At 30.8% G+C, this 144,179-nt stretch overlaps 15 protein-coding genes, 1 long non-coding RNA gene and 1 pseudogene across 23 annotated transcripts; 8 read left to right on the forward strand and 9 right to left on the reverse strand.

Moving 5' to 3' along the window:
* Window positions 1-10,102: 10,102 nt before the first annotated feature.
* On the forward strand, window positions 10,103-10,600 carry LOC130975087 (DNA-(apurinic or apyrimidinic site) endonuclease 2-like). The gene is made up of 3 exons (XM_057899920.1): window positions 10,103-10,252; window positions 10,335-10,492; window positions 10,597-10,600. The coding sequence occupies exons 1-3, from the start codon at window positions 10,103-10,105 to the stop codon at window positions 10,598-10,600; spliced, it is 312 nt and encodes a 103-aa protein (XP_057755903.1).
* A 5,767-nt stretch (window positions 10,601-16,367) lies between these two features.
* Window positions 16,368-20,297, reverse strand: LOC130944064 (ACT domain-containing protein ACR4-like). 2 transcript variants are annotated; one of them, XM_057872213.1, is made up of 8 exons: window positions 20,165-20,297; window positions 19,420-19,492; window positions 19,290-19,335; window positions 19,037-19,151; window positions 18,731-18,798; window positions 17,999-18,589; window positions 17,781-17,885; window positions 16,368-17,037 (listed from the first exon to the last, which is right to left on the reverse strand). In XM_057872213.1, the coding sequence occupies exons 1-8, from the start codon at window positions 20,166-20,168 to the stop codon at window positions 16,693-16,695; spliced, it is 1,347 nt and encodes a 448-aa protein (XP_057728196.1). In that variant the 5' UTR covers window positions 20,169-20,297; the 3' UTR covers window positions 16,368-16,692. The 2 variants fall into 2 exon arrangements, with proteins under 2 accessions (XP_057728196.1, XP_057728188.1); XM_057872205.1 differs by having other exon boundaries at window positions 19,420-19,504.
* A 14,677-nt stretch (window positions 20,298-34,974) lies between these two features.
* LOC130975093 (protein FAR-RED IMPAIRED RESPONSE 1-like) lies at window positions 34,975-36,400 on the reverse strand. Its single transcript, XM_057899927.1, has 3 exons — window positions 36,021-36,400; window positions 35,703-35,907; window positions 34,975-35,370 (listed from the first exon to the last, which is right to left on the reverse strand). Exons 1-3 carry the CDS (start codon window positions 36,398-36,400, stop codon window positions 34,975-34,977), a joined length of 981 nt encoding a protein of 326 aa, XP_057755910.1.
* A 5,598-nt stretch (window positions 36,401-41,998) lies between these two features.
* On the reverse strand, window positions 41,999-42,469 carry LOC130975100 (uncharacterized). The gene has a single exon (XM_057899932.1). The coding sequence runs from the start codon at window positions 42,467-42,469 to the stop codon at window positions 41,999-42,001; it is 471 nt and encodes a 156-aa protein (XP_057755915.1).
* A 3,305-nt stretch (window positions 42,470-45,774) lies between these two features.
* Window positions 45,775-46,413, reverse strand: LOC130975105 (uncharacterized). The gene has a single exon (XM_057899938.1). The coding sequence runs from the start codon at window positions 46,411-46,413 to the stop codon at window positions 45,775-45,777; it is 639 nt and encodes a 212-aa protein (XP_057755921.1).
* Window positions 46,414-56,062: 9,649 nt separating this feature from the next.
* LOC130962881 (uncharacterized) lies at window positions 56,063-59,517 on the forward strand. The gene is made up of 4 exons (XR_009079795.1): window positions 56,063-56,284; window positions 56,395-56,488; window positions 56,629-56,751; window positions 59,170-59,517. It is a non-coding gene; the product is annotated as an uncharacterized LOC130962881 (long non-coding RNA).
* A 3,907-nt stretch (window positions 59,518-63,424) lies between these two features.
* Window positions 63,425-64,417, reverse strand: LOC130975114 (cytosolic sulfotransferase 12-like). The gene has a single exon (XM_057899947.1). The coding sequence runs from the start codon at window positions 64,415-64,417 to the stop codon at window positions 63,425-63,427; it is 993 nt and encodes a 330-aa protein (XP_057755930.1).
* A 5,479-nt stretch (window positions 64,418-69,896) lies between these two features.
* On the reverse strand, window positions 69,897-71,390 carry LOC130946324 (cytosolic sulfotransferase 12-like). The gene has a single exon (XM_057875019.1). The coding sequence runs from the start codon at window positions 71,356-71,358 to the stop codon at window positions 70,342-70,344; it is 1,017 nt and encodes a 338-aa protein (XP_057731002.1). The 5' UTR covers window positions 71,359-71,390; the 3' UTR covers window positions 69,897-70,341.
* Window positions 71,391-74,855: 3,465 nt separating this feature from the next.
* On the forward strand, window positions 74,856-75,051 carry LOC130954431 (small nucleolar RNA U3; annotated as a pseudogene).
* Window positions 75,052-75,759: 708 nt separating this feature from the next.
* LOC130941054 (cytosolic sulfotransferase 12-like) lies at window positions 75,760-87,974 on the reverse strand. 5 transcript variants are annotated; one of them, XM_057869450.1, is made up of 2 exons: window positions 87,221-87,974; window positions 75,760-76,024 (listed from the first exon to the last, which is right to left on the reverse strand). In XM_057869450.1, exons 1-2 carry the CDS (start codon window positions 87,904-87,906, stop codon window positions 76,018-76,020), a joined length of 693 nt encoding a protein of 230 aa, XP_057725433.1. In that variant the 5' UTR covers window positions 87,907-87,974; the 3' UTR covers window positions 75,760-76,017. The 5 variants fall into 5 exon arrangements, with proteins under 5 accessions (XP_057725433.1, XP_057725415.1, XP_057725424.1 ...); XM_057869432.1 differs by lacking the exon at window positions 75,760-76,024 and adding an exon at window positions 78,828-79,107; XM_057869441.1 differs by lacking the exon at window positions 75,760-76,024 and adding an exon at window positions 84,696-84,980.
* Window positions 87,975-91,230: 3,256 nt separating this feature from the next.
* On the reverse strand, window positions 91,231-92,415 carry LOC130939003 (cytosolic sulfotransferase 12-like). Its single transcript, XM_057867197.1, has one exon. The coding sequence runs from the start codon at window positions 92,350-92,352 to the stop codon at window positions 91,327-91,329; it is 1,026 nt and encodes a 341-aa protein (XP_057723180.1). The 5' UTR covers window positions 92,353-92,415; the 3' UTR covers window positions 91,231-91,326.
* A 382-nt stretch (window positions 92,416-92,797) lies between these two features.
* On the reverse strand, window positions 92,798-102,146 carry LOC130934625 (uncharacterized). 2 transcript variants are annotated; one of them, XM_057864246.1, is made up of 8 exons: window positions 101,969-102,146; window positions 101,781-101,890; window positions 100,926-101,005; window positions 100,281-100,422; window positions 100,056-100,205; window positions 99,568-99,769; window positions 98,618-98,719; window positions 92,798-93,019 (listed from the first exon to the last, which is right to left on the reverse strand). In XM_057864246.1, the coding sequence occupies exons 1-7, from the start codon at window positions 102,051-102,053 to the stop codon at window positions 98,619-98,621; spliced, it is 870 nt and encodes a 289-aa protein (XP_057720229.1). In that variant the 5' UTR covers window positions 102,054-102,146; the 3' UTR covers window positions 92,798-93,019; window position 98,618. The 2 variants fall into 2 exon arrangements, with proteins under 2 accessions (XP_057720229.1, XP_057720185.1); XM_057864202.1 differs by lacking the exon at window positions 92,798-93,019 and adding an exon at window positions 98,179-98,496.
* On the forward strand, window positions 96,361-97,365 carry LOC130975120 (cytosolic sulfotransferase 12-like). Its single transcript, XM_057899951.1, has one exon. It carries the CDS (start codon window positions 96,361-96,363, stop codon window positions 97,363-97,365), a length of 1,005 nt encoding a protein of 334 aa, XP_057755934.1.
* Window positions 102,147-108,122: 5,976 nt separating the features above from the next.
* Window positions 108,123-112,352, forward strand: LOC130975127 (pentatricopeptide repeat-containing protein At5g06540-like). Its single transcript, XM_057899959.1, has 3 exons — window positions 108,123-110,202; window positions 110,288-110,459; window positions 111,632-112,352. The coding sequence occupies exon 1, from the start codon at window positions 108,123-108,125 to the stop codon at window positions 109,725-109,727; it is 1,605 nt and encodes a 534-aa protein (XP_057755942.1). The 3' UTR covers window positions 109,728-110,202; window positions 110,288-110,459; window positions 111,632-112,352.
* Window positions 112,353-112,866: 514 nt separating this feature from the next.
* On the forward strand, window positions 112,867-117,367 carry LOC130983156 (D-aminoacyl-tRNA deacylase). Its single transcript, XM_057907375.1, has 9 exons — window positions 112,867-113,204; window positions 113,463-113,646; window positions 114,223-114,365; window positions 114,636-114,699; window positions 115,484-115,536; window positions 115,722-115,777; window positions 116,134-116,208; window positions 116,308-116,493; window positions 116,898-117,367. The coding sequence occupies exons 1-9, from the start codon at window positions 112,890-112,892 to the stop codon at window positions 116,983-116,985; spliced, it is 1,164 nt and encodes a 387-aa protein (XP_057763358.1). The 5' UTR covers window positions 112,867-112,889; the 3' UTR covers window positions 116,986-117,367.
* Window positions 117,368-129,351: 11,984 nt separating this feature from the next.
* LOC130981745 (uncharacterized) lies at window positions 129,352-132,466 on the forward strand. Of its 2 annotated transcripts, none has more exons than XM_057905413.1 (8): window positions 129,352-129,494; window positions 129,597-129,764; window positions 129,896-130,235; window positions 130,512-130,706; window positions 130,823-130,912; window positions 131,069-131,127; window positions 131,585-131,735; window positions 131,881-132,466. In XM_057905413.1, exons 3-8 carry the CDS (start codon window positions 129,927-129,929, stop codon window positions 131,962-131,964), a joined length of 888 nt encoding a protein of 295 aa, XP_057761396.1. In that variant the 5' UTR covers window positions 129,352-129,494; window positions 129,597-129,764; window positions 129,896-129,926; the 3' UTR covers window positions 131,965-132,466. The 2 variants fall into 2 exon arrangements, with proteins under 2 accessions (XP_057761396.1, XP_057761405.1); XM_057905422.1 differs by having other exon boundaries at window positions 129,597-129,732.
* A 1,895-nt stretch (window positions 132,467-134,361) lies between these two features.
* LOC130961715 (phosphatidylinositol 4-kinase gamma 5-like) lies at window positions 134,362-137,784 on the forward strand. The gene is made up of 2 exons (XM_057887703.1): window positions 134,362-134,620; window positions 135,215-137,784. Exon 2 carries the CDS (start codon window positions 135,493-135,495, stop codon window positions 137,422-137,424), a length of 1,932 nt encoding a protein of 643 aa, XP_057743686.1. The 5' UTR covers window positions 134,362-134,620; window positions 135,215-135,492; the 3' UTR covers window positions 137,425-137,784.
* The last annotated feature ends 6,395 nt before the right edge of the window (window positions 137,785-144,179 follow it).

Consider the following 144,179-nt stretch of genomic DNA (forward strand, 5'->3'; position numbering starts at 1 on the left):
CATTTTATGTATTTTTTACTTTTGGAATTTTGTGAATGAAAAAAAAAGTGATAACAAAAAATAAATTTTTTTTTCCTTCACAAAAATATGAAAATAAAAAATATTTAAAAACAAAATAAGAAAATAAAAATACGACTCAAATGTCAAACGATTTATTATATAAAGGTAATTATATATTCTGATCAATAAAAGTAGTTTTTGGTCTCTGTAAAATAAATTAAAAAATTAAAAAATCTTTAAATTTGTATATATCTATTTTTTTTACACCAAATTATGTCCAAAATTCCTCTAAAATAATAAGCATATTCACATCCAAAAAAAAATTCTTAATTAAAAAAAATATAAAATAATGAATATCAAAATGAGTATATATACTCACTTCAGATGATTCTTGTTTCTTGTATTTGGTTTTTGTTTTCTCTACCTCAATACCAACCATTTCCTGAAAAAAACAATAGTAGTAAAAAACATTAAAAAAAAAACATTTTAAAAAATATAGTTAGTGATAATTAAAATTGCTAATAGTCATTAAGGTTCTTCATGAGAATAATAGGAATAGTCACCTCATCAGCATGTGTTTTAGCATTTTCAATATCTTGTGTTTTCTTTCTAGGCCCTGGAAGAATTCCATAATTTTCATACCTTTCCACCTCTTTCAAAGATCGAAACTTCATCCCTGTGTACTTATGATGATAGAACTACAAATTCAAACATTTTTTTATTGTCATTATCACATATATAATGTATTGGGTATGATAAGAATATGCAATAGAAATTTCTCACCATTAGTCCAAAAAAATTTCGATGAAGAGGATTAGTATTTTTCGAATACTAATACAGAAGAGAAAAGAGACACATAAAAAACAATAAAAGTGCATTTGGTTTGCGTTTTTATATTTTATGTATTTTGTTTTTAAAATTTTGAAAAGAAAAAAAATATATATATGAGATAAAAGCATAAAATATTATTTTTTTTATTTTTTTATTTACAAAATTTTAAAATAAAAAAAAAACTTTTGAAAAAAAGAAAGTCTTTTGTTTTGCTATAGAATAATCAATCATTCTAAAAAATATAGATGAAAATTTTTAAAAAATGTAAATTTTTTTATCTCATGTATAAATATTAAAATTATTACCAAATAGGTACATTTTATTCTTGTCTTCTCAATATGTACCCATGTGTTAAACATAACTTCTAAATACTATGTATACAATAAGAAGTACCTTTGTTGAATAAAATAAGAAGGAATCAATATAAGTTGTATTTATGCATTAATATTAATATATGCTACATGTACATAAAAATTAACCATCAAAATCAATCACTAATATAAAATATATATTAAAATATAAATATATATATTAAAAATAAATTAAAATATACATGTATTTATACATAAATATATTAGTAGCTGATTTTAATAATTAATTTTGGTATACGTTTAATATTTTTGTAATATGAATAATGTAGATAAATTATTGTTACATACCTTATCAACCCTCCCACCTTGGCTTCTTGGTTTAGATATAACCTCATAACTTTGAATCCAGTCATGTGGTAGGAACTTTGTAGATCTTGGTTTTTTTGGATTCGAAGATGCTTCCCCAGTAGTCACATTCCCACTCTAATTATAATTAACAATAAATGTTATCATATGTTTATGTTAATTAGTTAGATGGAAGTAGATAGATTCAAATTTGCAATATCTATTATCTATTATATATCTCTAATTTTAGAGTTAAAATATGTCCTATGTTACTCTTTTATTATAATTGAAATTAAATTTTTTCTTTTAAAATTAAAAAACTCTCCTTTCTTCTATTTTCTTTTTTCTATCTCTCTCATTTCTTCACTCATCCTATTTCTCTTATATATCATTATCAATGACTAATTACGAATTTGACAATCAAAATATACAACATAACATTTTCTAATTGTATTTAAATTAAATTAAAATTAAAATTAAAATACTAAAATTGAAATATAGTTATATATATTTATATATTACTAACTACTTTAATAACTAAAATGGGACACATGACACTCTTTTATTAAAATTTAGAGAAAATATTTTTCTCTAAAATTAGTAAACATCCTTCTTATATTTTCTTATCTATCTCTCTCTTTTTTTCTATTTTTCTTTATCCTTCCCACTATATATAATATATAATTCATATTTTATATTAGTAATTTGAAAAATCAAAATGTGTCACCAGATATTTTCAATATAATTAAAATAAAAAATTTTCTTAACTTCCAAAATCAACAAACTCCCTCTCTCATTCTTCTTCTTTATTTTTCTCTCTCTTTTCTCTCATTCTTTATTTTAAAATTAACAACATATATAATTTAAATAAAAAATATTATTATATACATATTTTTTATTTAATTTTAAAATTTTACTATTTATCTTTTTAATATATATTTTTACTTCTTTTGTTTTAAATATTTATTACATATAATTTTAACAAAATACTAATATTGTGATTAAAAGTAAAAATCAAGATTCAATTGTTTTAAAAAAAATGAGTTAATTTTATAATTATCAATATAAATTTTTTTATGTTAATATCTAATTATATTTTTATATATATAAAAATATTATTTTAAATAGCAAGCATAAAAATTAATTATTTTTTATTTGTGCAACAAACTTAATATCTAATCAAATATAAAAATATACATATTAAATTTTTTCAAATTTAGATAACGGATGTTAAAATTAAGTAAAAAAATTAAACTCTTTCATTTGAAAATAATAACTAAAAAACTTATCATTTAATTTTGTTTAAGACTCTGGTCTTCTTAGCCGATGGGGACTTTTGTCCTTTACCACCATTTTATAAAAATAGTTTAATACTATAAATTTTTTGTGTCATAATCTATAATACCAGAATCAATGTAATTTTAAAAAATTTATATTTCCGTAATAGTATTACAGGTAAAAATACTAGTACAATTATAATTTTGACCATAATATTATTGTTGCGATATCTATTATTATACACGCAATTCCAATCACAATCACAATCACAATCGTTTGGATACAAAGATCTCTAAATACTATTTCTAAATCTGTTTGCTAATAATGTTAGCATTCAGTAATTTAGTCTAAGCTTTGAATGCAACTAGTTCTTTGAATAATTCTGATTCAAGTACCACAAAGGTATATATCTAGTTTACACTTGTATTCAGATTTGTGTTCACGTACAAATTAATAAAAATAAAGATGTTCAACAATGCCATAAAAGACTAGGACATAGTGCTATACAAACTATCTTTACTGTTCTTAATCAAACATGCAATTTTAAACTATCTTTACTTGCCACAACTTTCTTGCCTATGAGGTGATATTTAATCATACTGTTTTTTTTTTTTTTTTTTTTTTGATGTGTTTGCTATCCTTTTTTTAAGATTTACAAAATGTCATAAAATTAATTATTCCAAAAGTATAAATAATTTAGTAGGCGACACATCTTAAGAAAAAAAGCTATTAACTTCAACATCAGAGACTTAATATATAAAACATCATATATAGTTGCTATAGCATGAGAATCAAGGTATAGTTTCATTTTAACTTTATAAACTATACACCAACTTTTTAGACAACAAACTATTCAATCCATAAAAATTATAAATAAATATGCTACATATATACTAAAATTAACGATTAAAATTAATTATTAATATATAATATACATTAAAATATAAAATACATATTTACATATAAAATAGTTCAATTTAGTAATTAATTTTAATATATATATATATATATATATATATATATATATATATAATATTTTTTAATCACAAAATTACCTTAGGAGTTTGAGTTGGGGTCCATGACATTTTTGTTGGAGTAGCAACAAGTATTGGATTTTTCTCACTTGGGATCAGCCTATCCGATGGAGTACTTGCTTCTTTGGATTGTTCCTAGATTAAATTAAACACACCACAACCAAATAAGTAATAACATATCTTTAGAGAGAGTGAGACTGTATTTTAAATAAATTAAATAATTGAGTATAGATAACAACATATTTTGAGTGTATACTTTTATATACCTTGACTATGTATAACACAACTTTTGTTTTATTTTCATGCTAATACAAATGAACTCAAGAGTATATGTAAGTAAAGAGTCTAAAAATTAACTAGTAATTAATATTAGTCAATTTTTTTAAATCTTTTTATTCACAATTTTTATTTTTAGTAAACGATAAATAGGTCTCTGATTTTAATCTCAAAAATAAATAAATTTTCGACTAATTAAAAATATAAAAACGTCCCTCACTTTTTAAGATGTGAGACATCTAAATCTCTGCGGACTAATTTATTCTTATATATTTTTGACGGAGAAGCTTAAATGTTTCATATTTTAAAAAGTCAATGATATTTTTGTATTTTTAATTAGTCAGAAACTTATATGTCTTCAAATTAAAAAATTAGAAATTTATTTATCTATTTTTCTTCTTTCTTTATTTTTTTTATCAATTTTATTTTTAATATCACTCTTAACGCCACTATAGCTTTTGCGGTTGTCGGTTAGCTACTCATTATCTTAAATTCTAAACTTTAAATATTAAATTATATCTTCTAAATTCTTATATCTACAAAAGTAATAGTTTAGAAAGTAATTTTAACACTAAAAGAAAGAATGAGGGTTAAAAAAATCATTTTAACACTAAAAAAAATTACAAATATTATTAACTGATATAAATGATGGTTCCTTACACATTTTCATAAGCAAACTCTTGAAGTTGATTTAACTATAAAAGAATCTACAAAAATTTAAACCTAAAATAAAAATTTATTACCTTATTATCAAGTGATGGAAGACTGGAGAATATTGGATCCCATTCCATTACTTCAGCATCTACCATGCTTGAATCATCTATTAATAATGGAGATTTTTTGCATTGATCCTGTTTTTATTAAATAGAACACAAACAATTAACATAGTAAAAAGTACATTAACAATGATATAGTGTAAACAATACATTATTATTTTCATTCATTCTCTGTTTTTAGCGTTTTTTTTTCTTTTTCTTTTTAATCACTAAACACTAGAAATAGGAACTAATCAAACTTGAAGTTGTACTTGCTAATTTTCTGAATGATAATCCTTTCAACCTAAGTTAATAAATAAAAGAAATTAAAATTACTTAATTTGTTCAATATTATAGTACATTAATGTGTATAATAGCACCTCTAACAGTGCCTATCTTTTTAGGTTGTGTTTGAAAGAGAGATTAAGGCTGAAAGACAAAGATAGAGAAATTGAGATTAAATTAAAATTTTATATTGTGTTTAGTGTAAAATGTACTGAACGAAATTATATCTAAGTATCATGTTTGGTTTAAGATAAATATAAAGATTAATGGAATAAATTTAAAATTTTAAAAATTAAATGAGAATACTTTTAAAAAAAGTTATTAAAGTTTCATCTTCAGTCTTAAAAAATTTCAATCTTTTCTATTCCTACTTTTTGGAGGTACTAAAAAAAATAAAATTTTAGTTTCAACTAACCACTAAATATAATATTAAATTTCAGTTTCTCAGTGTCAGTTTTAATCTTTACAAACAAATTAAACACTATCTTATATTAGAAAAGTGTTATATTCTCTATTGCTTTTCTTTGTATTATTTTTCTTATTTTACTTCTCTATGTGTGTATTAAGTAAATACAATGGTAAGTAAATTTGATATTTAAATTTAAATAAGATGTCACTACTTTGTATCTTAGCTTTTTATTGGAAACTAGATTTTGGGTTGAAGTATTACTCATTTTGTACCTTTTCTGGTCAAAAGTAAGCTTTAAACCAACCCTCTCTTTTATAATATGTTATAAATTGATAAATCTTGTTCATAATATTAATTATCCGACCAACAATAATCTCAAGAGATGTAAATATAACTCATTCTTCTTTTGTAACCAAAAGTGAAAATAGAGAAATCTGGCTCAAGAAATGAATATATATGTAGCTATTTGGTGCATGCTATATATCATACATGTGCGCGCGCACACATATACATGTGTTTGTGATCATAAATCTTTATAGTAACGGTTTTTTTACCATAATAAAAAAAAAACGTAATCATAAATCTAAAATATTCTAGTATTAAAGAAAATTCTAAAAAAATGTTTAAAAATTACTGTTCAAATTAAGCGATTCTTTTCTTATTTCTTTTCTCCTTCAATCCAACCTCATTTTAATTTATCCTTTTAAATTCAAATTGAATCATCAAAATTGGATCTATACGATAATTAGGTCATATATAATTTGAGCACTATACATAGTAAACTTATCAAATAAAAATTTAACAGATATTTTATAAATAATAATGTATCTTTCTTTTGACTTTTGAGTGTTTTTTTATTTTTTATTTTAAGCTAATTTAGACTAATCCAATGGATTGAACAACTATTACCCAAAACCTACATCCGAACATAAAAATGTTTTTCTGTTTAATTTTTAAGTGTGTGCTCATTATGAATAATTGAAAGGGGAAAGAATAGAAGTCGTCATAGATCTGGAATATTATTACTTAAAAGAAGGAAAAAAAAGAAAAACAAAAAATGTAAAAATATCCAACAAACAAAACGTATTAAAGAATAAATTATGTTCAATTACCATCACTGCACTTTTCTTCACAGAAGATGCGGTATTATCATGTTGGATATGATTTTCTCCTTCCCTCGAAATTGATACATTTGAGTCTAAATTCATTTCAAATATACAGGGAGTAAAAGAAATAGAATTGCAAAATTTTAATGTGAGAACTAACATAAGCCCCTTATATATATAGTGCAAACCGAATAAAAATAAAATAAAAAAGATGCTAGAGAAATTTTCTTGGTGTATGTTCTATGATGGACTGTTTTTAAGTGGTATATTTTGTAATCAATATATAAAAAATAACTGATTGAATAAAAATATTTATGATATAATTTCATAAAAATAAAATAAAATTAGAGAAAATAAAAGTTATTTTCTTTAATTTCCATGGATAAAGTAAAATATTAGAAAACATTATTTAGGTAAACTATTAAGAGGTTTGAATGCAATCTTTAAATATGGGTTGAATCATTTTAGAGTAATTATCCAAATTAATCTCAACGATTTTAAAAATAAACATTTTAGTTTTTAAAAAAAATTAATACATAAAAACATCTCTAAAGTTTTATTCCGATAAACAAATCAGTTTTTAGTTTATTTTTCGACAGAGTAATTATCCAAATCAGTCATTCAGTCCCAAAAATTTTAAAAGCAGACATTTTAGTCTAAAAAAAAAAATTAATACATAGATCAATTCTCAATGTTTTTCTCTATCAGACATAACAATTTTCTGTCAAAAAAATATTATTATTATTATTATTATTATTATTAATTGTACAATAATACTATACCACAATTTTTTGTAATTTTTGGACAAAAAAATGATAAATATATATTTATAATATAAAAAAGTATATATATATTCACTCAATAATAATAATAATAATAAATAAAATTATTAAAGATTATTCTAAAAAAATTCAAGATTAAAATTATTTGATATTTTTATATTTAATATAATAAAAAAATATGTTTGCATTAAAGAAAAATATTTTAATTTGGATTTCAAAACATCATTATTCACCTTATTTTTTTCTAATGAAAAGAGTATATTAATATGCTAGTGCCATCGTCGATATGCACAAAGTTAAGTTAATAATAATAATGGTTGACATATAGTAAAAGTAAACTGACAAGGACTATTATGTCGGATAGAAAAAAATATTGGAGATTAATTTTTGTATTAATTTTTTTTAGGACTAAAATATCGGCTTTTAAAATTCTTGAAAACTGATTTAGATAATTATTCTATCTGAATAAAATTGGAGACTAATTTATCTCTATGAAATAAAATCTTAAAAATTAATTTGTATATTAATTTTTTAAAAAAATTAAAATGTCTGCTTTTAAAATTCTTTAGAATTGATTTGGACCGGATAACTCATCATTTTAATAAGAATTCTCCTAATACGCCAAGAAAAAGAAGTATTAAATAATTTTTAAAGGCTATTTATTTCTTTAGTGTTTTTAGATTATCATTTAATGTAATTTGATCTATTCTTTAATTTTTCTGTATAATATTATTAATATTATATTTTGCATTAAACAACATTTCATAAATTTGGTTTTTAATTTTTTTCTTAATGGATTTTCCTTTGTCCACTGACTTTGAATCCTATATGTCAATTTTTTTATTGCTTTGTAAATTTTTATCTTTTAATTTTTATTATTCTATTGTATAAATAACTAAGTATAATCTTAAAATGAATCCAACTCTTTTAAAGTTAACACGGTAAAATGATAAAAATAATACTTTTATCATTTTTCGGTCAATGTAATTAGATTCATATATAATAAAAATTATAAATTTAAAAACGATCAAAGAATTATTTTATCATTTTATTAATTTCTTTTTTTATATGATATTTTTCCTTTAAAAAATTAGTCTTTGGAAAACTTACACTCGTAATAGTCAATTGACATGAACACTTTTTGATTGTAGTTAATATGTTATCTAAAATTAGGTCTTGTGACTTAATTGATTTCTACCAACTTTGATATAATTAAGTCTTATGACTCAATTTTTTTAATACCGGATATTTATTGTAATTAAAATCTGTCGATATAAATCAAGTTTTGTTCATTTAGTGATTAGTTTACTTAAGTAAGTATTAAGAAGTATGTATTAAGGGTTTAAATCTCGTTTTATCTAAATAAGTGCTATATTTTTCAAAAGTAAAAAAATTTGTTAGTCATTTTAAGAAAGATCAAATTGCCTCGTTAAACCAATTTTAAAGACAAACATACATTACCTCTCTTTATTATTATGAAAAGTTTCAAATTCTTACTTTTTAATAATGTTTTTATTTTTAACAAAAGGTTTTATTATCAAATACTCTAAAAGCACTAGTTAAACATTTTTCTAATAAGTTTTATACATTTTTCATATATACAAAATACTTTAAAAGCTTATTAATTAACTCTTTTTAATTTTCAATATAATTTTTTCTACATTTTTAACTAATATATTTTTGGAGCACTTCTTAACTAATTAGTGAAATGCTAGTCATAAAAACTCTTACTATTATCATGTTTGTTGCTACAATAAATTTATTCATATTCTCTTTGTCTCTAGCGGATTCAATGGAGGTGGGGTTGAAGAAAATGAGCAACTGGTCCTTAATTTGGGCTGACCAAATAAATGTTCAAATTTCATTAATTATTGAATTTAATTATCAGTTTAGCTATTTTGTAGCCTAAATAAAAGCACCATTTAAGAGAATAATTTTGTTTTAAGTTTTTAATGCATTCAATACGTTAAAATATAAAAATATTTATTTTTAATAAGTTATTTTTTTATGATAATTTTAAAATGTGTCTCTAGAATACACATTAGTAAAATCCTTTAATTATTATGGATTTTTCTAGACACTTATCAAAGTTACCAATTATCGATAAAAAATATTATGTGTTTAAAAAAAATCAATTATCATGTATTTGTGTAAAAATATGTATGTTGTTTAACTCATTTTTAATATATATTTATATTTCAACATATATTTCATGATTGATTTTTTTGTATATATCTAGTATAATTTTCAATGATACATAAAAAATTTGTCTTGGAAAATAAAATATTGAAGCTTTTATATATTATAGTTGTAGGTAATTTTTTTAATTTTATTCATATTAAAATAAATATATTATTTTATTATTTTTAATCATAGGGATAAGTATTATTTTGATCCCTAACGTTGAGGGTCAGAATCGAAACCTTTCCTGGTATAATTTTTTATTTAAAATCATCTTTAAAGTCGTATTTGAAATTAAAATCGTCCTTTATAATTTTTTCGAACGTAAATGCCCTTTTTTCGTTATGAGGCAGTTATGACCACAGAAAATAATTATATATATATATATATATAATAAAAAAGGGAAAAGCTTTGTAATTATACATTGAATTGAAAGGAAGAAAGGGTAAAGTATCGTGGAAATCACTGTTGCAGAGTTTACTGTCGAGGACCTGCTGGAGGGAGAAGCCATGGCTGCACAAAGCTCAACCTCGTCTCATAACATATCTTCGTCATATGGTAGGATGCTACTTTATTTTCATGGTGAGAAGCCGGTGCTGCAAATTTCGGGTACGAAGGAGAATCCAGGTCGCAGATTTTGGGAATGTGTCTACTTTGAGGTTTGTTTTTTTTTTTGCTTTTTCTCTAAATTGGGTCGTTTTGGTGATGGAAATGGATAGTGATCACGGTGGGTATGTGCAGGTGCAACAAGGCTGCAATTTCTTTCGTTGGCCAGTTCCAGAGATAGAGATGGAACACTCAGAAATTGCTAGAATAAGAAAGAAGGTTTCGATTCTGAAATCAAGAATGAAAGCGGCAGAGTGGAAGCTGAAGGTCGTTGCTGTTTTAGGGTTGTTTAGGTTTGTATGCTTGCTGTTGCAGAATTTCTCTAAAGCAACGTAACAGTGTAATTCCATTGAACCTGGTATGAAATATGTGTAAATGTATTCTGCTGTTGTTGTAGGTAAATAGGGTTAGGGTTTATCTATTAGGGGTTTCATCAATCTGTTGTGTTGAATCTATTTCAACAAGTATAAATGACTATTTTGTAAGCATGGTTATTGAATGAAATGAGAGTAAAATTTTTGATTGGCAAATACATGAGTTCTAATACTGAATAAATACAGAATAGTGTCATTAACATGGTAAATGTCAAAATACATAATAAGTATAGTGTTTCTCATTACCAGAACCTTAACACAAACTTAAATCAAAATAAACTAAAAAACAAAAGGATTAGCTGCGAACAAGTCAATAATTCAGTACAACAATTAGTAGCACACAGGCAAAATATAAGCAAAAAAAGTAGCTAACAAGTCCAGGCTGATTTAACCAAAACCTTAACACAAACTTAAATCAAAATAAACCAACATACATGATATAGAAATATGACAATTTGATGCTAAGTTTTTCCATTTTTCTAAAGCAATTCCCATTTTTTTGGAGGCAACTTTGCCATTAATTTAAGTTTCTTTGGAAAAATGTGAGGTCCTCCAAAAAGACTGACAGAGAAGTGTCCAGTGGGTTGGTTAGAAGCTGTGACAAGGATTGGCTGAGATGCTGAAAGAGTGCTGGTGGTTGGCTGTGATGAGGATGTAGAAGGTGCTGAGATTTTTGGACTGGTAGTCCTCTTGGGTTGTGGATCATGTTGGGCTGAAGAGTTTGGCTTAGTAGTTCCCTTGGGCCTGCCTATAGGTCTTTTTGGCTGTGTTACAATGTTGGACTGGGCTGAAGTTGGTGGCTTTGTTGCTGGAGCATCTTTTCGCTTGACAGTGAGTTTAGGAGTGGGCTGTATAGATGCAGTCATCTTTCCTCCCTTAGTAGCTAGTGGCTGTGAGTTGTTGCTTCCCTTCTTCTGCTTCCCTTGCTTAGTTTCTCGGAATTTTGGGCCTATGAAACAATTGCAGTTAATAGATATGAACATAAGGCTTATGGAAAAATCTCAGACAAGCAAAGTAAAAAATTAATCAACATAGCTCATCCTCAATAGATTTACGGCATCTGCTTTTATTATGTCCAACTAAACCACATATAGAGCACCTTTGTTTCTCCCCCTTCCTTAACAAGTGAGTGCAGCTGCTCTGTTCTTCATCTCCAGCAGCTGGTTTCTTTTTTTTTACTGGCCTGTGACTAGGCCTTCTATATGGGGGCGGCATAACATCAAGATGTGTTGTTCTCTCCCATAAATCAGGTCCGTTCAATGGGTGTATGACTGCCTCGTAGCACCTCAAGTATGCTTCTCTCTTGTAGCAGTCGGCAACATAAGGTTCCAAGCCAAACCCCTTGAACTTGATGCAACTAATAGCATGGACACAAGATATTCCACTCAACTGCCACCTTCTACATGAGCACTCATAGGATTCTAAGTCAATAGCAAATTTGTCTAATCCATTAACAACCTCATATTTCTTAGCTGTAGACCAATATGGCTGCCATTCTTTAGCAGATATAGACCTCCTATCCAGCTTGATTCTAATCTTAGGTTAGATTGTCCCTGAATAGTTCTGAGTAAGATCCCTATTCTCTGCCCACCTAGTTATTAATTTAACCTTGATCTCCTCTAATATTGTAACTCTAGGCTTCTCTCTAGCATCAACTATGGCAGTATTAAAGCTCTCCGACATATTGTTAACCAGTGTATCTACTTTAAAATTATAGGTGAACCTAAATTTAAACCAATACCTAGGAGGGATAGCATTTAGGTACCAATATCAGCTTCCTGATTAACATCATCATCACTCTCCTTATTCTCTGCCCCAGAGTTATCAGCACCTGGTTCAGATTGGTTTAAACCAACATGTTCTCAACCATACACAACCAGCTGTTGTCCCTCACTTTCATCAACCATCCTATGATCCCCCCCAACATCAATGTGGCCAGAAGCAGGAAACAAGTCTTTTCCTCAACCTTGTGCACAACATACAACTTCACATAATCTCTCAACTCAACTATTTTACACATGGCAATCGAATCTGCATCAGATTTAAACAACTTCAAATTTTTCTCCAAGTCTTCATGTGTAGGATTGTTGAACCACAACATAGGGATATTCTCCTCCACATAACCAAACTGCTTTAACTCTACATAGGCTTCAAATACGAACCACCGATCACCATCAATCTCTTCTATCAGTGTTGTTTCTCCTCCCACATACTGTAACGACCCATTCTGATAGGTAAACCACCCCCATAGTAGACTTTCGGTTTAAAATAAACCATTGTCTTCTCTAACACCCTATACATAGTGCCATATCTCAGAAATAGAAGAAAAAATTAAAAAAGAAATCACACAGTGATGTTTATTCCTAATCTCAATAAACAACGACTCCATTCAACCATTAACAAACTACCAAAATCTAACCTTCTAACCCTAAATTAACTACTACGACGAGAGTTACCATACTCAATGGAAGGATGAAAACATACCTGACGGACTGTGCAAGACTCTGCCTTCCAGTAAACCGAAATCGCCTGCGATCTTCAGTCCAAGAACAACTTCTATCGTTTCTGATTCTTACTTAGGGCACGCTGCAACTACATTGGTGAAGTGAAACGTTGTGATTAATGTTGTGGTTTACGTTGAGGGGTTACTGGCATATGAAAAGGTGAAGTGTTTCACAAAAGCTCAAAAGGGTAGTTTCATTATTAACAAAAAGTTTATATTGCAAAGGATGATTTTAAATTCAAATACAACTTTAAGGGTTATTTTAAATAAAAAATTACACCAGAAACAGTTTCGATTCTGACCCTTAATACTAGGGACCAAAACAATACTTATTCCTTAATCATATATAAAAATGTAAGGGTTAAATACTTATTTTTGGATTTTTATAAAATATGTAATTTTTTATATTAAAATTAAAACCTTAAAATATTTATAAAAATATTTGTATTTGACCCATATGCAAAATAATAGAAGAGAAATTAATAAATTTAAAAAATTAAAAATTTTAAATTTATAAAACAAAAGATTAAAAAAAATTGGTCTAAAAACTAATTTTGTTCACAATATTTAATTTTATGGTCTAAAATAAGTTACTTAGTAAAATAAAGTTGATGACCAAATTAGTTCATCAACAATAATAATATATCAGATGATATATAAAAAATATAATTGTAATACGGTAATTAATATTATCATTTATGTTATCACTTCATTACACGTGGTTAAACTATGATATTTATGCATGGCGCTTGGTTTTTTGATGTACTTTGAATCTTGTAGACGGTTTTAATATATATGTTTTAGTCCAATATATTTATTACTTAAATAAATTTAAATAATTTTCTATTGGATGATATTAATAAGTCAACTTAGCTAGCCAAGCCTTTTAATTATTTTCTACTATGCTCATTGTAGAAATAAATACCATTCTATCTCTTTCTTCATAAAAATTTTCATTTAAAGTGGTATAATTTAAAATGCCTTGTTAATATGTGAATTAAGAAAACATTTTAAGAAAGCTAAAATAAAAAATGTTTGACTAAAAATTTTTGAAAAATTAATTTTCTTTTATATTTTTTATATATTAAATACATAAAAACTTTAACAATTTTCAATTTCTATATCAGTGTACTCTTAAAATATGTTCTTGGCTAAGTTCTAGTTTAAAAGTAAAATACGTTCTTATTTTGGTTTTTAAAAAATTTCAGTTTTCAACCACAAAATAGATGAAGGAAAAATAATAACCTGTTAAAAACTAATTTTGTTTAATAAAATCCCATTATTACTAATGTGAGTCACATCAGTTCAGACCCATTAGTTGTGGCTCATATTACTAATATGCTTGTTTTAAGCCCTAGGAAAATTAGTATATTTTTTTCTAAAATAAATCTCTTGAAACTAAATTTTCATAAATTGTTGGTCATAGAACAAATTTTTTTTGAAGTAGTATGTACCTTTATCAAAATGAAATATTTATGGGATAAAAACCAAGTTTTATTTTTATTTTTGGTTTTTTATGGTATTTCTGTGTCCGACAAGTCAATGACTAATCCGTCTCGGGTTAGAATTCTGTTTAATGGCTTGTCGCTGACTAATGAGTTGTTGCATGCATAAAGCATGATTTGAACCCTAACACTTATTTAAACGAGCCAGTAAGCTAACAATTAAACTAATCGAATTTAATTTTTTATTTTTATTATTATTTTTTAAAATTGTTTGTCTTAATTTGCACAAAGGCCCAACGACTCCAATAAGTGTTTCTTTTATTTATAGCCCATTTTCTTAAGAGTGGAGTAAAAATAAAAAATAGAAGGAAAAGAGAAAAAGGGGGAGAAAAGAGGAGAGAAAGAGGGGGGGGGGGGGGGGGGGGGATGCAATTAGATCACAAAATTAGACTCAATCCACCCAACACTTTATTGTTGGTATCATCAGATTCTGATTCCTCTTTGATTGGACTGGCCACCATGAAAATTCATTGCATCAAAGTTCCTTGGAGAAGGTGGAAATATATTCCTTCAATTAAATGATTGATATATGAATTTTATTGTTAAAAATTTAATTAATTGAATCTAATAGAAGTATTATAAAAAGAATAGATATTTTCCAACGATTTGTTTTTTCATTTCTAGATTTAAGAACTTGATCTTTAATTATGTGTTTGGTTTTGTTATTGATAAAAAGGAAGTCAAACAAAAAGCTCATTAACCCACATAAATAAACTTTTTTTTTTACGGTATTTTTTAATTTGAAAGACGAAAAAATAATTATTTGCTCATCCACTATTTATTGGTTGATTATTGCTCTGTAAAAATGATTGGTTTTGGAAACCGAAATAAAATAAAAGTTTGGAAGATGTTTTATATGGAATGATCCATTTTTTTTTTATTAGAAAAAGAAAAGGCTAGGCGCCACTAACTTTGGTTTTGGAAGGAAGATATTCCTTGCAAAAAGTATGGGAATTGCACATAACTCCCACAAACATAGAAAATAAAAAAATATCTCAAATTCCTGACTCAATACAGGGTCTTTCCATGTAATTCACCATTAAGAATCTTCAAATTAATTTATAATATGAATACAAGATTAGACTCAAACTAATATTTTAAGTTCTAGATTCTAGCTTATCAAATAAGACGAGGGAAAAAAAAAAAGAGAAAAACAAAAGAAGGATTATTAATTTATTATATTTATATAGACAATTTGCTGGAAAACTGAAAATGAAGTTGCTGATCATGATTCAATCATTCAATTTTTAAAATATCACTATTAGTGTCACAACTTAAATGTTGAACACAATAATCATATGCTAAATTTCATTTCTAAATTTTACTCCTTCTAGTACCTTAAGCTTAATAGTACTTTCGGATGATAGATTATAGAAAATTAATTAGTATTGATTCAAATACAAGAAAAAAAAATTTAGTCACCAAAAAATACGAAAAAAAAATGATCACCTAATATTTTTCAAAAAAAATTTAAGATTTTAATTAATATATAGGTAATAATTTTGATTAAAAAAAATTTCATGTAAGATTAATGCCTATAACAAGAATGAACCTTTCCCTTTACCTAGATTTCTATATTCACAAAAAGTTCCTATATTTTAATTTATTTTCAACATCTAATTTCCTAATGTAAAGTAATACATGATTTTTATACTGAAGATATATAAAGCTTAAATCCTATTAATATAACTAAAAATTATATATATTCAAATAAGGTTCCTAAATTTTTCTAATTAAAAAAAATTCAAGAACAAGAATGAAGACCACCAGATAAATCAAATCATGGTTGAGAAATTTATATACAAATTGTTTTATACTTGAACTAATTGTTTCAATTGAATTACACAAATAAGGCTCAACCTGCTATCAACATCAATCCAACTTTATGATTGGATCCAATGATGAACAACAAAACCAAACCTTGAGAACAGAAACTTGAGGCTTGAATTTACACAATATAATTGTATCTAAAAAGGGTTCAAATGTGCTACTAGGGTTCCTAATTCCCTACACTAAAAAGTCACACTTTTCCATGTACAAGAAAATGAAATAGATAGTGATAGAATCAGAGAAGAAGAGGGCATATTTTACACTTCCACCAAACCTTATTCTCATGAATAAGACTTTATCAAACCAAAGTTAACAAAGGACCTCGATTTGAAAAACCCACCAAAGAGGAACCTTGTCGGAGAATCCTGCGTCGTTGCCGGTTCCAACTCTTCCGGCCTACCCTTTACTTTTAGTATGGTGTTTCCGATTGCTTGCCGAATGGTGTCTATGGTTTTAGAATCTACGGGGCAACCGGATGCGCCGCTAACATAAAATGTGTTAACGGCTTTGCCACCTTTGGTAGTCACTTCCGCCCTGTTAACTGTGAGGCTGTTCTCTCGAAAGATACGTGTGACATCGGACAGAAGTCCGAATCTGTCGGTTGTGCAGAGTTCTAGCTTCAAACCCTATATATGAAGAAAGTAATACATTAATTTTCAGATTATATGAACTGAAATAGTTTTCAAATCTTCAAATGTTTACATCATTCTTTATGGTATTTATTGTCTTGCTTGCAATAATTAATGGATTTAATTTCTATGCACTATTAGCATATTAAAAAATATGAAGGAAAAAATTAAAACAGGTACTTTTGATGCGCGAAAATATTTTTTATTATACAACCACTTAAGTGGTAAATTAACAACTAAAAAAATTTAATGATCACAACTCACAATAACAGAAATACATACATGTAATACAAATATTTTGGATATCTACTTTTAGCAGGAAAAAAAAAAGAAAACAAAATATGCATGACTTCCATTTTGCATAAATAATAAAGAGATTAGTATTTATAGGGTAGTAAGACTTTTGGAGCATAGAATATTAATTAATTTTTAGCAGAATCATACAGCGAAAGTCAAACCATAAAACATGATGGGTCATTTTCAATGTATGCTAGCTTCTGATTGAAATAATGCAGAAAATTCAGAAAATATAGGCTGAGTTTGGTTCTGATTCTTTTTAGAAAAAGTGATTTTAGTGAATACTGATTTTACAGAGAAGCTACTTACTTATCTTTTCCATAAAGATTTCAAATTAATTATTTTTCTTTAAAATTCTGATCATAGTATAAACTTATGCAAATACATAAAAAGTGAAACTTTTGCTAGAAAAAGCGGAAAACAAACACACCCTAATGACGTACCTCGGATACTCTTCTCTGAATTGCAGCTTCAAGACACTGAATCACTCTTTGTCTTTCTGCATCCGATTTTACGGGGGATCCATCTATGTGTTTAATGTAATATTCCTGCATATAAAGACAGAAAGTATTTACCATTTTGCTTCATAAATGTCATTTAAACATATCGAAGGAATACACATGGTGCTCCAAGCGTGTATATGAGCATAATACATTAATACCTGAAATGCATTTGGACCCTCCGTATCGATACTTGCATGGAAAACCACATACTGCATATCTGTCAAAGTACAAACAATATCGAACAGAAGCTTTGCTCGATCCTTGCATCGGATAGTAACAACAGAGTAATCTTTGTCGGACCAATTCACAACGGTCACTTTTGGTCTTCTCTTCTCATCAAACTCATTGTCGTCGGGTCGTTCATAATCCCTATCGGCAAACATCATCTGGTGAAGCCTTCTATCAGTATGCGTAACTTGTTCGGTGACTACACTGCTAGCTCCCCTGACTTTGTTGCCGCCACCAAGCACATTGGCTAGGAGTTCTTTAATTAGTGAGAGCCTTTGAGGGTCGGTGATTGCAGCGCCGGTTTCTTCGTCCGTTACATGCATCACGGAGGCTGCACGGGTATTGTGAGTCCACACCTCTGCATTGATTATGTTGCACTTGAGGTCCGTTAGCACCGCACTCACTTCTGAAAGCAATCCTGGCCTATCACTTCCCATTAGTTCTATGGCGGTGTGGTCCATAGTTTGCTTGACTCCGACAGATCTCATGGACGATGTACAGCATGATTCTGGGCCGAGTGACTGAAAAGGATAAAACATACAAACAAACAAACAAACAAGGTTGTCAAACTCGAGAACTCGTCGACTCAAATGATTTTAGGAGTTAATTGAAGAGCCTATTAACCACGAAAAACTAGTTAAAGATCACCGAATGAGTCTAACCTTTCGAATGTAGTCCAGAATAGTTTCATCCATGACCTTGTTTCCGTCCTGGTCAGTGACATTAAACACTGGTACAATATAGCAAAAAAATCAAGTTTTCTTGTCAAAATTTTTTGATTGTATATTATTAAAACATAGAGTATCATGGAAATTAAATTGAATAAGAAATCCTCATATCCCCAAATATCACACATGCGCGCGTGCGCGGGAGTGCACACATATTGACCTAAAATTTAATATAGTTTCAGAATTCCCAATGTACTAGCAGTCTAATACTAGCAAAAGCAAGTGCGTCTTTGACATTACCATCCATGAACCATCCTCCATCTGAAGAGATGTAAGCCTTATTTACGATGAGGTTTAGATCGGTCAGAATTTGCACGACTTCAAGGAGTATTCCATGCTTGTTTGCACTATCAACCTGCAAAAAAAAAACGAATTTCATTAGCAAAAGGCGCAAAACTCTCAATAAGATGGCAAAAACCACGAATTATATAAACAAAAATGAATTGCAGAACTCAAAAAATCAATGAACTAGACATCGAATTCAACTCCATACCCTTATAACAGTAGCTTTCTTGCTGGATTCATTATCAATTACAACTCTGAAACGAGAAGCACACAAGTCAACAAATATGTGGAATCAAAAATTCAAACTAAGGGGGAAAAACTTGAAGAAAATTTGGTACCTTGGTGGATTCATTCTTCTGAAGAGTTTCTCATATTCATCATCCATATAGTGAGAGAAACTCATATTAACCTCTGAAATTAAAGCTATTTATGCATGAGACAAGATAAATCAATCAGATTAAAGAGAAACATAACATTGAATTATAAATACAATAAAAAAACACAAACACATAAAGCTATTGAAACTCAAAATTCCAAATAAAAGAAGTGATAAAACACAAGAATAACAAGTAAATGAAGGAAAAAAAGCAGAACCACAAATGAAAAAAAGGTTGTAGATTAAGGGAAGTGTTAAGACACGTGGTGTGGCATAGCTGTTTAATAATTATGCTTAAACAGAAGAAGGAATCAAGGAACAGAAAAACTCCATGAGTGTAAACCAAACAAGACAAAGAGAACAAAAACTCAAATCAAATCAACACTATGAGAATAACAATTCACACTCTCCCTTTATTTATTCATCTAGTTTCTTTCCTATGGAACCAAATTAAAAAAGGAATTGATTGAACAAATTCGGTATTGCAAAGAACAGAACTTTCACCCAAGAAAAGAAAAATTCCCCCCAAAACGAAAACCCCATATTTTGTTTCTTAGCCATACAATTATGGATGCAAAGAAAATCAAAAAAGGAAAGAAAAAAATCAAACTTTATGTGGAAAAAGCACCGATTAAGAAAACCCAGAAGGCAGAAAGAATGAACAAGTAAGAATTGAAGGGTAGAATAGGGATAAAGATAAGACATACCCATTGGAAGTGTTGGAAGATGATAAGCTTTTGTTGTTATAAGCGAAAGAAAGAAAGAGAAGAGAAAGAGAAGAGTGCGTAGTAAGTGGTTACTATATAACTCAGCGCAGTCACACACCCCTATTTTGCTGCCTTCATATTCTAACTTAGGAAACTTAATATTTTATATCATATCTACCTTTTTTTGGGGGTATAAAATGCTGAGTTAATACTCTGTACTGAAATTTTTTGGTGGAATTTAAATTGATTTGTAAAATTATAATAGTCTCAATTTATATTTTATAAATTAATTATAATAATTTACGTTAGTTTTTGAATTAATTTTCGTGAATAATATATTGATTTTATACATCAATTTATTAAATTTAAGATTTTTTATTTAAATTTTATGTAATTGAGATCTATTAAACTTTCTATAAATTTGACTAAATTTTCAATATTTTTATGAGATTATTAACCCTTCTATAAGTTTGACTAGATTTTTAATATTTTTATGAGACGAAAATAACAAGTTCAATTTAAAAATTTTGGAGTTTTGAAAACAACCATCAAACTTTTATAAGCTTTAATATGTCTGGATCATATGAAATTTGGGCAAGAAATTCAAATCGGAGCAAAAATTCATGCGAGTTACCATTACAAATTTTGAAATCTAACAAGTCCATTGAAATTTCGAGGATCAAATTGAGTCTGATCTTAAATTTTAGAGACCAAACTAAATATTAACTCTATTAAACTAAAGACGTTTAATAATAATAATAATAATAATAATTTACACTATATAATAATAGGACACGTTTAGATATTTTTTTCATCTAAATTTATCTAAGTATGTCCAACATTAACAAAAACCACTCTCATTAAAAGAGCGTTATTACACGTGCTTTTTCTTCTCCTTCCCCATGCTTCTTCTTCTTCTATCCTGTGCTTCTTCTTCTTCTTCTTCTTTCAAATACACGCATACGCGTCTTCTTCTTCTTTCAAATTCACGCATACCTCTTCCTCCTCCTCCTTCTTCGCACACGTAGATTTTTCTTCTGCTTCTCCTTCTCCTCTTCTTCTTCTTCTTCTTCTTCTCCTCCTCTTTCGTTATTGTCATCACCAACAATACTAATTGCTAAATTGAATTGAATTGAATTGAATGGATGCAGGTGTTCTGAATTGATAATCTCTAAATTGTAGACATAAGTGTTTTGAAGTTGATTTTATATAATGGATAATGTTTCATTCATTTAGTGCTATACAATTGTTTCACCTTAATAACGTGTTCGGTTCATTATGCAGAAATCTGTTTTGAATTTGATTTTATATAATAGATAATGTTCCGTTGATTTAGTACTATACAATTGTTTCACCTTAATAACGTGTTTGATTTATTATGCAGAAACCTGTTTTGAATTTGATTTTATATAATAAATAATGTTCCGTTCATTTAGTACTATACAATTGTTTCACCTTAATAACATGCTCGGTTTATTGTGAATTGGATTGAATTGTTTTGAAGTGAATGGATGCATGTGTTTTGAATTGAATTGAATTGATAATCTCTAAGAGAGGGAGGAGAAGAAGAAAAGAAGAAAAATATGCGTGTGCAAATTTAAAAAGAAGCGCGTGATTTAAAAAGTTGTTACATCAACTTAGATAAGTTTAGATAAAAATTTTGCTTAGATGTAGAACTTTATTCTATAAAATATATATATGCAAGAGAATTGGTATATAATTTTTTTTGGTAAAAATTCACATACAATAGTCTTTATATAAAATTTATAGTTAAGAACTCTTAGATGATTTAACATGTTTAACTAAATTATTATTTAATATTTTTCAACTATTAACTTCACATAAAAACAAATAAATGAATTATCTTTTTTTTCTAAAGTACCCTTCATTATATATAACTCATAAAAAAATTATACTTTTACTATTTCAAAGATTGGAATCCAATTTTTTAGGTAAAAAATAATATCGATTAATCTTATATTTTTTATTATTATATATATTTACTAGTAATAAATATTGTGTTTTAAAATAAATATTTTATTACCATTTTGTTAAATTTACAGTATGTGTTTTATTTATAATATTTGGATTAGATAGTATTAATTTTTTTTATATATTTTTATTTTTATATTTTTTTATTTAAATTAAGAATGAGACTCAAATTCCAAGATTTTTAAGTAAGAATAAAAAATTATGCCATTTAAGTTATAATTCATTGTTACTTTTATATTAATTCTACAAGTGATGTGATGAATTAATTATATACTATTAGAAGTTTATGTTTTTCTTCAAGGGCAATTTTGTCTATTCATGTAATCTAGATTTTATATGTTTTTCTTATTTCATGTGAATTTTGCATTTTGGTTTTTTGTTTTGGGAGAATTATTGTGTAACAGAAAGCATAATAATCTACCAAAAAATAAAAATGAAAAGTAGAAGCACCTTTTTTCTAGCTTTGATTCATGATATAAAATGATGCGTTCGTTTTAAAATATTTTCAAATTATTAATGTTTTATATTATGTACTGTTTTTGGTATATAAGCTAAGGACATGGGATAATAATTAACCCCTTTATTTATTATTTAGAATTAAAGGTAAAAAATATTTGCTAGCTGTGATTTCATGTTATAGCTTAGAATGAATGTTTTGTTTTCAATAACTTTTCAAACTAATATTTTATGTTTGTACTCTCTTTGTTTATAAGTGTACTAATTTACTGTTTTAAAAAAAAGAAAAAAAGGAAAAAATTGCTAGTAGTGATTTATGCTAGAAAATGGAGATTTTGTTTTCAATAACTTTTCACAATCATATTTTATACTATAAACCTTTTTGGTATGTAAGTTAGGCAAATGATAATTTAATAATCTACCCATTTTAATTTTTCCTTTCATGTTATTGCATCAGAAGAATTTCAGGGATTCATGAAATCCTGATGTTATAGTAATTTTAGCCATTAATTTTAATTATAAAAATATATATATATTATTTGAAATTAATGATAAAAATTATTAGAATACTCATATTTTGGAAATATTTGAAAATTTTTCTATTGCATTTACAATTATACATGTATATAACTATAACTATTACTTAAATGAAAAAATATGCTAAAAGATCAATATTTATTATTTTATATATTAATAATTGAAAAATTAAAAAACATTTAAGTAGATATAATAATTATTATATAAAATAATAAAAATATTTTTATACACTAAAATTAATTACTATATTTATATAAAAATTTATGTGTAGTTTAATTTATTTTTAATGTATTTTTTATATTACAATGTATATTCTTTTCTAGTGGCTGATAGTATAATAATAACGATAACATATTAAAAATGCAAATAAATAACTGATTATCCAATTTTTTTAATTTTAAAGAAGAGGTTATAACTAAAGAATCAATTTCTTTTTTAAAAATGAATATAAACACAATATATACGTGTGTATTTTCTTATAGTAAAATGATCGACTTTTAAAACAATCAAAATAAAAAAAAAATCAAAGCTTTTCCAACAAAATGTCAAACATTGGCAATATTATACCGAATATTAGTATAATTGAATTTTATTTTTATTTTCCATTTTCCATTTTTAATATTTTTTAAATTTTATGCAAAAATAAAAAACAAATTTTATTTTCTCTCTTAACAAATTGTTACGAACAAAAAAACATTCAAAACAAAAAACATTCTAAAACTAAACCAACCATTATTATTTTCCAATTTTTATAACATCAAAATTGAAGGGTTCAATTTCTGTCTTCTGATAATTAAAATACTTTTAAAATTAAAATCGGATTCCAATTACTTTTCACACAATTATAAAATTTAAAATACTGAAATCGAACTTATGACCTTAAAAAATTTTATAATTTAAAATTAAAATCAGATTCTCTAATTTTTATTTTAAAAAAAATAAAAAATTAAAATTAAAATCATACTCTGATTTATTTTGATAAACAAACTCCACATTAAAAAAAAAAAGTAAAAATACAATATATTTAAAATATAATATTTTAGCCCTATATTTAAATTTTTCATCTCCGACACAATGTTCCAAAAGACAAACTTACAAGGCTACAACTTGACCAAGTACCTTTCAAATAAAAAAAAAAAAAGTAAAATAAAATACAGTAGCCACTCTCCACCAATCACTTTTTTTTTCTGAATTTTCCATTAACAAAATAAATAAAAAGAAGCATATTATTTTGGTACACAATAACGTGATAACTTGGGTCACTAAAATTGGTGGAAGAAAACTAATCAAAATGAAAGAGGAGATTAGGAGAGGGATCCCATGGCGCATGTTAGCAAGATACGGTCCAAGAACTGCGGAAAGCAATTAAGGAACCAAGTGGAGAGGAGCATATTTGCCTCTGCTAAAGTGCGCAGGTAGGTAGGGTCAAGTGGTCAACCCTCAAGTGTCAACTTCTTTTGTGGAGTGTAATGTTTTGTCGGTATAGAAGTCATTATTGGACAAAATACTATAATTGGTAATTGTTTGTTTGAAATTTAAATTAAAAAATTGATTAACATGAATTGCTATTGTTAAAGAAGTAAAAAAAAATAAAAATAAAAATGAAAAGATACTTAGTTATCGTTTATGAACATGTGTTTATATTAAACATAGAGAATCAACTTTTTTTTTCTTGATAAATATTCCGTTAGAACTAAAGTAAGAGAAGAATGAGAGGTATTAGAGTGATAAAAAAAATTCTACACATGATATTTAAATATTTAATGATTTAGAAAAGGCATATAGTAAGGTATTAAGAGACATTTTATGAAAGATTTTGGAGGAAAAAAAAATTAAAAATTGCATATGATTGCGCAATTTAGAACATGTATAATGAAATTATAATTAATGTGAGATTCAAAGATAGTACGACATAAGAATTTCTTTTATTGTATAATATTACACCAAGAGTTATACATAATATAAGTCTCTATATTTTTATATTAATTCTGAAGTTACATACTAATATATCTAATAATATATATTATGGTGTATAGTTTTTGACTTTTTGTCAACCACATTGTCTTAATGAAAGAATTCATAGAAGATTTAAAATAAAAATTAGATTTGTAGTTCAAATGATATAGTCCTTTTATACTTATTTAAGAAGTTATGAATTCGAATCTTCTTATTTTTGGTAAGAGAAATTTTAAAGATGTTACAATTTGCTTATAAAATGAAAGTTCACCACGAAGAAAATATTACTAACATAAAAATAAAAATTGAAAAAAAATAATTTAAATATTTTGAATATATCATATTACATAAAAAAAGTGTGGGATGATAAAGAATGAAAATGAGTAACTGCATATTTATGGATAGAATAAATTTTAAAAAAAATCATTCCTAATAAATAATTATTATTATTTGTAACGATTTTTTGTTCTAATATTTTAATAAAAAAATTAAAAGCATATAATAATAAACCTTCAAACTTCTTCTTATTTATGTTAAGCTCATAAATAAAAAAAAATGGTTTAAAGATATCAAATCTTCCTTTCATTTTCCGTTCCTCTCCTTCTAAATCATTCCATTTACTTTTTCTCCCAACTCTCAAACATGATATCTGCAATCACTTTCAAATCATCAATTATGTGTTGATTTTTCAATACCAATGTCCATATTTGAATAACTCCAATTTATTAAATAAAAATAGAATTTAATTTTGATGCACTAATAATGTAAAGTATTTTATATAGTCGTACAATTACATCCGTTTTTTTTTTTTAAATTTATTCGTGCGATCAATATAAAAGATAGTTATTTTTACTAATGTAATATCACGTAATTAAATACACGTATAAAATTACTTTACATTGATAGTGCATCAGAATTAAAGTCATAAAAATAAATGCCTCAACTATAACTTTATCCATTCTCCACCTCTCTAATTTGTTTTCTTTAACATTTAATTCAATATAAAAATGTAAAAGCAAAATTTAAGAAATGAAATGAAATAATATCACATTAAAAGTTGATAAAAAAAAGATCATCATCAAAGAAGTTGAGTTTTGAGCAAATTTTAAAGAGAGATCATCCCATTATTTTATTTTTATTTTTAAGAATTAAAATTTTATTTCCTTCCAAGTTTCATCTTGTATATAAAACTAAGTATCAAATAAAAGAACGTGTTGAAAAATCATTTATGATATACACCACAAATTTGAATTGAAACAAAGTCAATCATTGAGAGCAGAAGAAATAAATCCAGAAAGTATTTAAGTATATATAAAAAATAATTGTAAAAAAAATTCCAAGGACCTTCTTCTTCCATACATCAAGTCAGTGACATTAAGTATAAGGTCAACTATGTTCACTATATAGACCCCATGTTCTTCTGGTCACTTGTCATATCAAAGGAAAAAAAAAAACATTCTCCTACCAAATCTGCAACTATTATTAGCCTCCAAAATGGATCAAAAGAACACTGTAATGGATTCCATGAGAATCAAAATCTAGATAATACTAGATATTCATTTCTTTTTTCCTTTTTAGGTCAGCAAAGTTTTTGGAAAAGAATAGTTTTCCATTTTAATTTTTCGTATATGTATAAACTGGGCCGTTAATATGGGCCCTACAATAACCAATCGAAATCAATTGAGTTGGGCTTTATATCCACTACCCAACCCATTACAAATCCCCCGTCACCCAGTTTTAATATTTACAAACATTTTACCGAAAAAAATATTTACAAAAAAAAAAATATGTTCTATTTTGTTTATTCTACCGTGGAAACTCAGATGCAGTTAACTTTACGTAAAATTGATAACTAAAAATTGTTAGATGAAAATTTAGTCAAATCAGTCAAATCATTTAACTATTCTTAGCTATCAATTTCACATAAAGTTAACTGTATTTAAATTTTTATCTTATTCTATTTCTATCCTGATTATTCTATTCCCGGATCTGGAGTGGTTGATAATGGAATAATAGTGGTAAAGTGACGTGGCTGTGGTTGATGGTTGTGAGCGACTGAGCAGAATGGATAAGGAATCTCGATAAGGAGCCAATAGAGTATTTTGTACAATGTGCTATTTATTTGGCCCAATGTAAATTAAAAAATGAACATTCAAGATAAAATACTATTAATTTCTCAAATACAATATATTTTTATTATCTAGAATAACCATCCGGATACCAGAGATAATAAACATCTGATATCCTACTGAATCAAACATCCTTATATCCTTATTGTACACATTGTACATATACTCCATTAGTTCCTTATACTTCCTCTTATAATATTTGACTAAATTTCTATAGTAATTTTTTAAATTCATGACTTTTATTAGTTTGATTTTTTAGATTTAATTGCACTATAATAGTCTTTGATATTAAATTCGGAATATCATAATAGTTTTTGGATTCTTTTTCTGCCTTGGCTCAACAAATACATAGATAATCTAACACTCCTATTTGTCCGGGTCAAAGAAATTTTGTTTTGTCAATCTCTCTTTGTTATGTGACAAGTTATTTAAAGAAAATATTAAAAATAATGAAATTGAAATAAGAATTAGAATGTTAGAATTTAGTAGATGTTAAAATTTATTCTATAAACATTACTTATTCACATTTTTATTATCTTAATTTCTTTTATTTTTTAATATATATTTTTCAATTTTTTCAACTAAAATTTTGTTAATATTTTTTTTTTTGCAGTTGCTACAAATAGCAGAAATTCATGACTTTCCTAATATATTGGGTGGCATAAATTGCATGCATTGCCAATAAAAAATTTATTGAAAGGCATGGAAAGGTATATGAACATACATGGGTGGTTATCGTGAGATACAATTGCAATCATAGTGTTTAAGATTTTGACTTTTTCAAATTTTTAGATATAACATGTATTTTTTAGAATTTCTAGTTATCAACGTGTTAAATCGTTCACAAGTGTTCGATAATATTCCAAAAGATCGTATTCTGAAGATAAATTACACTATTAATGACAATAATTATGTTATATGATACTATCAATAGTAATTTCTATTAAAGAAGAGAGTGAAAGACATACTCCTTTAGTCTTTATTTATTGTTTTTGTTTATGACGTAAAAACTTATAAAACTATTTTTTATAACAGTTGGGCTATACATCTATATAATTTTTCATCCAAGTCTATCCAAATTGGCCCAACACCAAAAACCCAATCCCATTAAATGAGCGTGTATTACACGCACCCAAACCCCCAAAACGTTTAATATTCATTCGCGCTTTCATTATGAAACAATGTTCCTTCTTCAACTTCAAAACCGCTGCTAAAGTTCAAATCTCTCTCAAAATCTCTCAAAGCTCATTCCTGTTCTCTGCGAAAACTGCTTCTACTCCAGAATCGCATCAAGCTTCCGAAAGGAAGAAGAAAAGACAAACAAAATCAAGAAAAGAGAATGCGAAAGGTATGAGAAAAATTACTGTTCATTTAAAATTTCAGATTCTCGTGTTTCTCCTATTTGGATTTAAGGTTTTGTGGATTGATTTGCTTTGTTTAGTAGATTGATCTATTCTGATTCCATTTTTTTGTGTAACTAGGACATACAAATAGAAATGTGTTGTTATTTTCTGTGATATATAGTACGATTCATTGGAGTTTGTGATTTAGATTCACTTGATTGTTAGTGTGTTCAGTTGAGTTCTTTTGTATGTAGAAATATTTTTCTTGCTGATTGAATGTTTATCATGTTTTATTCAAAACATGAATGGAGATCGATTCATTGGAGTCGGTGATTTCCATTCACTTGATTGTTATGTATTCAGTTGAGTTCTTTTGCATGCAGAAATATTTTTCTTGCTGAATGAATGTTTATCACGTTTTATTCAAATATGAAATGGGTTCGGTTCATTAAAGTTGGTGATTTTCATTCACTTGATTGTTAAGTGTTCAGTTGCGTTCTTTTGCATGCAGAAATATTTTTCTTGATGATTGAATGTTTGTCATGTTTTATTCAAATGTGAATAGAGTTCGGTTCATTGGAGTTGCTGATTTACATTCACTTGATTAAAATATGCATGGTTGTGCTTGTTGGTGTATTAAGTGAAGTATTGACCAAATTTTTTTTAACTTAACAGCAAAAATAAAAAAGATGATGATGACAAAAAAGCAGAAGTTGCGCTATAATGTAAGCATATATACACATTAAATATATTTATCGCTTTTTATTTAAATAAACTCTATTTTGTATTATAAATATATCATAACATTCTGTTTCAAAATCTTGCAGAAAACTCACGATCTCAGATTCTAGACAAAAGCAATAGTGAGGGTGTTCAAGGCAATGAGTTAGGAAAAGAGAGATATTGTCGACGAAATGGGATTCCATGCGCTGGCACATATCCCGGAAATGAATGTCTTTCACAAGCTCTTGAGAGAATTGCTTGCTTGCTATGATGACTAGTATGGATACTTGAACACTCTACACGGCAGAATATACATAACACTTGCCAAGGTAGCAAATGCACTGGGCATAAACCACGGCGGTAATATCCCTTCAACTTGTGCTTATTTCGGTTCTTTGATTCCTTTATTTTCGGTTTATTTGAGTACAGAAAATAAAACTGAGTCTTTTTGATTGATTTGTTGCTATTAAAATGTTGTAGGGAATTGTTTTCCTGAGAAAGTTGAGTACGACGGACTTAGTGAGCAAAACAAGCAGATAATCGACAGCTTCAAAAGTGCTACATTGGCATCTTTGACAAAGTCTGTCCTTGATATGAGTGTTGAAGGGAAGGAGAATCGTAAGAAGTTCAAGAGCAATTTTGTCGTCTTTGTCCAGAAGTGCTTCTTGCTACCGACGATGGTGAGCACGACCTCCCCGATCCATAAGCTCTCTGCCCTTTGTGTGGACAACATCCAACAATGGGATTGGGCAACTCATGTGCTGAGCTTCTTGAGGAAGGGTATCGAAGCCCAAAAACAGGGAAAGAAACAGTCTGTTGACGGCTGCGTATTTATTTTGATGATGATATATTTCCATGAATCTAAGTTTCCTCGACTGGATGCACCTGAGACTCCCGGGAGACCGTGGGTGGCCCACTAGACACGGAGTCTTCTGCTCGAGTGGATTGCTAAGGAAGCAACTGATACGATGGTAAATTAAAAATAAAATTCCTTGAAAATTCGGTTCAGTTGCTTATAAAATACTCTACTAACTAAATAAGTTTGTGTTTTAGGGACTTGTGTACAGAGCATAACTAAGGGATAGAAAGACAGAAGAAGAGAAGATGTCAAAAACAGTTCTTCTGAAGGGGAAAGAGAAGGGAAAGCTGAAGAAAGAAAAAAAAGGAGAAAATTGTTGTTCTTGATTCTTCTTTGGAAGAATTTGGAAGAAGACAGTTTTTCCGAATCCGAATCTGAATTTGAATATGAGAAAACACCACCAAACAAAACAACAAGACAAAAGAGGCTGGTGGAAAAACAAAAGATTGTTCTGACGGATTCAAAAACCACAAGTGAATCTGAAAACAGAAGCAGTCTGACGGATTCGAAAAGCACAAGTGAATCCGAAAATTAGTATGTTTCGGAAATGACTATTTTTGGTTCATTGCTATGTTTGTTTGATGTTCATTTGGTTTAATTTTGCTTGTATTTGGTTAAAATTGTTCTTATGTATCGCAGAGAAGAAGAAATTGAAAAAATAACGACAAGAAAAAGAGAACAACCACATAAGGTGGTTAAAAAAACAAAGAAAAAAATGGGAGCTTGTTCCGACAATTCAGAGAGCACAAGTGAATTTGAAAACCAGTAAGTTTGGGAATTGATTATTTTTGGTTCATTGCTATGATTGTATGATGTTCATCTGGTTTAGTTTTGCTTTTATTTGATGAAAATTGCTTGTGTGTGCTTGTTAAGTAAATTACATATGTGATATTTGTCTACAGTATAAATTCAATGTGTTTGTATGTGTTGTAGAGAAAAAGAAATAAAAAAAACACCGACAATGAAAATAAAACAACCGGAGAGGGTTGCCAAAAAAAAAATCAAGCAAGCTTGTTCTGACAGATTTAGAAAAAAAAACTGAATCTTAAAAGGAGTAAGTTTCTGAAATCATATTTTCGGTTCATTGATAGTTTTATTTTAGTTTCATTGATACCCATTTTATGAATTTTCAAAAGTGAACAAGTAAAGGTCAGCATTACCGAAAGAAGAAGGGAGGCGTTGCAGCTATTAAATGAAAAGAGAGAAAAGAAAAATAATGATATGGAGCTCGAAAAGTAAATATTGCTCCGGATGACTTTGACTCGATAGAGGCGCGAAATGATTTATCCGAGACGTAAGATTCAGTTTCTTATATAGAGTTCTTTTCCTTTATTTGCTAACTTTTCCTAAAACCTCTTGTAATTCCTCTGGATTTACTGAATAATATTTTTTTTGCTTAGACTGCTGACTGTACATTTGGGCATCGAACCTTTACAAACTCAGACGAGCTCCACACTATCTGTAAATGCACCGACCAATGCCAGGTAAATTCGGTTCTTTTCTTAGTTTAAATTTGGTTCATTGGATTCCAAAAATGAATTTTAGGTGTTTTTATCCTCTGCTTTTAATCTTGGTTGATGATTTTAATTTGGTATCTTTTTTATTTGGAAAAATACCCCAGAAACTCTGATAAAAGTTTTTAGAAGAAAGAAACTCCATCAAAAAAAGAGTTTTCAAACTCGAACTGTATAAGTTAAAATATTTATGTTGGTTTTTAGATTTCGGTAATAATTTTTATTTAATTAATCATACAGAATATGTGTTTAATTGTCAGTAGCACTACACCTGATCCTGAACTCTAAATCATTGCTGTTGGAGGAGAAACTCAGTCTCAACCTCTTAATATGTGAGTTTTTCAATGTACAACTTTCAATTTTTCGGTACCTATTCTAGTAACTCAATATTAACTTCTTGCTTATTCATCTTTCGTAGAGCTCCTACTACTGTGTCTCTTCCTATTTCTCTTGTGGAAGAGATAACAAAACATCGAGAGACTTTCACCAATGTCCCTTCCGAGAGCCAAACAGAAGAAGCTTTTGTGAATGAGTAAGTTATAATTGATTTTTCTAAAATTTTTTATACCGTATATCTCATAAATTCTTTGCCTATTATGTTAACATTAATGATTTTTCTAAAAACTTTTATACCGTATATCTCATAAATTTTCTTCCTGTAGGTGGTCAATGCCGTGTGTATGATTCTCAATGACAAAAAATCTTGCCAGTTTGAGGAAAAAATTTACTGTGTGCCGACGGATGTTCTGGTAAGCCAAATTTTTTATTCCTTAAGTAATTTAGAATTCAGTTCATTTGTAATTTAACTGAGGTTCATTTTTCAAAATTTTATGTTGGGAAACTATGGGGTGAATTACATTGATCCAAATACCAACAAGGCCTACCGGATCGATATCGATCAATATGCACACTACCGCTATTCTCTTGACAAAAGAAAACTGGCATCGCATCCATTTGTAAGTTGTGATTTCTAAAACTTCTTTGATAATTCTGTCGTTTGCTATCATTTAGACTGAAATATTCTAACATTTTTCCAAACTTCAGTTGTTTGCACCGATTTGCAACAGAGGACATTGATGGTTGTAGATTGCCGATGTCAAGAAGAAGGTATTCTATGTGCTTGGCCCTATCAATAAAAGAAAGATGAAATACCTTATTCAAGAATTAAATTGAACAAATTTGTTATAAGTTATTTACATCATACATATTTTGTTGTAAATTATTCAAACATGAGTAGAATTCAGTTCATTGGAGTTGGTGATTTACATTCACTTGATTGTTAAGTGTTCAATTGAGTTCATTTGCATACAGAAATATTTTCCTTGCTGATTGAATGTTTATCACGTTTTATTCAAACATGAATGGAGTTTGGTTTATTGGAGTTGGTGATTTAGATTCACTTGATTGCTAGGTGTTCAGTTGAGTTCTTTTGCATGCAGAAATATTTTTTTTTTGCTGATTGAATATTTATCACATTTTATTCAATCACTGTTTGTGCCTGATTTTACTTTTTGTATCCTTTTTAGGGATTAATTATCTCCCAAATAAGGGTTTATGCTGGGGCAGAACCCTTAATGGAGGACAGAAAGAGAGTAGAAGCAGAGTATATCAGGCTCAACGGTCAACAAACAAAATAAAAATCTTTCTTTGCTATAATGCTATTTTTAATGTGTTTTATTGTGTATACTATTAATAATATATTTTCTTATTTCTTGCTTAGCTATGATTGCGGGATATACGTCATGAAATGGCTGAAAACAATTGATCCTCAAAAGATCAAAAAAGGGAAAAGGTACCAATATAAAAATTAGACACAAGTAAGTAATTTCTAAATTAATGAAATTCGTTCCATCTCTTATTTCAATTGGGTTCATTTCTTATGTAACTAATTCCTTTAAATTGAATTGTAGGAAGAAATTGATGCCTTCAGGTGCAAATATAGTCCAAATATTCTGTTGCACAAAATGATCAAAATTAGAGACCAAGTGATTCGGGCATCTGAAGCCATAAGACTCCCAAAGCCATCTGCTGCCCTCGCTAGCCCTTTTTGGTAAATTCACATCTAGGGATATAGATAGTAAATAGGCTATAGTTTCTTTGATTGGTTGTAATTAATACTATTTTGTTTAATTAGTTTAAAAAAGCAAACACTGCTTCTTTAATGTATATATGTGAATATTAATGTAAATATTAGTGGAAATTTAATGTTAATGAAAAATATGATGTTAATGTATATATCTGTTGAAATTATCTGGCTACTATTTTTTTCTAGGTTCACAGTGAATGAATTCAGGGTATTTATCAAATATTAAGAGCCCCAAAAACACAAATGAACCAAAATTAATAAACAAGATGAACCGAAAAAGTGCATATATCACTATAGCAGAAAGCTAATTTGAAAAAAATGTGTATATCAGTATTCAGTTTTAGAAACACCTAAACTTTTTGACATAATAGAATAAAGTGACTATTCAATAAACAAAAAAGTGACTATTCAATAAACAATTTCAAAAAGCTAATTTGAAAAAACAAAAAAGTGACTATTCAGTAAAAACTAACATCAATAAGAAATTAACCCTCCTATAACTTCAATGAACTGAAATTTGCTCATACATGAATGGAAATTTATATTAATAAAAACTGAAACTCTTATAATTCTCTCCAGGATAATTCATATCCTGTGCATTGTAAAAGCTAGAGCTTGACTGAATTGTTGATCCACTGTTTAAAAGGTTTTCAACTGCAAAAGATAAAATAAATTGTATATTAGCGAAATGCACAAATGAATTTTTCTCTAATCGAAAGCAAATCAATGTTACCTCGCTTGGATCTGGCTTTTTCTTTTTCTTTGTGGTGTTTGATGTCTTTTTTTCCAAGTTTGATCCCAGTCTGTTCTTGGGGCGGGCTCTTGTTCTCACATATGGCAGGCTTTGAAGGTTGTTCATGTCGCTCAACGTCGCTTCTTCGTGAGATAACAAATTTTCCCTTTCCTTTTTGCTTGATATTCTTGCATCTCCACCATGACATTATCAAAAGCCCAGTGTAGAATTTTGATCAACTCCTTGGACTCTGACGCAAATTCACAAATGTTGTGAGACCAAAAGCCCAAATTGTCGAATCTCTTGCTTCTCGGCTCCAATAGAGGCTCATCTTGGCTGCTCTTGATGTGTGTGTGCCTCTTCTTTATGTTCTTGCTCTAGCATTCTAGTATATATTTTGGTGCCACCTTATCTACTCGCTCAAAGCTTAAAATGCTCAGCGAATGGCGGCACAGTATGCCCCTTGACTCGAATAGCAGGCACTAGCACTTTACTTCTCGTGATACTGCATTGTAGGTGACGAAAAACTTATTGAATGTGGTGTTAGAAACCTGTTCTATGACTTCGTATGTCATAAAACCTAAGGTGGAATGCATTAATCTTATGATGCAGCTCACATTTCCTCTGAGTTGTTCTTGAACTTTCCTGAACTTCTCGTAGGTATACACATGCTGAAATTGAGCCTCTATTGCTGATTTTGTTGCACACGGTATCATGGTGTGAAAATCTACAACATCAAATTCTCTTTCTCTTTGCTCGCTGCTTGCTAGGCAATTATCGTATTGCTTAACAAATTGAATCAAGGAACTGTTCTGTGTGATGAACTTGTTGAAAAATGTGTGCATACTCTCGATCCTTTGTGTGCTTTTCATCCCAGCCTAAAAGTGGTGAACCAGGTAAACTGGAATCCATAAATGGCGATCTTCGTATAGCTCTGTAGAATGAACTGAAAACATGAGCCTATATAAACCGAAAGTTGTGCAAGTTTTAACCGAAAAAGTAATAGCATAAAAATAATTTGAATTAAAAATGTCAATTACCTGAGAGCCACTTATTTCCTCTGACGCCGAACTTTGTGACAAAATTGTTCCAGCTTCTGTCGAATGCGTCTTTTGTGAACGAGTTCCAAACGACGCGGCTCATCTTTTGTTCAATTTCTTAGTGTTGCTTGTAGCAGTTTAGTTTCCTTGGGATCTTCTTCATGATGTACCAGATGCACCACCGGTGAATTGTTGTTGGCATGCACATCTCGATGGCCCTTTGCATCGATGCGCATTGGTCGGCAAGAATGCCTTTTGGTGCCTTCCCTCCCATGCAACAGAGCTAACACTCGAATAGCCATTTGAATGATTGGATGTCCTCGTTTTTCATAAGAGTGCATCCGAGAAGTGTCGACTGGTCGTGGTGATTTACGCCTACAAAAGAACTAAAAACCAGATTGTACCTGCAAAAATGGACACTGCATCAGTTATAAAGCGAAATGTGTTGCCTGTGTGAACCTAAGACTTAGTTTCGGTGAACCGAATACCTGTTTATGTTGTACGTGGTATCGAATGAAACCACGTCTCCAAAATACTCGCATGCAGTCCTGCTTCTTGCGTTGGCCCATAATGCATTTTTGATGGAGTGATCGCCTTCGAGGTTGAGCTCGAAAAAGAAATTTTGATTCTTCTCTTTCATTCTTAAAAGGTACTTCCCAAATTCTTTGGCATCGTCTTGTTCAGACACATTCTGTACTTCTCTTGTAATGTAATTCCTCACATCTTTTTCTATAAAACTTAGTTCCCAATGATTGCCCGTTACTGCTACAAATGATTGGTAAGTTTTGCTCGGTCTGATTTCGGCTTCCTCGTTATTTTCGATGGTGTGACGCACGAACATACTTAGCTCCCTGTGTTGTTTGAGCATCTCTGCTCGGTTCGGACAGTAGGGGTGTGAATGATTCATAACAACTTTAGAAATTATCCAAAGACCGATGTCCTTCAATATGTGTACATAAATCCTGGCTGGACAGTTTATACCGACTGAGGGATTTGTCTTCAGAGTTGGAGATATCTTGGATTTTCACCTCCCCTCTCTGCTGCATACGATTAGTTGATTCTTAATCTTGTCTCCCTTCCGAGTTGTGTTCCTTATTTTGGTAGAAAAACCAAAAAATTTGGAATAATTTTTGTGAACTTTCCAGTTTCTTCTAGTGTCTTAAAAGTCATTCCGACCTTTGGGACAAATTGTTCATCCACAACACACCTGGTCTGCAGAATGAACCGAACATATCATTAAATTGAAACCTTTGTATAGTACTAAATGAACGGAACATTGTCCATTATATAAATTCAAATACGAACAAATGTCTGCATAATGTACCGAACATATTATTAGAGTGAAACCATTGTATAGTACTAAATGAACGGAACATTGTGTTTTATATAAATTCAAATTCGAACAACTGTCTGCATAATAGACCGAACATGTTATTAAAGTGAAACTATTGTATAGTACTAAATGAACAGAACATTATTCATTATATAAATTCAAATTCGAACAACTGCCTGCATAATAAACCGAGTAATACTCTCTTAACGAAACCAATGTAGAATACTACATGAACCAAACATTGTATATATATAATCAAATTCAAAAAAATGGAAGAGATTAATTGTTATCCTTCAGAGATTGCATTCCATTTAATTCAGTTCAGTTCAATCCAAATTAGAACACACATGCATCTAGAATTTAGCAATTGCATTCAATTCAATTCAAAATTGAATAATCCAAACCTTGTCCGCTTAATTAAATTTAGAAGAATAATCCAAATCGCTCTCATTTAATTGATTTGAAGTTGAATAATTCATTGTTTTGATAGCCTATGAAATCTAAAAACGAAGAAAATAAATCCACATATCAAAGAAGAAACCGAAGAAGAATAGGAAAAAGAATGATGAGCAGCAAAAAAGAAAAAGAAGAATGACAAGTAGCAGAACAGATCTGAAAATTGCAATTCAAATCGTTAATGTTGAAGAATGTTTATGTTAAAGAAGCTTTACGTAATTCTGTTACATTAATAGGAAGGAGAGGGGACACACGTGTATTTTATATAACTTGAGAAAAAGAGGTGCATTACTAAAAAAATACTTAGATGACTTGGTTTGATTTTTTGTATGAACTGGTGCTGAATTTCGCAACCCACACTACTAACCGGCAAGTGCACCGGGTCGTGCCAAGTAATACCTTACGTGAGTAAGGGTCGATCCCACGAGGATTGATGGATTAAGTAACAGTTATTGAATGATAAGCTTAGTTAGGCAAGCAGAAAATGGTTTTGAGATATTCAAAGAGCATTAAACAGCTAATTTGGAATATTAAAGACAGGCAGATAAATAAGTTGAGAATAAAGTATTGAGAAAGCAGTTAAGATTTCAGAGTTATCTATTTTCCAGATTAACTTTTATTACTAATTAATTTAATCATACAAGATTTAATTTCATGGCAAACTATATGTGACTAGACCCTAATTCCTTAGACCTTCCTAGTCTCCTTTAAAATTCATTAATTGCCAATTCCTTGGTCAATTAATTCCAATTAGAGGGTGATGATCAATTTCTAGTTTATATGCCAAAAGAATCCTAATTATCCACAAATAAGGGGATTATATGTCACGTATCCCGTTAAATACAAACAATTAAAAATTCAGTATAATATGTTTTCAAGCTGTTGTTCAAGTAAAGAGCTTTTCCAAGTTTTACGAGAACTCAATTAGAACATGGGTCATACTTCCGATCCACCCAATGTTCATAGAATAAAGAACGAAAACAATTATTGAAATATAAATCAAGCATTGAATTAAATTAAAAAGATCAAACAAATCAATCCATGAAAATAGATAGAGCTCCTCACCTTAACAATGGAGGATTAGTTGCTCATGGTTCATGGAAGAAAAATAAGGGTTCTGGTAACAATCTCTGTGTCTCCTGTCTAAATGTACAGAGTTCCTATTTATAACTAATCCTAATAAATTTAAAATCTAATTATCTAATAATAATATCTTTTCCTAAAAATCATATTTGAATTTAAATTCGAATTAATTAATAAGTCTTCCGCTGATGGGTGGGGACCACTTGATTTGTCCATTCTGCAGCTTCTAATCTATGTTTTCTGGACTGAAAATTGGTTCAAAAACAGCCCAGAATTCGTAACCAGTGTTTTCTGTATTATTATAGATCGCGCATGTGACGCGTCCGCGTCGTCCACGCGCTCGCGTCATTTATGTTGATTCCAGTCCACGCGTTCGCGTCAGGCACGTGATCGCGTCATTGCGATTTTTCCATTCCGCGCGGTCGCGTGAGCCATGCGTCCGCGTCGGTCTTTGCTGGTCATCTCTTTGGTTTTTTCTTTTTCTCTGCAGAAACTTCATTAAATCCCTCCGAATGCTACCTTAAATAAATAAAATTGCACAAAATTCAAAATAGTATCCATAGTGGCTAAAATATAATTAATTATTAATTAAACTCAACAAATTATATGCAAATTCACTAGAAAAAGATAGATAAGATGCTCACGCATCACAACACCAAACTTAAACGGTTGCTTGTCCTCAAGCAACTAAAACTAATATAGACTTGGGATGTGAATTTGCAGGAGAATGAGAGTTCGATTAAACTCATGTCCCTTTTTATAGTGGGGTTTATAATTGTAATCCTGAATAGGTTTGGCATCCCACTCTCCTTTGAATCAAGAATGTTATTGTCATTCGAAATTAGAATCCGGATAATATTATGAATTCTCTAATCTTTATATTTCAGTTTAATCCTTGAATACAGCAAAATTTACTTTAATTTATTTTTCTTTGGTGCTTTGCACCTTTATCCTAGCCGTGACTTTAAATGTTTTGTCTCAAGCTTTACTTGACACAGAAACGCCACAAGCACTTAACTGGGGAACTCTCTTTGAGTTCTGATTTTTCTTTTAATTACTCCCAGACAATGGTGCTCAAAGCCTTTGGCATACTCTGTTAAATGCAATTGATCTCGATTCTAAGTGTTCTGTCTCAAGGATTACTTGACACAATCACACCACAAGCATATGACTAAGGAAACAACTCTTTGAGCTTTTAATCATGTCTGACCTCCCTAGTCATTGATGCTCAAAGCCTTGGACCTTGCTTTTATTTATTAATTATTATCTATTTTTTTCTTTTGCTGTTTCTTTTGCTTCAAGGTTTAAATTTTTGTTTATTTCAGAGAAGTCATAATAATTCTCTAAATTCCTGTTCCTTATACCTCAACATCCCTTGATTCAAATTCAAATATGCATTATTCATATCATGCATTTAGAATTACCATTAATACCACCACATTTAAGTAAATAAGACTATTCTTAAAATTAACTCAATTTCTCATGTAATACATCACTTCTTTTTCTTTTCTTTTTAGATTCAAGTTCAGTGAATGGTACATGAAACATCTTTTCAGCATTAAAGCAATTAAAAGAAAACTAAACTAGTCCTAAGATTCTAACTAATAAAGGATCATGCAACAATCAAAGCAAAATAGCAGAAAGCCGGAACATAACATAGAAAAAGAGGGGAGGAATAAAAATGAAAGGAACTCAACCACCTTAGTTATCCTAGCGGTCGCTCTATTCTTCAGGTTGTGCTCCTCAATAAAGATGATTCGCCTCCCTTTTGTGCCAGAAAACCAGTAAGCGCAGCGTCCAACAATACCAAACTTAAAGGTTTGCTTGTCCTCAAGCAAAGAAGAACTGAAAATAGAAGAGATGGAGATTATGAGGAGAGAAAAATAAAAGGGTAAAAGAATAAGAGAGAATTTAGGATTGGAAAAGAGAGAGAAAGAAAACTGGGCGGCGCAAGCGACGCGTACGCGTACGGCACGCGTACGCGTGGATCGCGCATTCTTTATAATGACGCGTTAGCGTCAGGCAGTGGCGGAGCTTCAAAGAAATTTTTGGAGGGGCCAAAAAATTTAATAAAAACAATTAAAAAATTATATAATAGTATTTATATTAAAAAAATTTGTAAATAAAATTAGTTTTTAAATTTGTTATTAATACGTCCAATTATATATAGTTAAGGTTAACTAAAAAACTAAAGCTGATTTTGGTTAACTAAAAATTTAGTTTAAGTTAATAAATCAAACTGATTTTAAATGATAAAATTAGTTATTAATTGGTTATAAAATTAATACATTAGTTTTAAAAATAAACATTAAATTTTAAAAAATAATAGGTTTTTTTACAAAAAAAAAAAACTAATTTTTGCACATAAAAAATATTTTTTAATCTAAAAACTGATTTTTCTTTTGAAAAAACTATTTTTTAATTATACAAATAAATTATAATTTATAAGTTAATTTTTAACATTCTAAAAAAATAATTTTTAAAGCATCTATTTTTCAAAAGTCTCAAAATAGTTATTTTTATTGTTATTTCTATTACAATCAAATAATATATTGCACCAAAATAAAATTTTAACTTTCTAATAAAATAAAATATCAAAATCTATTAATGTATATAGTGCTAATACTACAATGACATGTAATTTGCAATGTTGATTTAAAAAATAAAATAATGACTATTTATTAGCACGTGGCATACTACTAGTTATATTACAGCTTTTAGTGTTCTAAAAATAAAATAATATATAAAAATGTACGAGACTATCACATAAGAATAAAATAAAAAGTTAAGTGAATGATAAATATGAATGTTGAACACAGATACATAAGATGGAAATATGTGAACTTAACCATCTAAGTTAACCTTATTTTATGTGAATAAGGAATACTAATTTTTTTACAAAACTTTTGGGGGCCATGGCCCCCCATTACCCTAACAAAGCTCCGCCATTGGCATCAGGCACCCGTCCGCGTGCCCTGGATTTTGTGCGATTCGCGCAAAGCCAGCCGTGCGCTCGCGCGACTCTCTGTTCGCATGGCTTGGGAGCCAAATTTTCATATGACGTGTTCGCGTGGATGGCCATAAGTGCAACTGGCGCGGACGCGTCAGTCACGCGTCCGCGTGCCCAAATTTATGCTTTTAGCACACTTCCTGCCCCAAACCAGCACAACTCTCTGCCCGAACACTCCTTTACATCGATATTGCAGGGCACGCGTATGCGTCAATGACGCGCCCACGTGAATGGCGAAAAATCACAAACGACGCGAACGCGTGGGGTACGCGAATGCGTGGGTACGCGAACGCGTGGGATCGTTTGTGCTAAAGGCTTGGTTCCAGCACTATTCCCATTCAACTCTCTGTCAAATTTGTTTTTTCACGCACACATGATTGACGCGTTCGCGACAGTGACGCTTGCGCGTCGTGTGCGTTTTTTTTTAGGTGTTCGGTTCCTGCGATAAAATAGCTGCATGATCAGAAAATTAGTAAGAACTCAATAAAATACTAAGAAAACTACTACTACGAAAAATAGCTAAGGATACGAATTTATTGGGTTGCCTCCCGACAAGCGCTTCTTTAACGTCACTAGCTTGACGGTCAGCTCTGGTAGTTCAGCAGATGAGTGGACCTTTGACGATCGATCTCGCCTCCAAGATAGTGCTTCAACCTCTGGCCATTCACTGTAAATTTTCTGTCAGAATTCTCTTCTTTTATTTTCACATGACCATATGGTGAAGCTCTGGTAACCACAAACGGTCCTAACCATCGGGATTTCAGCCTCCCAGGAAAGAATTTAAGCCTTGAATTATATAGAAGCACTCTTTGTCCTGGCTCAAAGACTCTGATGGCAATCTTCTTGTCATGCAGTAGCTTAGTTCTTTCTTTATAGAGCTTGGCATTCTCATAGGCTGAATATCTGAATTCATCAAGCTCATTCAGCTGAAGCATTCGCTTGATTCCTGTAGCTTCTGAATCAAGATTCAGATACCTGATTGCCCAGTAAGCTTTATGCTCCAGCTCAACTGGCAAGTGACAGGCTTTGCCATAGACCAACCGATAAGGGGACATGCCAATAGGGGTCTTGTATGCTGTCCGGTATGCCCAGAGAGCATCATCAAGCTTCCTAGATCAGTCCTTTCTGGAAATACTGATGGTCTTCTCTAGAATTCTCTTAAGTTCCCTGTTGGAAACTTTAACCTGTCCACTTGTCTGAGGGTGATAGGGGGTTGCCACTTTATGATGGACTCCGTATCTCAGCAGAAGAGAGTCCAGCTGTCTGTTGCAGAAATGGCTTCCTCCATCACTAATGAGTGTCCGTGGGACACCAAACCGGCTAAAGATATATTTTTGAAGAAAGCTCATTACCACTTTGGCATCATTGGTGGGCAAAGCCACAGCTTCCAACCACTTGGACACATAGTCAACTGCCACTAGAATATAGTTGTTTGAATGTGAGGGTGGAAAAGGTCCAATGAAATCAATACCCTACACATCAAACAACTCAACCTCAAGAATTGCCTACTGTGACATTTCATGGTTGGCAGGGAGATTTACAGATTTTTCACATCTACCACTGTGCTTCACAAATGCTCTTGAGTCCCTGAAGAGAGTTGGCCAGTAAAACCCGCTCTGAAGGACTTTTGTAGCTGTCCTTTCACCACCAAAGTGGCCTCCATAATCAGACCCATGACAGTGCCAAAGAATCTGCTGCTTTTCCTCATCTGGGACACATCTCTGGATTATTCCATCTGAGCACCTTTTAAAAAGGTATGGTTCTTCCCAAATGTAGTACTTTGCATCAGTCAGTAGCTTCTTCACCTGTTGCTTACTGTACTCCCTTGGGATAAAGTTTATGGCCTTATAATTTGCAATGTCTGCAAACCATGGTGCCTACTGAATGAGGAACAATTGCTCATCTGGAAACGTCTCAGTCACAGCTGTGGGTGGTTGTACTCCTGCTTTCGGCTCAATTCTATAGAGATGGTCAGCTACTTGATTTTCTGACCCTTACCTATCTTTTATCTCAATACCAAACTCCTGAAAGAGCAACACCCATCTGATTAATCTTGGTTTAGAATCCTTTTTGGTTAGAAGGTACTTCAAAACAGCATGATCAGTATAAATAATAACCTTAGAACCAAGTAAATAGGACCTAAATTTATCAACAGCGTACACAACAACTAATAATTCCTTTTCTGTAGTTGTGTAATTCTTTTGAGCATCATTTAACACACGACTGACATAGTAAATGACATGTACAAGCTTACCATGCCTCTGTCCTAAAACAGCTCCTATAGCAAAATCACTAGCATCACATATTAATTCAAATGGTAGATCCCAGTCAGGGGGAGCTATAATGGGGGCAGAGGTAAGGTTAGCTTTCAGAATTTCAAAAGCATGCAGACAATCAGAATCAAAGACAAAAGGAACATCAGCAACCAAAAGGTTGCTTAGAGGTTTTGCAATTTTAGAAAAATCATTTATAAATCTTCTATAAAATCCTGCATGACCCAAGAAACTCCTGATTGCCTTAACATTAGTTGGTGGTGGTAATTTTTTAATTACCTCCACTTTTGCTCTATCAAACTCAATTCCCTTACTTGAAATCCGGTGTCCAAGAACAATACCTTCTGTAACCATAAAATGGAATTTTTCATAATTTAAAACAAGGTTTGATTCTTGGCACCGTTTCAAGACAAGAGATAAATGCTTAAGGCAGGATTCAAAAGAATTACCAAAAATAGAAAAGTCATCCATAATACCTCAATAAACTTTTCAACCATATCAGAAAAAATTGAAAGCATACACCTCTGAAAAGTTGCTGGAGCATTGCAGAGTCCAAAAAGCAGTCTTCTGTAGGCAAATACTCCAAAGGGGCATGTGAATGCTATCTTCTCCTGATCTTGAGGGTCCACTGCAATTTGATTATATCCTGAATATCCATCTAGAAAACAATAAAATGCATGACCAGCTAACCTCTCAAGCATCTGATCAATGATAGGCAGGGGGAAATGATCCTTCCTTGTAGCAGTGTTAAGCCTTCTGTAGTCTATACACATTCTCCATCCAGTGACGGTTCTTATGGGAATAAGCTCATTCTTTTCATTCTTGATCACTGTCATCCCTCCTTTCTTGGGAATTACCTGCACAGGACTTACCCAAGGACTGTTAGAAATAGGATAAATAATTCCTGCTTCCCATAATTTCATTACCTCTTTTTGGGCCACCTCTTTCATGGTTGGATTAAGTCTCCTTTGTGGTTGCACAACTGGTTTAGCATCATCTTCAAGGAGGATCTTGTGCATACACTTGGTTGGACTAATCCCTTTCAAGTCACTAATGGTCCACCCAAGAGCTATTTTATGACTCTTGAGCACTAAAACAAGTGCCTCTTCCTCTTCAGGCTTCAGGGAAGAGCTTATAATTACTGGATATGAGTCATTCTCACCCAAGAACATATATTTCAGAGAAGGGGGTAAGGATTTGAGCTCAAGCTTGGGGGCTTCCTCCTCTGCTATAGGCGTGTGAACCATAGCCTTCTGGGGTGGTGAATTATCAATTTCAACTAATTCATACTCAGAGATAGGATCCAGAATATCATCAAGCACCTCAGCCTTCAGTACCTCTTGAGCAAGTGGTTCAATAACATCTACTTTCATACACTCTTCAGAGTCATTAGGGTGCTTGAGAGCTTCAAAAACATGAAGGACCACCTGTTCTTCATTAACCCTCAGGGTCAATTCACCGTTTTGTACATCAATCAGAGCTCTACCTGTAGCTAAAAAGGGTCTATCAAGTATAATAGAGGACTTTACCTCCTCTTCCATGTCTAATATAACAAAATCAACAGGAAAGATGAATGGTCCTACTTTAACAAGTAAATCTTCAACAACACCCACAGGTAATTTAATAGAAAGATCAGCAAGTTGCAAAGAAATATGAGTGGGTTTTACCTCCTCAATTTGAAGCTTTTTCATCACTAAGAGTGAAATTAGATTGATGCTAGCTCCAAGGTCACATAAAGCTCTCTGAATGGTGACATCTCCAATGGTGCAAGGAATGACAAAGCTTCCTGGGTCTGGCATCTTCTCAGAAAGGTTGTGTTGAATAATGGCACTGCATTCCTTGGTTAACACCACTGTTTCTTGTTCCTTCCAGTTCCTCTTGTGGGTCAACAGTTCTTTCATAAATTTAGCATAGAGAGGCATTTACTCCAGAGCCTCTGCAAAGGGAATGTTAATCTGTAGCTTCTTGAAGACATCTAAAAATTTAGAGAATTGCTTTTTTTTAAAGCTTTCTGAAGTCTCTGAGGATATGGCATTTTCGGCTTGTATTCAGGAGCCTTTGGCAATGTAGGATATGCGTCTAGAGAGTCAGGGAATGGGTTGTCTGCACGCTTTGGGGGGGGGGGCGTGCTCCACTTCTTCTTTTTTCTCTTCTGGAGCTTTCTTTTCAACTAGCTCTTCATTGGCCCTTGTCTCATAGCCGGCTGTTTTACCACTTCTCAACTGAATAACCTTGCAATCTTCTCTTGGGTTCACCACTGTATCACTTGAAAATGTACTTGCAGACCTCTCAGGTATTTGCTTGCTCAGCTGGCCCATTTGCACTTCTAAATTTCTAATGGAGGCTTTGGTTTTCTGCATAAAATTCCTCATCATCTCCCAATTAGAATCTTCCTTGGATTTAGAGTTAGCCTGCTGAGGTTGAGATTGGCGGTTATTGTAACTGTTCTGTTGGAAACCGCCCTGAGAGTTATTGTTGAAATTCTGAGGTCTCTGGGATTGGTCCCTCCACCCAAAATTTGGGTGATTTCTCCATCCTTGATTGTACGTCTGAGAGTAGGGTTTATTATTGGGATTTCTAGAACTACTCCCCATGTAATTAACCTGTTTAGAAGAGGATTGAGTATAATCATAGTTGTTATTCTGCACTAAATGTCCTGCCATGTCATAAGAGATCTCTTGAGATGGATTTTGGGTATTGATGGCTGAGACTTGCATGCCACCCATGTGTTGAGTAAGTAGATTTATTTGCTGAGACATAAGCTTGTTCTGAGTAAGAATAGCATTGAGAGCTTCCACTTCCATAACACCCTTCTTCTGAGGAGCCTCAGAGTTCACAGGATTCCTGTTAGATGAGTATAGATATTGGTTACTAGCAACCAATTCAATAAGCTCAATAGTTTCCTCCGGTGTCTTCTTCTTGTGCAATGAACCTCATGCAGAATTATCTAGGCACATCTTGGACATTTCACCCAAGCCTTCATAAAAGATGTCTAGTTGAGTCCATTGGGAGAACATGTTCGGAGGGCATTGCCTAGTCAGTAGCTTGTATCTCTCTCAAGCTTTATACAGAGTCTCACCATCCTTCTGCCTGAAGGTCGCTACAAGAATTTGACAAATTAGCGACAAATTTTTGCGAGAAATATGTTTGTCACTAATCCATCACTAATTTGCGAGGAATTAGTGACACACTAACGACAAAATTAATGAGCGGTCACAAAATACCTGAACTTGAGAAAAGCAACTGATTAGCGAGAGATTTACGAGTAAGTTTGTTTCTCGCAAATTGACTTTTATGGCTAAAAAAAGAGCGGGGAAAATTCCTCGCTAATTTGTCACAAATTAATTAGCGAGTGACAATGTTCTAGCAAATCAGTCACTTAGGGGTTCAATCGAATAAAAGTAAAGTAACGAGTGATATTATTGTCACTATTCTGTCGCAAGTGTTTGATATACAATTAGCGAGAAACAATTCACACACACTAGTTCGTCACTAAATAAACTTTGTGCGGAATGGCTAATTAGTGAGGAACAACGTTCCTAGCTAATCCGTCGCGAAGAATTGAAATTCATTTTGCGATGGATAATTTTCTAGCTAATTTGTCACCAAAGTTTTTGTTTTTTTAGCGAGCAACAAGTTTCTCGCTAATTTGTCGCATAATATGTAAAAATAAGTTTTTGTTTTTTTAGCGAGCAACAAGTTTCTCGCTAATTTGTCGCATAATATTGTAAAATTCAAAATAAGAGTAACGACAAAAAATAGTCGTCGCTAACTCGTCGCAACAGATAAATTATTTTGCTAAGGAACTGTTCCTCGCTAATTAGTCGCTAAAGTGGAAATACGGATATTGAGCGCCTAGGACCTAAGTAGTGAAAAATTTGCGATCGTTTAACAACTGACACAGTTCGTTCGCTGATTTCAAGTCGCTGATTAGCGGGCGAAATACATTTGTCGCTAAGTGGTCGCAAGTTTAATTTAGCGAGCGACTTGGCAATCGCAATCTTGTCGCAAAGTAAAAGCTATATCCTACCTATTTGTAGCAAATTACTCGATAATCTCGTTGGAAATCTGTCGCGGAGTTATAACAAATCCAAAACTGATCAAGAAAATTTTATAAGTAACTGGTCGCAATTGAGTCACTAATCAAAAGCTTATTTAGTGAGGAATTAGCGACCGTTTAACAACTGATATACTTTTCTTGCTTATTTCATGTTGTTACTAATTTGTCAGAAAAAATATTAGTCCCATGTTGCTACTAATCACTAACCACTATATACATCCATGGAAAATTCATGAAAAAAATCATTAAAAAAGTAATACAAATTATTTTAATTTATTTATTTCAATATAAAATCATTGATATTTACATAAATATTTTCGTATTTTTTTAAAAAAAAATCTTATCTACCTTATAAAATATTTTTTAAAATTTAAATTTTAAAAAAATCAAAATAAAAATTTGAAAACAAAAGAAAAAAAAAGTAACTCAAAAACCAAAAAAGCATTTAATTTTTAAAATTTAAAACGTACCTACAAGAACTTTTTTTTATTATTTCAAATAAAAAATTGCGTATAAGCATTATTTCTAATGCTTTAAATCAAAATTTAAAAAATCTATTATCGTTACATGAAAAAACTAAAATGAGCCCTATTATATATACTATATATGAGATTTGAGATTAAGAATTTGAGATCTTGTTATACATTGATGCAAGACGTAATCAATACCTACATATGAATAGATTCATATATATATATAAGACGTAATCAATACCTACATATGAATAGATTCAATAATATATATATATATATATATATATATATATATATATATATATATATAAAATACTAAGAAACTTGATTTACACATATAATCAAACTTTACAAATAACATATTCAAATTTATAATCATAACACACATATACAAATGTATACTTGCTATCATAGTTGTAAAAACCGAACTAGACCGGCTGGTTCGATAAAAAAACCGATGAACCGGACCTTAATCCAATTCGGTTTACTCTTTGGACCGTTTAAGAAAGAAAACCGGTATGACTCGGTAATAATTGGATCAAATCGGCAAGAACCGGTGCAAACCGATTTAACCGAACCGGTCTGCGTGAAAAATTTTTTAAAATGTCTCCATCAGGTCTCGAACCAAGAACCGAACCGGCCAGTTCGACCAAAAAATTGGTAAACCGGACTTTGGTCCAGTTTGGTTTATTCCTTGGACCGTTTAAGGAAGAAAACCGGTATGACGCGTTAAGAATCGGATCAAATCGACAAGAACCGTTACAAATCGGTCTAACCGAACCGGTCGCGTGAAAAATTGTTTAAAATGTCTCCACTAGGTCTCGAACCAAGAACCTTGGAGCAAAAACAACCTCTACTTGCCACTCAGCCATTACACTTCTAATTTTGACAAATATTAAATATATAGTATACAAAAATATCTATTTTAATTTATTTTTTTTCTATTTTTCAAATTAATTATATTTTAATTATATACCATTATTAATATAAATATAAATTTCACTGAAAATTTATTAATTTATTTAATCTATTTCAATGCTAGTATTGTGATTAAGGTTATTTGTTTTGATATTAGTGTTAAAATCTACTATATTATAATTAGATGATATTATAAACTAATCTATTAAGAGTAATCAAATTAGTTTTATTAATATTTGGAATTAAGATAATTAATATTCTTGTGTAAATTTTTATAATTGGTTATTTGAAATTAAAACTCAACAATAAAAGTGTTCATACACTGGCCCAACACTAAGGCCCAGGTCCAAATACACCAAAAGGCCCAATCCAAAGATTGGCCTTTGTTATTCACCGACCTCCTCAAAAGAGGTCGGACTCAACACAGACTTCTTTCCAAAGAAGTCGGGTTCAAGAGATAGCTGGCAGATAACGCTTATTCAAATAAGTAACTGCCCCTAAAATCTCTCTAACCACTTCTAGAGCCATATCCCAATCCCTAGATAAAGGGACGGTCATCCACCTAAAAAGGTGGCACTACTCCAACGTGGTTATTGGATCACCACTATAAATACCCTGACACCCCCAGGTATCTCTAAGTTCCAATACATTCTAAACCTGCTTAATCCCATGCTGACTTAGGCATCGGAGTGTCTTTGCAGGTACCACCCCCCATCTCTTGGAACACACAACTCGGAGGCGGCTCCCAGACGTAAACCAAGTCGGAGACCACACTCCTCCAGCGCTTGGGCCTCAAACAAGTCCAACCACCGTCCGGTTCTAGGTAAGCCCGGAACATTGGCGCCGTTGCCGGGGACCCGAGCTCAATCCTTGATAATGGGATGATCACAAGATGTCGGACAACCTCTCGACATGAATAAGATGAAAGCATGTTAAAAAGAGCTGGAGTACAGTTTCTATGGATACCAGAAATCCCGTAAAAACTTCTCCCAATGGAGAGAGGATATCAATAGGGACGATGATTCTACTTCTACAGTTTAAATTGGATTAAATCAAACAAAAAGAGAAGAAAGCAACATCCCAAGGCTATTGTAGAAGGCAAACCAAGACGAACTCGAAGCCAATTGAATAAAAGAATTTTCAATTCAGAAATTCAATTGGCAAAAGAAGTACGTGAAAAAAAAAAAGAACTCGAAAGCCAATTGAATAAAAGAATTTTCAATTCAGAAAATTCAATTGGCAAAAGAAGTTACTGAAAAAAAAAATGAACTCGAAAGCCAATTGAATAAAAGAATTTCAATTCAAAATTCAATTGGCAAGAAGTTACGTGAAGAAAAAAAAAGAGGAAAAGGGAACGTGACTAATCCCAACCTCTTCGTGAAATAGGATGGACAATGGCATCTGTGCCGACTTACAATCTCGGAAAAATCCATGATACCCACTCATGGAATGGAGCAGTTGAATGTTCCAAATACACAGGTTTTATAAATAAATAAATATCCCATATTAGTCAGTAATTGAAGAAAGAAGGAAAACGTTGTTGATAAAACAATGAAACCTTTCTTTTCAACTTATGCCAAAAGTGCAGCATCAATCCATTTGAATGCAACCCAATCCAATGAAGTGATGAATCCAGTTTTTTTCTTCATTGGATTCACATATCAATTACAACAGCAGTGATAACACGAAAAATTCACTGGGTACATCTTTCGTTGGTTGCTCACAAATTACATCACTGCCAAGAATGGAAAGAAATTCCTGCGGTAGAATTTGATGTTGTTTGCACACCAATAAAGATGGATGTCTTCCAGGAAGAAAACTGGAATCTGATCCAAAGAAAAAGAAAGTCGGAGCGACAAGGCCCAGTCTTCATTGGAGGAATGATGGTCAGACTTTTCTTCAAAGGTCAGATAGCCGGGAGCTCACAAGAAATCCGACCTCTTTTAGAGAACTCACGAATAAAAGTCCGACCTCTTTTAAAGGTCAGACTTACAATAAGGTCGGATGAGTTGGGAGCTCACCAAAGAAAATCCGACCTCTTTTAGAGAGCTCACAAATAAAAGTCCGACCTCTTTTAAAGGTCAGACTTTACAATAAAGTCGGATGAGTTGGGAGCTCACCAAAGAAAATCCGACCTCTTTTAGAGAGCTCACAAATAAAAGTCCGACCTCTTTAAAGGTCAGACTTTACATAAAGTCGGATGAGTTGGGAGCTCACCAAAGAAAATCCGACCTCTTTTAGAGAGCTCATGAAGAAAAGTCCGACCTCTTTAGTATCCGACAAAGAAAAAATCCGACCTCATTTTGGAGTCTGTAAAAAATCCGACCTCTTTTACGATCAACTCTACAATGAGGTCAAAACCTCGAAGAATATCAGAAGAGGTTCCGACTTCTTTTAAAGATCAGAGTCTACAATGAGGTCAAAAAACCCCAAGCTTAGAAAGAAAGCCCGACCTCTTTCCAAGCTTAGAAAGAAGAATCCGACCTCTTCTAAATATCCAAGCTTATGAAGATAATTTGACCTCCTCTGAGGATTCAAGTCTACAAATAAAATCCGACTTCCTTTAAGAGCTTACAAAGAAAAGTCCGACTTCTTTCTTGAGCGGACGAAGAAAAGCCAACACCAAAGGAAAAGATCCAACAAAGTCACTTAAGACTTGAAAAGAACTACTACAACATACTCACTTATTCGAAAACAATCTACCTAGATTGTGCCATGTTTACAACAAAAGGGATACTACAGCTAGAAAGTGCACCTTACTCCTTAATGCACACTTTTTCTGACTTGAAGTGATGAGATCCAAAGTGGCATAAGAAGTTATAAATGCAATCGTGGTCCGACCCCATTAAGCCACTTGTACTAAATCAAACTGGCAAGGGGCAAAGCCTAAACGAATTGCACAAATAACTTAAGGGCAACGTGATCATAATCAAACATCAACACGAAGATGTAAACCCGACTCACAACAATTTGTTTAAAACAAATTGAGAAAGGATGGCGATTTATAAGGATGCCTCCTCAAGCCAAGAGATAAGTATCCAACCTTGCTAAGTTACACAACAAGTATAAACAAGTTATCCGACCTCCCAAAAGAGAGTCCAAAATAACTTGTAAAAGTCACATAGCAACAAATAGTAAGATTCAAAGAATGGCATGACTGAATACTCGAGTCCGACTTTATGAAGCTCGACCTCGAGTAGGGGCACTGGCTTATCATGAAAGCTAAGTCCAAAATTATTAAAAACTAAAGACAACATTCTACAATGATGCTAGAGCACGAAAGAAGAACGTGGCCCCCTTCCAGAAACCTGAGAGCAAACTCAGATAAGGAAAGAGCTCTTGAGACAAAGGATGGCTACGAGATTCGCCGCAAAAGACCTCATCTTGATAAGAAAAAATATCAGGCTACTGAGTTCGGGCGAATGAAAGCTGACAACAAAAAAGATAGGACCCTACAAGATTACTGAGATCTTAGGAAAAGGTTATTACAAGGTGACTGACTTAAACAGCACCGAGCTACCAAGATCGTGGCATGAAAAGGGTTTTTAACGAGGCATCGTAGTAGAGACTAAGGGATCATAGATAGTAAAAAACCCTTAGTAGCAATAAAAGTACCTTCGCAAATAAATAAAGATCTTTTATCTCTTATAAATTCCTTCTCGTTTTTCTTTCTTTCTACGAAACGCACCGACTTAAGCTCGACAAAGCGTGAAAATCCCATGAACCGACCTAGATGGTCGTCAGGATAAAACGACGAGGTACAAGTCGGTGTAAAGAGTTATAAAAGTCGATCGTAATAAACTCGGAAATTATCTGACTTACAAGTCAGAAAAACCGAGAAAAAGGAACGCATCGCAAAAATAACCTAAATCATAAGAGCTCAATAAATCAAAAATTGAGTGTAAGGAATACCAAAAAGAGATTAGGAAACCTATTGAAAGCACTAAGGCAAAAGGCTGTCCCGAGTTGTTAAGAAAACTTAAGAAAGGGACAGTCAGCCAAGTAAAAGGTTTTCCAAAAACAAAGATCAAAAAGGTTTTTTCTATTACTGAAATCTTAGAAAAGGGCTACTACAAAGTGTCTAACTTCGAAGGTGAAAAACTATCCAGGTCGCACACCCTCCAACATAAGGAGATAAACAATTCCTTATGAAAATTGATTTTCTACAATTAACACACACCAATTGAAGCTCTCGATAAACCGCGAAAGTCACGGGCCGATCATATAGAAATCGCCTGGATGAAGCGACGAAGAACCAATTGGTGGAAAGAAGTTACATATGCGAATTGGAAAGAAACACCTCGAAACAGCTCGGGCCAAACGGGTTGAAAAGTTGTTTAACAAGTCGCAAAAGTAACTTAATATGCCCCTTGAGGCATAAATACGATCTAACAACTCGATCCACACGGATAACAAATGGATCGTACAAATCTCAAGCCCAGAATCTCATCTCTACAAGTTCTAAAAATAAACGACCTAGTCGTATAAATGGAACACTTTCACAAAAACAAGTTGTTCCAAGAAACTCGTTCTAGCATTCACAACAACATAAGGATAACTTGGATAAAACGAGTTATGCCAGTCACCATATTTCAACGAAATTGTGTCAAGCACAAGTCGTGTCTATCTAAAAGCAAAGCTTAAAAGTGATTTGTATCAAAATGAATCACTTCAAACGACTCGTATAAAACTCGTTCTAGCATTCAACAAACATAAGGATAACTTGGATAAAACGAGTTATGCCAGTCAACCATATTTTCAACGAAATTGTGTCAAGCACAAGTCGTGTCTATCTAAAAGCAAGCTTTAAAAGTGATTTGTATCAAATGAATCACTTCAACGACTCGTATAGAAACGAGTTAAAAAGGAAGGATTGTAAACGTTTTTGAGCAAAATCGAAACGTAAAAACTATCCTCCAAAACAACTTGGATAAAACAAGTTGTATCATACACAAGGACGACAACCTTGTAAAAACTAGAAAGGGGAGGGAATAGCATATAATCCCTTCACCTAAGGCGCCAATTTATGCTCGACAAAACGCAAAATCACGAGTTGGCCTTTTCAATGGTCGCTCGGATAAAGCGACGAGGTATAAAATGGTGTCCATGGTTATAATACGGCTTGATGATTTAAAACAACTCAAGCCCATGAGTGAACAAAATCGAGTAAGAAAATAACCATATCTAAGTAATTTAAATTGCGCAAAACAACTTGATATATAACGAGTTGTGCTTCAAAAAAGTGACTTGTATAAAAAACAAGTCATCTAGAAAACTCAGAATGAATGAGTTCAACAAAAAAAGGCTTCATTCGAAAATCCTTTCTGCTTGATTGCTCGAGTCCGACTTCATAAAGCTCGACCTCGAGCAGGGCATAATGGATAAAGCAACGAAGTCCGATGGTTATAAGATGATCTGATAGTTTAAAGGGACTCAAATAAACAATTTGTACTTGAAACAAGTTGTGAAGTCCTAAAAAAAACAGCTCGAATTCAAATGATTGTATGAAATTAGATCAAGAAATAGCACGTTTTAATTAAACGATTTGAAATGAAACAAATCGTAAGACCTTAAAACTACTCGCCATCGAACGAGCTAGATGAGGTTATACTAAAAAATACGAGTTTTTGAAATAAACGATTTGTATCAAAACAAGTCGTAAAGAAATCAGAATAATTTCAGAAAGGTGATTTGTATTAAAACAAGTCATGGATCCTCAAAACAACTCGAATTGAACGAGTTGTATGAAACTAGGACAAGAAATATTCTTTGGTTAAGTAAGAGTGCTAAAACCAATTATACAGAGCCTACAAGCCCGAGTTTAAATACTCGAATCCAACTCTTAAGAAAAAGAGATTGAACTCGAGTAGGGGCACTGTTTCATACACTGGCCCAACACTAAGGCCCAGGTCCAAATACACCAAAAGGCCCAATCCAAAGATTGGCTTTGTTATTCACCGACCTCCTCAAAAGAGGTCGGACTCAACACAGACTGCTTTCCAAAGAAGTCGGGTTCAAGATAGCTGCAGATAACGCTTATTCAAATAAGTAACTGCCCCTAAAATCTCTCTAACCACTTCTAGAAGCCATATCCCAACAATCCCTAGATAAAGGGACGGTCATCCACCTAAAAAGGTGGCACTACTCCAACGGTGGTTATTGGATCACCACTATAAATACCCTGACACCCCTCAGGTATCTCTAAGTTCCAATACATTCTAAACCTGCTTAATCCCATGCTGACTTAGGCATCGGAGTGTCTTTGCAGGTACCACCCCCCATCTCTTGGAACACACAACTCGGAGGCGGCTCCCAGACGTAAACCAAGTCGGAGACCACACTCCTCCAGCGCTTGGGCCTCAAACAAGTCCAACCACCGTCCGGTTCTAGGTAAGCCCCGGAACAAAAAGGATTATATAATTTAATTTAAGAAATTTGTATTATGATTAAATTACGATTAATTTTATTAAATTGAGCTCTTTGAGATTAATTTATTAGGAATGATTAAATTAATTTTTATAAATACTTTGAGTTTATGTTAATTAATGTGTATGTACAATTTTTATTATAATTAGTTGTTTTATACAAATTGAAATTAAAATTTTGGTAATAGAGAGATTATGAAAGATTATGGCATATAATCTGAATAATTGATATTCTCGAATTTAAACTGTATTTTATAAAATGTGATTATTATATTTACTTTATGATTTAAATTAAAGATAATCATTTGAGTTTATTGATATATTAATAAATAAAATCTTAAATATTTTAAAAGTAATTTTTATAATATTATATTTGATTTCTGAATTGTTATTTTATTTCAAATACCTTATAAAATTATTATATTACAGATACATATTTTACCCTAATCTTAAAGTTCCAAATAAAACCCTAATTCCATTAATCCCTAAATCAAAACAAGCAAAACATACGCAGAAGGGAAGAAAAGAAACAGGAAAACAGAGAGGGGGGAAACGGGAAGAAGAGGAAGGAGAAGAGAGGGACGGGATGGAAGGGAAGGCGCCGGGAAGACCGTCGTCGCCGTCGCCGTCAGGTGAAGGTGGAGGAATGACTGAGAGAGAGTCTGCCGTCAGAGAAGCATCGTCGGCGTTGCTGCTGTGAACTATTTCAGCTACTGCCCTGGTATTTCTTAGTCACCACAGCCTCCTTCGTCCTTGTCTCTGAATTCTGTACCATTCACGACCTATTTTGATTATTGTTATTCTTGCTTGCCGCTTCTGCCTCCGTCGAAGGGAGTGAGAACGCCGTCGAACAGAATGTGAGAAGGGAGAGGAGTTGTGTTCTTTAGCTGTCGCCGTCGTTGCCGAAACCAGGACAAATTTACTAGTAACTCTGCTGTTTCCATTCTTGAATTTGCGCTACTTCCATTTCGTTCCTTAGTCTTTTTCTGCTCTGGTAAGGAAAACCCATGTCTCTGTTTAACACTCCTGCTCTGCCTTCTCTGTTTGTTGATGGAACTATCATAGGAGATAGGAAGAACTATTAGAGTTGCTGCTGCTGCTGCTAGTTTGGTTCGAGTCTGTTGCTGCTATAAACTAAAACAAAAGAGGGGTTTGCTACGCTTAATTATCGAATTTCGGCTAATCGAGGTAGGGGGTTTAATTAAAACGGTTTTAATTTAAGAATGCCGGTAAAGTTTATTGGATAACTGCAAATAGGTATAATAGTTGTGAGTAATTGTTTGATTATATGAATGTTGAATTGTGGCTGAGATTGTGATTGGAATGATTGAGATTTTGGTTGGAACTTTGATTGAATTCATTGATCTTGTGAAATTGATCATGCATGGTTTATGAATTGTTTGATGAGAGATTGTTGTGAATTCTGTATTTTGATGGATTAAATTGAAATTTTTGTTATTAAACTGGTTATATGATTATTGTAATGGACTTAATTGGTGATTTATTGGAGTTGGGTTTAGAGAATATTTGGAGGAATGAATCTTGAAATGTTGAATTGATTGTTGAGAATCTGAGTTTTGAAATTAAATAAAAAGTTTGGAAGTAAATCAGATATTCACCAGTAATCGAAATGATAAGGGAGTAAAAGCTAAGTAAACTAGGATGAAATTCGTTGTTGGAATTTAATTTTGAGAAGTTTGAATTAACTGGAGAATTAATTGTGATTTTCAAAATTAAACTGAAAAATCTGATTTCATGCATTATCTTTAAAATGAAATCGGTAACTTTGAAAAGCTATAACTAATTTTGTGATGATCGGAATTGCATGAGACCAAGTCTGGATTAAGCTTGGGAATATAAGGAGCTGGACTGGAGAATTTAAGACCTTTTTGTTTAGTATATGATTTATGGTGAATTTTTGAGTTATGGTTGTGGAATATAATTTTTACTGCAGAATTTTTAGAACAGCAGTAACTTGTTGGCTCTGCTGTGAGTGTTTCGAATTGAATTTTGAAATGGGACCAATTTTAAATGAAACTTTAGTCTTATTATTTTAATACCGTAAAATTTCAGAACGGTTGAACTTGTAGTTTTAAAGATATGAATTTTTGAAAGATGATGCATTATGCAGTAAAAGCCAGATTCTGTTTTCTTAAATCAGTAACTTTGAGAGTTTATAACTTTGGATTCTGGATATTGAGATGGAACCAATTGGAGGTGAAATTTAAGTATGTTTAACATATGTGATTTAAATTTCAGGGCTGTCAATGTTTTAATGAGTAAGTTATGGGATTTGGAAGAGGATATGTCCATTAACTTTTAAAACAGAATTCTGCAGAAAATTACTCAACTTCTAAGTTATATAACTCCTTCATTAAAAACGATATTGATCTGGAACCAATTGGAAAAGAAATCTGGATGAGTGAAGTTGAGCCACATTAATATTTAAGGTCATTGGATTTAACTTGGATTTTATATTAAATTTTGAATATCACATGCTGCTGCTGTTTTTTTATTTTAAGACACTGCAGAGCAGTCACGGTTTTGCTTCTATTCCCGAAGCTAGAGTAAGCAAAAAATTATGATTTTTCATTTAATAGAAAGCTTAATCCGAGATGGTCCTATGGATATAAATTTTGTGCAATTCCAAATTCATTTGATATTTTAAAAACAAAATTGAAATTAGGCTGCCAATTTTGTTTTGGTAACTACCCTGGGTATAGGGTTTAAAATTTGATTTTTACACTATTATCAAGTATTTTGAGAATATATTGTTGTGGTACTTGCTGTAAAAGGTTGATGAAATGTTGAGAAAGAGGGAACCCTTATGAGTGGCTAAGTTCTATTTTTAGAGGAGGTTATATTCGAATTTTTATAAAAGTATAAGGTTGTAACTAAAACGAATATTTAAGACTTGTTTAAAGACGATAACTTTGCTGATTCTTTTGAGAAAAGATTATTTAGTTTATGAGGTTGTTGGCAAGGGCGTGGAAAGAAGGTTAACATCCTCTACTGATTTAGTTGGTTGAACTTGCACAAATTACTACTGAAGAGTGATGTTATTGAACCTGTTTTCTGATGCAATCTTTTTTAATGGGAATCAATTGTTTGAGTTTTGGTCAGTGTTAAATAGTCAATTATTGTACTCTCTTTTTTCAACGTCTCTTATCAATTATTCGGCTATTTGCTGGCTCATGCTATTTTCGACTCACCCTGTTCTCTGCTGTTGAGAGGAGCTGAAAATGAATCCTGTTTGTGTTTCTTGGTAAAGTTTCTACTTTAATTTCTCATCTTGCTTTCTTCTATTTGATTCTGTTGTTTATCTTGATTAATTTCTTTTGTGTGCAAACAAGAATCACATGATGGTTGTGTAGTGTAGTGCAGTGCCTTTGATTTTGACTGTTGTTGGATTCTTTATAATTATGAAAATTCTCTTCTTTTCTTTTTTGTTGAATTTCTTGCTACTTCTTTGGTGATCATCTTCTATGAATCCATTTATGGAATTTTTTTATCATGGGTTAGTTTGGCTTATAGTTCTATGACCTCATGTATGGACACAATTTTTCATTTTTCTATTGATTCGTGTTGCTTTTCCGTAATCTGCAGAACTGATGAGGTAATCAACACTCAATTGATGGTTTCTCGGTAAATTTTTCAAGAATGGGTCAAGCATTTTTCTCCATATTTCAGCTGGAAACAAAGAAATTGTTATGGCTTATTGGCATTACATTTGCAGCATGTAAATTAAATTATTAGTTTTATTATAGAATTGTAATTTTTTTAATTATAATTATAGCATGTAAATAATTTATGTAAATCAATAAAAAATCAATTCTTTTTATACTTTCTTATTTTCTCCCTTCAAAAGCGTGGCTATGTCTCCTATTGCCACGCTTTTGAAGTGTAGCTAACACTAACTCAATTGGCACGTTTCTAAAAAAGCGTGGTGAAAAGATATCGCTACACCTTTTGCATATTTGGAATGCTTTAAAAGCATAGCAAAAGCCAGTTTTTCTTGTAATGCGAGATACTTATCGATTTGTTACTAATTTAAAAGGAATTTGCGATAGTATTACAACTAATTAACTACAGATTATTTCCTAGCAAATTAGCGACTATTTCATATCTACTTTCTCATTTCGAATAGCTTTGGTTTAGCGATAAAATTCCTACAAATTTGATTAAGGATTTTTAAAGATTAGCTATAGATTTGCTGCAAAATGTGACAGATTTGCGATCATATTAGCGGATAACTTGCGACGAGTTAGGTTCGGAAAAATTCCTCTGGAATTAGCGTCAACTAATTATTCCATTTTGTCTATGAAGTTAGTTTGCATTTAGCGATGAGTTTGCTGCAGTAGAGTTTGTCGCTAATTAGCGACTACCGTTTAGTCTATTTCTTCTATGGAATTAGCTTTTACTTTAGTGATGGATTTGCGACTATCTATTCGGTAGCTAAAAAACTTTCCGATAAATTAGCGACTGTTGTGTTTGCCTCACTGATTTGCGACTTGTAATCAGCGAGGAAAGCATTAGTTGCTAGGTGGTAGCTAATTCGTCACAAATTATATTTTGCGTCGGATTAGCGACAATTTTACGACTTTTTTTGTGGTAGCTAATTGGCCATATTCTTGTAGTGGTCTGAACCTCCATCCTAAGCTTAGTCAGCTTCTTTGGTGGGAAAAATTTTGTGAGAAACTCAGCAACCACCTTGTTCCAAGTATCCAAACTCTCCTTGGGTTGAGAATCTAACCATAGCTTTGCTCCATCCCTCAGAGCAAACGGGAAGAGCATGAGTTTGTACACATCCAGTTTATTCCATTTGTCTTCATAGTATCACAAATTTGCAAAAAACTAGAAATAAACTGATTTGGGTCTTCGTGGGGAAGACCATGATACTGGCAGTTTTGTTGTACCAGAGTGACCAGTTGAGGCTTCAACTCAAAGTTGTTCGTAGCAATAGGGGGCACCACGATGTTCTTTCTATAGAGATCTGCAGTAGGAGAAGAGTAAGAGCCAAGCACTCTCCTTTGTTGCTCATTTCCATTCGCATTTGCCGCATTGGCATTCTCAGTATTAGTCGAATCCATAGTGGATTCTGCAGCCTTGTAAAGCCTTGCTTGTTGTAAACGCTGCCTGAGAGTCCTTTCAGGTTCAGGATCAAAGCCTAAGAGATGTTCTTTGTCTCTGTTCCTGTGCATAAACAACAATAAAACAAGAGAAAATGGGGAATCTCTACGTCAGAGTGCAGAGAATTTCCAGTGAGGTAATCTGTGTAAAGAAATAAAATTAATAATAAATAAATAAATAAATAAATAGAACAAATAACCAGGTAACACCAAATTTAATTTCTGAAATTAAGAAAGATATTAGTGCTATTTATTTATTTAAAAATTTATTTTTTTTGAAATATTTTTTTTAATTAAAAATAGATTTTAATACAATTAAAAATAAAACGCCTAATTTAAGCAATCAAACAACTAATATATAGTTGTTAATCACAGTCAATTCCCGGCAACGGCGCCAAAAACTTAGTGCTAAATTTCGCAACCCACACTACTAACCGGCAAGTGCACCGGGTCGTACCAAGTAATACCTTATGTGAGTAAGGGTCGATCCCACGAGAATTGATGGATTAAGCAACAGTTATTGAGTGATAAGCTTAGTTAGGCAAGCAGAAAATGGTTTTGAGATATTCAAAGAGCATTAAACAGCTAATTTGGAATATTAAAGACAAACAGATAAATAAGTTGAGAATAAAGTATTGAGAAAGTAGTTAAGGTTTCAGAGTTATCTATTTTCCGGATTAACTTTTATTACTAATTAATTTAATCATGCAAGATTTAATTTTATGGCAAACTATATGTGACTAGACCCTAATTCCTTAGACCTTCCTAGTCTCCTTTAAAATTCATTAATTGCCAATTCCTTGGTCAATTAATTCCAATTAGAGGGTGATGATCAATTTCTAGTTTATATGCCAAAAGAATCCTAATTATCCACAAATAAGGGGATTATATGTCACGTATCACGTTAAATACAAACAATTAAAAATTTAGTATAATATGTTTTCAAGCTGTTGTTCAAGTAAAGAGCTTTTCCAAGTTTTACGAGAACTCAATTAGAACATGGGTCATACTTTCGTTCCACCCAATGTTCATAGAATAAAGAACGAAAAAACAATTATTGAAATATAAATCAAGACATGAATTAAATTAAAAAGATCAAACGAATCAATCCATGAAAATAGATAGAGCTCCTCACCTTAACAATGGAAGATTATTTGCTCATGGTTTAGAGAAGAAAAATAAGGGTTCTGGTAACAATCTCTGTGTCTCCTGTCTAAATGTACATAGTTCCTATTTATAACTAATCCTAATAAATTTAAAATCTAATTATCTAATAATAATATCTTTTCCTAAAAATCAGATTTGGATTTAAATTCGAATTAATTAACAAGTCTTCCGCTGATGGGTGGGGACCACTTGATTTGTCCATTCTGCAGCTTCTAATCTGTGTTTTTTGGGCTGAAAACTGGTTCAAAAACAGCCCAAAATTCGTAACCAGCGTTTTCTGTATTATTACAGATCGCGCATGTGACACGTCCTTGTCGTCCACGCGCTCGCGTCATTTGTGCAGATTCCAGTCCACGCGTTCGCGTCATTGCGATTTCTCCATTCCGCGCGGTCGCATGAGCCATGCGTCCGCGTCGGTCTTCGCTGGTCATCTCTTTGGTTTCTTCTTTTTCTTTGCAGAAACTTCATCAAATCCCTCCGAATGCTACATTAAATAAATAAAATTGCACAAAACTCAAAATAGCATTCATAGTGGCTAAAATATAATTAATTCTTAATTAAACTCAACAAATTAGATGCAAATTCACTAAGAAAAGATAGATAAGATGCTCACGCATTATGAACGTGAAACATTATTGTTTTTATAATAAGTGAACAATAAATGAAAATTGTGGTGAATTTTTTATTGGAGTTGTTCTTAGTCTCATTTCTTAGAGCCGCCAAATCATTGTTAGTGGAATCAGAAATGATGTCATGCCAATTATTGATGCGACGTACCATTGTTGTTGAGAATTAAATTATAGAATTACTTGCATACATAATACTAGAGACATCCACTACAAGAGAAAAATCTTGATTGCTGTCATGCATGTTTAATTTTTCTTTCAAAATATCATCACCAACTACTCTGCTTGTTTTGGCAATATAGTTAACTGCTATTTATGACATTCTGTAAGATCAAGGACAATTTTAGGTGCATTTACATATGCTTGGATATGTATGTCAGCTATCATCAATCAACATGCACGCACAGACTATCATGTAAGATTTCTGAACATAATAAATGAAAAAAACGTTAAAGCAGTGTTTAATCATAAAAACAGGATAAAAAAAATATTGAGAATAAAAATAAAGAATAAAAATATAAAAATTAATATTTTTATATTTTATTTAATAATAAATTAAAATAATTATAAAAGTATAATTTATTTTTATTTTTTTAAAAAAATTTAAAAATAAATATAATAATAAAAAATATAATTATGATAAATTATTAAGAATAATAAAATAAATTGTATTTTTTGTTAGTGTTTCAAATTCTTTTTATCAGAATAAATACAAAATATATTAAATCAGATTGGTGTGGTGGTCAATTTTCAATTAATTCAATCAAATCTACAGTCGAGTAGTTATCGAAAACAATAATATATTTATATATATAATTCACTTCATCATTTCATGAATTGCATTTTAATTCAAATAAATAAATTAAGATCACATCTCACTTCTCCAAATGGATCGGACAACGAAATTAAATATACAATTAAAAACACTTAATATTATATCTAGAATCTAAATCCATAATGTCCTAGCTTCTTTTCGGTAATCATATCAAGTTTTTCAATCATCTCAATAGTAAGATAATTTTTGAAATCTCCAACTTTGCCACATCGGAAGAAAGCCCTATGTTCTTCACCACTTGACAACTTCCCTTTCTTATTCACCTCCAAGTTGCTCAAGTTCTTGAAACTACATAGCTTCAAAATATCATCAATGACACCTTCATCTTCCTCTTCTTTTGAAAAGGGGCACCCAACAAACCTAGCAAGCTCTTTCAACACAAAGCTAGGGTTCTTCTTCATCTCTTCATATCTCATCAACATTATCTTCTTTGGTTGATCCAAGCTTTCCTTCCAATACCCTAAAACATGATCCCAAAAGGGTCCACATATGCTCACCCCATTACAAAACTTCTCCAATGAATCTTCAAGTGAATTGGCACATATACCTTCCATTTTAAGTTGGTTCGTGAAATGCCACAATGAGATGAATGTGTCTTTAGGATCTCTACAAAGATATATTATTTTACAATCTGAATCGATCACTGATTTCGGCAATGAAACATAAGGAATATGTGTGGAGAAAAGCCTTGGTGAAGGGATTGAATTTAGATTAGGTACTAAATCCTTATCATTGTATAAATCAAGCTCTAAAAAGGGTACAAGAAAATGAGGGTTTTTAGTGAGCAAAGGGTGGTTTTGGAACATTTTAGGGTATTTGTGGCGGTTAAGCAATGCAAATGTCCATGCCTTAAGCCAAGTGGTACCTGATTTTGGAGTTGTAACAATGAGAATATCTGAGTTAAGAGCATTGAAGTGTTTTTGGCAAGACAATACTCCTTGCAATTGCCTAGTGATATGCCAAAACCCTTGGTATTGGTGTAAGTGGCTTGCAAGCCAACCTTTCTCCATTGGCAAGGTTGCTATCAAATCCTTGCATTCTTGGGACACTTCACTCTCTTGCAAGTATTTAGGCATTATGTTATTGGCTTGGGGCATGGTTTGAGTAAAGGGAGCTATTTGAGAATTCAATGGCTAATTAGGTTTCGCTCTCATGCATATATAAGAGGGGAGAATAAGGTCATTTGTTCTAATTTATTAAATACGGACATTTCGTTGAATCGATATATTTAAGTGTGTCAGACACATTTTAAATATGACATTTATTTAATTTTATATTTAATATTGTCTCTAAAAAAATTATAAAAAAATTCTTTTAGATATACTTCAACAGATCCAATTATAAGATTATATAAAAGCGTATCCAACTTTATTTTTTAAAAATATTTTTGATGAACTGAGTTTAAAAATAATGTGTTGTTAATTACTAAAAAATATCTAAATTCTTTATATAATTAAAATATTAAAACTAATAAAAAAAGTTATTTGTACTTTAATATAATAATAAAATACTAAAATATGATTATAATTTATTGATAAAATTTTATATTTTATATATGTCGTGTCCTCCTATCAAACAAATACTTAAAATTAGCGTATTGATGTAGTTTATGTTGTGTTGTGTTCCTTATTTATATGAAGTGGAAAAAATTACACAACTTCCGTTTTTTATTGGAGTTAAATATTTAATTAATTAGCTCTCTAATTATGTAATTTTTGAAGACGGCCTTTATAGGGTGCTTGGTAATAAGTGGGTTTCTTTATGGTGGATAGATATATAATTATTTATATGTTTTTTTATTAGTTTAATTTTTGATAGAAGTGATATCATGAGATAGTATTAAAATTTATATGATCAAAAAATTTAGAATTTAATTTTTTTTTATTCTTTAAAAAAAGAAAATAGGATAAGATAAATAAAGAGAAAAAAAGTTTACATAATAATTCAAACAAATTCAAAAGAAGTTTTTGTTTGAAGAGATATGTTAGAAATATAACAATTTATATATCTCTTTTTATCATCTAAAAATTATATATAAAAGAAATAAAAATTCACGTACAATTATCTTTATATAAAATTGATAGTTGAGATAATTTATTAATAAATTTAGCTAAATTATTATTTAAAAATTTTTAATTATCAACTTTAATTCATAAAAAGACAATTGCATCTAAATTCTCACATTTACAAAAAATGACATCATGACAACCTCAACCAATCATAGTTAAAGAATAGAAAATATCGAAATTTGTTTATCTTCTTTTCTCTTGTAGTCTTGTAGACAATAATTCAATTGATATGATAATTGATTCAAAAAATTTTAAATTTTATTTCGTACTTAATTAGGCAATAATTGAATTGTTAACACTAAAACTTGTTGTAGCAATAAATTTCACTACAACAATATAGATTATTTTTTAGGGTTATAATGTGTAAAAGAAAATTAAAATTTGTCAAAAAAATAAATTTTGACACTATTTTAATTATGAAAATATGTTAATAAAAGTTTTGTCAAAAATAGTATTTTTAACATATAAGTGATTGTGAAAAAAATTTAAATCTTATTTTGATAAATATTGGCTGTCAAAAATAATTTGTTAGAAAGAGAACATATTTTCTGTAATACTTATTAATTGTCAAAAATACTATTTATTTTGACACTTATTGACTATAAAATATTCTCAACAAAAAAATTTAACAAAGAATGAGATGAGATATTGAAATTAAAGAATAAATTGAGATTTTGAAGATAAAGAATGACTAGTATAATCCTAAACTGAGAGTAGTGTGATGTCAAAATTAACAGAGTCCAAAGAAGAAGAAAAATAGTGGAGTAAATTATTGAAAATAGATGAGTGTCAAAATTGAGAAATAATTTTTACGATCAAATTATTCATCAAGAAAACATAGAAAATTTGACATTTATGATATTTATCAAAAATATATATTAATTTTGACATTTAATTATGATGTTAAAAATAAAGTGTTAAAATAACTCTATTTTTTTGTAGTGTTTATAAAATACAACAAAACAAAAAATATGTTGATATAAATAATTACATCATCGCTGAAGTTCAGTGCATGAGAGTAATTGTTGACTGTACACTTGCATGTGAATCTCTGAATTATTATATTGTAACAGAATTGACATAAATGGCATGACCTAGCTAGCTAGGTTGGATCGGATATTATTGGTAACTACTTGATTTGTTAATAATAAATGAATGAAAAAGACTTGACATGAAAAAGTTCTCAAGCGAATCAGGGTTGTTATGAATCACACATAATTTGAGTACGATGTGTTGCCAAAAATAGGGTTTCCAAACAGCAACAAGAAAAAGTGCAGCAAAAACCTACCATGTAATGTGAATGATCTCACCTTTAATTTATCTTCTTAGGGATATCAAATGGGCGATCAAATCTGTTTAAGGTTCTTGACGAGTTTAGGATCACACTTACGTACAGTTATTTTTATGTAAAGTTGATAGTCGAAAACTGTTACATGAGAATTTAATCAAATCTATCAAATTCTCTAACGATTTTCGACTGTTAACTTTGCATTAAGACAATTGTAGATGAGTTTTTACCTAATCGAATCTGGTTTATTTTATTCATGAAAATTCATTTTTACAAGTGTTTTGTTTATGGTTAATTTGCGAGTTTGATCCGATTGGTTGTTTATTTATTTATTTTAAAGATAAAAACTAATATAAAGTTGAAAGCACATTATGTTAAATTATTTTTAATAATGCTAAAAAAAATTTTGCAATAAATACTTCCCTTAAGATCAAATTCATGAATCCAAATTGAGAATTGGAAGAATAATGAAAGAATGAATAACATCAATAAGATACAAATTAAAGTGTGGACAAACCAATGATATGATATGCTAGGGAGAATATTATCCGACACTAGTGAGAATTCCCAAAAAAAAAAAAGGTTGAAGGAGTGAATCTTACATAAATAACCAAAATTAAATTATAAAATTATGTGTTAAATATTAAAATTTATGTATTTCTATTTAATAGTGTAAATTTTGAAGATAAATAATTTAATGATATAGCATTAAAATATTTATGACTTAAAAATTTAAAATTTAATTTTTTGTTGTCTAATATTTTTTAAAATAAAAAAAGTTAAGCATAAAACAAAAGTATCTATATATAATAAAAAATATGTTAAATATATAACTATTTTCATATATTTATATTTAATTATTTAATTTTTTGAAATGAACGACTTACTAATATATAGTTGAAATAATGTTTAAATTGGTCTCTAAAATTATGCGTCTATCTCAAATTGATTTTTAAAGTTTTAATTTATTTAATTTAGTCTCCAAAATTATATTACATGACTCACATTAAGTTTTGAACATATTTTTATCACAAAAATATTAACAGTGTGTTAATATAGACTAACAAATACCATACTACTGTATAAAATGACATTATTTAGTTGTTGATGTTCAAATAAACAAAAAAATGACATCTCTTAAAAGGTAGTTATTAAGCGAAAACCCTTTTTTTTAAATATTAGTCACTTTATCTTCTCCCCCTAACAGAGTCTTTTTTTTTTTCTCTTCTTCCTATTTTTTTTCTATGGGGTTGTTTTGAGAGAGGTGGTTAACGCCAATCCACATTAGCAAGCCGATAATATCTTTATAATAAAAATATGATTAAAGATTAATATGAATCACAAAATATAATTTTAAAGATCAAAATAATAAACTAAAATTTCGTCAATCAATTTAAAAATATAATTTCTGAAATTAATTTGAATATTAATTCATTCGGCTAATTCTTTGATCATAATATGTGGATAATTTTAGTCAATAAATTATAATTTAAATGACATAATTTTTTTATATTTTTTTAAGAGACTGTGAGTTCGAATCTTTCAATAAAAAAATAATAATGTGGATAATTTTAAACGTGTCTAATAACAGTAATTAAAGAGAGCAAAAGAATAAAACATTGAATGGGTTCTACTATTATTGAATGCTGCTGCTGATCCCATGTGGCCATGTGCATGCTGTAACCTCCGATCAGTATGTATCCTTTAATAAGGCTGTAACCTCCGATCAGTATGTATCCTTTAATAAGGCAAGTTTCACTTCTATTATTATTATTATTATTATTATTATTATTATTATTATTATTATTATTATTGGGCTTTCTTATGATATACCTATATACGTCGTACATGTGTACATGTTTTTCTTTTCTTGTGAGTATAACTAAATATCTATGCTATCTATTACATGATTTTATTATCTACCTACCCTTTGCATTTAAGTAAGCACCAAGAATTTGAATTCAATCTTTTATATATATACAATAATTTGATTATTTATCAATGATAAATTTTTAAATAAAATTTTAATTTATAATATATTAATTTTTAATTTATCAAACTAAAAATTATTATAAAAAACAAAAATAAAAAATAATATAATAATATTAGTATTAGTCCCTTAATCTGGCTATAAAATTGTGCTGGTTAGAGGTAATTAAATGGTAATTAAAAGTGACCACATTGAAATTCATGTCTTTATAGGTGGCTAAATTTTTGGACTTTTTAGCAACGAAACAATTAAAGTAATTGGTTTAGTGACAATATCAAACTATTCTACTTCATCAGTTCCCTGATCAAAAAAAAAAAAAAAAACTATTCTACTTCATCAGTTTACATTAATAATAAAATTATCTCAATTTAGTTCATATAAAGTGATTAAATTTATTAAATTAGTTAGAGTTTTTATCATATATTGTTCTAATTTTATATTTTATCAGAAGAAAAAGTGATAAAATATAAAAATAAAAAAGCATATAATAAAAACTCTAATTAATTTAGTGAATTTATTTCTTTATATAGACTAAATTGATATAGTTTTATTACTAATATGGACTAATAAAATACTCCATATTAAAATAAAATAGTTTTATATGCGATATAATAACATGTTATAGGTACTTCTAAAGCTAAACAATTGGGCTATATTTTTTTATGTTTGTGTATGTTTAGAATGTTTAAACTTTAATTTAAAGGCCAATGTGATTAAAGAAAATATACTCCTAATAATTTCTACCATTTTGTTGTGTCATTTTCTTCGTATATATGTTAAAATACTAATGAAAAAATATTAAGGTGACATCCCATCTTTGGGTTAAAAAAATATTGTTTTAAAATACATTTACATGTTATAGTGTCTATAATTACGATGACTATAGTGACTCTAAGTTTTAAGAAAATTAAAATAACATTTTTTAATATTAACAATATTTTTTAATTTAAAAAATAAAAATATTATGAAAATATAAAAAAAGTAACTTTACTTAATTTTAGCAATGTTTTTTTAAGTGTTACCAAAGTTATTTAGCCGTCGTAACTACACTAATCATAGTAGTCATCATACACTTTGTATTGACAATATTAACAATAATGGTGCGGATCATATATTTCATGTGTACTTAAGTTGGATTTGTTTATTTGCTTGTCTAACTCTTAGAGAGAAGAAAATCAAATTAACATAAAATAATTATATTTCATCAATACATTTAAAATACACCACATGCAAAACAAACATCCATTAATTAATATAGCACATAACTATCATAACCGATAAAAATAAAGGAAGCTATATATAGAGATATAGCAAAGATATATATATAAAATACTTTAGGATTTTCTATTTAAATAAATTAAATAAATTTTTAATTATTGAAATAAATAATTATAAAAATTATTATTGAAATCCGTCCTCTAGCCTTATCTTGTTTACAATAAACGTGTACAGTGTAAACGAGATAAAACATGTGCATGTGACACGTATATATCTCCTTTACAGTGTAAACGAGATACGTACAAGTTTATTTCGTTTATACAGTAAACGAGATAAGGATGAGGGACGGATTTTGATAATAATTCTTATCATTATTTATTTTAATAATTAAAATATTTATTTAATTTATTTAAATAAAAAAATTCTAATACCTTATATATAATGCAAATTAAAATCCTAAAATTTAAACCCAAAAATACCCATTTTGTTTTCAACAATAGTATTCAATTGCTCAATCATTTCATGGGTGAAATGATTCTTCCAATCTCCAATTTCACCACGACGGAAGTAAGCTTTGTTTGCAATTCCAGATGGCCTTTTACCATTTTTATTCACTTCCAAATTCTTCAAGTTCTCAAAGCTACATAGCTTCAAGATATCATCCACCAACCCTTCATCTTCCTCCTCTTTAGAAAAAGGACACCCTAAAAACTCAGCTAGATTCTTCAAAACAAAACTAGTATTCATTTTCAATTCTTCATATCTCAAAAACATTACCTTTTTCTTTGGCTTCTCCAAGCTCAACAAGCTCTCCTTCCAATAGCTCAATATATGGTCCCAAAAGGGTCCACCAACATTGATTCCTCTACAAAACTGATCAAAGGAATCTTTAAGGGGATTCGTCCCTTTGAATAATCTTAAGGAATTAGAAAAATGCCAAAGCGAAATGAAAGTGTCTTTTGGATCTCTGCAAAGATACACTATCTTACAGTCAGAATCCTTAACTGATTCCGGCAATGAGACATAAGGAAGGTGAGTAGCGAAAAGCCTCGGAGAAGAGAACGAGCTTAGATCCGGAACTACATCTTTGACATGAAAAAGGTCAAACTCCAAAAAGGGTACAAGAGCATGAGGATTGTTAGAGAATAAAGGGTGATCATGGTTTAGGGTTAGAGGGTATTTGGTTTTGCGGTTGATCAAGGAAAATGTTAATGCCTTGAGCCAAGTGGTGCCTGATTTTGGTTGAGTTGCAAGGAGAATATCAGTGTCTTGGGCTTTGAAGTGTTTTTGACAATTTAAGAGTCCTTGCAATTGCCTAGGGACATGCCAAAATCCTTGGTATTGGTAGATGGTGTTTACAAACCAACCTTTATCGGTTGGTAAGGTTGATATCAAATCCCTAACATCTTCGCTTAGTTCATCTTCTTGCAAGTATTTGGGTACAATACTGGAGGAGGGTTGCCCTTCAGCCATGGTGTATGTGTAAACTAGCTAACTAGTTAGGTTTAAAGTTGATGCTTTAGTTTGCATTGAATTGTTGGTTATATATATAACGATTTCATGAGATATGAAATATTGATAATAAATTAAGTTAAAAGTTTTCTTTAGAATAAATTATCATTTATATCAATGAAAGATAGAGACGTTACAAATGTACCTATATAAGAATAAAACGACAATCGTAATTATGGAAGATGGCCTCCGTGTGCCAAGAGTACTCGAACATTGGTTACGCAATTAGTCTGTTAGAGTACTTTTGGCACACGTAAGCCATCTTCCGTGATTATAATTGTCGTTTTATTTTTATATAGATATATTTATCAGTGTTTGTATCTTTCATGAATACAAATGATAATTTATTTATTCGTTTTCTTTAATAATTAATCAACAATAATAATGTTGATATTAAAATAAAAAATATTTTGAAATGTAATTTTTTAAAAAATATTATAAAATAAAAAAGTGTTACTAATTAAATATTGTCATTAAATCTTCATCCTAAAATTTATTTTTCCGGCAATATATTATGTACAATATTTGTCTGTTTGAAACAGAGGGATATGCGTATATCATTATTTAATAATTGATTTAGTAATGGTTGGCTTTTAAACTGCCGCTAAATTTGGAGAATTTATAGCACAATCTAAATTTGCGACTAAAACGTGTGTCTGTTGTAGTGTATAGTCTTTTTTTAGACTTAAAACATAATTATGTACATTTTTCTTTACTTTATACTAAAATTGTTTAAGAGCAATAATGCAAAATTCGAATTTTTTTTTCCAAAGTTAGAAGGAAGGGATTCGAACCTGAAACCTCTAAGTGATGATAAAAAGATTATGTCATTTGAGTTATAGTTCGTTAGTAAAATTTAAATTTTAAATATTTTAATAATAAAAGTTTTCATATCTAATTAAACTGTTAAATAGAGACATAGGAATGTTTTGTTATATACCTAACTAATATTATAAATAAGACAACTAGCTATTTGACTTGTTTTCTATTATTAAAAAATCACTTTTAACAGTTATTTATTTTATTTTTAATAATAAAAATAATTGTTAATATATTTTTCGATAATTCAACATTAGCCTTCTTATGTTGTTACTAAAAAATTTTAACATCAATTATATAATTACTGATAAAAAAATATACACATATCTGTCTCTTCACTTTTCTTTTTAATAGTTTTTTCTTTGAATTTCTATTTTGTTTTTCTCCTAAATTTACAAGTTGACTCAAATTTACGAGTTAATTTGTTAAATTTAATGGATATAAATTGTGTAAAATTATAGTATATAAAAATAATTATCAAACATGTGTCCTTAGTCAGATCCATATAATCTATAATAACTATATATAAATATAAAAATAACTAAAAATTTTATATCAAAACATTAATATAAATATATTGCATTCTTTTATCATAAAAGATCTAGTTAGGATCGATCATGATCTGATTTATCAACCATTTGATCTAAAATAAAATAATAAAGAATTATAATTTAACTATGACAGAAATAAAAAATATTTTACTCTCAATTATAGGATAAAATATTATTTTAATTTTTAATATTTGAGACAAATTAAATCTCTAACATTTTAAACATTTTATTTTAGTCTTGTCTACCATTAAATTTGACACAAATAATTAATTGAGTAAGTAAAGTAAATGTTAACAATATTATTAGTTACGTATATTTTTTTATTTCTGTATATTAAAAAAACATAACCAAAATATTATTGTAATACTTTTTTTTCTTTTTTTTTTTGCACAAAACCTTAAACTATGACAATCAACTATCAATGCTCCAAAATTAAAGAAAAATAATTTACATTAGTAATCGTTGGTGGCTCAATTTCACTTGTATACTGAAATTAAACGTTATTACTTCATTAATATGCTAATTATTTGTGTTAAATTTAATAATAGGATAATATTAAATGTATTTAAAATTTGTTGGGATTAAAATAGAACGTTTAAAATGTTATATCCGAATTACTACCAGAAAACTAGTAAAAATAAAATAAATTCACTTACATTATCTTGTCACAATATCATTTTAGATTAAAAAAAATATAATTCACTTTATTTCTTAAATCACATTTTAATTCAAATCACCTAGGATAAAATTAACATAATAGAGATTCACTTATTCCAATGAAGAACCAAAATTAGACACACAATTAAGAACACTCAATATATATTAAGTGTTCTTAAATATACAATTAAAAACACTTAATATTATATCTAGAATCTAAATCCATAATGTCCTAGCTTCTTTTCGGTAATAATATCAAGTTGTTCAATCATTTCAGCAGTGAGATAATTATTTGAATCTCCAACTTCGCCAAGTCGAAAAAAAGCTCTATGTTCTTCACCACTTGACAACTTTCCTTTCTTATTCACTTCCAAGTTGCTCAAGATCTTGAAACTACATAGCTTCAAAAAAACATAACCAAAATATTTTTATATATCTATCTTTTATGTTTTATTTTCCGTATATTGTTATGTTATGCTCTCAAAATCACACAGAGCCATACATATTTAATGTGAACCATGAATCATGATAACTCATTTAATTTAATTTATTATTATCGATTGAGATATAAAACTATATGACTTTGATATATGGAAGCATTATCGGTGATGGGTTGGTTGACGAAATTTACGAGGATTATAATAGTTTTTTTTATTTTTAAAAATTAAACGTATTTTTCTTTTTTATTAAATTCATTAAAAAATAATTTGTTTGAACAATAAGAACCATGATGCCTTTTGTTATTGTCTAAATACATTATGTTTTCAATGAATATAAAAAAACATAAAAACATAATAATTGTCTCCAAATAAATGTACAAACTAAGGAAAACAAAGTTTCTGTTTTTTATTTTATTAATGTTAGAAACTGATGTAAATACACAAAATTATTATTATATGAGAACACAAATTTTAATTAATATAATTAATAACACATTTATTCTCTTTTTTTCTTTTCTTTTTTAAAAATATTATTAATAACATTTATTTTAGTAGACCTTTAAAATAAAGGTAAATTTTAACCTACCATTCCTATAATAACATGTAATTTACCCTCTGTGACATGTTATTTTTTAATTAGTTGCTATGTTAACTATGGTTAAATTATTGGTAATTAAATTAGAGTCCAAAGTGGGTGATTATGTAATTAAATACCTCCAAATTTAATTTCAATGCCATCCAGAAATCCCATATCATCATCACCATCACCACCATCATCATCATCATCATCATTATTTTCATTTTCTTTTTCGTCTTCCCCTTCTACACTATCATCATAAAAAGCCATCATAATCGATTTTGGTTAAATTTCACGTTCTTAAATTTTAAGATTTTTTGAATTTCGCAAACGTAAACTTAGTCTCACCTGGGCTAGGTTCACAAAACAAAAGCAGTTTTTATAACTAAACACAAAGAACACAAAACACAGAACACGACCTTACTTGAACAGGATCTGTTCTATAGGCTCGTACATCTGTATCCTTGAGTTCTAAGAAGACTTTGGTTGAACTATGACCGTGAGGTCAGAGCGTGATTAATTGTTCCAAAGCGCATGCCATCTGAACGGTGGAGGATCGTTCGCACTACAACCTTGTGGTCGAGATGGTCTCACGGTGTTCTGACAGACTCAAATATTTTTTTCTGGCCATTTAATTAGTTATTTTCTCTAAATACTTAGTGTGTGTTTGGATTACAGTTTGCAGACGGGAGTTTGAATAAAATTAATTTTGCAAACTTGATTTTGATGAAAAGTAAGTTTGTATTAAGTGATTTATGTTTGACAATATTTATATCAAAATGAATTATAGTAAAATAAATGTTGTTTGGATTACACTATTCAAAATCACTTTTAGATACAAAATTACTAAAATAGACATCAACTTAAATAATTTTTGTATATTATTTTAATTTAGATATTTGAATAGATGTTATTAATTAATTCTATAATAAAATTAATATTTATACACTAAGATAAAAATAATATATAAAAATTGGCAAAATATACTTTTAATTAAAACTAACAAAATATAAATTTTAGAGAGTACTAAAAATAATAAAAAAATTAAATATTTATTTTGGTAGTAATTGAAATAAATCAAAAAAAAATTTATGATATTTTTTATACAGTATATTTTTAGTACTCTTTTTTAGTATGTTATAATTTTTTATTATTATTATTTACAATTAATTTTTTGTTTAATTTACTTTCTTAATAGGATCAATATATTATATTAAAAAAATAAAAATAATACAAAAAAATTATAATTATAAAAGTGTATAATATCAAATAAATAATTAATAAAAAAATAGTAAATAATAGAAAAAGATAGTTCATATAAATAAAAACAATATAAATAATACAATAGTATGCATAAAGGATAAAATTGGTAAAAAATAAATAAAGATTGAGTATTGATGGCTAAAAGCCCGTTGGTGAAACGCAAAAGCTTAAAATTGTTGCTTCTTGAAAACGTGGTTTTGAATGCAAAATCACTTCTGCGTTCATGAATCAAAAATTTGCCAAACCAAAAATTACAACTTTCAAGATATCTAAATGTACTTCTTCTCTTTGAACGTGGTTGCCAAACACACCCTTATTTCCTGGTTCATCAAAATATGGAACACCCAATGAGTTGATTTTTTCTTTCAATTTCAAAGAGAAATGGGACTGGGGTAAATTGAATTTCTATATAATGATAAAAATATAACTTTATTTTTTAATATTTATAGAAATTATATATTTATCTCTCTTATAAAAATATTTAATTACAAAATTACCCTACTTTAGTTAACATATTAACTCTTATTGAGTTAAATTAACTCAAACTAAAACTAAGCATCCAATTAAAACATGTCACATCACGAGGGGTAATTTACATGTTGAAATAGAGGGGGTTGGATAGAACTCACCTAAAATAAAACTTTCTTAAAACCCCATATGTTTTATATGATCGTCTGTGTTCTAAATAATAAGCCAATTATTGAATGTTATGGTCCCATTTAGTTTCTTTTCGTAATAACAATGTCTAGTTCATTTCAACAACTGTAACAAAGTTTTTCTATCGCCAGTGTTGCCACCACAAAGAAAGGAACACTCAACTAAATCTAGCGATGCTATAGAAAAAAAATATATATATATATATCGGCAGAACCTGCCAAGAAAGAGAAAAATATAATAAAATAATATTAAAAATTGGATATACATTATTATTTAGATTTTTATTTTTGATATGTCAATTAAGTTTGTGTAATATGAAAAAATGAGATTTTGACTCTGTAATACATAGATATAAAATTTATAACGGTGTTTAAATCGGTAAAACTAATTTAAAAAGAAATCGTAGACTCTAACTAAAAGGGGAGATATGAGAGAGAGAGCGGTGGAAAAACACTGGATGGATAAATACTGGGAGGGGTAGTAGTCATAGGCAAACGACAAAACAGGGTAAGGATCCTAGAGTCTGGAACAAAGATGAGTATCATCGATTGGAAATGATTCTTTCTCAGTATTTGTTGATAATCTCTCAGTCGATATATCAAAACGCAAACTATTCAGTCTGTTCAATTGGACGGGCAGGATAATAGATATTTATCTGGCACGTAAGAACAAAAATAGCCAGATCTATCTATTCGCTTTTGTCCGTTACACTACAAATGGGGGAGCTTTAAAGGCTGTTGCAGAAATGAATCATATGGTGTTGAGAGGAAAAGCATTTTTGTAGCAAAAGCCAAGTATAAAAGAAAACCTGGTCTGAAAGAGAACAAAGGCAAAGAAGTGCAGGATCCCACAAGACAAGGAGAGGAAGGTGGATCTCAGCAGAACAGGAATACAAAGAAGAAGGAAGAGCATGTGGATAAGAATTCGAAGGATGCGTATGTCAAAGATTCAAATAAGAACGGATGGTCGAAGAAAATAGAAATACCAGTGGCAAAAGATAATGTTATATGGTTACAAATGAGTATTGTGGGAGGCACAAAGAAGATGATCAATTTTCAGGCACGCCAAAAGATTCATAACGATTGGCCAAGCGTAACGCATGTAAGGGAATTGAGTGCATACAAAGCGATGCTAACGTTTGACACATTAGCTAACGCGGAGGAAGCATACACTTTCAGAATGAATGACCTATTAAAAGTGTTATATATGGTATGGAGATGGGATGAGAGTGAGAGGAGTGAGACAAGAAGAACATGGTTGGAATGCTATGGAGTACCATTGCATGCATGGTCAACGGAGACTTTTACAAGACTAGGAGATCAATGGGGTGGACTAAATCTCCATTTTGGTCCCTGATATTCACGCGATTACTCATTTTAGTCTCCGAAGTTCAAAATTATCTATATTGGTCCTCCAGATTCAAGTTTGGGCACCAATGTGATCCCTTACTATTTTCAGCGATGATATGGCAAACGAAGTGCTAAGATGACTAATGATTGGATTTTTGACGGTTTAGAATTTCACTAATAAAATCTCGTTGTAAAGTATAGTTTCTAAACCAAACAATAATCCTTTCATACAAAAAGTTGTTTGTCACTAAAACAAACCCCTAAATTTATAAACCGAAGTATTTAGACCTCGGGTCGTTCTCCCTAGGAATTGTAATGAAGTGTCTTGTTATTGGTTGTGAGTTATTTTGGGGTTTTGGATAAGAGGCATGAAAGTAAATGGTAATGGAAATAAACTAACAACTAACAAGCTCTTGGCAAGATATGAGAACTAGAAGTCCTATCCTAGTTACCTTTCTCAATTGTGATGAGAATTGTTCATTGCTAACACTTAGTTAACCTCTACCTATGGAGGGAAGTCAAGTGGATGAATCAATTTGATTCCTCAAGCCCTAATCATCTCCTAAAGGAATGACTAGCTTTAGAGATATTCAAATTAATTAGCAACTTCTAATTATCAATCAACAAAGGAATTAGATAACTCAAGAGTCACTAATTACTCTACCTAGGCCAAGAGGAACAAAACCTACACTAAAATCCAACCAAGCATTTCATCAAACACTTGGTAGGCATAAAAGGAAAACATAGTAAATCAACAACAAGAACAAAATCAAACAACAATTATTGAAAGGAATTAACAACACAAATCAAAAGGAACACAATTATTATGATTTACCTTTATTGAATTGAAAGAGAAAGGAAGGAACAAAAGTGGATCTACAACAAAGTCTAAGAACAACATAAAGGAAATTACAACAAAAGAATAGAAGAAGATGAATGTAACAACAAGGAATTAAGAGGATCGAAGTAGAAGAAAACAAAGATTAAAACCTAGATCTAAGAACTAAACCTAATCCTAATTCTAGAGAGAAGTGAGAGCTTCTCTCTCTAAAACTCTAAACTAATCCTAAGTCTATTCTAATTGATTATTGTGTTAAAAGTGATGTGTTGCCTTCCCCTTAATCATTCGTCCTTATATTCCTTTCCCTTGGTTATTGGCGCCAAAAATGGGTTCAGAAACCCTCTCAAATCGCCAGGCACGTGTTGCATTAGTGAGGTCATGTGCCGTCATCGACGCGTACGCGCACGGTGCGCGTGCGCGTCCCCGGCTTGTTTTGCAATGTGCGCGCGAGCGCCTTGTGCGCGTGCGCGTGCATGGCTGACTTTGCGTCTTTGACTTTTTATGCTTCTCTCCACTTGCATGCTTCATTCCTTGCTTCCTTTGATCCATGCCTAGCCTATTCCAATCCCGGAATTACTAGCAAACATATCAAGGCATCTTATGGAATCAAAGAGAAACTAGAATTCATCAAAATAAGGCTTAAAAAACATGTTTTTACACTTAGGCACAAATACGGGAGAGATTACAAAACCATGCCAATTCATAGGCTAAATGCGAGAAAAGGTTATCAAAATACCCTAAATTCAATACAAGATAAACCCTAAAAATGGGGTTTATCAATGACACGCTCCCTACCATGCTGGACGCTGCAACGGCTAGCTAACGTGTCGAGAGTTGTATTTGTATCTAATTTAGTTTCTGAAACCCTAATTATCTTATTATTTATCTGAGTTATAATGACAAAGTTTTAACAAGGGAGGACTAAATTGGATACAAATACAACCCTCGCCACATCAACTAGCCGTTACAGCGTCCAACGTGACAGGAAGGGTGTTATCTCAGCACTCCATTTGCCTAATCATCACCGGAAAGAGTCGAGGGACCATATTGGTGCCCAAACTTAAATCTGGAGGACCAGTATAGGTAATTTAGAATTTCGGGGACTAAAATGAGTAATCGCGTAAATCTCAAGGACCAAAATGAGAATTTAGTCTATTGAGATGGTAAAGTGCAATAAATTAACAGAATCGTGTAACTTGTTTAGTGTTGGTCGCGTATTGATAGATACATGTATGTTCGATATGATCAACGAGTGAATTCATGTTACCATCGGTGCGAGCGAGTTTGACGTTCTAGTGAAAGAGGCAGGTGAAGAGGTGTATCGAGAAGAATGTTTTGCAGAAAAGACGACCGACCAAGGAGAGAAGTGCATATTGGTCAGAGAAGATGTGCAACATGTTGATATAAGGGATGTAGTCGATGGTGGTGTTGAGCCGATGATGGCAAGCTTGGATCCGGTGGCGGGGCTTATGGTGGAAAATCGATTGAATGACGAACAAGGTAAGGGCAAAGTCGTGATTTTGCCTTCTGATTTCAATGAATGAAATTTTCGGATTTCAAATTGTCATTATGAGAGTAATGATCAAGCGTTAACAAAGGGGAAGGAAATATTGGTGGGGCCCGATGCAATTATACAGGAGATTGACTCGGATGGCACATTCTCGTGCAATTATGTAGGGGTTCAAAATGAGTCCTCAAATATTCATGGAAGGGAGCTGTTTGGGTTTATGGCACATCGGCCCAATGTGTCAAAAATAAAGGAAGGCAAATATAAGAAGAACAAGGCTTTTTTGAAGGAATGGAGCATTGGGCTTGCCAAGTCCAAACCGAATAGGAATGACCCAATAGAGGACATAACCCTGTGGAATGGAGGAACATTGAGTGAAGCATGCCTCCATGTTGGTAACCAGCTGCAGCGTGTAAGAGAAGACGAGGTGAGTCAGGGTGAGAATGAAGCCGCACAAGGTCAATGCTATGTAGCGCAGGGAGCCGGGGATGACACAATAAATGATGGGCAGGATGCCGGTGCTGACGAAGCGGCTTTGTCCCTTGCCGGCAAGAATTTTGCATGAAACAAGGAGAACCAAGACCGGACCCATGGGAAGATCACAACATCACACTATCTTGAAGAAGGGTACCTTTAGAGAAGGAATATCGAAGGGAACGAGACGGCAGGAAGTCGGATGACTAAAGCAAACCAGGAGGGACCGGAACCCAACGATGTGGGAGGGTATTTCCTTGGACGCAGGACTGGGAGAAACAAACAGTGATGGACAGAGAGGGGAAAACGACGATCAGGTAGTACAAGAGACTGAATGAAGGCTTGGCGTTGTACAGTGGCATACAAATCCAGAGTCAGGAAGAAGAAATTGCAGATAACAAAGAGGCTTGGAAGTTGGCGGTAGAATCAGGGACGATCCCGTGCAGTGATGAAGAGGACATAATAGCAGCCCTTCAAGAACAAAATGAAGTAATAGCCATGAAACGGAGACAGGCGAAACAAAAAGAGAATATCAGAAGAAGTCGTCCAAAAATCCGTAAACAAGTGTGTAATAAAATTTATAAATGATTATAAGCTCATGGAATGTTAGGGGTTAATTTAAGAGGAGTTGCAAAATTCAATATGATAAAAAAATTTTAAAAATAAATATAGAGTTAATATGTTGGGTTTGATAGAAACAAAAAAAGAGGTGGTGAATAAATTTGACGTAGCAAATATTTGGGGTAATGATAGAGCTAGTTGGGAGTGCATTAATTCAATGGGAGCATCGGGAGGTTTACTATTAATATGGGATGAATCTGTTTTTAAATTGATAAACTGCTACAAAGGAGATAGGTAGTGGTTATGTGTAGAAGGAATGATGACTAGAGATAACTTTCACTGTGGTGTTTTTCTGGTATATGGACCGCATGTGAGAGATGAAAAACTTCTACTATGGGAGGAATTACTTTTTGTTACTTGTGGGACTTCACAGAAGTTGTGCATACAGAGGAAAGGAAAGGGGCGACTAGCTTGTCAGCAACTGCTGAAGAATTCAAAGCATGGATAAACGATATGGAGTTGGTGGACTTGACTCTTAATGATCGCAAGTTTACATGGTTCAGAGGTCAATCTTGTAGCCGTATTGATAAAAGCCTGGTTAGTCTGGAGTGGTTAGACACGTATTCGGATATTCGCCTTACAGGAGGGCCAAGAGGGTTAACAGATCATTGCCCTTTAATAGTGGAAGATAGAAGAATAGCCCAGGTTCCAAGACCTTTTCGAAGCCTAGACTCGTGGTTCACACATGAAGGCTTCCTAAGGATGATGAAAGAATAATGGAGGGGTTTGGGCGATGCACAATTTTTGGATAAGTTGAAGGTGTTGTCGAAACCACTGGGGAGATGGCACAGGCAGCACTTTGGGAATATAGCTGAGAAGATAAAAATATTTGAGGACTGGATCAAGAAAGTAGATGATATGGTTAGTAATGGGGTATATGACGGTACGGTAAAAGCAAGAAGAAAGGCGTTAGTAAGATGTTGTGAGGTATGGTATACGAGACAAGATATTCATTGGAAGCAAATGCATAGATGTCGACATGCTAAGGAAATGGTCCGGAACACAAGATATTTTCACAATATCGCATCAGCAAGAAGAAGAAATAACCGAATTAAGTCTCTGGTGATTAATAGGAGACTGATAAGAAATCATGCAAGAATTAAAGTTGCCACTAGGAATTTTTATAGGAAATTGTACCAACAGAAAGCTTCGCCAAATATTAGCTTTTAAGATGGTCTAGTCAATCGGTTGGAGACGGAGGAAGCTCAAGCGTTAGAAGTGTTACCGTTGGAGGAGGAAATAAAGGAGGCAGTATGGGATTGCGAATCATCTAAGGCACCGGGTAGTAACGGATACAACATGAACTTTATAAAACAGTGTTGGGAAGAGATTGGAGTGGAGTTTACTAAAGTTGTGACAACTTTTTTTGAGACGGCAAGGCTACCAGCAGGCTCTAATGTTACTTGGGTAGCACTGACACCGAAATTTGTAGGTGTAAAGGAGATAAAGGACCTCAGACCGATCAGTATGATTGGATGCATTTATAAGGTGATATCAAAAGTGTTGACAAGAAGAATGAGGAGCGTAATGTCAGAATTAGTTGAGGAATCATATAGTGCTTTTGTGAAGGGTAGGAGGATACACGATGGAGCTTTAATAGCATGTGAAATAGTACAATGGCTAAAACTAAAGAGAAGGGCATCAGCAATCATCAAACTGGACTTCTAGAAAGCCTATGACAGAATCAAGTGGAACTTTGTTGATATTGTGCTAGAAAAGATGGAGTTCGGTAGAAGATGGAGGGCATGGATTAGATAGTGTATTAGGACAGCATCTATTTCCATAATGGTCAATGGGTCACCTTGAAAACCGTTCAAGATGGAAAGGGGACTCCGGCAAGGCGATCCTTTATCACCATTTCTGTTCGTGCTTGTTGTAGATGTGTTGAATAGGATGATTGGAGAGACAGAAAAGAATAACTCCTCTTTCAGTCGAAAGGGATAATGTAGAGTTATCACACCTCTAATTTGCTGATGACACTATATTGTTCTGCCCACTATAGGAGGAAACAGTGAAAAACTACAAGAGACTATTGAGGTGTTTTGAAATCATGTCTGGATTGAGCATCAATTTTGAGAAGTCCAGCTTGATTTTGAGGTTATCTTTTTTTTTTAAATTAAAAAAATTGTTAATAACGAATTCAGTAAAGAGAGAAAAGGTGGGAGAAAAATCAAGAATCGTTGGATTATTGATTAACGACTGAAATTAATGTCTGAATCTGAGACTACTAATTTTATAGTGCCAGAAATTCCAAAAAAAAAAATTAGTCTATTTAAAATCGTTAATTACATTTTATTTTATTCTTTGTTTTTTTCTGAAATTGTTAATCACAATTTTTTGTGATAATGATAACTTTCATATCAATGCATTACACTAAATTAGTGTAATAACATCACCCTATTATACTCGTTTTATAATATCCAAAATAATTTGTATATATATATATATATATATATATAGAGAGAGAGAGAGGGTAACTTCTGTGGTGGCCATGTTTTGTGGTGACTAAGTGTGACTATAGTTGACTGACTAATAAAATTAGAACACATACATAAAAAACAATAACTAATGTATCCCTTCAAATAGTAATTACAAATTCCAGGTCTTAGAACGATTTTTTTTAATGGATTGGACTTTGAGTGAAATGAACAATAAAAAGAAATGGAACTAGAGTGAAATATTCTAAAAATGTAGTCAAAATAAAAGAAAATAGTAAGTGGACATTCAGTAAATTAAATGGTTAGAATGTGGTTTAAAAAAAAAAGAGTTGATACAAAATAAAGTAGTAAGCATTGTATCATATTATACAGTCCAAAAATAACAGTAAACATTGTAATACCTAATGCTCAAAGGTTCCATGATAAACAACAATAAAATAGTAAAAATTATTAATTAAAATTAAAAAATCGCTTCTAGTAATATTATACTTATACAATTGCAAATCTTTAACATTTTTTTAATAAAGTAAAATGCATAAATAACATTAGCATGTTAAATTTGGGATTATTTAAGTTAAGAAGCTATGTATTTGTGATTAATGGTATCAGAAGTAATATTTATGGTGTAGCCAAAATAATTTAGATCAAAAGATTTGAGTATTTAGAGATTAGGGATTATAATAAATTAAATTTAAAAGTTGTTAAGTTAAGAATTTAAGATTTAAGAATTAAAAAGTATATATATGATTCACGTTTTCATGTCTAAATTATTTAATTTTATTAGTAATAAAATTAATGTACATTTTTTTATTGTTCTCATAAATAACCATCTTTTTTTTATTTTAATTGTTCTCATAGCATATTTAAAATATAAGTAATATATTGTAGATAAAAAATGAATCATCTGTGTGGTTAGCGTTTACGATAATTAGCATAATTATACAAATTGTAGGGTTTATATTTAATTATAAAGATTAAAATTTATTTTGGGCAAACAAAAAAAATAGTTGCAAATATAGAGGATATGTAGTTCTTCTATTTATTAATTAAGTAATTTATAATTAATTAAATATCATTTGTAATAATATTAGTTTATGGTTTTCAATTTCTCTCGCATAAAATTTAATTTCGTTACTTTTTTAGTGTTTAGTATAAAATTCTTTGCTTACAAGTTACAATAATAATTTTTGTACGCTTTTCATGGTTCTTAAAATATCTATGAAATATAAATAATGTATCTATTACTGGCGGGTAACCGGAGATTGATGGGTTGGATGGCGTTGGTTGGCCCAAATGTATGAAGGAGGAGGATTCCGAATGGGTCTGCAACTCGGGGGCCTCCGTCCGACTTGTTCGCGCGAGGAGATGGGAGTGTTACCTGCAAAGACACTTTGATGCCTAAGTTAGCTAGAGTGTGAGCAGGTCTAGAGAGTATTGGACTTGGAGATACCTGAGGGGTGTCAGTGTATTTATAGTGGTGAACCAATAACCACCGCTGGAGTAGTGCCATATTTTTAGGGTGCTAACCGTCCCATTATTTTAGGGAGGTTAGGATATGACTCGTGGAAGTGGTTAGAGAGATTCTAGGGGCAGTTACTCATTTGAATGAGTGTTTATCTGCCAACTAACCCTCGTACCCGACTTCTTTAGAACAAGTCGTGGTAAGTACCGACTTTGTGGGATGAAGATTGGTACTGGTGAGGTCCAACCCTTTGGATTAGGTCTTTTGCTTGATCATGGGTCTTCATTATTGGGCTAGAGTATGAACAGTATCATAGATTAAAAAATAACGGGATCATTTTATAGTTAGCGTTTATGATAATTAACTTAATCATTAGATTTTAAAATTTACCAACTGAGAGAGAATTTACTCTTTTTTTGTAAATGTTAAAGACTTATAATTATATAAGCATAGTATAGATTTTCACACTTCACTATTTAAGATTTTGTTTTACAAATGTTATCAATGGTAGCGACTTTCTTCATTTTAATTAATATTTTTACTTTAATATTATTACAAATGATAACAATTGTTTATAATAGATTCTTGAGCATTAGACATTACAATGTTTATTATTTTCGTACTGCATACAATATTTACTATTTTATTTTGCATCATCTCTTTTTTTTTAACCAGTTCTAGGTATTTAATTTACTGAGTATTCAATTACTATATATTTCGTCTTACTTTGACACATATTTTTTGAAATATATTATTATAATTTTATTTTGTTTGTTTGTTGTCCATTTCACTCAAGGCCCAATCTATAAAAAAATAGTTTTAGGACATGTGATTACCACTCTGCCATTGTGGTCATATTTCGATTCTTGAAATTAGTTATATCCTAGCCAACTTTTTCATATATGTATCTTAATCTTATTGGTCAGTCAACTATAAATAACCTTAGGCACCACAAAACATAGTCACCAGAGAACTCACCTATATATATATGTTTCTGTTACAATTTTAATTTACCACATTAGTAGTCCTAAAGCACATAAAATAATAATATATAATATCATAAGAAGCTTATCACGTGTTTTATTGTATTTGAATAGAATATGTTATTCTATTTTTTTAATTATCTATATTTAATATAATTTTTTTGTAGATCTATACAAAAAATAATGCACAATAAACATTCAACCGTTTCTAGTCTTTTTTAAGTTTAGAAGACTGAATCTGTCTTATTTATTTAATTTCATTAAAAGTTGGCACCATGTTTTGGACTTTTAAATATAGTTAGTATTTAAAGCCTTTAATAAACCATAAATTTAAAAATTTATATTAAAATAGATATTATAAAATAATTTTATAAATAAGAATGACTTACTATTAAAATTTTGTCATCATATTTAGATTGTTTCAATAATTTATACCTATAATAAAAGTATTTTTTATTGAAAAAAAAAATGAACATTGATTGTACCCAACAATTATTAGTAGAATATTTTAGATGTATATGCAACCATTAATTTCTATTTATTTGAATTTAGAAACACCATCTAAAGTCCATTATTTCCAATTTTTGTTCCACCTTTAAATGTTATATCAGCTGCGAACCATGTTTTTAAACCAATATTTTTTGTCAATTTATCCTAAAAACTAGGGTTGTTTTAGTCTTTTTCATACTGACTACAGGATAAATCTAAACTTAATTACCTGTTGGTGTAATTACATGGGTAAAGGAAAAATCAAATGAATTATAAAAAAAATTAAAATTTTACTGCATCAACGCTTCATTAATACACGTTACAATAATCAACCAAAATAAGTACGTATGCGTAAAATAAATTATACCATGGTAAAATTCTCAAAATTTAGGCCATATTGAGAGAATTTCTTTTGAGTAATAGTGTTTATTTTCTCAACCATTTCCATTGTGAGAAAATTCTTCCCATCACCAATTTCACCACGGCGGAAGAAACTTTTGTTTTCTATATCAAAACCAAACATTGATATTGTTCCTTTTTTATTCGCCTCCAAATTTCTCAAGTTATCAAAACTACACAACTTTAAGATATCATCAAGCATGCCATTATCTAACTCTTGTTTGGAAAATGGACACCCTAAAAATTCAGCTAATTTTTTCAAAACCAAAGTAGGATGCAATTTCATTTGTTCATACCTTAGAAACATTATTTTTTCTGGCCTTTTCAAGCTTTCTTTCCAATACTCCAACACATGCTCCCAAAAGGGTCCATATAGATTCACTCCTCTACAAAACAACTCAAAAAATTCATCAAACAAGTTGGATCCTCTAATTTCCGGCATAAGCGTTTCCATAAATTTCCACATCGAAACAGATATGTCTTTCGGATCTCTACACAGATACACTATCTTACAGTTCGACTCTTTCGCCGATTTCGGCAATGAAACATAAGGAGCATGAATGGATAGTAGCCTTGGAGAGGGAAATTGGCTTAGGTTTGAAACAATATACTTCTCATCATAAAATAGAGCCTCTAAAAAGGGTACAAGAATATGAGGGTTGGTAACAAGCAAAGGATGATTTTTTTGTGTATGTGGATGTTTATTCCTATTAAGCAAAGCAAAAGTCAAAGCCTTAAGCCAAGTGGTGCCTGATTTGGGAGTGGTAACAAGGATGATATCTTTGTCATTGGCTTCAAAGTGCTTTTGACAAGATAAGATTCCTTGAAGAGCCCAAGATCCATACCAAAAGCCTTGGTATTGGTAGAGTTTGTATGTTGGTTCCATTGGCAAGGTTGACATCAAGTCCTTACACTCTTGACTTAAGTCTTCATCTTTTTGGAGTTTGGGGAGATTGGAGGGTTCATCACTTGCCTCCTCCATTTTTGTGTCATTAACTTTGTTGTTAGCTAGAGATTTTTGTTTGAATATATGGTTATGTTTTACGGTGCACATTGTTGTCCATATTCATAGGATGGAATCTAAGTTTAATAATATAAGCAAAAAAATAAACCCACGTTTTGAAAATCGAAGCCGTCATTATTAAACTGATAGAATTAAAAATTAAAAAATTTAATTGAAATTTAATTGGAATTGATTTGGTTATAATAAAATAATATATTTATATATATATAATATATAATTTTTTTATAAAAAATATTTTTATATTATATTATTGTATACCAATTAAACGCTAAAAAAATATACCAATTTTACTAGTTAACTAATTCTTTAATCGATTTTTTAAAATTTTTTATCAGTTTCATTACCAATTAGTTTTTATTTGAATTGGATTGGTCTGATGATCGATTTTTAATTAATCTAATTAAATTGATTAATTCAATTCGAATTTTAAAATTATGAAATAAATCTGTTAAGATGCTTCTTTTATTTATTTACTTTTAATTATTTAAAATTTTTTGTTTACATTATTAAATAAAAATATTTTAAATATTATAAAATTAATTACTTTGTCAGCATGTTAAATAATTGCCCAAAATAATGAACTTTCCTTACAAATTTAATGGTCCTAACTACCTTATCATGTGGGAATGACAGAGTTGAATTATGGTGATAGTTGTCATATCACTATCAATGTGGGGTTGCTGCAACTATTCCTAAATATTAATACAATTTAAGAAAAATAAAATGATGCATACTGCATTGGTTTATATAGTTTATTTTAATCATTCACGATGATGATGGGATGATAAATGATGTACCCAAAAAGAATTTTATTATCTAGACACTAAATATTTTTTTTGTTAATTACGTATGAAATAGAACATTTTTAAGTTTTTTATATATTTAATATTACTAAAAACTTAAAAATTATTTATTTAATTTATATAGAGGCGATGACGGTGACAACTGACAACAGTAGTGTCCGTATGTGAGGAGGAGATAATAAATTAATGATGGTGGTGGAGCTGACAGGTTGTCAATTTGAGAATGGAATTGTTTGGAAGAGAAAAAAATAGTGTTTTGTAATTCATCTCTTACTTTATTTATTTGAATATTTAAGAAAGAGTATTCATCTATTTTGGTCCTAAAAAATTTTGGATCAGATATTTTAGTTTTTAACTAAAATTAATTGTTCGATTGATTTTTAATAATTAATTCTGTTAGTTATTTAAATCTTTTGCTCCGTCAATTCTGAATTTATAATAGAGAATAAAATAGTCCTGACAACTCTAACAGAAAATAAAATAGTTTTTGTCCTCCTATTTAAAAACGACGACATTCTCTTCCAATTTCTATTGTATCTTGCATAATTCTGACATTCATACTCTTCTTCTTCACCTTCACAATCTTCTTCTCCATCTTCTCTTTCCTTCTCTTTAGCTCCAAGATCAAGCCATGATATAACTGTCACGCGTGTCGCACCTACCTCAACATGTCATAGACCACACACTTTTCAAATCTCTGTAACTGATACACCCACTTCCACTGTACTTCATCTACCAAAAACATCCACTTTCACGTCCTCGATATGCTTCGTTCCTTCTCTCCCGAAGTCCAAGTTGGCAGACAGTTTTGACCTCGCATCCAAGCTATTAGTACAGCGAACAATATTGTCGTCACCGTTCATATGAAAATTGAAGCGATTACTGAATATTGGTTTGGAGAAAAATAGCTGAAGAAAGCGATCGGAGTGGTAGAATATATGGCCATGGAAATAATAGGGCAGAGAATGAGGGAGATGGCGATGACAACGGTGGGTCTTAACAAATCGGACTTGCTGTCTGGATTCATGGAATCCATTGAAGACGACAAGTATTTGAGAGACATAGTCATTAGTTTTCTGAATATGAATTGGTTGAGAATAAGTTGAGAATTTTTCTTCATGTGAACATTGAAGTTACAGAGTGTGCATTTTGTAACTTGAAGTTGCAGTGTTAGACTATTAAGGTTATAGGAGATATGATAAAAATTGAAAGAGAACAACGTGATTTCTGAATAAAGAGAGTCAGGGATCATTTTATTTTTTGTTAGAGTTGATGGAACAAAAAATCTAAGTAACTGACAAAATTAATTATTAAAAACCAATCAAATAATTAATTTTAATTAAAAACTAAAGTGTCTAATGTAAAATTTGTAGAGACCAAAATGAGTAAATACTCTTTAAAAAATTAAATGAGTGAAAAGTTTCGATTTCACTTTTGTAGTTTCCCATATAACCAATTCAGGAATATAATAAAAGATAAAAATATTATATTTATATATTAAAATTAATTATTAAAAAATTAATTATTATATATTTGTTTATAAATATATATAATTTAATATATATTTTATATTAATAATTAATTTTAATAATTAATTTTTATGTATACCATGATTGAAATATAAATAATAAAGTATCAAAATAAAATATATAAAAAATAGTTACATTATTGATGGTTTTTGGGTACATTATACTAGAAAAATCCGGAGATAACTACTAGATAAATACAAGAGAACATGCAAGCTGACTATAGTTGGTTTTGACGATAGAATAGGATAGGATATTAAAAATAAAATATAAGAGATAAAAGATAAAAAAGTTGTTTTTATATTTTATTTGATAATAAATTAAATATAAGACAAAATAAATAATAAAATATTTAATTTATTTTTATTTTTTCGTACAAAATTTAAAAAAAATAAAATAATAAAATTTTATTGTAAAAATTTAATAATAACAATAAAAAATAAAAAATAAATTATTTCTTTGTTTAATATTTTTTTATTTTTTTATAGAAAATACAAAATATACTAATTTAATATTTTAAGATATAATATTTTTATTTATATCTTATATTTTTATATGTCAAATATAATTTTATATTTTTTTATCTATATCTAAATATCGTATGCTTGTAAACATCTAATATTTATAATAGATCAATATGCATACACAAATAATAATGAGAAAAAATGAACTATGACTCAAATGGTATAATCTTTTCATTCTCATTTAGAGATTTAAAATTCGAGTCTCACTTTTAACTTAAAAAAAAAGAGAGGACATGAAATTTAAAGAACAACTCAACTAATAACATAAAATGTAAGGGCTTTTTTATTTTAACGTTTGTAATGTTTATTTTTAGTGTTTTTGCTTTTAAAATTTTATTTGAAAAAATTAATTTTTATCTTTATTTTTTATTTTAATATTTTTTTCGTAAAATTATAAAAGTAAAAATATTAAAAATAAAACATAAAATAAAAACACAAGAAGTTCTTGGATTTCTTAATTTTGCAGAGTTTACAATAGCATATCAAACAACTTAATTCTATTGCTATACTAGCGAGTAATAAAAGCTAAAATCTTAATCCATGTTTAACCAATTTATTTTCTGTAATCTTATTCAATCGTCCAATCATTTCACTTGAGAGAAACTTTTCTCCATCACCAATTTGACCTCGGCGAAAGTAACTTTTGTTTTCAATATGAAATAGTGGTGATATTCCGGTTTTGTTCACCTCCAAGTTACTCAAATTATCAAAACTACATAATTTCAAGATATCTTCAAGCATGCCTTCATCTAATTCTTCTTTGGAAAATGGGCACCCTATAAACTCAGCCAATTCTTTCAAAATTAAAGTAGGATGTAATTTCATTTCTTCATACCTTAGAAACATAATTTTCTTTGGCCTTTCCAAGCTTTCTTTCCAATACCCTAATACATGCTCCCAAAATGGTCCACATGGACTCACTCCTTTACAAAATTGCTCGAAATACTCATCAACCGATTTCTTTACCTGAGTTTCCGGCCTAAGTTTGTTTGTGAATTGCCACAGCGAAATAAATGTGTCTTTCGGATCCCTACATAGATACACTATTTTACAACTCGACTCTTTCAGTGATTTAGGCAATGAGATATAAGCGAGATGAGTGGCAAATAATGATGATTCAATAAGGTTATTAGGGTTAATCTCTACTTTATCATCATCAAAATTACCAAAGAGATTGAGTTCTAAAAAGGGTACAAGAACATGAGGGTTGGTAGTGAGCAAAGGGTGATTTTCATGTGTATTTGGATATGTGTTGCGGTTAAGTAATGAAAAAGTCAAAGCCTTAAGCCAAGTAGTACCTGATTTTGGAATGGTAGCAAGGATTATGATATCATTATTAATGTCATGGGATTGAAAATGTTTTTGACAAGATAGGAGGCCTTGAATCTGCCTAAGGTTGTACCAAAATCCTTGGTATTGGTAGACATGGTTTGCAATCCAACCTTGTTCCTTTGGCAATGTTGATATCATGTCTCTACATTCTTGGCTTAAGTCTTCATCATCTTGCAAGTGTTTTGGCACAAGAGAGGGTTGACCAAGCTGTGATGACATTTTTGTATGATGTGCACACTATAGCTATATAGTTGTGTGGAATAGATAAAAGAAATTGATATGTCTAACTGAAAACACATGTTTATATATAATATAAGTGAAGGATTTGGCTATGGTGCTGAAAGTATCAAGTGGTCCTTAAAGGATACCTTAATTTGATTCTAAATGTGTGGTTGTTAATCAATCATACAGGTTAGTTAGTATGTGTATTTATATTCTTACCCAAAGTTTATAATAATTATAAAGAAGCCTCAATCATTAATGAAAGCATTGTTATTTAGATGTAATTAGGAAAGGGTTAAGTTTATGGGTTTTTTTTTTGTAACTTGGACTTTTAACAGACGTGTATAAAGAACAAATATTTTAAACTAATATTGGACACTGGTTAACAAAATTGTAACGCTACTACTTACTCTTTTATGGAAAAAAACTCATAAAACAAATTATAAACAAGAAAAAAAACTCACAAGCAGAAGTGTCCACTATAATAATAATAATAATAATAATAATAAACTAAGTTGGGTTTGTCTAGTGGTTAGTTCACTAGTCTGCTTAAGCAAGTGTCGGGGGTTCGAATCTTGCCTTGTTCATACAGCAACCCATTGGCCAGCGGCAAACCCTTAAATGGAGCTCAGTACCGCGACGGATCTTCCGTTATTATATTAATCTAAAAAATAAAATGTGTCTCTTGTTAGTGTCTCTGTGTCCTCTTGTCAGAGTGGACACAAAAATAATTTAAAATTTGACCAAACTCTTAAAAATAGAACGTTTCAAATAATAAGAAAGATGAATAATTTAACATAATAAAAAAGTTAAACAGTCTATTTTAAATAATAAAAAAGATAAATCATCTATTTAAATTAGTAAATACGCTACCAATTATTTATTTTGATAATTAAAATAAATAAATTATTTATTTTAAAGAAAGCCCAGTTAAGATGAGCATAATATTAGAACATAGGAGAACTAACGAAAAGAAGGAACGGAAAACAGAAAGGCACTGTTCCCGCCATTCGAAAACCCAAAATTTCATTTCATTTTTTTGAGTGAAGCAACCAAATTTTTCTCAACTCATCTTCATTTATAAATCAACCCCTACAACTTTTTTATTTTATAAAACCTCCCAAGTCCTTAAAGGACCACATTATTCTTTTCCCATAGTAGAACCAGCCGTGAGTGAAATCTCAGGTGGTGTAGTTAACTTCGCGTGAAGTTGATAGTCGAGAATCGTTAAATGATTTGACTAAATTTTCATCTAACGACTCTCAATTATCAATTTTACATGAAATTGATTACACTTGAATTTTCACCTTATATATATGCTTGGAAAATAATAAAAATCAATTTAAAATAGTTTATTTTTTTAAAATTTTATATTCATTAATTATAAATATTATATATATATAATTATAGATATTAAATTAAATAAAATAATTTTATATTATTGTCTACCTAGTACTACACTGTATATATAGGAATCACATTTTATGTAACTTAATTAGGAATGCAGAATAACATTTGGTCTTTAGTGGTGGTTTTGTGGACCTTGTATTCCAGAAATAATAACGAGATATATTCGCCATTATTGGTGAGAATTTATGCAAAGGTGGAGAGATACATAAGAAAAAAAAATAATTAATTGGAAGTTTTTCTCTTTTTGTAAAAGAAATGAGAATGAAAATAAAATTGTTGATTATATATTGGTTAATAATTTGTTGTCATCTAAACTTTCTCTTTTTATGGTGCACATTCTTGTAGGGTTCATCAAGTCGCTTCTTCTATTTACTTTTTTTTTTTGAAAGTTTTGTTTACATTATTAAATAAAAGTACTAATAAATAATGTATATTTTAAGATATTGTAAAATTATTGTATAAGTAAAATAATTACTCTATCGGCATGCTAAATTTTCAGTGCCCCAAAATAATGAACTTTAATTTCCTTACAAATTAAATGGTCCTAACTAGCTTAGCACGTTGGAGGGACACAGTTGAATTATGGTGATAGTTGACTAGCTTATCAATGTGGGGCTGCTGCAATTATTAAATATTAATGAAGAAAAAAAAATAAATAATATGATGGACAGGAGTTAGGACATTGGGTTTATACAATTTTTTTTTAGGATATTTTTCAATCCGACAATTCAAAGACTAAATTCGTCGCAAATTTATCATTAACTAATGAGTTGCTACATGTATAAAATGGAATTCCAACTCCCAATACAGTTTGAATTGAATCATTCACAACAATAATGAAATGATGTACCCAACAAAAATTTAGTATCCAGAAACATGAGGAATTTGGGGCAAAAAGTGATAAGAATTTTGTTAATGAATATTTTTAAAAATGTATTAATTATATACATAAAAAAATATATTTTTGAGTTTTTTTATATATTTAATATGAGAAAAATTCAAAAGATAACAATTTTAATTTATATTGACCAAAATTTTCGGTCGATGTTCAGTTATCCAATACTTTTAATATGAGAAAAATTAAATTGTGCTAACTATATAATATTGTCATTTATTTGATTTATATTTTTATTTTTATTTTTTTTCAATGTTTCTTTTAGAAATTTTTTTTTTCTTTTAAGGAGAAAACGAAAAATATGATTATACTAATTTTCTTTTTCTATTTTTACATTTTCTTTGCACAATCTTAAAAGTAGTAAATATATAGAAAAATTGAAAACTGATAATATTTTACAACTACTTCTTCTTGCGACCTTATCCTTATAAATTTTCATTCTTATTGTTTTAGCAAGTCTTAGAAAAATCAAACCATAGATTTTCTGCTAATATATATATATATATATACACAAACACTAACAACAATTTAAAACCCTTTCGCAAAGCTTGCATGTCCCTTTAATTTCATGCTCTTTACTCGCTTTGCACATACAGCAATTCATTAGCCAGCAGTAAATTTTTAAATGAAGTTTCGATCTGTGACAGATTAGTCTTTAGTCTGTCAAATTGAAAGATACCATGAAAAATTAACAAAAAATGTTTGAACCAATGACCAGTTTTGAATAGTCTCCATTGTTACGAATAGTATTAAGGATAAAGTATTCTTTTAGTTCCTAAATACATTTGAATTGAAAATCAAAGTTCTAAAATAAATTCTCCTTTTGAAAGACAAAAATCTTAACACGCCAAAATGTGGGGAAAAAAAATTAGAGCATATATAACAATGAAGCGAAAACATAATAGAAAATAAAAACAAACATTTTATCAAACTTTCTCCAAATTCTAACCTAAGCTTGTTTACGAAATGCTATGCTAAGGATCCCTACATACATATATAGATACACTATATATCTTACAAGTTGACTCTTAAACCAGGTTGTGCTTGATTTTTTTGGAAGGGTAACAGGGATGATAATATCATTTGTCTTTGGCATGAAAGTGGTTTAATTTTGACATATAATAGTGCTTGAAGGATTATTTGTGAGCCAACACCTTATGTTTGAGCAAGATATTCTTGTATTATTATGTGATGCAATTTGAATGAATAATCATAATAGCACTGGAGAATATCAAGGAGAGATCTATCATAAACAGGGGATGTTTTTTTTTTTGGTAAGAAACAGGGGATGTTTTGTTATTATTTTCAGGAGGAGGTTGCTATTAGGAATTTATAGCCCTAATTTTTTTTAACCCAATCTAATCCTTTTATGTCTAAGGCTTCTTTTCTTTTTTAGTTTGTCTATCTTTCTCTATCCTAAATAATTATCTATTTAAATAAAGTGATATATTAAAACATTAGTTGTCTAAATATAAATTATGTTTTATGTTTAATACATTGATAAATAGCAAATGATCTTCCTATATAAGATTATCCAAATATAAATTGTCCATTTAAATAAAGTGATATATTAAAAGAATTATTTATCTAAATTTAATAAGATACAAATAGCAATACTAATCCATATATAATGAGAGATGAAGGTAAACCTTAGAGACATCATCATACATGCGTAAATTCAACCCTAGAGACTTATCAAAATGGCAATGGCTCAACTCTCTAATAATGTGATCAAATGTGTTGAAGAAGAAAAAGAAGAAGACTACTTATTAAGTAAAGAATGGAAGGGATTGGTATCAACCTTGCCAAAAGAGCAAGGATGGCTTTCAAGGAACATATACAAATACCAAGGTTTTTGGTATGACACTAAGCACCTTCAAGGAGTCTTATCTCTCCAAAAACACTTTAAAGCCAAAGAAAAAGATATCATCCTTGTTACAACTCCCAAATCAGGATCAACTTGGATCAAAGCTTTAGCATTTGCATTGCTAAACCGCCACAAATATCCAAATGCTCAAAAGAATCATCCTTTGCTTACTAACAACCCTCATCTTCTTGTACCCTTTTTAGAGATTAGTCTCTATTCTAAAAAAGACTTTGTTCCTAACCTTGATTCAATTCCCTCGCCGAGATTATTATCTACTCATCTTCCTTTTGTGTCTTTGTCAGAATCAGTTAAGAATGTAAATTGTAAGATAGTGTATCTTTGTAGAGATCCTAAAGATGTATTCGTTTCGCTATGGCATTTTACAAACAAACTTGGGCCAGAAACTAGGTCAATTGATGAATCGTTCAAGCAGTTTTGTAGGGGAGTAAGTCCGTTCGGACCGTTTTGGGAGCACGCATTAGGGTATCAGAAAGAAAGCTTGAAAAGGTCGGACAAGATAATGATTCTAACATTTGAGAAAATGAAATTGCATCCTGAATTGGTTTTGAAAGAATTAGCTAAGTTTATAGGATGTCCATTTTCTAAAGAAGAGTTATCTAAGGGTATGGTGGATGATATCTTGAACTTGTGTAGCTTTGATAACCTAAGCAATTTAGAGGTGAATAAGAATGGAAAATTACCAAATGGTGCAGAAGCTAAAGTTTTTTTTCGTCGTGGTAAAATTGGTGATTGGAAAAACTATCTCACGACTCAAAAGATTCAGAAATTGGACACAATTATTGAAAATACTTTGGCTAAACATGGGTTAACGTTTTAGCTTGCTTGGGTGAGGATATAATTAATTAATTATTGTTGCAATTGTTGTTGCAAATTGCAACTTAATATAACCTAGGAATTTAAGTTTAGGGTTTAAGATTCTCTAGTGAGGCATATGTTAATTTGTCTTTGAAATACTCATTATGATGAAGCATCAATAGTGAATTAAATTTCCCTTATATTTTTCTTTTTGTGCCTTATTATACTTCTTAGTTGCTCATGCGGAGAGGTTAAAAAAGAGTTTTTTTTTTAAACAAAACTAAAATAGATTAATAAATACTAGCATGTCTATTATCCCTCCTTTTTTTTATTTTTAATGTTAAAGTAGCTAGCAATAATAAAAATATAAATTATTACCATTTGTTGTCAATACTAATTGTATAATTTAGTGTTAATTTTCCATCTCATGTATGATATTCAATTCTGAAAATACAGTGATTTAGTTTCAGAAAACCTGCATTATGAAAGCTGCTTTTCTTTTTGGGTAGATATTATCATAACTCTTTAATGACTTGAAACTAATATATTGGTCTAGTGCAATGGCAAAATAAACACAACAAATAACAATAGGGTTTAAAACAACCAATATTTATAAAAGCTTGTGTTTATATCTAATTGAAAAAGATATTACAAGGGCCAAACAAATTTTTTTTTAATAATAATAATAATAACAAGAAAACTTAGGTGCAGGAAAGTTTCAAGTTTTCAACTCTGAAACTGAAATGGTAAATAGTGAAACAATTTTCTAAGAGAATTTTTTAACTATTGCTTTAGAAACATTTACAACCAATTAGATTCTAAATACTACTCTACAATGGCTAATTTATGCTTAATTAGTTAGTTATATGGATTAAATGCCAAAACGAAGACATAGACACAATGATGTATAGCTACTAGATTTTGTGATAAAGTAGAAAGGAACATGGATGTTAATATCATTGCATAATTCAAACTTCATGTCAATGATTTCTTTAATCTCAAAATATCTAGTACAAGCTAACCCTAAGATTATGCGGTCAGCTCAAACTTTACCAATAAAATGGCACAACTGTTCGTGCCATGTTTGATGAGAACAAAGTGCAAAATTTCCTTGCCGATATTGTTGATATTGATTTTGTGCAGTGATATCAACCTTAAAAATTTAAACATTCAATGGATTGCTGTTATATGTAAACTCCGGCTTCGTTGGAAATCGTTAAATAGAAAATTGGCAACTTAAATGAAGGAAGATGGCGACAGAAGAATTGACATACCTCATAGTTCGATATCTGCGACTCCAACTAAGAAAGAACCCGGATCATCGGATCCAAGGAGTGGAATATACTCTGATCCTCTCACATGAACACTAAAGCAAGCTACATTAAGAAACATTTGTTAGCAAGATTTTGGGTGAAAGTTGAATACATTAGAAGATCTGAAACATTTTCAAGACGAACTAAAAAGCTCATTATATGAGTAGAGAATGCATAGGTAGAAATCATCATTATCATCATTCATGCACGCATCATAATTAAAGGGCAAGAACAACTTTAGATGTAAATACATTATAAAAATTAAGAAGATACACTTCTGATAAGCATCAAGTACATGTATGCAGGAATAACATCAAGCACTTAATAAGGGTTGACTTAAGAGAACAGAGCACCTTTTTTTATCATCCAGAGGCTATATCACAAAATTTTCAAAATAAAATAACTTGGCTAAAAAATATTTGAGGGACTTAAATATAAACTTTTAAATCATTGGAACTACAAATGTTTAATATATAGGTCCCTAAAAAAGGGCAGCCCGGCGTACAAGCATCCCACATTAACGTAAAGTCCGAGGAAAGACAGCACCCAAAGAGAATAATGTAGGCAGTCTAACCTGAACCTGATAATTGCATCAGGTGGCTGATTCCACAGCTTAAACTAGTGACTTTGAAGTCACACGGAGACAATTCAACCATTGCTCCAAGGTTTTCTTCAAATTATAGGACCCTAATTGAAAACTTTTATACAATATAAGACTTTATTACAAACTTCTAAATTTTAAGGACCTAACTGAAAATACAATGAAACTATAAGAAAATGACCCCAAAAGTAGTTTAACCTTTTTCTTTCTCCATCAATTGCTATATTACTCTCTTCGTGACTCGAGCAAGACTTTTAAATTTAAGGCATAAAAGTTTATAGAATGAAATTTTCAGTGTTGCTAACATTACCATTCTCTATTTTCATGACACTTTGGAGCATTATTTCCATCTTTGTCTTCATATCATGACTATCATCCATATGTGGCACTACAAGCGTAAGCTCCCTGTATATATCACGTGCAAATCTGCATATCTTCTGAGCGAATTCAAGCTCACCATCTGATATCCTACCGATAGCCAGACGCATCAGTTCTCCAGTCAAATCTGCAAGCTGTAAGAAAATGTTCAGCACCTTCAAAAACAGTGTCGGGGGAAAATCACAATTTGATTTAAAGCATATTTCATGTTCTATAAAAATCATATAACTGTATTTAGAAAGAAGGCCAACATAATTGGTTATATTCATTATAAACAAATCAAGCACTTGTAATAATCTCTTTGAATGGCAAAATATTGTTATATGGTGTTAGTGTATGTGTTATATCTACTAATATTCTATTAACAGCATAAATAAGTCACCGACATGGATAATAAATTAAAGGGAAAAATATATTCACCCCTAATAGATAGTCAAGGATATTTATTTGTAGAGGCTGAAGTGATGGATCACTAAGTGGTAACAATGTGTTGTTTATCTCGTCAAGCGTCAAAAGCGTTCCATTTTTACAGAAACCGCAGAAAGTAGCTGCTTCAACATACTCTTGTATCTACAAACACCAAAGGCATGTATCAGATGAAAGTATTTTTGTCCTCAACCAATAAAAAAGTTACATTAAGCATACCCCAGGTGAGTATGCTCGTCGTAGCTTCCAAAAATCGGTACCCTGCAATTCTTTGACTAATCGAGACATGTACTGATTTGTCACTGCTGCTAGATCCTTTTCAGCTTTCTGAAGTACTTCCTCTTTATTATACTTACTCATCCTAGTTAAGACATTAAAATAAAATATTGCCAATAATATCAGAAAGATCAACATTACATGAAAGAATAAATCAGTAGCCATCACAAGTAGATTTTGGTTTCACATTTCTTATAATTTTTTTTTTGTTTTAATTAAGATAGAACATTTTAAAACTCACTATTCACAGATTTAACAAAGAACAAAGGAAAGCAATGGATATGTATAAAGTCTGAATATGAGGATAATGTGATTATTAAGATAAACTTATTGCTAATAGAAAATAAACTCATTGTAGTACATCCAGGGAACAAAATGAGAAGTTGATTCAGATGACCAATTGAAAGTATATATAATAAAGCATTGGCAAAAATAATCAAAACAAAGGCCGCATAACGATCATGTTTATGTAATTTAGCTGATCCGAGACGGCACTTGAATCAGTTGAAGATCCTAAAATATCCACCCAATCATTCACAAGGCACAAGAGAGAAACAGAGAGAGAAGAATGGAAAAGCGAAAGCTAACCTGTGAACTTGAAATATGACTTTTTTGCTGTTCATTGTTACGTCACGACTTGCTTTAACCACTCTTTCCCGTTTCTCATTCTACAAACATAAGTTACAAACAATGAGCAGTGTATACAGAACATGCACGGCTTCTCGATATCCATATGTTTTTCAACATGCCTATTAAGATAAAGCATGTTTCAAGATATCATCATTGAAAGAATTTTCTTAAAGGGCCACGTTGTGTGTGCTAAGTTTATCAATTCTAAACATCCAGAATGAATTGAAACCACTACTCTTGAGAAAGTAAACTAGTAACACAACATTTTAGGTGAGCTTGTCTGCTGTGCAATGCTTCCTACATAAACAAACCCTCCCACTTCAAAGCACTAATCCTTTAGAGTGTGTTTCTGAGTCGAGGTGTTGGAGAGAAGAACAAACAAAAACAATCAGTGATTCTAATTTAATATCCCAAAACTCCCATTTCTAATGCAATGATCAAACAGTTCACCACTCTCCCAAGCATAAGTTTGGAGAGAGAAATTTTCATTTCAATTCAAGTAAATATAATTATTTAGACAACAAAATGTTATGAATAACATGATATTACCAATTAAACCTTCCAATGATCCCTCAATCACTTCCTAAACACTTCATAATGCTCCAAATATACATCATCTAAAAATAAATTATAAATTTATGCACCTCAATATTTACACTTCAGCTAAGTTCAACTCAATTTCCACTAGCTACTGAAAATCTATCAGAGTGTCGTACAAACTAAAATAACAAATCATCAAAAAAAAATTGAAACTTCGAATGAAACAAGAGCAAAATAGTTACAGTAGGGTATGAAATCAATAAGAATACTTACAAGGTCATTGAGATATTCAACATATTTGGTGAAAGGAGCCTTCATTGCTGACTCAGTAGCCATAGTTCTTGCCCTCTTTACCGTTGAAGCTTGAGCGTTACCACCTGCAACTGCCAAAACCGAAATCCCCCAAAAAAAGCGTAACTTTTCAATGTTAGTGACTCAATGAGAGAGAGAGAGAGATTTACTTTGATGGAGACGTTGAGGTTTGGAATTGGAAGCCATGATGAAGAGAGAAACCCTGAAGAATGAAGCGGTGAATGAATGCAACATCTGTTGTACATAGATTTGGGGTTTTGGGGTTTTGAAACATTTTCAGGAAAAAAGAGGGTCAAAAAGTTTGGTTTGTATTTCAATTTATTGTTTCTAAAGAATTTCTATAAACAATATGAATTACGGTTTTTTATTTAAATAAAATATATATTATTTAAGAAAATGTGTAAAGATTGAAAAATATATATATTTGTAGGTATGAATATGATAATGAAATAAGTGGAATATTTTTTAAATGGATTTTGCATATTTAGTGTGAAATATAGTTATCAGAATCGGATTGGACCGGCCGGTTCGATCAAAAACCCAATAAATTAGTAGTATAATCGGTTTAGTTTACGATGCAGACTACTTCTACAATTGATCCGGTCAATGGAGGTCAAACCTATTAAAAATCGAACGGTTCAATGCGAACCGATGCAAAAATTTGTGCAAAAGCTTCAACACCCTTACCACTAAGCCAGACATTGTTCTTTGACAATTATAAGTGTTACATGATCAATAGTCATTATACATTTAGTTTAAGAGTACATTTGTACTCCAAGTTTGCTAGATGATAATTAAGTTTGTTAAGCTTAGTTTGTTAAAATTTGTACCGTAAGTTAGTTTGTTAGTTTTTTAATTGTAAGTATATATATTGGATAGAACCTGAGTAAGTAGGTTTTTTGTGGTTCTCTCATTTTGGAGATGCCAAGGCTCATTTTTTTTCTTTCTGAGAACCAACTTCTTCTTTCATCTCTTTCTTCTACTTTTTAGAACTTTCTTTTCGTTCTTTCACTCATTCTTGATTTCTTTAATTTTTTTCCTCTATTTTTCACTTCTTTTCACATCTAAGCTTACATGACAGAGATGATGAGAGTTGCTTCACCTCAATTCACGATTCTTTAACATGGTGCGGTGAGCGACAGAGGTGAAGGCTCCGATCACGAGCACTTATGTGAAAGATCTAACAGGTTTGAAGTTTGAATCAAACTTGTGGTTTCTAGCATCCGGATCTTGAAACTTACAAGATCGTTGAGTTGAATCCCTAATTTTCAGAAGAATGGCCAAGAATTTTGACATTCAAACACTTGCGAACCTCGTTAATCAGGTTAATCAATTGCAATCAGCAGCAAATCGAGCGAACACAAGTCCGATTATGGATCCAATGAGTCCGTATTTCTTGCATCCTGGTGAAAGTCCAAGAACTCCTTTAATTTCTGTGATTTTAGGTCCCAGTAACCATCACGCTTGGGAGAGAGCTATGTGTAGAGCATTGAGATCTAAAAATAAATTGAAGTTTGTTGATGGAACTTTAGAAAAACCATCGGAGGATGATTCACTGTTTGATGTGTGTGGGATAGATGCAACACATATGTGGTATCTTGGTTGAATTTGTCTTTAAGTCTAGAGATAGCACACAATGTGGTGTGGATGAACGTTGCTGCAGACATATGGCGTAGTTTGAGACATCGCTATTACCAGGGAGACTCTTTCAGAATGGCTGAGTTACAAGAAGAATTGTTTGGCATAAGGCAAGGAGACCTCAACATTACTGCATACTTCACCAAATTGAAAGGAATTTGGAAAGAGTTAGATAATTTTTGCCCAATTCCAGTATGTAAGTACTGCACTGGAATTTGTGATTGTGGTTTAGATGTGATGAGGAATTACCAAGAAGATACTAATGTAGTGAGGCTTCTTAGGGGACTAAATGATCAGTTTGCCGTAGTGAGGTCCCAGATCATGTTGATGAAGCCGCTTCCAATGGTAGATGCAACCTTCTCACTTTTGTTACAGCAAGAGAGACAAAATGCAGATATCATTGAAGATAAAGCATTGATAACCACGGGTAACATTAGAGCCAATTAAGGCTTTAACCCTCAGATCAATATGGCCACTAGAGGAGGTAGGAGCTTTAGAGCCAAAAGGGGGTAGATTAAATGGAAGAAGAGGCAGAGGTCAAACTTACAAATAGTATGTATTTTGTGGTAAGAGTAGACACACTGAGGATGTATGCTATAAAAAGCATGGATATCCACCTCATATGAAGAGTGGTGGTGGTAGTGGAATCATCAACATGGTTACTGTAAGAGCCGGAGTTTTTCACGTGAAACCGTTTTAATAAAATAATTTTAGTGTCCAAAATAGATTCAAAATTTAGAAGTTTTAATTTGAAAATATAAAGGTAAAATTTGATTTCAATGAATTTTTCTGAGTTGGAAAATGTATCTTTTTCGAAGGATTTTTGTAAAAATGCGTACTGTCGCTTAAGCTGGTAGTACCGACTTTAGTCTGACCAGTACCACGTATTTTGAAAAATAAGATTTTGAAAAAGTGATTTATTATTTTGAAAGGGTAAAAAGTAATTTGGAATCGAAAACTGGGCACTAATCTTAAAGGTTTTGGCCCAAAGTGGGTTAAACGGACCAAAAATGCTAACGGGTTGGACCGGGCCTAAACCGAGCCCAATGCCCAACATATATAAGCTCATTTCCAGCTCAAAGAGAGAGAGAGGCGCGAGTTGAATAGAAGAGAGGAAGAGGTGATGTTACTATTCACCTCCTCCTTCAAAACTCTAAGAAAGGAAACCTCATTTACTATTCACCTCCTCCTTTTTATCTAAGAAAATTTGGTAAGAACTTGCATCTCAATTCCCAGTTTTCAGCCCTAGAATTCTGCGTTTTTGGATTATGGTTTTTGAGTAGATTTTGTGATTTTGGTTGTTTAGGTGATCTCTAGTAGCGAGTAATTATTGAAAATTGCCCCAATCCTCTTTGAATAAGGTAAAGTTGCTCATAAACCCTTGCAGTGTTGTATGTTGTGGTTTCTAGGTTTTGATTTTGGTGATATATGTGATGCTAGCTTGAGTTTTGGTGCTTGTTGGAGTTGGCTTAGTTTTTGGAAGCTTGTTTGGACTCAAAGTGGTGGTTTGTGCATATTGGGAATCGGTCAAGATACGGTTTTGGTTTTCTTTATGTAATATGTAATGTTTCTGGACACCTAGACTAGTTGACCTTAAGATAGGATTGAATGCTTGGGTGTATGTTTAATTGTATGCAAATTTGATGTTTGATGATAAGTGTATGGAGGTGGATGATGAGTGTTGTGGTTTATTGTTGTTGATGAGGGTTATTGGTATTAATGATATATTATGATGTTGGTTGATGTTGATGAGTGTGTATGTTGATTGTGAAAATATGAATATTTATAATGATTGATAATGTTGAGGTAAATTGATGAGGATTATGAATATTGATTTTGATGAAAATTGGTGAAAAATATGAGTTATTGAGGATAATGAGAAGAATAACGTTTTGATGGATTTGAGTAATGTTGGGTATTGTTTGGTGATAATTATTGGAATTGATGAGAATTTGTATTGGTGTTGATAAGTATTTATGGTGATTAGTTATGTTGATGAATAATGGGGATTATGAGAAATTAGGGTAATAAGCAAGCTAATATAAAATGTTTGTGGTGATTTGGAATAAAAGATATTATGTTTGATAATGATTATGAGTATTGATGATGATAAATTGATGATAATGTGTTTATTTGGAGGGAAGTTGGAAATATGTAATGTTGATGATTGATGGGAATGGTAATTGGTAATATTGATGTTAATGAGGTCCATGGAAATTGAGAAATGTGACTTTGGTTGGATTTAGAGTTGTTGAATGGTTTAGAGGGTTGTGTGATTGAGAAAAAGGTTGAATAAGTATTGGTATGAATTTTGGGTTGTCTTGGTATGGTTGAAATGTGATTGAATTGATTTTAATTGGGAGCTTTGGTAAAAATTGAGGTTTTGAGGTTTTTGGTAAAAACAGATTTTTGGTAAACTTTGGCGGATCATAACTTGGGCCTCGATTTTCAAAATTGATTGGAAATTGTTTTAAATTAAAGATGATTTCAAGGGCTTTAAATTGATATAAAGTTTGTAAAATTTGAATTTTTGTAGAGGAAGTTATGACCATTCAAAGTTTGGTGTCAAAATCTAAAATTTTGCAAAGTTGCAGAATTTTGTGATTTCTGGTATGTGCGCACGCACAACCCTGCGAAATTTTAAACCTGTGCGCACGTACAGACCTGTGCGTACGCACACGTAGGGAAAGGCTTCATGTTTACAGTGTTAGCATAGCTTGTGCGCGTACATAACCATTGAAGATTTACAACCTGTGCGTACGCACAGCCTTGTGCGCACGCACACGTTAGGAAGGTCAGTCTGTTGAGGGCGCTAGCACAGCTTGTGCGAGCGAACAGAATTGTGAAATTTTGCATATGTGCGTACGCACACCTCTATGCGTATGCACACATTTTGAAACTTCTCCTAGGCGTGTGCGCGCACACCCCTGTGCGTACACACACGCCCTGTTTCCAAACTTAAACTTTGTTTTCAACAATTTCACCTTTCCGACAAGCTTGTAAACTTCCGTGACACCTATTTAAGACTTTCTGGCTTGTTTTTGGATGTTAAACATGGAGAAGGTCTTGGGTGGTTTTATTTGGGTTTACTTTGAAAAGTTAGCAAACGGAGGTTTAGGTTTTTGGTGTATTGCTGATGAGTTTGGTTGAGGAAGAAGGAAGAGTAGTGAATTTGGTGAGTATTGACAACGAATTGAGAAATGATGAACTGATGAGTTCGGAATGGAGAATTATGAATTGATGATAGTTGTGATGAGTTGAGAACTTGGAAAGGAATGATGAGGAAATGATTGGAATATATGAGAGTGTGCGGAGCCTATATCTCTGGCGTAGCAGATTGTTATGCTGCATGACGAATGGTTGTTGAGAGTGTGCAGGGCTTATATCCCTGGCGTAGCAGATTTATCTGCTGCATGAGTAGATGTTGTTGAGAGTGTGCAGAGCCTATATCTCCGGCGTGGCAAATGTTTTTGTCGCATGACTTGTTGAATGTTGGGAGTGTGTGGGGCCTATATCCCCGGCGTGGCAGATTGTTCTGCTGCATGATTTGTTGTGGTTGGTTCCTTCTCTGCTGCAGGAAGTGTGCGGGGCCTATATCCCTGACGTAGTAGACTCCCTACTACATGAGTGTGTAGAGCACTATATCTCTGATGTAGCAGATTCATTGCTGCATGAGTGTGCAGGGCACTATATCTCTTACGTGGCAGAAAAGGCTATATCTGGGAGGATGTGTCGGGTTGGCATTTACGGACCGACAAGTGATATCACGAGCCAATAGGATAGACATTTACAGACCGACAAGTGATATCACGAGCCAATATATTTCCTTCTATATATAAATATGCATAAGCCTTAGAATTGTGGTAGCCTTTGATTAACCTTTACTTTACGGCTAGAGATAAAGGCTTAGAGTAATTAGGGTGTTACAGTTACTTATTTGAATGGTGATAACATCAGTAACAACACTTAATAAGCAATTAGCAAAATGCCAAAAACTATGAAATATGACAAACTATGAAATGATTATTATTTATATCAAGAAAGAATATATTTATATTCGTAATTTTAAGTTAATATTTCTATTAATTTTAAAATATTAATATTAAGAAAAATAAAATATAAAAAAATTCAAAAAATTTTAAAATACTAATAAAATAAACTTGTAAGACGAGTTTATATTAATAAAAATATTCAAATGTCAATTTTTTATTGATTTTATTAAAAAATTTAATCAAAATTTTAAATAAAATAATTGAATATAAATATTATTTTATACACATTTTTAACTATTTTATATATTTTTAATAAAATAATAAAATTAGAATAATGAATTTTTTTTAGTTGAATAATTAAAATTTTAAAAAAAGATTTGGATCTTTTAAAGTTTGAATTTCTCTTTAAAAAGTAAAGTGTAATTTTTACTATTAATTTTATAGGTGAGACATATTCAAGAATAGAAGATCACATTTTATCCTCTAGCTAGAATGAAATTCAAACTTTAGAGATCCAAATCCTTAAAAAAAAAAAAAAAAGCATTATATGAAACTGAGCTTGTGCATGTTTTCCCGATCAAGTTTACTTCCGACAATGAAGAAGAGATTGTTGTGAATTTATTATTTATGAGCTTCATTGTTTAAAACCTGAATTTGTTCTTCTCTCTCTGCTATGAGCTCAATTCCACCATGGTTTCGTCTCTTGCAAGGAACCATAAATCAAAGCACGAGAGAGTTAAAGCGAATCCACGCCCACGCCATCACCAATGGCCTTGCAAGATTCTCCTACGTCTCCAGCAGACTCTTGGCCTTCTATTTCCGACACCACCAGCGCAACCGCCGCGATATGCGCTGTTTAGAGGCATTTTTCATTCACATGCCAATTCACACTGTGTTTGACTTCAATGTCATGATAACAGCTTTTTCAAGAGACTCACAGTTTTACAACTGTTTTCTGCTTTTCAAACGAATGCTAGCCACTGGTGTTAGGCCTAACTCTCACACCTTCACCATGTTCGTCAAATCTTGCCGTGGATCTTTGTCTCTCCTCCAACAAGCCCATGACCAAGTGGTGAAGTTGGGGAGTGTGGATTATGACGCTTTTGTAGTGAGTTCTTTGATTGGTGTTTATTGTGATCATGGAGAAGTTGGTGCTGCACGGCAGGTGTTCGATGAAAGTTCCAACAAGAATGTGGTGTGTTGGACTGGTCTTGTTACTGGTTATTGTAATAATGGTTTAGTTGAGGAAGCAAGGCTGTTGTTTGATGAGATGCCGCGAAGGAATGAGGTATCCTACAGCGCCATGGTGTCTGGGTATGTGAGGAATGGTTGTTTCAATGAGGGAATTCAAGTTTTTCATGAGCTCAAGTGTTGTGGAAATGTTATTAATTTGAATGGCTCTCTTCTTGTGAGTGTGCTCAATGCATGTGCTGCTGTGGGTGCATTTGAAGAAGGCAAATGGATTCACAGTTACATTGAAGAAAATGGTTTGGAGTATGAACTTGAACTGGGGACTGCGTTGATTGATTTCTACACCAAGTGTGGGTGGGTGGAAGAGGCAGAGACAGTGTTTGATAGTATGCCTAGTAAGGATGTTGCTACTTGGAGTGCTATGATATTGGGTTTGGCTATTAATGGAAAGAATTATATGGCTCTTGAGCTTTTCAATAAGATGGAGAAGGTTGGACCCAAACCCAATGCAGTTACTTTTGTTGGTGTTCTAACTTCCTGCAATCACAAGGACTTGTTGACTAAAGCTTGGTGGTTTTTTGAACAAATGAGTAGAAAATATGGCATCCTACCATCCATTGAACATTATGGATGCATGGTTGATGTTTTGGCGCGAGGGGGGCGAATCAAAGATGCTTTAGCGTTAGTTGCTAGGATGCCGATAGAACCGGATGGAGCCATATGGGGGTCTTTGCTCAACGGATGCATGATGCATTGTCATGTTGAACTGGCACATAGAGTTGGGAAGTATTTGATAGAATTGGAGCCTCAACGTAGTGGATATTACATCCTTCTAGCAAACATGTATGCAAGTATGGGCAAATGGGAAGGCGTCTCCGAGATGAGAAGACTGATGAAAAAAAGGGGAGTGTCAACCATTTCTGCTTGGAGTTTCATAGAAATTGACCAGTCCATCCACAAATTTGTTGCTGATGATAAGTGTTGTACATATTCAGAAGAAATTTATGGAGTTTTAAACCACTTGAGTAAGGGACTCGAGGATTTCTCCAGATCAAAAGATGCATTTTATTTATTTGAAGTAATATAACTTAAAAAATAGTGGTCTCAGACTCATATTGCACATGAATTTCAAGATATTCTCAGACTTAATGATCTGATCAGCCATCTGTACATTATGGAATTCAGTTTGGCTTCTGAAAATTGAAGGGCTCATTCTTTATTTCAATACTAAAGTTGGTTGTTGAGACTGCCAAACTCACTTTACGGCTAATGAAATGGTCTTGAGGTCTAAACTCATTTGGAGAAGGTTAGTTATCAGTATCTTCAAATTCGATACTTTCCATTAGAACAGGAGCATCATCCACTGATGTCTATGAAGAATGGTCATGTTGTGATGCTGACAAACAAGGAAGATTTGGAATTAAATTGAATAGTTGCACAGATCATTGAGCAGAACATGTTGGAATTCCAAACATCAAATTGAAAGAGCTGTTTAAAGGCCATGGAGTCCTCTAAAACCTATTGCAATGGAAGAAGCCCTTAATTTTGTCCTCAAGATTAAGGTACAAACCCTTTGCTTCATATCTATCTATCATAAATAGAAAGCTCGTGAGTTCTTCGCTGATTCGGAATTTTCTCTGCATTCAGAATTTCTTTTAAAAGGTGAAAATTGTCACCATCCGTGGTTGATGTCGGCGATGACGATGGCTTGCGGTTTCAAATGGTTAGGGTTGGTAAGGAATCGGGAAATGGTGCTTGCTGCAGACATTAGTCACTGTTGGTACGGCCTGCTGCGATGTTGCATCTGAATCATGCTCTGGTTCTGTCCCACCGCTTGACCCTGTTGTTTCTGTGTTTTGTGTGTTGGATTGTTATGTGTTTTCTTGCCCATTGATTTGTTAGGGTTTGTGTTTTGCATTTTTTTCGTGTGTGTATGCCAATTCTGGAGTTTGATCCTTGTGTTCTTAATCTTTGCATATGGAATTGCTTTTTGTATTTGTGTTGAATCCCGGTTATATCTTTCCATCTTCTGTTTCCCACATTGTTCTTCCTTGATCATTGTTTGAATGTGGGATGTTGAAACTTGCATGTCTTTGGTGGGTATTTTGGAGATGAGAATGAAGTAGATGATGTTCTTGTTGACGATGCTTAGCTCATGGTTTCTTGACTGGTCCGATGTTCAGGGTATGGCTTGCTTATGTAACTTCCTTGAACAGTTTACAACTGTTTGCTTGATTATGTAGAATTCTAATTCATAGGAAGTTTGACGAGGTTTTCAGTTGGAGTTTTGACTGTTCCTCTTTAGTGGAGGAATGTCATGGTGTCCTTTTTCATGAGATGTAAGTGTTTTATGTTTTATTAAGTTGACATCAATTAAGGTTGCTTTTAGTCACATGCTGCATTGTCCAATTGTTGGGTTTATAATATTGTAGTGCTCTGTTTATAATGTGGCAAAATTCAGTTTGGTTTTGGAGTGTTGTATTGTGTCTTCATAACGGTTTTGGAGTTTTGGTTACTTGGTTATATGTAGATACTATTGGGTGTAAATTGCTTGGATGTTTATATAAAATTCCTCCTCATTTTCTTAAATATTGCTCTCCTAAACATGGGGGCAATTGATATTTAGATATACATTTTGTGTTTAACTTTATTTGAAGATTTTGTACTTTTTCTCATCGAGAACTCATTTTGTAAGTGTTAAATAACAACAAATTGCATAACCATAGAGAGAAGAGAACAAAAATTTAGACTTAGAGACAAAACTCTAATATGAAATGATGAGATCCATATCCATACTGTAGTGCATTAGGAGAGACTTGGGTGGAAACTTCGGGCAGGAAAGTTAATTCATTGTGTTTTTAAAGTTGTGAGCAAGATGTTTTTCGTTTTGGGTTCACTTTTTTTTAGCATAAGTTGCATAAATTTTTGTTGGTATCATTTGATGTAATTGAGAGTGACTAATTATATATTCCTGCACTTCCTTGTGCTTAGTATTGCTAGGAAAGCAAATTTGGAGAAGTCAGACTTGGATTCAGCTTTGAAAGCTCCGAAGGATCGGTTGGTGACCAAGAATGTCTTATGTATCTGTTATGGACCCTGTTTTTGTTTCCTCTTGTATATCTAATAAGTGGTTTATATTAAGCTACTTTTGCTCTATGAAACTGGCTAATTTTTTCCACAGTGCTATCACTTTTAGGCTGAGGAAATAGCTGAGAAACTATGTGAATCAATGGCAGCAAGTCTTGAAGGCAAGATGCTAGCTTCATTTACAAGGATCTCTTCAACAGTGCATGTACGAACCAGTCTCTCCCTTAATTCTGGCCTTTCTTTTTAATTATTATAAGGCATGTACTGATGCTGTGGTTCAAAAATCAAAACAAGCAGCAATGGAAGAAGCCCCTGTTCGTATTTTAAGTTTTTAACCCCTAGACACTCTATTCAGGGATGTGCATGCTGCCAAGGAGCTAAGGAAACCATATGTTGTTGTATTTGTTGGAGTTAATGTTGTTGGAAAATCTACTAATCTTGCTAAGGTGAAGGAGAATAATATTTATTGGGATTTTCCAACTGTTCAAATTAATTGACAAGAAGTCAATTTGTATCACTTTAATGTTCATCGAGCTTGTGCTAATTTGTGCTACTTTAATATTAATTTTTTTGTTCAAATTAATCGGCAAGAAGTCAATTTCTGTTGTGTGTGATCTCGGGAATATGCAGGTCAAAATCTTGTATGGTATAATCTCCATTTCTATCTGCTGATATTCATAAATTGCTCTCTTCGTTTAGCTTTTTAGATATTTTTGCTTCACCAAAAGGGTAATCAACGAAGACGAGCGATATATCTATATAAAGTTTTTTGTTATTCTTATATAATATATATTTGTCTCTAAAATTTAAAATTTTTAGATCCCTCACTATACACAAAGTTAAATGCTTTTCCTGATTTTTTTGGAAGGAAATTTTTTTGACCAAAAATTGTCTAGATCTAATATTGTATTTATTTTTGTTAAGATGCAAGAGAAGCATTCAAGTTCATGAATGTATTAAAGTGAATGGAAAATAGCGAAAATGCAAATAAATTCCTTCAATTCCAAAGAGTTACTGCTGATTTGGGATTTATCATTTTGTATGTCCAAAAAAAAAACACATTTATTTTAATTAAAAAAAGCCTCCAAATTCCAAAACCAATTTGGAGTTTTACTCCTTAGTCCTTGGTCCTTGGTAAATCAGTGGCAGAAGACATAATAACATGCTACTTCGTACGATTGGTTTTTGTTGGACAACAGCTGCAGCCGCCAGTGTTCCACTTTTCATTACTAGCAGTTACCTTAACCGTGTGCTACCACCTTTTTCTTCAATACCGCTTTCAAATTCCAAACCATTATTATTCCCTTCCCCTTCTTCTTCTTCTTCTTCTTCTTCATCAAATTCAATTCAAGTGAAGCACCACCACCACTCAGCAATGGTGACTCTTCTTGTTGCTACAACCTCCGACCCTGCTTCCATCAACCCTGCCAATGCCCTCTTGGCCATGCCAGCTTGGCAACCAGGTCCCCATTTCCAGGTTCAATTATCAATACTTCATTTTCAAATTGATTCTGATAGATATGATAGTGAATCAATTTGAGGTATCTCATGTTTCGAGAACTGAATTAACAACTGTTTTGACTATTAACCGTTTTCTACTGTAGATATCATTGAGTTAGTTAGATATTAGTTAGTAATGTTTCTTATAATTAGTAAAAATTGATTTCTAGGTTGTTTTCTATGAATTATTTATTCTGATCTAATGGATTGCAACACCTTGGATTCTTTATTATAGGATGATATGAAGAGTTTCTGTAATGAAGGGGTGAGGGTTTTGCTTCATGGGAAGAGCATAGTGGTGGAGGATGACTTGGACAAGAGGTGGGAAGAGAAGACTGGTGAGGTTGTTGATGAGGTCATCTTCTTCAGCAAGCACACTGCTGTTTCTAACAAACCTGCCCTCACTCTTCATCCCATTGGTATTAATTTCTTGTCTTGATTGCCCTCTTTTTCTGTTCTTCTTGCTTGAGATAGCAACTTGTATAGTTCTTTCATGTTTCTTTAATATGTTTTGTCTAGTTCTCAATTCAAGCTATGATAAGTGGACTTCTTTTTTTTTTTTTTTTTGTTAGACATGAGTTAGATTAAGGCCACGTTTGGATAGGTTTGTGACTTTGTGTCCCCGGATGTCTCTGTATTTTTATCCTAAGGCAATATCCAAATGCAACCTAAAAGTTGAAAGGGTGACTCTTTCACGAGGAAAATGTCCCCTTCGACCCTTAGTCGATATGAAATTTGGATGTAACGGATATAACAAACTTGATCTAATTTTTACACTTGTGTTGTGTTTCTTAATCAAGAAATGATAAGTAGATTTTTTCTTTTCAGACATGTGTTACCTTAAAATTTGAAAGGGTGAGTCTTCATGCCCTTGGTTGATTCAAGAATCGAATATAATGGATATAACGGACTTGATCTATTCTTTATCTTCTTTTTTATATTATGTGGAGTGAAAATGTGTGTGTTGATCATTTTTTGGTGGAACGTATGCGCAGGAGTTCCTCATTTGCGCCAGGGTGATGTTCCACCCCAGGGTGGGAAACCGGGATGGGCTGCACTGCCGAATCCTCGGATAGGTCCTTGGCTTCGACTTTTGAAGAAATTGGCTCAAGCTCATAATCTGGTCCCTGAATTTGAGGTGTGTTTCCTTTTGAGCAATTGAAATTCAGAATGCCTTTCTTTAGAGCCTTTTGATTCTTTCCTGCATGTCAATTTTCACTACGAGAAATGAGCCTTTTTTTTTCCAGTTATATGTCAAGCATTTCTTCTTAAATTTAGCACTTTTCGAAACTACATGCCTTCTTTCCCGTTGGACAAAAATGGCTTATTGTCAAATTGTGTTTTTGATAATGGGATTGTACTTTCGAAAAGCTATTCTATCAGAATTTGATATGTTTCCTCAAATTAGATTACTTTGGAGGCCACTCATCACGGGCCATTCACGAATAAGCCAACAATGTTTCTTGAGATTGGTGAGTGCTCTTTTCTTCCTCTTAGATCTGTTCTGGATTGATGGATTTGATATACCATATATCATAAGTACATTGCATAATCTATTATTAAGGTATAAATTCATTACTATTCCCCCAATGTTTGGTTTCCAAATCAAGACCATCTTTCTTTATCTTGATGTTTAATCTCATTTTCAATTCATATTCATCTTTTCCTTTTGGGAATACTTGTTAATCATGTAGAAGGTTCCATCTTTCAAGTTTTTTTGGGTGGGAGAAAAAAAAACTGATGTTCAAGGAGAAATATAGGTGAAGCTTGTAAATCAGCAGTGTTATTGTAGTTTAATACATGGTGCAGGAACATGATTTCGAGTTATTGGAATTGTTGACTGTCCTTAAGTTGGTCCTCAATTAACCGTCTTTCACCTGTACCGATACCCTTTTATGTGTTGGAATCCCTTTTTTTTTTTGGGTACAACGTTAATATCTTTTGGTATCTTTTAAGTAATTTGCACCATCTCAACAGCATTCTCATGTTACATTAGAAGCTGTTAGCTATAACTTTAGGGGGAAAGGGGGAAAATAAATACATTTGAATTTCGAATGAATAAATTAAGATGGTATAATTTCTCTCTCGGTGATTTGATGATGACTTGTAGAAGACTCAGAAAAATATCACTAAAGAGAGTAGACCTTAATACAAAATATACGAAATCGCTAAGGAGTTATTTGATTTGGTTATGACTTGTGAAAACACTTTGTTGTTGAATAGCTTAATATAAACTGGTTTTCTTTTGCGGTATAGGTAGTACCGAAGACTATTGGAAAAGACAGGATGCTGCTCAAGTAATGGCTCAGGTTGAATGGATTTGTGCTTTCTTCACTTTGCATCGATATGTAGAATTTTGCTTCTACGAAATTCCTTCGATAAGGAATTTTATCTCTTAACTATCTATACCTAAATAAATGGAGTAGGGTAGGAGCTGATTAGGAATAATATAGTTATTTTGTTTACTGAGATGATGGTGTTTGTGTTGTTGTAGTTAGTATGGGAAGGACTTGGACTCGGAGGAGGGACAGATGTCGGAAACTGGAGCAGGTAGAATGATGAAGCCAATTGCGCTTTTGTTCCGTGTTTGGTGTTTACATGAGGTCATGTGTAATGTGTTTTCAGATAGCATCATTCATTCATTCTCACTCTGTTTCGCAAGATGGAAAATACGTTTAACTATAGTCTTCCAATTTTCATGCTCGACTTCGTGGACTATAATTTAGCATCTGCTCTTGATATTTTTTAAATTGTTCTAATGCTGCCAACATTGCATAATGCATCTTATGGAATTTAGTTCTTGAGAAAGATCATGTTTGTTTTCTTTAGTGTAATATCTTTGTGCTGCAGTTTTCAAAATTTGTTTTAACTTCTAAGCTGAATCTATATCTCATGATCTTGTGTAGGGAGAATGATAAGAAGAAAGTCCTTCTTGGGATAGGTGGCGGACACTATGCGCCTCGGCATATGGATGTAGTATTGTGAGCAGTCATTATCCCTGTAATTTAATTTTCTCTCTGACTTTTGATAGACATTGTATCTTCTCGTTAATGCATGTTTTTGTGTAAAACAATATACAGGAAAGACGATGTTTGGGTGGGTCACCTCCTTTCCGGATATTCAATTCCGATGGAAGATCCGAACCAAGCGAAAGGAGAAGCAAATGCGGAGATTGGTGGAACTTGGAGACAGTCTATATTAGCTGCATATGAGGCCACTAGAGTTGCTTTCCCGGGTGGCGAAATTCTTGCACATCTCGACCACAAGTGAGCTTTACTAACTCTTATGCCTTTTGCATACAAAACAAAAACTCAATCTTGCTATCTTTCCTCGGACATCATGTTAGAATATCTCATAAAATCAGCTAAATGACTCATGTTATATGTATCATATCATGGAACCAATTATCTATATCGTATGTGGAACCGATATCATAGATAATCGCTTAGGTAGCGTAGGGTAAGCGTCTTAAAATGAAAAACAAGGAGACATTGGGACTGTAGATTAATCTGCTTATTCCATTAGGACTAGTTAGTTTACAATTAGTATAAAAATATAGATTAATTATAATGGTTTCTTGGCTGGCTATGATATGGCTGATAGGCTTTTACGCTTTGGCGATTCCTTGTTGCTCAAGTTAGTATTGACCCTAAAAACTGCTTTGTTTCAGGAGTTTCAAGAGCTGGCAGAAGAATGCTATAACAGCATTCCTTACTGAACAGAACATAAAAATTGGAAAGCCAACTAATTTTTACTGAGTATTGATTTTTGAAGATTTTTTTGTAAGACCAGATTAGCCATTTGGTCAAGTCCATTTGAGATGATTGGGGTAAGTGAAATTTGAGGCAAAATGGTAGATAAATTCTAATTACAATGAAAAACAGAACAGAATATTGTTTATACAAGTCAAACACTAGGGATCCTTAGCATTTATGCAATGTAATGCTTACATTTATTTTGCAGAAATTGTTTTCCCTACACTTGTAATGAATTACTGAACAGGAAGGAGAAAAAAAACAGGTTTAGAAAATTTGACAAAAAATAATTATGGTTAGATATAAGAGTGATGATTCAAAACCATGACAGGAAAAGTAGTGGTATTATTTTGGCAATATAATAATTTTTGGCTTTTCATATCAATGTTGTGTATTGTTTTAAGAGGCATTCTTTGATTTCTTTGTCATGTAGTAAGAAAGAGAAAAGAAACAAGAGAAAAAACAATAAATTGTTGATAGATATAGTAATCGAAGAAGAAACTATTTTACATTGTAGAAAAAACAAGAATTTTTCTTATTTTAATATACGCTTGTTGCTGATGACTGATTTCTCCAGAATGTTTAGGATGTTTCTGGCAAAACAAGAATGTTTTTGGAACTCAAAATTGTGTTTTAAAAATGGGTTTGTATTTTTTTTAATGTTTTATATTTTAAAGGTTTTAAAAAAAAGGTAAAAACAATAAATTTTGTTCTTTGTTTTGACCTTTTGTTTTTATTTTTACAAAATTCTAAAAATAAAAAATAAAAAAAATAAAAATACAAACTAAATACACCATTATTTCTTAATTTTTCTTTTAAGTTAAATATTATTGAGTAGTTTCTTTTGGAACAAACAAACTCATATGGTGTTAACAGATTTAGATCTTCTAAATTTTGAATTTCACTTTAGAGTCTTAAGTTAATCTTTTATTATTTATTTCATAAGTAGGACCAAAAAAAATATGAGAGAAAAACTATTCAAGAATAAAAAATCACAAGTAAAAATTTAAAATTTAGAAAATCCAAATTCAGTATTACCATATTATTCAAGAACAAATGCTAATGTGTTCCAATTAATTTTCAGAATGTAATACTCACTATAAAATGACACGCTATCAGAGATAATAAATAAAGTAATGAGTAAGGAGTATTCAGCTTTTTTTTTTTTTTGACAGTAATGAGTATTCGTTTTTTTTTTTACATTAAAAAATGATTAATTTAATTAACAGATTATCCATTTAAATCTTAATCATTCATATAAAACATAACAAAGCAAAGCATTAAAATTATCTAATTAATAAAGAGAAGACAAATGAACCAATTTAATATCTAAAGAGGAGAAAGATCATTTATCTGATATCACATTTTTAAATAAGTGACCTACTATATACATGGCTTCTTTTCTGAAACACAAAAAATAAAGATTTATACAAAATCATTACCTAACTCAGGGTCATGAAAACGGTGCTTATGTTTTTTGCACCATTGCACTTTTAACTATAATAATGCATGTGCTTTAGCTTTGGTAACAGCAAGAGTTTCCATGAATGATGCTTTGGTGTAGCTGCATGTCTCTTGAATTATATTTTATTTTTTTGTGACGGTTACTCATGTGAAAGTAAGGTTGTAAGTTATCGACTTGGATCGAAAATTAATGCAAAATCTAATTGAAATTTGCTACAATTGAACTTAAAATCGAAAAAATTGATTTTTTTTAGTTCAGTTCCATTGTAGCATAAACAGCAAATTAATTAGTTGATGTTATATAGAAACTGAATTGGTTGGTTCAGTTGATTTTCGGCCCAAAATCGAACTGATCACATTTTTTGTATAAAACTATTTTCATGTGAAGAAGATAATTAAAATATTTATATATAATATATTAAATAATTTAGTAAAATATGTCAAATTAGTTAATATTTTTCAATTATCATTAAGAATTTGACTAATCCGACCTAATTTTGCAGAAATATGTAAAGAAAAATTGTTCATATCCAAAGTTTAAAATTGAAACGTCTAATTAAAAGATCAAGTCACAGTCTTCATTGGTGTACGTCTCTTGAATTTGACAAGGAAACATGTGATCTTAGTTTATAAATTTGAAACAATTCCCAGTTCCCACTACATATATAAACCACAAGACAAAAACCCTAACTATTATTTTCTTGGCTTGCATCAATGTCGGTCAACTTGGGTGATTTCTTCGAGGGTTCAATTCAACAATAATATGTTTAATCTTTACCATATAAATATTTGGAACCATTGGGAGTATAATACAGAATTTAACAAGTTTCTAACACTTTTTTTTGTATTTTGATTGCATACATAATTAAATATGCGTATAAACAGAAAGTTGAAAAGTTTCTGTATTTTATTTGAACACAAAAATATATGTATTTTGTTTGGAAAAAGAATAGGATAAAATACTTTATTAGTTTCTAATATTTAGGTTAATTTTTAATTTTGATCTTTTAGTTTAAAACGTTATATTTTTATTTTGAACATTCTCTGATTAAAAATAAATTTTCTTTTAAAAAATAATTTTTTTATTATTATTATCTTTTTCTTTTTCTTATTCTTTTATCATTCTCATCTTTAAATTACTATAATTACTATTATAACCACTATCATTATGATTGTTATCGTTATTCAGAAGAAGAGATAATAATGAAAAAAATGGTAATTTTAGAAGAAAGAATTTTAATGTTATCAAAGAATTAAAATAGGATAAAATAAGATGAAAAAAATATATAAAAAATAAAATATTTTAAATATTATAGATAAAATTAAAATTTAGCACAATATTAAAAACTAAAATAATATTTTATCCAACTATATATATAACAGTATATTTACATTAGAAATATACACATATATGTACAAAAATAGATATTAATTCTTTTAAAAAATACTATATGTGTACCAAAATTATTCACCATCTATTTATATATAAATATATTTATAATTTAATTTATTTTTATGTGTATTCTATATTATTAACTGATTATAATGACTGATTTTATGTTTTTTAGTGCCTAATGTAAAGTTGTAAACTAATCTTGGTTATTATATTAGAAAAAAAAAAAAAAGAAACCAAGGGCCCTATTAATGTTCTTTTACTTGTTTCGGAGCTCTTCACTTTTTGGAGTGTTTGGTCTCTCTTCTCATGTTAATGCTATTTCTCAAGCTTGAATAGAGTAATTAAGAGTAAACATGGTGCTCATAATCATCATTACTTTGCTAAGCATCATTTTCATCTCTTATATGCTACCACCTTCTTCTGCTTCTTTTCCATCAACTACTCAATTTCAACCTTCATTCCAACATCAAGGTATGCAATAATAATATTAATTAATTAATATGTAAATCTTTCTTTTTCATTCTTGTATATGTATATGAGTAATCCAATAAATAATTATCATTTCTTATCATCCTTTTGATTAGCCAATAATGCACACAGTAATCACCCAAGGCTGGTAAGAAAGTTAATAAGGGCTACTGAGAAGGTACTTGCTAATTATTTATACGCATTAATATATATAAATATAATAATTAATTCTTCTTCTTCATCATATTTGACTATTCATCAGCATTATTTACGTTTATATATGTTGTTTAAGGAACATAATGAAGATAGAGACTTCATTGCATCACAATACAATAAGCAGAAGGGTTACCTTTCAGGTAATAATTATGAATTTAATTAAGAAGTTTTTTTCAGTTTATTTTTTATTTTTTTTATCTTTAATTCTAAATTTTAAATGTTAAACTTTAAATTATGTGTCCTAAATTTTATAATAAACCCTCAATTCTAATTTTAAATCCTAAATTTCCAAAATGTGAAAGTTAAAAAAAATAATTTAATAATAAATATGAGTTAATATTAACTAATTAAACATTAATTCGCTGTACTTATTCAATAGTTATTAAATTACCGATCAATATCTAATGATTAATTATATACACTCGTTAAGGCTAATACCAAAGAAAAATTTTAAACTAGTAACAAATTCAATGTTGTTGAAATTATGAATAATTTCAAGTGTGATAATAAATTGTTACAATGATTAAAAATTGATTAATATACTTTTATTAAATTTTGTGAAGGTCTTATGGCCTCAATTATGTTCACTATTATTGTTGTCCAAATTAAAGTTTGACTTGTTGTATTTATGGCCTCTTCACACTATAAAAAAAGTGGCAGATGATGCGTTTTTAGCGGCGATTTTAAAAAACTGTTGCTAATTTAAAAATAGCAGCATTAGACACAGCAAAAAAGAGAAGAATTTTCAATAGTTTGTTATTTCAGCGATTACTATAAATCGTTAGTAAGAATTTTGTCGTCTCTATTTTAAAGCAGATTAACAACTGCTGCTATCTGTTTTTTAGCGGTTAAAAAATGCTACTATCCAACTTACTAACTGCCGGTATCTACCAAAAATAGTGTAGTATCATTTAATCTATTCTTATAATTAATTAAGTTATTAAGATATTTTGATGCATAATACTTGAAATTTCAACATGCATGTAGAGCTCAAAAAACTTCATCTTAATAATTAGTGAACCTTTTAGAATTATTCATGCATCAAATAAGGTAATTGCTTTTGTTACTTTGGTTATGATGATATTCATTTTTTCTTTGTCAAATTCTTTCCTCTTTTTGTTATCAACATTATTTAATTTGTAGAGAAGAGAACTCTTTATTTGTGTGAATTATACTCTTAGTTTGTCTAGTTCACCTTACAAAATACACTTCTAAATTTGATAATAATTGAAACTCAACATAATATATTTATTTAAAATAGAATTTAATTATCATACATTGATAATATAAAAAGATTACACAGACATGCAGTTTTTATATTATTACATTATTAAAAATAATTAATTTTTAAATTTATTACTTAAAAAGTTATTTAAATTCATGAATTAAATTAGATAAAATTATTTATACTGTTAATATATTAAAATTAAACTCTTTAAAATATATATAAATAAAGATGATTCCAATTAGAGATATATAATTAATTAATTATACATGCAAGATCCTTTAATAAACTCATTCTTTTTCAATGAATATGCAACTTTTTTTTTCAGGAAAAGTACAACACAGGAAGAAAAATATGGAAGCCAGAAAAAAGGAGACAAAAGAAGAAAAATATGATGGAGAAGACCCTTCACAATATTTTGCTAAGGATTATTCCCATGTTGGAGGGAGACGTCCCATACACAATAAGAATTTGCCAATTGGTCCCTAGAATGTCATCATTGTGATATTGGTTAGAAGATAGTTAGATATATGTTCTTACTACTTCATATTATAAAAACTTATTCTTGCGTCAAAATCAGCCACTAAAATTAGTTACCATTGTATTTGTTTATAAATACATGTGTGATTTAATTTATTTTTAATATGTATTTAAATTTTAACATGTATTTTATACTAATAGTTAACTTTAGTGGCTAATTTTAGTATACACATAGTATAACCGTTCATATTATTAGAAACACAATGAATTTGGAAAGCCCTTTTAAATTTATGTTTAAAGTTTGCACAAGTGTATGTGTTAAAATCAATTAGGAAAAATTAAGTAGTAGAAAATGTCATTTTGTTCTTGGTTCTTTAAAGTGTATCTTATATTTGAGAGGTTAAATGTGCAACTTTAGTTTTTTAATAGTAAAAAACTTATGAACAATTATTGAATTTTAGGTATTACATTATAAATTTATATATATTATACATTTATATATAATATTTTAAGTGTTTTTATTCACTATTTGATGTCAGCTAAGATTTAAATTCGAATGTGATTGTTTATGACACACATGAATTGCCACTATATCAAAGTCTTGACCAGGCTCATTTTTTTTCGATATGTCAGGAGTTTGTGTATTGTGCGTGATATGAATTATATTTATATGACTTTGGTGTGGGATAGTTTTTAGCTGACATAAGAAAGAAATCAGACTATTTAATTTCTTTGTTTGAAAAATTTGACCACCAATCGAATGGTCCAATTTGTGTGGAAACGAGAATTTGAATTTTGGCTTAACTAATCGAATCGTTCGATTTTTATATATATCAATTTTTTTATTTTGCAAAAATCAAATCAGATGATCCGAGGTGATTATTATATAATTTTTTTGAATCAGTTAAAACTAATTGCTATATATATATATATATATATATAAGTGTGTGTAACTCGTAAACCACTTCTCAGATCTCCTCTTTTTGTTCTTCTTCTTCCTTCAGTTCCTGTATCTCTTTTCTTTCGTATGAACTAAAAAAAATTGGATAGTGAAGTTTTTATTTATGTGAGTGAGAGAAATAAATGATAGAGTCCTTTTGAAAGTATATTATTTTGGTCAAATTTTGTTACAAACATCTGAAGAAGTAAAATTTACTTGTGAAAATCCGTTAGATGTTGTTATTTCTTTCTCAATCTCATTTAAAGAGGTTAAAGATGTGATTTGTGAGAAGATAGATGCTAAGATGTCAAGAAAAATATCATGTATTTTATACAAATATCCTAGTATTTGGTGGATTCGTTCAGTTTCAAACCAAATATATAACTAACGAAGCGAGTATGCAAGAGATGTTTTCAATGTATATGGAAAGTCGCGCTTAGATCTCGTTCATCGAGTTGTACATTGAATTTGAACAATCTGAGGCAGATCGAAATATTGAATGGGAAGATTACAATAGTGACAGGGAGAAAGAGTTTGAAAGCAATTACAAAGTTGTTAGTCCAGACGAAGATGAAGATCAATGTGACGGCACTAGGACTCCAAATGTGACATACGTGGCAAATGCACTCACAAATGAAGTGCCGTTTGAGGAGCCATCTTTCATGCGAGTTTTGGATTTGGAAGCCATGCATGCTCTGGAGTTTTCGGAATATATGAGTGCAGGTACGTAATTGCCTATATTTATATGAAAGATTATAATTTTGTAATAATTTATATTGAATAATGGACCAAATAGTTAAGTGACATGTGAAAATATACTCAATTAGCATTTGTTTATGTGTTTTTAAATTTAAGATAATAATATTTTTAGTGAGTTATTAATTTAGTTAAATATTAATTAGTATTTATTAATCAGTATTTATACGAAAGATTATAATTTTGTAATAATTTATATTAAATAATGGACCGAATAGTTAAGTGACGTGTGAAAATATACTCAATTAGCATTTATTTATGTATTTATTTAGTTAAATTTAAGATAATAATATTTTTAGTGAGTTATTAATTTAGTTAAATATTAATTAGTATTTATTAATCAGTATTTATTTTATGTCTTTATGTTTTTTTGTTGTTGTTAAGATTGAGTTAATAACCTGATATAAAGTTTATTTATATTAATATTAATGTAGTAAATATTGATTTACTTTTAATTTTGGTTATTAAATATTTGTATATTAAATATTTATTGTATGGCTGTCGTCGTGGCAGAAATTCCTATTGCTGCAGATAGTGAATTTGTCGTGGGAATGGAATTCAGTTCCAGAGAAACTATTATTATGGCGATGAAAGATTATACCATCCGAAAAGGTGTAGACTATCGGGTGTATGAGTTGGAGTCGTTGACATTTTATGCAAAGTGTACACAGTATGAGTCAGGGTATGATTGGCTTATCAGGGTTAGCATGATCAGCAGAAAGTACTGTTGGGTTATAAGGAGGTATAATGGTAGCCACACTTGTACCAAAGCCACCATTTCTCAAGATCATTCGAATATGGATTCGAACACAATTGCAGAAGCAATAACAGTAAGACTAAACCCGAAACAAATAATTTTTTTAATGAAAACATACCTGGCCTTCTTGAATATCATTCAATAACTTCCTAAAGTGAGCAAGAGTAAGAAATCTATAGTGTCGGTCTCCACTGTTCTAGTCACGCCACCTAATGTGATTTATTTTATTAACACAATAAAAACACAAATATGAAGATACGATGTAAGTCGATAATGTTACCTGTTTGCAAGCGAAAAACTGCGGAGTTCCGTAGGAACCGGCACAAGATATGGTAGACAGATCCAAGCCTAAGTTAGCAGAAGTGTTAGCGGACCATCGATTTCCTTACAGTCAAAACGAGATGCCCTGCATAGCGCCCTGTACAGGTGTGCTAGGCATGCCGATCTCCAACTATACTGTCCGATACTGCCAAAATCACGAAGCAAAGGCAGGAACTTCCAGTGCACAGATGCCCCAGACTTGTCTCCAAACAAGATCGTACTAAATAACAACATAATGTGGCACTTCACGTATCTCAAAATACTGTTTTTGTCAATCAACTGTAAACATTCTTTTAAATCCCAAAACCACGTCGATTTTATGCAGCTTCCTCTGCAGTCTGACTTTTTCGGTGTAACTCCAAATTGGTGCATGCACTCAGCCTCTAAGGATTCAAAACTGCTCATAGTCATTCCTGTGAATGAAAGACCGTTCGTCAAAAGACCAAGAATTACTGCCACATCTTCCAGTGTCACAGCACACTCACCAACCGAAAGGTGAAAGGTGTGTATATCTAGGTGCCACCTTTCAATTAGAGCATTTACCAGTGTTTTTGACATTGAACTATTCCAATCTAAAAAATATGATAAAAACTAATAAACCATAAATGTTCCTCTGCATTTTCATGGTACCAATCCAGAGGTAATGAGTGGTTACATGTCAAAATCTGTAAACTCTACAAAAATATAATAAACTATTAGTCAAATCATTAATAATTACTAATTTACTATTAAAAGTTAATATTTTCTAATTAGAGTAACTAATTTATTAAACTAATACTAAACTTTCTATTAATTAGCTAATTTAGTAACTACCATATATCAATAAATACAACTAAAACAAATAATTTGACTACATCCAATTTATTACACAGTTCACTACACAAGACATATTAATTAAAATCACATAGCTATCATAAATAAAAACCAATTAAAATAAATAATTTTACTAAATCCGATTTACTAAACTCTGGAATAATAATAATTTAACTTCTGAACAAATTATTGCGAATGCTTTTTAATTTTTTAAAATTACGATATTATTATACAATATCAATTATTTTAGCCATACTGTTTTCTAAAATAAGCATTGAATTGTTTCTTACATAATTATTTATTTATTTAGTGATAGATAATTTACCGGATAATAATTCCTATATCACTAACTACAATTTTTAACTTACTATTAATAATAAGAGTAATTACCCAAATTAGTCCCTGAGCATTTTAGAATCGGACATTTTAGTCTCCAAGAAAAATTAATACACAGATTAATCCCCAAGGTTTTACTCTGGCAGACAAATCAGTCCCCAGTTCATTTTCCGACAGTGCAATTACCCAGATCAGTCCCCAAAAATTTTAAAAACGGACATTTTAGTCCCCAAGAAAAACTAATGTACAAATCAATCCCCAACGTTTCTCTCTGTTAGACATAATAGTCCCCCGTCCAAAAATAAAATAATAATTATTATTAATTGCACAATAATATTGTACTATATTTTTTGTATTTTTTGGACAAAAATAATGATAAATTTATTCATTAAATTCATATATATATATATATATAGTCACTCAACAATAATAATAATAATAATAATAATAATAATAATAATAATAATAATAATAATAAAATTACTAGAGATTATTTTATAAGAAATTTAAAGTTAAAACCATTTGATATTTTTGTATTTAATATAATTAAAAGATGACCTATGTAAAAAAAAATTATATATATATATTTGTATTAAAAGAAAATATTTTAATTTGGATTTATATTAAATACATTTTTTTAATACAAACATTTTTTAAAATAGTACATCTTTTAATTATATTAAATACAAAAATATCAAATGATTTTAATCTTGAATTTCTTATAAAATAATCTCTAATAGTTTTATTTATTATTATTATTATTATTGAGTGACTATATATATATATATATATATATATATATATATATATAAATACATATATAAGAATCTAATGAATAAATTATTATTTTTATCTAAAAAATACAAAAAATCATGGTATAATATTATTATGTAATTAATAATAATAATAATAATAATCAATAAAATTATTAGAGATTATTTTATAAGAAATTCAAGGTTAAAACTATTTGATATTTTTATATTTAATAAAATCAAAAGATGTAATATTTTAAAAAAATGTTTGTATTAAAAAAATATATATTTAATATAAATCCAAATTAAAATATTTTTTTTAATACATATTTTTTAATACAAACATATATATATTTTTTATCTAGCACATCTTTTGATTATATTAAATACAAAAATATCAAATAGTTTTAATTTTAAATTTCTTGTAAAATAATCTCTAATAATTTTATTATTATTATTATTATTATTATTATTATTATTATTATTATTATTATTATTATTATTATTATTATTATTATTATTATTATTATTGAGTGACACTATATATATAAAAGAATTTAATGAATAAATTTATCATTATTTTTGTCCAAAAAATACAAAAAATATAGTACAATATTATTGTGCAATTAATAATAATAATTATTTTATTTTATTTTATTTTTAGACGGGGGACTATTATGTCTAACAAAGAGAAACGTTGGGAATTGATTTGTACATTAGTTTTTCTTGGGGACTAAGATGTCCGTTTTTAAAATCTTTGAGGACTGATCTGGATAATTACACTGCCGAAAAATGAACTAGGGACTGATTTGTCTGCCGGAGTAAAACCTTGGGGATTAATATGTGTATTAATTTTCCTTGGGGACTAAGATGTCCGATTCTAAAATCCTCGAGGACTGATTTGGGTAATTACTCTAATAATAATAACTAATAGATAAATTCAATTCTTATTTAACTAATAATGTCTCACTTTATTATTAAAACCTCAACTACAATAATATATTTATTTCAGTTAAAAAGCTAACAATAAACAAATAATTATTACCGAAAAATAAATATATTATATTTTACAAAACCTAATTATTAATCAAAATTTTAGCATTATTACAAAAAATATACACCAATTTAGTTTATTTATTGTTACAAAAAATTATTTTATAATTTCCAAAATTAATTATAAAAATTAATTAATTAATTAATTATAATTTCTAAAATATTACAAAATTTTTTTAAAATATTCTCTAACTAACTACATTTAAACATATATATTTTAGGACGATCAACATCTTTATATTTTTGTTTCTTTGGCATTGTATTTTTTTTCATACACCTAAAAGAAGAAGAAGAAGCTGCTAAACGACGAAGAAGAAGAGAAAATGGCTGCTGGGGGGTTGAAGGAGAAACTAATTTCGGAGGGAGGGAGTGAGTGCAAGAAGGGGGTATGTTGGGTTTAAGGGACACCGTTTTGGGGAGCTTAGTATGCACGACACGTGGTGGAAATGACACAACTCAGACCATCTGTGTTGTCACCCTCAAATCAGACCGTCTGATTGGGCAGCTTTAACTCGCACCGTCTGATTTCTTCTCCCCTGACACCACACCCTGATAAAACACGCATGCACTCCATATTCACATCCTACTCCATTTTTCCTCCGTATGAAAATTAAAAAGCGTCTTGATCACTATACACCGAAAAAATAACTTTTTGCAAAATCATGTGGGGAGTTATAAAAAGGTCTTATGGCTACATTTGTTTACATATTGAAATAGAAATATAAATTATATTATGGTAAATGTTATGGTGTCTATAATGTGGTGCCTATTTACTAAAAAGGGTTAAAAGTTATTATTTTATTTAAAAGATATTAAAATAAATAATTTTTAAAAAATCAAAACTTACTACAAAAAGTAAGTTAGACAATATTTAGGCAAAAATTCATAAGCACAATAGAATTGACCTTATATTATTATATTTAAAGACATTAAAATAGTATATTTTATATTTTTTTTAATAAAAAGGTTCTTTCTGATAGGAAGGTACTTCCTCTTAAGAAAGATGTAGAGACACTAACAAAAAACGTAAGTATTTCTTTTTTTATTATTATTTTTATTAATTTTTTATAATTATATTTTTTATCATTATATTTTTCTCTTCAAATTTTTTCTATGAAAAAAAGAGTAAATTGAATTTTCATAATTTATTCTAATTTATTATTAAATAAATATAAAAATACTAATTTTTATATCTCTTAATTTTTAGTATCTTATTCTTAATATCTTATTTAGTACCAAAAATTAGAAGCGACTTGTAATTTTTTTTTAATCATACACTTGTAATCTCTTTAGTTTCAAAAATTTAAAAAATAAAGATTAGGTCAACGGCCCAGCCCAATCAAATATTCTCTCATAAAAAACGATAAAATTAAATTTTGAAACAGCCTTTCGAAAAAACAAGAAACTCTCTTTCTTCTTTCTCTTCGAACCAAAAGCAACATCAGGACTTGGCGGTGGTGGCGACGGCGGAGAAAGTGACAACAGCCAACAGGAACGGCGGCGGAAAAATGTTTCTCAAATCAGTCCGTACACATGTAACCATTTGTCAATTTGGAAATTTAGGGTTTCATTTTGATAGCGTTTCTTAAGTTATTTGATTATACTAACATAAGCTAGATTGATTGTGCTTGATGCAGATCCAAGTTTGCGTGATTGGACATGCTTAACAATAAGAACAAAAGCTTTTTCTCAATGAGCTGCGACGAGTTTATGGATCTTTCAAGAATATTGTGTTTGATGAGAATGCTCACACTTGAAGAAACTTGTGCCAGAGTATGATCAATTTTTTGTAACAAATTGATTACGTAAACCACTCTTTTCTCTGTCTAATTTTAGCTTTTAAATTATTTTGTGGAGAGGTTTCCTCAAGGTTCATTAGTTACTCATCATTTCTGTTAATTTAACTAGTCTTGTGTTTTGTGGTGGCTAATTGCAGTTATCAGTTTCTGTGATTCATTATTTTAGCCATGTCGGAAGCGTCGAAAAGTTTGGGTGGCCATGAAAGAGTAGGACCTGATTACTTTGGTTATTATTCTTCTGAAGTTGTTAATTTGTTGTCACAAGATGAGGATGTTTTGTCTGTTGCTACCGATGCGTCCGAGGTGCCTCAAAATAAGTGTGGAGAAGGAGAGAACAATGCAGTTGGTACCAATGGCAATTGTTCCGGGGAATTGTTCAGTGACGGCATTGGAGCTGGACTTTCAGACCTGAAAAAGGACAGATTACGATCACTGCTCAGACAGAGTGTCACTACTCTTTCGTCCGAAGTTGATGAGGTATATCATGCAGCTTGAATCTGTTCTGGTTGTAATTAAAATAACTAAATAAGACCCATTGATGATATGATATTACCAAGAATGTTCATCGCATAAGCTCTACAATTTTTCATATAGAAATTTAGATATTGACCAACAACATTGAATATTGATACAAAAACAATATTGATGCATGTTTTGAAGCTACCTCAATCGATACATTGCATATCTGCTGAGTTGCTGTCTTGATTATTTAAGGAGTTTGGGTATGTTACTGATTGTCAACTGAAAACGCAGGTGGTAGACCCTGTTTTTGCTATACATCAATTGCAATCTAAACAAAGAAGTAAAAAACAGACGCTGGATCATACAGCTGTTGCATCAAACAATGCTCAGCATATTCCTTGTAAAAAGTCAAAGATCTTATCACCACCCTCTTCAGCTAGCCTCCATGAACAATTTAGTGATGTCAATCCCACATGCAGTGCAGAGGTAAGAGGTATCATTTTCATTAAGATTCTAATTAACATGTGTCTGTAATTTAGTGTACTAATGTGCTCAAGTATTGCTAGAAACTAATTTTTTACTTCATCCCTTTTAACACTTAGGTGAATGATGATCTCCAGTTTCTATTAGAGAATGACAGTGTGGAGGTTCAGGAGATGGTGAAGAACTGTGCAAATGAACTGAATGGAACAGTAATTCTTGAAAATTCTGTGTCTAATATTGATCGTCTTCTTTTAGCTTTTAGATTTCTGTGTCAAAATCATTGCATTTGTCATGTGATGTTTGTATTATATATAGTGCAAGCATGTAATGCATGTATCTTATTGGTGTTTTTTGTTGACTTTTAGTTGGAATACATGGAAAAACAACTGGAGGTACTACTTGATGCTGTAACGTCGAAGTGCAGGTATGCTGTGATACTCTATGTCAATATGTGAAGAATGCTGATTCTTGCATGCTTTATTATGTGTCCTGATAAGTTGACATTGACATAATATTGCAGTAAATCTTAATATAACAAGTGAGATAAATATATCAATGGTGAACTTTTCTGCTGTTTCTCTCACGAATGCATTGTTGGCTTGAAATCTCAAGTGTCCACCTTTCACCACCTTATCAATCCGAAATGTAAATTGGCATTGGATTTTGATAAATGGTGAACATACTTTACTCTGGAACTTGAGATTAAAGTCTCATGCATCGCCTTGAATGAGAAAAGTAGTGAGGAATCCTCTTTCCAACTTTGATTCTTCACCTAAACAGAGCTTCTAGCCTATTTTGTAACTGCTATCATATCAAACTTATTTGTCCTTTTTGGTGGTTATGAACTATAGTCCCCCCCTGCATAATTCTAAAACTTTCAGGCCCATGACCCTTGGTGAGAGGCAACAGCTTCAGAGAATGATTCAGAAACTACCAGCAAAAAATCTTGACCGAATCGCTGAGATAATTTGTCGAAGTAGGCCTACAGAACAACCAAATTGTGATAAAATCTTTGTTGATCTGGAAAAAGAGGTACTACAATTGGGATTATGATATGATGATTTATTTCTTGGTTCCATTGTTATATTGCTTAGTGACTTAGTGTAATTTGGGTTATGGATTATGATGATGATTTACATTATAAGTTGCTTATTATGTTATGTTACATATTCTCCAGGATAATGCTACACTTTGGAGACTGTATTATTATGTTGAAGCTGTTGAGAAAGCCAAAACACTCTCTTGCACTCAAGAGGTTTAGTTTTATAAGTGCTTTTTGAAAACTTGAGCTCTAATTCTAGTTCATTAGAATTCAATATCAACATTAAGAAAATTCATGTGCTGAGTATATAGATTTTCATCTTTCTAATGTAGAGGGGGTTTGGTGATACCAAATGAAGTATCAACCATACTATGTGCCCCAAATTGGAAGCATTTGACATTTAATTAGAATTTTTTTTTATGAGCCCCTCTTTCCCTATCTTGACATTTATATTTTGAAGAAATTAAATGCAAAAAATTCATTTACAAGATGGTTATGTACTTATGACTTATGTGTCTATTTTTTTGGGTCAACTTATTTCTTGCTTCTTTTCTTTTTTGGGTCATGGTCACAAATGGGCCTACCATGTTCTGCTTTCTAAAAGAGAGTTAATTTACAGCCCAAAAAACGGTTAACTAAAAGACCGATAAGAAAAACAGAGGTCAATTTGATATTACCAATGCATTAGGCTTTCTCAAAGATCAGATACTTGACCAACTCATCTGGGTTTTTTGGATTATCAATAGTTTAATTGTTGAAAATTATCTTTATTCATTTTAATCTTTGTGTATGAGTGACATTTTTGTATTTATATAACGGTGCAGATCATAAATAAATGTGACAGATATACCAACTAAATTCCGATATTAAATTAGATTGTCCTGTTATTATTACACTTCTGTTCTACCTGTTCTACAGTTATGACAGAAATTGTACCACTCCTATAAATCAAGGAACATGCGGTAAACAATGATTATGTGCTGATATTGTCATTTTTTTAATTTTGCAGGAACTGTTTGTATTTTTTGAGATTATTTTTTTGTTAATAGTATAAATTTTTGAGTATTATCTAAGTAGTTTATCTAAAAATTAAATAACTAAAATAAATGAATGATAACGATATTTCTATTATAACAACTTGATTGGTTCTTAATAATATTTTTTAAACTTGTAATATTTCAACAACTAATTCTTTTACTATTAATTGATTCCATATGTATTAACAAAATACTCTTTCATTAGTGATTAAATTAAATCGGTCTGTTAACTACTAATTTATAAACTTACTGATTTGTTTTGTTACATTTTGAGATCTAAATTGCCAAAATAATAGTTGAAAAACCACTATAAATAAATAAATAGATTTAACTAATTTATGTTCTAAAAGCACATTTTAAAAATATAATAATAAAATTTTTAAATATTTTTAATGTATTTAATACATTCAATACATAAAAATAATAATTTTATAAAATTTTTATAAAATTTTCTTTTATAATATACTTATGTCTTTTTAAGACATAAGTTAGCAAAAATTCTAAATAAATTACCCCAAATTCAGTGATTTGGAGGAAATTCCAAGGTTGTCAGGGTACTATAGGAATTTCACATGGCGCGAATCCATTGGCCATTAAGCTGTGCGCGCTCACAGGATTACTCAACGATGATCACTCTACGGGAATGGGCCCCAATAATTGCGATAAAGCGCCCCATTCATTCGCTGACATTGCTCCCTTTGACCGTGACACAATGACACGTCACTGTCCAATCCGTTTTCGCCACGTCATCATGTTAGACGGTTCTGATCTCTCCTTCCTTCAGGATCAACGGTATCTGATCTCATATTCTAGACTATTCTTCTCACGTTTGATCGTAGAGAGAGAAACCATGCAAGTAAAAAAGAGTGTACTTATTATTTTTTTCTTTTTTCTTAACTTAATAAATCTAGGTCAAGGAAAGAAAGAGTTAAGGAATGTAACAGATTCTTATTTAAGATTGGAATTTGAAAATAAAAAAATATAAAAGTAGTGCCTTTTCTTAACAAAGTAAAATTTTAAAACTATGTCAATTAGCTTGCCATTTGTTAATAGTATAAATATACAAAAAAAAATATTTTTTCTATAAAAAACCTACTATTTATATTTTAAATTATCACTATAAATATTTAATTACGTATCATTAAATATGAAGACTGTTTTTAAATTAGTGGATGTAAGAGAAGATTTAATTACATATCAATAAATGTGAAGACTGATGATAAATTAGTAATTCTTTTACTAATATAAAATTTCACAATCCACAATTAAAATATGTTTTTGGCTTTTTACTTCTTAACCAGTTAACCTGTTAAGCTTACTTAATTTAAGACAAGAATTCATATTCAATAATTAAGACCCCCATTAAATATTTACAGCACACGTGTCCGAATCCAATATGTCAGAAGAAAACATAAACAGTGCGTGTCTTTCATCACAGAAAAAAGAATGAGTAAGAGAGAGAGAATGAGGGTTAGTTTTAACCGTGGTTAGTTTTCGAACCACGAGTCAATGATTCATGAACCCGTTTGAGTTAAAGAACGTTCTGAGCAACGAGGAACCAAAAATCAGTGAATAGAAAAAGAAGCAGAATAAAACCATTACTCACACGTAAATATAAAAAGAGAGAGAAAGGGTTTTCTTCTTTTTCTGAATTCATGTTGTGAATTTTTAATCAAACCCTTCCTTCTCCTCCGAGTTAACTCGGAACGAGTCATTTCCCCCTAACACACACACAACTCGCTCTTCTTCTTCTTCTTCTTCTTCTTCTTCTTCTTCTTCTTCTTCTTCTTCTTCCGATTCGATCCCCAAATGGCAACAACAATAATCATCATCATGTGGTAAATAATAATAATTTCTTCGCAGTTCTTTTTTTCCCCTTTCGATTTCTTCGATCTTTTTTTTTTTATATTTCTCAGCTCAATTTTATGGTTTCGATTTTGGAAGCTTTCTTTTATTTAGCGTCAATTTTGTGTTTGTTCTTTTGAGTGTTTGATAAATCTTGCATCTTTTCCCTTTTTTTTTTCTTTAATATATCATTCAAATGCTTATCGGTTTTTTCAGGTTTGTTTTAATTTATTCATTTTTAAAAATAATTTATTAAATTTTAATGCTCGGGAGCTTGACAAAAGAGAAAAAAAAAAGCAAAAAATTTGTGCATGAAATGCTTAATTTTTTAACTTGTGATGATGAAAATGAATTTTAGGAAGCATGAATTTGCTGAGTCTGGATCTGTGTTTCTATGTTAGGAATTAGGATTTTGTGAATGGTTCCCATATAGGAGAACCGTGTGTGGCAATAGAAATAAGCAATCAAGAAGCCTTTGATATTAATATAAGCTCATTCATGTATGAACCAAGTTTGATTTTTCTGTTTGTAATATTTATTATGTTGTTATGAATTATGATGGAAAATATTGGTATTATTACCTGCAGATTTATTGTTCTTCCATGTGGGGATAATGATGATGGCTTCAATGTAGAAAACCAGCTAGAATCTATCTCCATTTTGTTCAACTCTGGATCTGTGCTGATATTTGGATCAAATTCCCTTCCAATTAATGATTGTTGGGGAACAAGAGATCCGTCCCTCAAAATCGCCGTTGGCTTTGGAGTTATTGGCAACTACTGCGAGGGAAGAAGCTTTCTTCCATCGCCGCCAGCTCTGTTGCCGTCTGTGAAAACTGTCTGATCTCAGCCGTCAACCACGGTTCATGTCTAGTAAATTGGACAGCCCAATTCAAACCCAGATGGCTGTGGCAGTGATGAGGAGCCCTTTAAGCACGGAGTACCGTGGGGGGAACAAGAGCATTGAAGGAGAGAAGCAACCTGCTGGGAGGAGAAGGGTTTTTGTGCAAACCGATACCGGGTGTGTCCTGAGCATGGAATTGGATCGAGGTGACAATGCACATACTGTGAAGAGGAGGCTGCAGGTTGCCCTTAATGTGCCTACTGAACAGAGCTCACTAACATTTGGGGATTTGGTCTTGAAGAACGACCTTAGTGCTGTACGGAAAGATTCGCCCCTTCTTCTCACAAGGAATCTTATTCATAGGAGCTCATCCACACCGTGCTTGTCACCTACCGGACGTGATATGCAGCAAAGGGACAAGAGTGGGATTATTGAGATATTGGGGCAGTCAAATCACCTTAATAGGATGAAAGATATGGTCAAAGACATTGTGAAGGCAATTAAGATGGGGGCAGATCCAATTCCTGTTCATAGTGGGCTTGGGGGTGCTTACTATTTCCTGAATAGCCGTGGTGAGAATGCAGCAATTGTGAAACCAACTGATGAGGAGCCTTTTGCCCCAAACAATCCGAAAGGTTTTGTTGGTAAAGCTCTCGGACAACCAGGTCTGAAGCGCTCGGTTCGGGTGGGGGAAACAGGGTTCAGGGAGGTTGCTGCTTATCTTCTTGACTATGAACATTTTGCAAATGTGCCTCCCACTGCCTTGGTGAAGATAACTCACTCAATTTTTAACGTCAATGACGGGGTCAATGGGAACAACACCCAAAAGAAAAAGCTGGTTAGCAAGATTGCCTCTTTCCAGCAGTTCATACCTCATGACTATGATGCAAGCGACCACGGGACATCAAGCTTCCCAGTTGCTGCTGTGCACCGTATAGGGATATTAGACATTAGGATTCTTAACACAGATAGGCATGCTGGCAATTTGTTAGTTAGAAAGCTTGGGAGTTTTGATCAAGTAGATTTAATTCCCATTGATCATGGTCTTTGCCTACCAGAAGCTTTGGAGGATCCTTATTTTGAATGGATTCATTGGCCTCAGGCTTCAATTCCTTTCTCTGAGGACGAACTTTCTTACATTGCGAAGCTGGATCCTGCTCAAGATTGTGACATGTTACGTGCTGAACTTCCCATGATCCGAGAAGCGTGTCTTCGGGTCTTAGTACTCTGCACCATTTTCCTCAAGGAAGCAGCTGCTTTTGGTCTGTGTCTTGCTGAAATTGGTGAGATGATGACTAGGGAATTTCGCAGTGGTGAGGAGGAACCCAGCGAGTTGGAGGTTGTTTGTTTGGAGGCAAGGAAGATGCTGGTGGAGAGGGAAGAACTGTCTCCCTCCCCGAGGACTGACTTGGGAGAAGACTACTTCCAGTTTGATATAGACTGTGATGAAGCTGGGTCTGATTTCAATCCAAAGATGGCCATGGATGATCCTTTAACAAGATCACCTAAACCCATTTTTGGAAATGGGTATGCCCGCAGCCCCCTCTCGAAATTGGATGAGAGCATTGAAGAGGGAGAAGAGGGCAGTGATGGCGAATATCCTGAAGGTCCTGCCAATCCTACCCATGACGGAAATATCCCACCCGTTTCAAAACTTTCTGTGTCACTGAAGAACACCATGCTAAGCGAGGCAAGCCAGAAAAATCAGACATACTTTGGAGGGAAATCCGATACTGATGCCTATTTTGCAAATACATCATCTGGTCATAGGAGTGCCAATGAGCAGCTTCCTGCAAGCATAAGCTTTGTGAAGTTGGTTGATATGACTGAGGATGAATGGACTATGTTTCTGGAGAAGTTTGTAGATCTGCTGTATCCGGCATTTGCGAGGAGGAAATCCATAACCTTAGGTCAAAGACAGAGGCAGAGGCTTGGTACGTCGTGCCAGTTTTGAAGTTGAGCTTATATACTTTGTTCTGATAGAGAGTGACTATAGAATGAAGAATAAGGCTTTTATAGGTTTTCCGGGAATGAAGGGTTTGCTAGGATAGTGTTATGGTTTAATGATATATATGGATGAAGAGGATGAGTGTTTTTAGTGTTTGGGAGTGAGGGTAGGATGAAGAACTGATGTAAATATGCTTGGTATCAGCCAAGTGGTAGGCCAAGTAGAATTGCTTGTAGTTTGATCTTATGATTTCATTTCTTCTTTTCTCAAATCACTTTGTGTTGTCTGATAAATAATATGTAGGATTAAAATCTTGAATGAAGCTTATGTATATAATGAAAAATGTCTTTCCCTTTTTGTTCTTAATTTGTTTGCTCCTTCAATCTACATTTATTCTTAGCCCTAAACTTTGATGCATAACTAGTGACTGGGATAAGGGGTCCTGATTTCTAGTTTCCATTTTCCCATGATTGTGTTACCAATTCATTTTAAGGATAAACTTTCCAGTGTTGTTCTTATACATTTGTAATCAAATCTGCTTAGTTATCCATTTTCTAGAGTTATGTATGCCAAATACTACAGATTAAGAGAGTTTCTTGAAACATACAACTTTTAATTTGTGGACAATATCTTTATTGATTCTAAAACTTAAATAAGGATGATTGTGCTTACCCAATAATAATCCAGCTAATGTGGAATCTTACTTTATTTTCTAAGAAAGTTTCATAAGACTCTTAATTTTTTATAAATCAATGTTAAACCTCACATATCCGTTATTGTGTAATTACTAACAATTGGTGTTCTTGATTATAAGCTATTTGATAATAGATTTAGTTTTTATATTTACGTATTAAATCTTTTGTTATATAGTTACATAAATGAACTCAGCCTGTTCTGTTAGATTTTTTATAGTCAACGTAAAATTTTGTCGAATTTCAATAAGATGAATTTAGAAACTAATATTGTATAATTAAAAACATAACAAATTGAATGTCTTTGATAATAATAATAATAATAATAATAATAATGTGTATCCATCAATCCTAGGCAAGTTGTGTCAAAAATTTCAAAAGAATGATTCATTTTAGTCACTTTCTTATCTTAAAAGCACGTTTGATAAAGCCCCAATATAGGTGGGGTTGGAGGAATCATCAAATCACTAATTTGGACTTTGGAGTCCAAATCCAAATCATCAAAACTGTGAATACTTTCTGTTTGCATTTGTTGTGTTCTGCTGCTTCCATGTAAGTCTAAACCGCCCAACACATATTATTGTCATCAAATGTGCTTTTTATTCATTGATCAATATGTTCGAATAATAAGTTTATTCATTTATTTAAATAAATATTTAAAATTTAAATCTCATCTCATATTTACAATAATTTATTAGTTAATAATAGATTCTTAAATAATTTTTTTTAATTTTACTTTTAAGAAAACCTTTATGTAAGTAGGTTTGATACAGGTCATTTAGGGTTAAGTGACTAAGTCATATCTTCTTAGGGTTAAGTGACTAAGTCATATCTTCTTTGAGTATTTATAAGTATTGATAGTAAGAATTGAATTTATAAATTATAAAATTGAAAATAAAAAAGAGAAAGTTTAGGGAGTCAATATTTTTATTAAAATTTTGTTATATTTAACCAGTAAAAAAAAAATAAGTAATTTAACATTATTGGATATAATCTCACACTATTAAAAATATTAATAATTTAATTAATGACTATAAATCACAAAACTTATTGATTTCCTAGCACTCCTCAATAAAAAAATACACCTTATTTAAAGATAAATAAAATGAGTTAACATAACATACATATTAATATCCAATACAAAAATATATGAACTAAATATTTCTTTATGCAATTAATTGGCTGTCATCAGCAATCTGATTTTTTTTCACTGAATAGTGACACAAAAATTTTGTTATTGCTAAGCAAAGATAAGTGTGGAAGCAAGTTTTATTTTCGATATTTTCTATGTTTGTGACTCATTATTTGCACTATACTCTGTCAATTAATAATTCAGAAATGGACACTTTATTTAAAGTCTTTAAATAATTGAACACTGACTAAGAAATAGTTGAGGAGGTAAACAATCTTAACCTTATATGAAGAAGATGATGTAAGTTCAAATTTTAATAAGTCAACTTTTGTGAAAATATTAACACTAACATTAATAAATAAATAAATAATTATTTTTTAAAATAATTTAGAAATATTATACTTACAGAAGTACAATTTGTACGGCTTAAATATTTAAATTTTCTATATTTTTAAATTCGTTTACAAATATGTTTTCACTTAGATATATTCTCAACGAAGAAAGTAAAAAATAAAAGAAATAAAACGAAAAAAAAATGTAGCTAGCACATCATTATCAAGACTTAACAAATATATATTATTCAAGTTGGCAAAATATTTAAAAATAAAAAAGGGATAAACATACATAGAGATTTGGTGATGTATTCTCGATCACTGATCAGTGATCATCACATCATTTTAGTAAATCTTTTCTTTTTTTAATTGGTGGGCCGGCGATGATTTTTCATCATAGCTTATGTCCTTAGTCGGAACATTATTTTAATTATGTAAGAACAATATGTTTATAATTAATTGATATTGATATAAAAAAAAAACAAAATGATGGTTATTTAATTCAGATAATAGGTAGAATACGCCAAACTTGATTGCCTATATTATTTTTATATATTTCTATTGAGAGAGTGCTTTTATTAAAATTCTCGAGCACTTCCATCACTCCAATAATAATGAAATTTTATTATGAGAAGTGTAGTATTATTAACTTTAAAAATAAAAAATAAAAATAAATAAATATTGATAAAGAATGGTGCATTTGCTTGGGTGCATTATTATTGTCTCCTAATAGATTGTATTTGTTTCCAGGACACCGAAATAAAAATACAGAGCACAAAATCGTATTTAGTATATGAGACATATATAAAGATATTAAATTTATGTATTTTGTATCTATTTTAATAAAAAAGACACAAAAATATTAATAAGAGATTTATTTTTTTATTAATTTTTTATAATTATATATATTTTTAAATTTTTTAAATAAAAAATAAAAATAAATTAAACTTTCATAATTTATTTTAATTTATTATCAAATAAAATAAAAAATATTAATTTTTATATATCTATTTTTTGTGTTTTATTTTTAGTATTTTATTTTGTCATGTTCTCATAACAAAAAATAACTCTATATACATAGTTAGAATGATATATGAAATAACTACTCTAGTTGATACCACTAAAAAGGATAAGATTGTGTTTTTATATATATATTGAGTAATAAAAACCAAAACTAATTTCAAGTGATTCGTAGTAATAAACATAACAAAGTACAATGTTATGTATTGAGTTTATGATTGTTATATATACACTAATAAGTGTTCGTGATATTTTAGTCATCAAAAATCTATTTAATCAAATAATCTTGTATGATATATAGTGTCGAAAAAGTTCTATATTCATATAAAAATTATATAGATGGTATTTAAGTACCTTTTATTTTACGCGTTTTTTTTACCCACACATTCGTTTATTTTACACGCGCTTTATATAACGTATAAACGTAATTTTTATTTTGCGCGATTAACCTTTCTCAACATAAACGTTTCCATATAACGTAAACATTTTTCGCTTTCTTCAACCTAATTAAATTCGTTGTTCCCTTCTATTCGCGTTTTTCTTCTCTGCATTATGAATCTGGACTGACTTCAACGTAATTAGCTTTGTCGTTCATTTTCTTCTTCGTTTTTTTTTTCGATCTGCACTTTTGAATTGAAATAATGAATGAATCAACTTTAAATCAGTTGAATGAGTACGATTTGGATAATTCTTCCGAAACACATCAATTTGATGAGGTTTAGATTATTGAATTTTGATTCGAATTCAATGGAATGAAATTGCTAATTTTATTTGAAGTGAATTGAATGGACTGAGGTGATTTATATCTGAATTGAATTGATAATATGTAATTGTGAGTAACTGTGAGTGTGAGTCACTGTGAGTAACTCTGAGTAAATGTGAGTAACTTTTCGATTCGGTAATTACTAAAGAGTTGATTCACCATGTGCATGTGTTTAGTTCGATATGCAAAAAGGAGTCTAAAAATAATTAAACGAATATAGTGTTTAGAATTTAGGATTTAGAATTCAGGATTTAGAATTTAGGGTTTAAGGGTTTAAGGATTCAGAGCAGGGACAGATCTATGTGTGGCAATGTGAGGGCAATTGCCCCATTGAACCTTTAAAAAATTAATAACCATTATATATATATATATATTATATAAATTTAAAACAAATATTAATAATAACTAATAAAAATCTAATTATTTAATTACCTAAAGTTAAACTTAACTTTTTAAATATAAATGAGACGATTATTAGTATTTAATACTTTTTTATAATATATATCATTTATTTATTTTTTATTGTTTTGTTTAATTTAATTTTGTTTATACATACATATAATAATGTTTTCGTTAAAAAAATGTTTATTATACTATTATAAAATGTCAACTTTTCAATTAAATATCAAAAAATTATTTAATATTTATTTAATAGAAAAAAATATATTATTTTATCTATACCTACATATAAAGATAATTGTGGTCGTTTGATTTGAATTTTTATTTTTTTACAAATTTTTTGTCTTTTTCACATAATTTTACAAAAAATTCACACCAAAATAAAAAATAATCAAAATTTTAGTTTAGTTCATTCGAATTATATTTCTTATAAATTTTTTAGTTATTGAGTATAATTTTTTTTGTATCATATAAAAAATAATCAATATAAATGTAATTTAACAGATATTAAATGTTTGATTAGACACAAATATTAATAATAAATATAGCTCATGCAATATTATCGAAATATTGAAATGAAAATAAAATTAATTAAATTACTATACTTTTAGATGTATTAATTATATTTATTTATTAAAAATTTGATTAGCTTATATAGTCCAAAATTTAAATATCTAAATATATTAATATTAATATTTTTTATTATTTTGCTATATTATTTTGCCCTCACTTCTAAAATTTTCAGAATCCGTCACTGGTTCAGGGTTTAGGGTTAGGGTTTTAGGGGTTTAGGGTGTAGGGTTTCAGGGTTCAGTGTTCAAGGTTCTGAGTTTAGTGTTTAGGGTTTAGGGTTTAGTGGTTCAGGTTCAGGGTTTAGAGTTTAGGGTTTAGGGTTCAGTTTGTTTCCAACTTTCGGTTCTCCCAGTGTATTAATTTCAGTTATCCGTGTTCAGGGTTGAGGGTTTAGGGTTTAGGGTTTAGGGATTCAGGGTTCAGGGTTGTTGAGTTAAGAAATTAACTAAATCAATTAATGATGACAAACATTATTTTTGGGCAATTATTTAATTAATGTTAATTATTTATGATTAAATATTGCAGGCCAAAATTGATATACAAAGCAGCAGCCCAAATTGAATGAAAAATATAAACAAGGCTAATAGGCTACGAAAACAACAATAGCCCAAAGAAATGAAGTCAGATGGGCCGACGATATCAAACGGGTTGCTTGAATGAGAATTGATTCGAGCCCGATTTGATATTACTCAAGCTGATCCCTCCAAATTGCTTCATCCATAGCAACGTTCACTTTTTCTTGTCTCGATCAGAAATCACAGAAGTGAGAGAGTGTTTAGTTCCTAAGCTATTCACAGAAGAAGAAAGAAAGAGATGGTTAAGCAAGAAAGGGTGAAGTCTAATCACCCACATCAATTTGTATCAAGAAGAGGTCAGAAGCCAAAGGTGATTTTATTTCCTTCTACATGCATCTCATTTTCTTCTCTTCATCTTTAACTCTCTGCAACTCCATATTGGGATACATTGAAAAGAGGATTTCTGTTTCACTGCTGTGCATCTACGGTTGAAAATATGTCCTGGGGACCAAGTAGTTTATTTCAATGGCCAAGATCTGTGTTCACTTTTGAAAGACTTTTTGTGTTTGCTGTCTTGAGACTTTCGGTCAACAAAGGAGGTCAGAACAAAAGTTCCTAAATTGAGGATTAATAGAAGAAAGTGAACGGCTGGGTTGGTGAAGCACATAACTTAAGAAGTTGACCTAGGGAGAGCAACCCAACAACATGCAAGGAGATAAAAGAAGATTTTTCATCATTCAGAATTAAGGAGAGATAACCCAGTGTATTGAGGTATTATTCTGTGAAGAAGCTCTCTAAAGAAGTTCATCTACTTGGACAGTGTTTTCTTTCAAAGAAGCATTCTGCAAAAAATAAAAAACTGAATCAGAGACATGCAAATATGGATTATCACATAGCAAAGAAGCTGTTGAAGAGTTAATCTCCTTCATGTTTTACAGATTGTAATTTACTTTTCAATATTTATCTTTCTGTAATATCTTGAGTGAAAAGGCATAATGAGAGAGTTCAAGTAAAAGCCAATGAGTGAAAAAAAGTTGAGTGATGAAGATGATGACTTTATTCTTGAGGAATCTCCTTCTCCTTTTACCGAGGGCACTTCCATCTCCACTGGACAAAATTCTGCTATGCTGAATGTTGTCAAAGATGTAGTCCAGGAGTTTGTCTCCCAATCCAATCACATGATTGTCATGAGTAAGAAACAAAGGAAGCTAGCAAGCAAGCATGAGAATTTCCTCCGGAAATCAAGGGATAGAGTGGCTGTGTTCATGACGTTCATTGACAATCTTCAAAAGGATGAAGACCCTGCCACTGATGCTGATGAGGAAGCTGATGAGG

This window comes from Arachis stenosperma, chromosome 1, assembly GCF_014773155.1.
Source record: "Arachis stenosperma cultivar V10309 chromosome 1, arast.V10309.gnm1.PFL2, whole genome shotgun sequence".
NCBI classification, from domain to species: Eukaryota; Viridiplantae; Streptophyta; class Magnoliopsida; order Fabales; family Fabaceae; genus Arachis; species Arachis stenosperma.

What these genes read in the sequence shown, in the direction of transcription:
- LOC130975100 (XM_057899932.1), bottom strand. Translation starts at nt 42,469, where the DNA reads ATGTCCCCTTATCGGTTGGTCTATGGCAAAGCCTGTCACTTGCCAGTT.
- LOC130983156 (XM_057907375.1), top strand. Translation starts at nt 112,890, where the DNA reads ATGCTACTTCGTACGATTGGTTTTTGTTGGACAACAGCTGCAGCCGCC. An exon ending in AACCAGGTCCCCATTTCCAG is followed by an intron (nt 113,205 to 113,462) that starts GTTCAATTATCA and finishes TCTTTATTATAG; the next exon opens with GATGATATGAAGAGTTTCTG. An exon ending in CTGCTCAAGTAATGGCTCAG is followed by an intron (nt 115,537 to 115,721) that starts GTTGAATGGATT and finishes GTGTTGTTGTAG; the next exon opens with TTAGTATGGGAAGGACTTGG.
- LOC130941054 (XM_057869424.1), bottom strand. Translation starts at nt 87,906, where the DNA reads ATGGAGGAGGCAAGTGATGAACCCTCCAATCTCCCCAAACTCCAAAAA.
- LOC130975120 (XM_057899951.1), top strand. Translation starts at nt 96,361, where the DNA reads ATGGCAATGGCTCAACTCTCTAATAATGTGATCAAATGTGTTGAAGAA.
- LOC130946324 (XM_057875019.1), bottom strand. Translation starts at nt 71,358, where the DNA reads ATGGCTGAAGGGCAACCCTCCTCCAGTATTGTACCCAAATACTTGCAA.
- LOC130981745 (XM_057905413.1), top strand. Translation starts at nt 129,927, where the DNA reads ATGTCGGAAGCGTCGAAAAGTTTGGGTGGCCATGAAAGAGTAGGACCT. An exon ending in GCTGTAACGTCGAAGTGCAG is followed by an intron (nt 131,128 to 131,584) that starts GTATGCTGTGAT and finishes TAAAACTTTCAG; the next exon opens with GCCCATGACCCTTGGTGAGA. An exon ending in TTGTTGATCTGGAAAAAGAG is followed by an intron (nt 131,736 to 131,880) that starts GTACTACAATTG and finishes CATATTCTCCAG; the next exon opens with GATAATGCTACACTTTGGAG.
- LOC130975127 (XM_057899959.1), top strand. Translation starts at nt 108,123, where the DNA reads ATGAGCTCAATTCCACCATGGTTTCGTCTCTTGCAAGGAACCATAAAT.
- LOC130975105 (XM_057899938.1), bottom strand. Translation starts at nt 46,413, where the DNA reads ATGGGTGGCATGCAAGTCTCAGCCATCAATACCCAAAATCCATCTCAA.
- LOC130944064 (XM_057872205.1), bottom strand. An exon ending in TTCTGGACTACATTCGAAAG is followed by an intron (nt 18,590 to 18,730) that starts GTTAGACTCATT and finishes TATCCTTTTCAG; the next exon opens with TCACTCGGCCCAGAATCATG. An exon ending in AGGGTCCAAATGCATTTCAG is followed by an intron (nt 17,886 to 17,998) that starts GTATTAATGTAT and finishes CTTTATATGCAG; the next exon opens with GAATATTACATTAAACACAT.
- LOC130934625 (XM_057864246.1), bottom strand. Translation starts at nt 102,053, where the DNA reads ATGTTGCATTCATTCACCGCTTCATTCTTCAGGGTTTCTCTCTTCATC. An exon ending in TTGAATATCTCAATGACCTT is followed by an intron (nt 101,006 to 101,780) that starts GTAAGTATTCTT and finishes TTATGTTTGTAG; the next exon opens with AATGAGAAACGGGAAAGAGT. An exon ending in GACGAGCATACTCACCTGGG is followed by an intron (nt 100,206 to 100,280) that starts GTATGCTTAATG and finishes TGGTGTTTGTAG; the next exon opens with ATACAAGAGTATGTTGAAGC.
- LOC130961715 (XM_057887703.1), top strand. Translation starts at nt 135,493, where the DNA reads ATGTCTAGTAAATTGGACAGCCCAATTCAAACCCAGATGGCTGTGGCA.
- LOC130975093 (XM_057899927.1), bottom strand. Translation starts at nt 36,400, where the DNA reads ATGCTCAAACAACACAGGGAGCTAAGTATGTTCGTGCGTCACACCATC. An exon ending in ACCACGTACAACATAAACAG is followed by an intron (nt 35,908 to 36,020) that starts GTATTCGGTTCA and finishes GTTCTTTTGTAG; the next exon opens with GCGTAAATCACCACGACCAG. An exon ending in ATTCACCGGTGGTGCATCTG is followed by an intron (nt 35,371 to 35,702) that starts GTACATCATGAA and finishes CACCACTTTTAG; the next exon opens with GCTGGGATGAAAAGCACACA.
- LOC130939003 (XM_057867197.1), bottom strand. Translation starts at nt 92,352, where the DNA reads ATGTCATCACAGCTTGGTCAACCCTCTCTTGTGCCAAAACACTTGCAA.
- LOC130975114 (XM_057899947.1), bottom strand. Translation starts at nt 64,417, where the DNA reads ATGCCCCAAGCCAATAACATAATGCCTAAATACTTGCAAGAGAGTGAA.
- LOC130975087 (XM_057899920.1), top strand. Translation starts at nt 10,103, where the DNA reads ATGGCTGCACAAAGCTCAACCTCGTCTCATAACATATCTTCGTCATAT. An exon ending in GGGAATGTGTCTACTTTGAG is followed by an intron (nt 10,253 to 10,334) that starts GTTTGTTTTTTT and finishes GGGTATGTGCAG; the next exon opens with GTGCAACAAGGCTGCAATTT.